At 42.2% G+C, this 118,282-nt stretch overlaps 5 protein-coding genes across 12 annotated transcripts; 3 read left to right on the top strand and 2 right to left on the bottom strand.

The window, feature by feature from the left end:
• Nucleotides 1-1,853: 1,853 nt before the first annotated feature.
• On the top strand, nt 1,854-15,521 carry TRIM14 (tripartite motif containing 14). The gene is made up of 6 exons (XM_050913567.1): nt 1,854-2,036; nt 6,049-6,144; nt 7,070-7,303; nt 8,400-8,562; nt 9,793-9,885; nt 14,360-15,521. Exons 1-6 carry the CDS (start codon nt 1,854-1,856, stop codon nt 14,893-14,895), a joined length of 1,305 nt encoding a protein of 434 aa, XP_050769524.1. The 3' UTR covers nt 14,896-15,521.
• A 444-nt stretch (nt 15,522-15,965) lies between these two features.
• Nucleotides 15,966-25,715, bottom strand: NANS (N-acetylneuraminate synthase). Its single transcript, XM_050913467.1, has 6 exons — nt 25,584-25,715; nt 24,136-24,351; nt 20,643-20,742; nt 20,227-20,381; nt 18,902-19,168; nt 15,966-17,678 (listed from the first exon to the last, which is right to left on the bottom strand). Exons 1-6 carry the CDS (start codon nt 25,713-25,715, stop codon nt 17,469-17,471), a joined length of 1,080 nt encoding a protein of 359 aa, XP_050769424.1. The 3' UTR covers nt 15,966-17,468.
• Nucleotides 25,716-35,450: 9,735 nt separating this feature from the next.
• Nucleotides 35,451-36,653, top strand: CCIN (calicin). The gene is given in 7 exon segments (XM_050912883.1): nt 35,451-35,542; nt 35,544-35,853; nt 35,855-36,090; nt 36,092-36,203; nt 36,205-36,441; nt 36,443-36,508; nt 36,510-36,653. Coding segments are annotated over 7 exon segments (1,197 nt in total).
• Nucleotides 36,654-44,171: 7,518 nt separating this feature from the next.
• Nucleotides 44,172-59,156, top strand: CLTA (clathrin light chain A). Of its 5 annotated transcripts, none has more exons than XM_050912875.1 (5): nt 44,172-44,432; nt 51,815-51,837; nt 53,713-53,830; nt 54,832-54,943; nt 58,708-59,156. In XM_050912875.1, exons 1-5 carry the CDS (start codon nt 44,201-44,203, stop codon nt 58,877-58,879), a joined length of 657 nt encoding a protein of 218 aa, XP_050768832.1. In that variant the 5' UTR covers nt 44,172-44,200; the 3' UTR covers nt 58,880-59,156. The 5 variants fall into 5 exon arrangements, with proteins under 5 accessions (XP_050768832.1, XP_050768835.1, XP_050768833.1 ...); XM_050912878.1 differs by lacking the exon at nt 51,815-51,837 and adding an exon at nt 47,380-47,424 and having other exon boundaries at nt 44,172-44,417; nt 53,729-53,830; XM_050912876.1 differs by having other exon boundaries at nt 44,172-44,417.
• A 5,038-nt stretch (nt 59,157-64,194) lies between these two features.
• On the bottom strand, nt 64,195-100,489 carry GNE (glucosamine (UDP-N-acetyl)-2-epimerase/N-acetylmannosamine kinase). Of its 4 annotated transcripts, XM_050913265.1 has the most exons (13): nt 88,862-88,884; nt 87,361-87,548; nt 84,644-84,852; nt 81,269-81,720; nt 79,961-80,113; nt 79,302-79,514; nt 78,543-78,630; nt 77,557-77,767; nt 73,873-74,002; nt 69,937-70,158; nt 68,768-68,950; nt 67,389-67,505; nt 64,195-66,667 (listed from the first exon to the last, which is right to left on the bottom strand). In XM_050913265.1, the coding sequence occupies exons 3-13, from the start codon at nt 84,805-84,807 to the stop codon at nt 66,432-66,434; spliced, it is 2,169 nt and encodes a 722-aa protein (XP_050769222.1). In that variant the 5' UTR covers nt 84,808-84,852; nt 87,361-87,548; nt 88,862-88,884; the 3' UTR covers nt 64,195-66,431. The 4 variants fall into 4 exon arrangements, with proteins under 4 accessions (XP_050769222.1, XP_050769223.1, XP_050769221.1 ...); XM_050913266.1 differs by lacking the exons at nt 87,361-87,548; nt 88,862-88,884 and adding an exon at nt 100,463-100,489; XM_050913264.1 differs by lacking the exons at nt 87,361-87,548; nt 88,862-88,884 and adding an exon at nt 95,531-95,596.
• Nucleotides 100,490-118,282: the final 17,793 nt, after the last annotated feature.

Here is a 118,282-nt window from a genome sequence, read left to right on the forward strand (position 1 = left end):
CAGTGCTGTCTACAACTCCCTCATGAGAGTAGATAGAGAAGATGAGGCCACAACTCTCCTTGGAAGCACACAGTGAAACAACATGGTACAAGTTGTAATGAGGAAAATGTTGATTTGACACTGGACAAGTTTTCACTGTGAGGATGGTCAAACACTGGAACAGGGTCCCAAGGAGGTTGTGAAATCCTCGTCTTTACTCATTTTAAAGCAGGCACTAGCGCTTTTCGGGGGGGGGTTGTGAAAGCGAATGATCTCCAGATATCCCTAACAATACTTATAACTCCATGATTCTAGCAGGGGGTCCATACAAGGCACTTTTGGAGGAAGTCTTTCTAAATCCCTGATTATCTCAGCAGCTCTTTGGCAGGCATGAGATTCCTCCTGCTTTCAGTGGGACTGCCCTTGCTCCTCAATGCTCCACATTGTCCTGGTTTCAGCTGGGACAGAGTTAATTTTCTTCCTAGTAGCTGGTACAGTGCTGTATTTTGGATGTAGTGTGAGAATAATGCTGATAACACACTGATGTTTTTAGTTGTTGCTAAGCAGTGCTTATTGTAAGTAAAGGATTTTTCAGTTTCCCATGCTCTGCCAGCGAGGACGTGCACAAGAAGCTGGGAGGCAGCATGGCCAGGACAGCTGACCTGAACTAGCCAAAGGGATATTCCATACCATAGAACGTCATGCTCAGTATATAACTGGGGAGAGCTAGCGGGAGGGGCTGATTACTGCTCAGGGACTGGCCGGGCATCGGTCAGGGGATGGTGAGCAATTGCATTGTGCATCACTTGTTTTTTTCCTTGGGTTTTATTTTTCTCTCCGTTATCTTCCTTTTCATTACAATTATTATTATTACATTTTATTTTTTTCAATTATTAAACTGTTTCTATCTCAACCCCCGAGTTTCACTTTTTTTTTTCCGATTCTCCTCCCCATCTCACTGGGAGGGGGGAGGAGTGAGTGAGTGGCTGCGTGGTGGTTAGTTGCCCGTTGGTGTTAAACCACGACACGCATCCTCATGTATTAATACATATACTGACCCTCAAACTTTCCACCCAAATACTTGCTTTTAAATCTCTATTTTTCAACTTTTTTTTTTTTTTTTTGCAATCCAATATTCTGGATTGCTTTTACTCACAGAAAGAAATAAGCAGATTTAAAAAACCCTTATGAATTTGTCTGAATGTAGCTAAGAGTTTTGGCCAAAGAAAGTAAATAAGTATGCAAATTTTGTACGAGTGTGAGCGTTTTATTTCGATTTCTATAAATGAGACGTTACACAGGACAAAAATCTAACTGAAAAACAGAAAGCGAAAAAACATACCCTGAAGTCGAATTGTTCCATTTTTTGATCGGATTAAGTGTTTTGCCCAGCTATAAAACTGAGGGCATTCCTCATCGACGCAGCTGAAATTCCACAAAATAGCAATTTTTCCAACTCGGGTACCAGACGAGGGCAGCTGCTCGTCCGTGCAGCTCCCACGGCACTGCCTCTCCCGCTCCCCATGCGCACCGGGAGCCAGGCGCAGTTCTTGCCAGCATTTACTGCCCGGCACCGACCGCTGAATCAGGGCTCAACCCGCCGCTGCCGCCGTGGGGCCCAGCTCCGGCGGGGGGTGACGCAGGTCGGCCCCGCTCCGCCGCCCGCCTTCTCCGAAGGGCAAGAGGCACGGCGATGCCGCCGGCCGCGAGCAGGAGCTCCCCTGCGCGCCTGCGGACGACACGCCTCCCGCCGCCCCGCGCCCAGCCGCCGCTTGCCGGGCGAAGCGCGGCATCCCCGCCCACTGCGCTCACCGCGCCGCCTGCCCGCGCCCCGCCGCTCCGCCCGCCCGCCCGCATCCGGCGCCGCGGCCGCCATGGCGCAGGGGGAGTCGCGGGCCCTAGCCTCGGGGGTGCGGGTGTGCGGCGTCCACGCGGGGCGGCCGCTGGAGCTGTTCTGCGAGGACTGCGGGCGCTGCGTCTGCGCCCTCTGCCTGGCCCTGGGCCCGCACCGCGGACACCGCGCCGGCCTCCTGCCCCACGCCGTCCGCCACAAGCAGGTGAGCGCCGCGTACGGGCACCGGGCGATGTCCCCGCCGCATGCCCGGCCCGGCCTGTGCCTCCCGCGGAGCCGTGCGTGTTCGGGACAGCCGAGCCTTGCTGCGGGTTTGCCGCGTCGGCGACTTTTTCTGCGAGACCAGCTCCAGCGGGGCGGGGGGACGCCACTGGGGTATAACCAGGAGCTGGGGGGGCCACGCGGCACGGAGCAAAGATCTTCCTGATTTGGTTGTGTGTCTTCCCGGTTTTTTGCTCATTCCTGGGACTGGTGCAGCTGGGTTTTCTTTTGCCAGAGTGAGATGATGGCAGCTGTGAGCATTAGTGCAGTGGGCAGCAGCAGGCTGAGTATCTTCAGCCTTCGGCCTTGCTTTGCTTGCCTTATAAGCAGCTTGCGGAGCTCAGGTTTTGTTGTCACATCAATTTTGTAGTCTGTAGTGGCTAGCAGAACAAAGTTTCTGTACTTTCACAAGTGCTTTGTAAATCCCATATGGACAGGGGTCAGTGTGTTGTCACTGCACAAGAACATGGTTCATGCATGAGAGGGAAAGAGTTATCTAGTCACACCTCAAGTGCACACATAACAGGAGTGTAAATCAAGGGACAATGGGGAGGTGACATTGACTGTTAGGTCACACGCAGCAGCATTTTCTCCTCAGACCTTGTGTGGGGAATCAGAGGAGGTTGGTTGCCCTGGGGGACTTGTTTTCATTGTCAAGCTGGAAGTATCTTTGACAGAAACATGGATGCCACAGGGGAAAGGGAAGGGCCATTTCTGTTTATCCCCTTCCCCCATCACTGTAGCTTGCTAGACCACAGGGAGTCTTCATGCACAGAGCCTGTTCTCTGACAACTCCTTGGGGATGGGGAGTAGGGGTTGTTGTGGTTGTTGCCTACCCTGGTAGGCAGCTAAGCACCACACAGCTGCCTGCTCATTCCCCCTCCCTTGCCCAATGGGACAGGGGAAGAGGAGAGGAAGACTAAAACCAAGAAAACTCGTGGGTTGAGATAAAAATAGTTTAATAAGCGAAGGAGAAGTGGAAGAAGAGAGAAAGAGAACAAAACAAGTGATGCAAAGGCAGTCATTCACCACCTCCCATGCGTAGACCAATGCCCAGCCAGTTCCTGAGCAAAAGATGACTAACCCACCTAAACCCTCTCCTCTCCGTTTTGTTGCTGAGCATGATGTTATATGGCATGGAATTTAGTTCAGGTCATCTGCCTGCTTGTGTCCCCTCCCAGCCTCTTGTGCACTCACAGTATAGTCACATCTAAAACACAGCACAATACGAGCTGCTATGAGGAAAATTAACTGCATCCCAGCCACAACCAGCACAGGGGTTCTTCCCTAAGCTTTTTTTATTCATCCCAGTTTAGCTGTCTGTCGAGCAGCCCTAGGAGGCTTTGCAAGCTTGCCCAATACTTCCTGGTTGTGCTTTGTTTTACTCTGGAGAGCCTGCCAGGAGGCTTGCTGAGGCCTGCATGCTGTGGTGCTAAGCTTGGGAGGCTTAAAAAGTAGTAACACAGAGGTTTGATGTTCAGGAGCTTTTTTTTTTTTCCCTGCACAATTTCGGAGAGCTCCTTCCCACTCCTTCTCTGGTATTTTGAAGCAGTGTAACTAGGAAGTTTCCTAGTTCCCACAGATTGTGAGCAGATGCACAGGTCATGCTAAATTCTTCTGGCATTTTATTGCATTTCACGTTAGAGAGCAGTACAAGGGCAGAGGGCAGTACACTGGGCCGCAAGCAGCCACACAGGGGAAAGACCATTGAAGATGTCAGAGCAACTCAGAGCACTGTTCCTGCCTGCTGGTGTGCTTTCATCTGAAGTATCCCTCTTGCAGCTGGGAACTCACTACAGTGTGTGCATTCCCTGCATGACACGGGGGCAATGTGTGGATACAGGTATTGTATTGTAGCAACCTGATTTGAGCCAGGGTAAAGTGCACAAAGCGACAAGTTGTGCTGGTTCCCTGGGGGACTGTTGGACACGGGGGAGCAGATGCTGTTGATAACTAGTTACTTGTCTTTGTGCCAAAATAGGAAGTGAGCAGAGTAGAAACTTGGGTCCCCATGTGACACTCTGTCCCTAGGAAGTTTCTGCTGACGTCTACTGGCTTAGGGTTGCAGAGGTTTCAGGCACAAACTATCAAAAGTAGTTGTAGCCTAAGAGATGGTATTTTGACTAGTGATTTTGTTTGCTGAGAGCAGTTATTCTGTGCAGCCCTTGTGATGTGACATCAACCAGGCAGCAAGTGAGAAGCTTCCTCAGTGCTTTTAGCAAATCCTAGCTGTGAATGCTAAGAAGAGATGAGAACCATTGTGCAAGGTCCCTCAGCTGGTTCATTTCTGGATCTAACGTTGTATAAAGTCATCTGGAAGGACGCTGCCTGTGCTCCTGAATGCAGAACATAGGATCAGCACACTGTGCACTTGATATGTGTCCTGTGGGCCTGACTGGAGCTAGGAGTCTCATCTCTCATAAATTCTTGCTTTTACAGTGTTTTCACTTGAGTGAGTTGGGAGATCCAGGCAATCCCTAAAGGAATGGTTTTGGAGTTGGTTCCTCAGGGTGAATGACATGGGTTGCCTGCCAGTGTTGCAGACACAGTGTCTCCACTGCTACGAAGCAGCTCTTTTGTTTACCTCTGTAAAGAAAGTAATGCTTAACCAGAAATGCTTGGGGTTGGCCTAAGTATTTGCATATGATCACTGTTGTGAGGGAGTGAGTGCCTGAGGTGATGTGTTTTACTAGCAGAGAAGGAAGATTGGGTTTTGCTCAGGTCTTTGTCAGTCTTTGAGGAAGGGAATGAGTCTAGGCTGCAAAATAAATTGAGGAAGAACTCCTGAATCTTCAAGTGGTTGAGAACTCTTCTGGTCCTTCAGGGATAAGACTGGAAAATTGTGGCTGGAATGAATAGCATAACATGAGTGTCTTGCTCCATGCAAGAACATTTATCTGCTTTCATGGATGTGCCTGTGCCAAGGGACTTCCAGATGCAGAGTATCTGGCTTTTGCTGGGAGCCCATTTTCTTCTGACTCTGTCATAATCAAATGAACAATTGCACGTATTTTCAAAGGAGGCACATGTCAAAAATGCAAACTGTTGCCCATGAAGCAACACTTACGCTCAGTTTGTCAACTCAGCAGAGTTTAAATGCCTTGCTGACCTGGGGCTGTTGCAGTGAGCTGGTACATGTGCATGCAGATGCTCTTGACTGGGTCCTAGTTGCAGGACAGGACACTGATAACAGCTACAGCTCTGGAGCTAGCTTATCTGGTATTTACTCAGAGGCTGTGTTACAACACTAGTGCACTGAGAGCATGGGACAGCATTGCGTGGATCTTTCATGGTACTAATGATAAAAATGCATCACCAAGTGCACCAAGACTGTTCAACGTGCTGGACAGAGGACAGCCCATTTCAGAGGGCTGCGGGTGAGAAACTGTGGGGGTAGACACAGCAGAACATTAACTGTGCATCTCAGGGCACACCACAAATATCACAGACACTGTGATTACCAACCAAGCTGATAATATTTGTTATTGCAGGCATTCAGACTACAGCATCACTGTAGTGATAGTGGGGTATTTCTGATTGGTCTTTTGTACACTGGTAAGCAGCCTGAACATTCACTGGATTTTAACTCTAGATACAGCCTCCCATTGATCCTCTGAATAAAAGTACTTGGTTAGCTGCCCTTCAGCTGCTAAATGCATGAGCATGTAGTCTTGAAATGCACAGTGCCATAGATTTAAAGATGAAAATGTTTTTTCACCATAGGTTTCTTACGAAGGTGGTACTAATTTGCACAGCTCTCCGAATCTTACTAGTATAACCACTAGGAGCAGGTGAAATGTTGAAATCCTTATGTTTTATCACTACTGGCCTTAATAAGCTTCATAAACTGAGTGTTTCAGTGACATACTCCCCTATGGAAAGCAAGCTGGATACTGATTTCTGTTTTCTACAGATGTTGTTATGAAACTCTTTTATTTTGTTTCATTGCTGTATAGGAACTCATGGCATTGTGTTTGAAGGATCTAGAAGAGAGAAAAGAGCAAGAAGCTGGTAACAGAAGGAGCATAGAGCAGGCTGCTAATGATCTGAAGGTAAAGTGTGGTTTGCTTCTCCACTGGATGGTCATTTTCCAAGGAGAGACATTTTGCTTTCTCTGTAGCTATTCAAAGACCCAGGCAGCTACTGCTTCTCAGGAAAAGAGTGTATTCCCTGTATCCATCACAACATATTACTATCCAAGGGAGAGAAGAGGGAAAGACTCTCCAAAGGCCTGGCCCTCACTCCCTGATCAGCCGAACATCTCTGGAAGAACAAGGTTGAAATTTTTGTGCAGAGGAGTAGTAAATAGCCCCAGCCGCCTATGTTATTCTGGCTTCACTGATGTATGTTGCATTGCACTGAACTGCATTATTGAATAGTCTGACTTCAGAGTTAAGTAAACACAGGAACAGCTCTATTGATTCTGTCTTAAGAATGGGAATGTATGCTAAGCTCCACCTCATTTATAGAGCATGAAATGGCTTTTGCTCTAGGGAGCATCTCTAGGCATCTCTTGTTACAGAAATGTCAGTAAGAGCTGGAGGGAGCTCTGTAGAGGTTTGGGACATTGCGGTTTGATGTCACTTTGTTTTGGAGGCTTTCTTTTCCTAGCAGCTCCCTGTCCCTAGCTTGCTTTAAAAGGGGGCAAAGTGTTGCTAGCGAAGGACCAGGTCTGCTGCTTGTAGCAGTTAGTACCTGACCCTGTTACCTTCCAGCTGAAAACAGCGTTTTCTGCATAAATAAGCATCTTGGAATCTGCCCTCAAGCTTTTCCATCCCGGACATCAGGAGGTAAATCCTGGCTTCAGGAGGTAAATCCTGGCTGCACTCCCTTAAGGGGTAAACACCCATTTCTCAAGAGATGCAGCAAATCAGTAAAGTTCAACGGAAATGTAACATTGAAAGCCTGGGAGAGAAATGCCTGAAATGTTGATGGTCTGTTGAGTATGGGGGGGACACTCTTCTGCTTCATCTATAGGCACATGCCATTATGAGCAAAAGGCAGCTGTCAGACAAAGTGTCTGAGCTCCAGTTACTACTTCGGGAAGAGGAGAGTCTGGCGAAAAACTTCATTGATGAAAAGACTCAACAAGCCCTGGAAGCACATGATCAGCAGTTGGAGTCCTGTCAAGAAAAGCTGGCAGCCCTGGAGACCTTCTCACATCGAATCAGACAAATACAACAGCACAGTGATCCTATTCAGTTGCTGGAGGTGGTATTGTATGGTCTCTGCTACCTGTTATCCTCATAGTCCCTGGTAAACTGCTTTAGTGATCTGCTGTGTAGATCCTTCTGTACGTAAGCAGCATCTTTCTCACTGCTTTTTAATCTTCTTTTTCTTGGTATTTTGGTGAACCAGTTTGGTTCCTGATTTTTGAGCTGTTAGGTGTTCCTGCTATGGCATTGATTTCAGGTCTGTATGAAATTCATGTTAATTTTAAGCACATATGGAACAGAGTTATATGTGTCTCTTAATCTCGAAGACAAACGCTGTATCAGGTCTTTCCTTGTGCAATGTAACATGAAGGTCTGAGGAAAGGCAGCCCTCTTGGGAACCGTAGGAGGAAGGCTAAATTGTCCGATTTCTTTAATCACAAGAGATCCTAATCACCCTGAGCAATAGCCATCATTTTGCTGGAGGGGGCAGTGTTTTTCTTTTTGCCTACAGATAAATGTCAGCTTCTCTTTCCTCATGATCTTCTTCACCTTCCTTGGGAAGAGTGTGTTGCCATGTGCTTATGCCCTGACACAGGCCAAAGGATGCCATTCTTCACGGGAAGGCCTGTGGTGCATTTTTACATCCTTGCAACTTAGCAGACTTGAGAGTTTTCGCTGTTGTGAGTGATGTGGCCCTGGCATTCTGCTGTGTGTGCTAGCAACATACCTCCACATGGGAAGCTGCTCTTCCTGGTTTTGGAGAGACTTTTTGTGGGGAAGGTTGGATTTTATTCTTTAGATTGCTTTTAAAACTTAGTGGTTTAATTTTCCCATTGTTAGGATTTCCCACAAAGGGTCCTAGCGAGGTTAAACACATTCCCATGTTGGAGTGTCCTGGAGGGCCCTGTTTCAACCATGACTGCTGGGTTCTCCATCTCTGGGGTAGCCCCTGGCTCTGCTGGCAGGAGGAGCTAATGGGCAGGCTAATGAGCTAATAGGCAGGCTGAAAACAGCAAGGCTTGCCTGTTGTGGCCCATATGTTTACCTAGTGATGGAGCTGTCCTTGCTCTGTAGTGTGTGGGAGCTGGGAGGGAAGAGTCCATTCATGTCACTGTCTCTACTAATTGGAGAATTTGGCTTTCTGCCCTCAGAAGTACACAGAAATCGAGAAGGAAATGCAGGAGCCCAGGCACCTGTTAGAACAGTGGCATCCAATACCTCTCTCATTTGAGCACATACTTAACCATTATAAGCACTTCGTGACAGTTCTTCAGTCCATTCTACAGAAACCACTAGAAGCCCGGCTTAAAGAAGGTACCTGGGAGAGTGCTGTGAATTTTGCTTTCTCCTGCTCTCCTTTTAAACAAAGTGGGGTCTGTAAGTAAAAGCAGGACTTTTTACCAAATCAGCTGGAGAAAACAGCAGCTTTTCAGGCATGGGTACTGTTCTCTGACAGCGCTGGGGTAATGCTGCTATGGCAGTGGTGATTCAGGAACATAAGAGGTTTCTCTTTCAACTCTGAAGATGGCCTTTTGTGCCTTAATGCTTTTTTCCAGCTCTATCAGTTATTTCAATACAGCTTATTTCTCCCTGCAGAGCTTATCTTGCTTATATCCCTAGACCATCACACCTACACAACGTAGCTGTTCTCTCCTTTCAGTCACTGTTGGGTGTAAGTGCTCTGGCAGAACATCTGGCAGGCATGGAACATTGGGTACCTGTAAAATTTGAAAGCTTTTTCTCATTGATATACCTGGTGATCTTTCTGTCTCAGGCAGTCTGAAAAATTCTTTGGTTTTTGGTACTTTAAAAGCAGGTTAACATGTTCTGCTTAGAGCTCCTTTTGTCTTTGAGCTGGCATTTCATCCTTAAGGGACCTTTGGCATGATTAAGGCGAGGAGTTTCCTAATGGGATGCAGAGCCACAAAGCCAAATAACCATGGGAAAACTCGGCCGCCTGTTGAGTTACAGGTGAGCCAGGCAGCACCGGCCATCGCATTTCACCCAGCTACCTTTTAATAATCCTTTTTCTGAGAGTTGCCACCAAGAACAGTATAGCAGGGTGCTGGGCAAAATGGTCAGACCAGATCTGAAAGGCCACTGCAGGATGTGCGGAGAGTTGCTACAGTACCATGCAGGTGCTTTGTAGCTAGTATCTGCAGTTGTCTTCAGCTGCCTGACTCTGATAGAGGGGTGCTTTTTGAGGAATGGGAGGTGCTTACTTTGGGTTGTGCTCGATTGCGTAGTTCCTTGGCAACACTGGGATCCAGCATCTCCATGCTATCCAAAGAGCATAAGGTTGAAAGCATACAAAGTGAGTAGCCCTTCCCCAGCAAAAGTAACACAGTTTGTCCCATGAAGTTGGAAACTGGAGTGTGACAGTATGACCTTCCCCAGGATGTGGGTGGATTTCACACCGAAGAGGCAAAACCCAAATACTCTGTCCAGCAAAACTGGTGTTTTATTTTTAAAATCTTCTTGACAGTACAGCCATGTTCTTCCACTGGCAGACTCCCTAAACTGTCCCTTTTCATCTCTGCCCAGACATTTTCAGTAGCCTTAATGCCACTGCAAAGAAGGACCCTGGAACAGTGTTGAAAACCATGTCTCCTGTTGATCGGTTGCTTTTCTTAAAACGTAAGTATGGTTGAATAAAAGTTAGAAGCACTCCGAACAGTTATGGCTCAGTCACTGAAACAGTCAATGAATGTGTGCTGCCACTATCTTAAAATGGTATCTTAAAAGGGTTCTGATGTTTACAGTGTTTGAGAGGCGCTGCCTGAAAGTCGCCCTTTTCCATATCTTAGGTTGGGAAAGAAATTTTACTCTCTCTGAAATCTTGATCCTTTGTTTTTATTCAGAACTGCCTGCGTGTGAATCAGCTAGTGGCTAATTTAGTTTCTGAAGACTTTTCTATTCTCCAGATCATTGTGGTCTGTCTTTAATTATATGTCTACCATGTAATGTGTTAAGGGTCAATCTACAGGTGATCCTTTCCTCTGGTGTTGGTAGGAAAGATGTACAGTGAATTGTTTCCTCTCTCTAATGGGAAGCTAATGGACATTTCCTGTGGCCTGCAGCAGATGAGGGCTGTAGCTGTTTTTAATCTCAAAGCTGTAACATTCCTGTTACCATGATACCTGGTGGCAAAGGCCTGTTGTAAGAGAAGGTCTGTTTTCCAGCCTGGATCCAGCCCAGTGGAGGCCATGACTGTGGCCAAGTGGACACTTGACTTCTGGCTGTTACTCAGTAGGGAGAGCAAGGGACAGTACTGTGCTGGTAGAGTGCGTTACATGCTGTCCCTGCACCTATAGGTTGGTGTGTTCTGAGAGGGGTATTTTTCAGTGTTGTTACCTTGTCTTGTTTCTGTGCTCTCCTGAGTGAGCTTTGAAGTCCAAACACTGCATCTTTCTCATTCCAAACAGGTTATCTCAACTGGAGATGAGTAAACAGCTGTTGCGCTTGTAAATGCAGCAGGTGTTAAGAAATCAGGAATGCAACAAGCAAAGTTTGTCTTCTTGGCTGTGATGTCCCGGGTCTTTTCCCACTTGCGTCATTTCTGTGCTGCAGGATCCAGACTGAGTCAGTCAGTTTGTAACTGGAACCTGTTGAGGTGCTAGGACAGCCAGTCCACGTCACTGAGCACTTGCTACTAAGACAGCAGTGCAGCAGCATTTGGCTGGCAGTGTACTAGGCTCCCGAGTTTCATGAATGCTGATCTGTATCTGCTTCAGGCTGCCTCATGATGGATTCATGGAGGAAGCACTGTATTTGCTTCACATGTGAGCAGTCACTTTAAGGGCTGAAAAGACAATTTCTCAACTCTGTTAAAGCTAAATATGACAAACTACCTCATTAAGAAAGATGTGCAGCTGCTCATAGGCCAGTGAAATTGACAAACCTTGGTCATAAGTATTAGGACTTTAAGTCACTTAAAATTTTCATCACTTAGGAAAAGTGCAAGAATTGCAGTCCTCCAATAATCCAAACAACTCTACCTATTTTGCATTAGTTTTCTAGTTAGAGTCACATTTATGCTTCCAAACATTAGCACCTGGATGCAGTTCGGTCCTTGGGTTTTTGTGCTTTTTTTAAAGCAATGGAGGTATTTCCATTTGCTTCAGATTAGTAGTTATGCATTTTATGAAAATGTAGGTTTTTCAGGAAAATTTGACTGACAGGCATCACTACTTATTTGCACAGCTTTTCAAGTGCTTACTGGAAAAATCAGACACTGAAGCCAGGCCTTTTAAATCCTCCCTACTTTAAGTATTTTTTGGTCTTGGTGTCACCTCTGTTCTGTATAAACTTCATATCCCCATTGTTTACCTGTTGGAAGTGACTTGGAACAAAGACGACACTCAGCATTCAGAAGACAGAATGCTGTAGTGTGCTGTTTTAACTGCATGAATAATTCCTGTTTCCTGTCTTTTGTCACCAACTATGTGCACAGAGGTGACTTGGGACCTATTCAGACCACATGAATGCCAATACTAGCTTTTCTGACTGAAGTGTAGTGGAGATCACAACAATAAGATGTTGCATGTGTGAGATGTACCCCATGTGAGTGGTACGCTTTTGGAAGTTTTAACGTTGTTTACAGACATAATACCAAAATTAAAATCATAAAGGCTTTCTTTTTGTTTAGAAAATGGTGACACTTCAGTTAACACTCACTGCATGTGCAGTGCTATTTGCTTCTCCATTTTATTGCAGTATACAGGTGCAGATTGCAGGGTGCAGAATATCAGCAGTGGGCTGTCTAGCACCATGACATGCATTTCACCCATCAGCAACTCTCTCTACGTCTTTCCCTCAAACGAAGCAACTGCTTCATTTCTGGTACCCAGGTGTGTACAGTGATCCTACCCAGATGAAGATGATCTGTTAGTTATCCTCTGTGTATAAAACAACCGATAATGGTGCATCACTGGTTCCTGTATTTTAAACATGGCTGATGTTAGGGGCCACATCAAGGCAGGGAGGAGGTGCGGGGTCCAGCTGTATCTTATAGTCATAACACACGTGTACTACTTTCTTTTCTGAAATATTACAGACAAGTATAGAGCGTAAGTCTTTGTTGCAATTAACTGTGCGGTGAAGGGACCCTCACTTAACACAAGATGTTTGTTCTCTCTTGTGGGCATTGTAATAGGCCACAGTGCTGGTGCTCTTTCACAGTGAACTGTGGGAGACCTTACTTAGCCTTCCCTGCTCATGGCAGGAAATCGTGGGAGAGTAACAGAGGACCGACAGAGAATGGAGTGGTTTATGCATTGCTCTGATGGCAGAGGGGAGGATTCCAGCCTGAATGAAAACAGCTCCTGGGCTTTAGACTATGGAATATGCCAGCTAGCCCAGGTTAGACATATTTAATTTACAGGAGAGGATTCTATGTGAGAACATAGGAGAGGAAGTAGGAACAAAGTCAAATGAGCGACAGATTAATTCAGTTGCAAAGACAGATTTCTCCCATGCAGTAACCTGCTGAATGAACCTTTCATTTCTAAGTTCAACACCAAAGAGCAGGGAAAATATTGAAGTTCTTGTTTCAATGGGTCTGTTGCCCCCTGTTTTGTGTTCATTTAGTACTATGTTGCCTGTAAAGCACAGTGAAAGACTGTACTCTGAGAGATCACAGGTCCAAGCATGTAGTACAGATATGCAACACTGCAGAGAAATCAAAGCAGTCTGAATTTTAAAATATAAACACTTGTTTCCCTAACTTTCATTTAAAAAGGATTTTACTCACTCTGAAAAGCAGCTTCAGGATATTAAATGTATTTGTCATCTGGCATTTAAAACATCTAAGCTTCAAAGTTTATCTAGACTAAGATTAAAATCATATTCGGTCAAAAAAACCAGCCATTAACTGAATGAAATATGACTCAGCCTCTTTTCATTGAAAGTATACTGCTATTCAGTTCTCGTCTGGATGTATTGTTATATTTTGTTTTCTTCACTTACAAAAAAAAATAGATGTGCTCATTATTTGGAATAGTTTTAAGATACAAATTAAGTTTACTCGCCAGTACTTTCTGAAGTACTGTAATTCATGACAATGTATGTTGTTTTAGGTACCCAACTCTGACACTGGTTTTATCAGGCATGACAGAAAGAGTGAAGATCATTGTTTAAGGATGCCAGATCCTGTTTTTAAAGGGAGTATCTTGGTTATTTCTGGAACATGAAATCAGAAAACACATGCTAACACAGTAAATTATTGAGATAGAGTATTATTATGAAAACTTTTGTGAGACAAGAAGCAATTCAATATTGAAGTTGTAGGACAGTACCTTCAGAGAAAAATGTCATCTTAAAAATCCTGTAGCTGTTTGACCTGTCCTGTGTGATTGTGTCACTTCAAACTTGTTTGACTATAGATTTTCTTTTTCCTGGCTTTGTGATTTCCAGTCCTGTGACAGCTGCTTCATGGTAGTGCCAGGTTAACAGTTGGACTCGATGATCTTAAGGGTCTTCTCCAACCTAAATGATTCTATGATTTTATGATTCTATGGTAAAAATATTCTAAGCTGTTGCTGAATAAGTGATTTCTACGGTGTAGTTTCAGACTGTGATTTTTCTTTTCTAAATGTCAGATTAGGTGAACTGCTATAAATCCTCTGGGAGCTGGTAAGCTGTTCTGTTGCAATGTACACGATGCTGTGGTGCCTCTGAGAAACAGGCTCCTAGTGCATCTTTGTACGGGATTTCAGTGGAACGGGATCTCAGAACCCAGGAGTCCGCTCCAGTGCTCTCGAAAACCCTTAGGCTGTAATCCCACCAGAAGTCTCCAACTATTCTGCATAAAGCAGAAGCTCTCAGTGTTTGTCCCCTACCTAGCTGTATTCATCTTCTCATTTGTAAACCATGCATATACTGACTTACATACTTGTCTTTTACTGACCTGCTTTAAAGCCTATGCAACTTTAAAGCATCAGTGCATATAAATAGTGCAGTGCTTTCTATTAAAAATGTCAGGTTTTTTCTTGCAAAACTGCAGGTTCCAAGACACTGCCAGCTGTGGGCTACTTTGCAGGTTTTTTATAACTAGAACTTCTTTCAGGAGTCATGATAAATGTAGTAAATATGTTTATGGTTTTGACTGCAGATGCAAGATCACCAACCTGGGAATATGACAGCCTTCACCCAAGGCTGAAATTGTCTGATGACCGTCTTGTAGTAAGCTGTAATTGGAGGAGGATATTTTACCCTTGTGGTCCCCAGAGATTTGATAAATTATGGCAAGTGCTAAGCAGAGATGCATTCCTCTCTGGGAGCCATTACTGGGAAGTTGACCTGCTTCATGCTGGAGCAGGATGGTGGATTGGCGCAGCCTACCCTTCCATTGGCAGGAAAGGAGACTCTGAAACCTGTCGACTGGGCTGGAATAGAGCATCTTGGTGCCTTAAGAAGTTTGATTTTGAATACTGGGCGTTTCACAAGGGGGAGAGAATCCCCATCCTGATAGAAGATGATCCTGATCGCATTGGCATTTTTCTGGATTATGAAGCAGGAATCCTTTCATTCTACAATGTTACTGATGGCATGGCTCATTTGCACACCTTCTGCTGCAAGTTCACAGAACCAGTTTACCCAGCCTTGAGGCTCTGGGAAGGGTCCATTGGAATATGCAAACTAACATAAGGAACAAAGCAAAATAAAGCCTATTATTTCATGCTTTTTCTATGAAAGCCACTTCAGCAATCATCTACATGAACTCTGTCATATGAAAGTTGTAACTGTGATGCTTTTAGAAGGTAACAGTTAAGTTCAAGAAAACCAACTGTAATTTGTAATATATGCATTTTTCAATGGGGAAGGTGATCTGGCTTTTATAAACGATGTCAATGTATCACCTAAAGTGCCATATATAATATTTTTTGTACTTTTTTCAACTTGCAAAATGGAAAAAGTCTGCTTGAAAGAAGCATATTACAACTCAGATTTGAACCTGGATATTGGCATCTTTTTTTATGAACTCCCTCCCCTCATCTGCCTGGAGAGGCTGCAATTGTGTATGGTAATAGGTTTAGTTTGGTTCAAGCTTCAAGTTCATATATTGCATATTGTTATAGCTGACAGGGTCAGATTTGGATAATAAATGCATTAAGTGAATTAGCTCATACTTAAGTATCATCTTGGAAAAATCAAAGACTGGCACCGACTGTTGGAAAGGTCCCTTCAAGTAAAGCTGAAGTAGGAGTCTCTGTAGCCACACTTAATAGCCATTAGCTAGTCTTACTTGTGACAGAGACTGAACTGCACTTCTGGGTGGCCCTGTTCTTCCCACACAGAGTGGAAGTACGAGAAACAGTCGTATACCACCCTGAACAGAAGATTAAATGCCTGGAGGACCCACAGGTACAATAAAAACACTAGGTCAGTGGAGCACTTGTGCTTAATTTATTTTTGTGTCCTATTTGCAAAGGCTCTTTAACTGCAGCTGGATAAAGGTATGCCCACATAAAACTAGGAGAGACAGCTTGCAAGTTTCTGTATAGGGATAATTTTTTTCCCAATATGTTAATTAAAGTCCTGGAATTTTTCGGAGCCTATGTTTACAGCAGCCTCTAGGACCAGCCCTGCTGAAGAACCACTGCTACTTGAAGCAGATCAGGTAATCTTAAGGTGTTCAAATACTAAAGGCCCTGGAATCATCACTGGTGCTGACAAAGGCAAGGTCTGACCATAGGCTGAAATGCAGAAACAATAGCTTGTTTTATAAGCTAAATTTATTTTTCAAATTTGAAATAAAAAAAAGTAGTTTTTTCATGTAAGGCAAGCATACTGCATCAGTCAGAGCTCACATATGGTCAAGCACATGATTCAAAGAATCTCTGCTTCCTAGTTTAAAGATACAAACAGTTTCCTCAGAATTGCAGAAGCGTAAACATTTTGAAAGTAAACAGCTCACAGGTACAGAAACACCACCACCAAATTCAAGATACTTCACCAACACATGACCAAGAGGTAGCAAGTTCTAAATAACCATCACTAGTAAATGATTCCACCACAAAAAAAATGCAATGAGTTATACCAAAGCAGTTCTGTACTAACCAAGCTAATTGAGGGATGCCTGGTTTGCAGCTGCTGCCATGTGGCTCCTTCCTGGACAAAGGGAAGAGCAGCAGCCTGACAAGAGTGGGACTGCATTTCTTACTTGAAAAGTGAGAAGCTGTGATGCAGGAGCAGAGTACACAAGAGGAGCACTGACCATCATGCTACAGCATAGTGATGTGATTTAGTCAGGCAGCCCTCCTCAGCTGGCTCAAACACTAGTGTCGGGAAAAAACCCAACCCAATGTGTTTGCTTGTTAGCACAGGAAGGCTGCTCAATCTTCACCAGTATTTGGCCTCCTACCTGAGAAGTTGCCCCCAGGTACAAATAGAGGTATCTCTAAATAGAATTGATTTAAGATTCCAGGCTTCACTCAGCTCGCAATAGATGCTTCTGACATTTTTTTGAAGCATAGGTTAAGTTTATTTCCACTGATCCATCTCAGATCTGCTTTTTCCCTCTTAATCTGTCTGGCTTGCCCTCTTGCCTTTCAGTTCACAAAAAGTACAAAAAAGCTCACTCTCTTGCCCCTTAAATGGGACCTTTCTACATATCCAGTTTGCTTCCTTTCTTGGTACTGTCTCTTGAGAACCTAGCTTTCTCGAGGAACTCATTTTCCCCAGAGTGCAGATTTCCTGCAACCCACTGCTTCATCTTGAGAAAAATCCATCAGGTTGCATGTGTAGTTTTCTGTTCAGTGTATGTAAACTTTCACTTATTTGCATTCAACTCCAACTAGCATCCTGTTATCACAGGGGTGAGGAAAATGGCAGAGGAAAATCAAAAGATGGGGGGTTAGAACAATTCAAAGTGTAGACAGAATTATTGTGATTTACCTTATTCTTAGCAGAAGAGGGAAGCTGGAAAGCAGCAGACTGTGGTCTTAGATTTGGCAAAACTCAGAATTAATCTAGGTTAAGTGGAATGGAGAAAGGAGGAGCACGGTCTTTTCTAGACACAATGCTATACAGTTTCTAATAAAATTGTTCTTCATAATTTATATCCACTTGCTTCAGAAACTTCCTGCTAATGAGAACCTGAAAATTCTAACCTGCAAGGATCCTTATAATTACACCCCTTTCTTCTAATCTAGCATGCTGCTATACTTAAATATGTTGTGTAGTACTGTATCATGAAATATGGAACGGAGTGCTTTGGTTTAGCACTTCACTTTTTTGACATGATTTTCCACTGCTTGCTCAGTGATTGTTTCATCTTCTTCGATATCTTTTTTAACCTTCTGGCCCACCAGATCGAAGATGGCTTCTGGGGGAAATCCTTTAGGCTCTCCCACCTTCACTGTCAGCATGTCAAGTGTCAGTACTGCACCTTCAGGAATGGTCACTTTTGCTACGACAGATTTTCCCAGCTACAAGGGAGAAATAAAAAAAAAAAAAAAAAAGTTTAATTCAAACACATTCCTAGGCTTAGTATACCAAAAGAAGCTAAAAAATACTCTGCAGTTACTTGGGAACAGGTTGTGTGGAACTGCCCTCACCATTACTTCTTATTCCAAATGAAGGTTGAGTTAGCATGGAAACCTTCACTGTAACTAGGCTACTGGGAACATCCATATCCTTTCTGCAATCGGATAATGGCTCACTGGAATTTCTCGGAATCAGAATGGAGGGAATCTGATTAGACTGACTAGTATTCTACCTTAGTGTAAAAGCAGCTCGTATACAGTCATAGAGACCTATTATTCCTATTACTATTACCAAGTACTTTGTACTTGGCACTGGTGAGACTGCACCTTGAATATGGTGTTCAGTTTTGGGCATCTCACTACAAGAAAAATATTGAGGTGCTGGAGTGCATCCAAAGAAGAGCAACAAAACTGGTGAAGGGTCTAGAGAACAAGTCTTATGAGGAGCAGCTGAGGGAACTGGGGTTGTTCAGTCTGGAGGAAAGGAGGCTGAGGGGAGACGTTATCGCTCTGTACAACTACCTGAAAGGAGGTTGTAACAAGGTGGGTGTCAGTCTCTTTTCCCAAGTAACAAGCGAGAGGATGAGAGGAAACAGCCTCAAGTTGCACCAGGGGTGGTTTAGATCGGGTATTAGGAAAAATTTCACTGAAAGGGTTGTCAAGCACTGGAACAGGCTGCCCAGGGAAGTGGTTAAGTCACCATCCCTGGAGGTATTTAAAAGACGTGTAGACATGGCACTTACTTAGCGACATGGTGCTTAGGGACATGGTTTAGTGGTGGACTTGGCAGTGTTAGGTTAACAGTTGGACTCTACAATCTTAAGGGTCTTTTCCAGCCTAAATGAGTCTATGATTCTACTCAGTTAACCACTGGATGATATACACAGAACTCCATTATACTCAAAATTGCCAACATTATGCTTTGGTAAAAATAGTTACTGACTGCCAGAAATAGCAGTTTATAGACAACGACACGTCTACACTACCATTACAGTGGGCTAAGCATAAACACTGTGCATGCTGCTACTTAGCAGGAGAAATTTTTGAGTGCAGAGGCAGAAACACTGCTGCAACAAACAATTAGCAAGCTATTTTTCTGAATAGAGAGTTATTAGCTATAGGTCTAAAAGAGTTTCAGCTATACATGAATCAAAAGCAAAAGTTACCTTTTCATTGCAAGCCATTTCACAGGGCAAGAGTTGTTTGACTGGAGAACCCATCGCTTTTTCCACAGTACGGATGGCTTTCACTAACTCTGCCAGTTCATTTGGCTCCAGGGATGCTTGGTGGTCACTTCCTTTCCATGTTTTGTCGAGAGTCACATGGCGTTCCACTACTTTAGCACCCATAGCAACAGCTGCCACTGAAATGGCTATGCCAGTTTCATGCCCCGAATAGCCAATGGGGATATCAGGAAAAGCTGACTGATATGCCTTGAATCATGACAGAGTTGGTCTGAATTACCAAGGTAGCAATTTCAAAGACAAAGCAAATTTAACAGTGATAACTGCAATAAAAACCATGGACAATTACTGTGCCACAAAACAAGCAGTTGGTTATGCTGAGAATGAATTTTTTTTATATTCAACAAGTCACGTTGCATTATTGACCGTCATGCTCTAAGAATTTCACTAGGATTATCAATACTGACAAGGAAAAGGAGGTATGTTCTATTCTACAACTTCTCTTATGCTTTTCCTTTTAATTCAGTTGTACTCTTCAAGGTGTTCAAAGCCTACATCACTGTAAGTTACATTTATAAAGTAGTGCTCTATTTTCATCCAAGAACCCAGTGGACTGGTTAAACTTAACCTGTATCCAAAGCAGATTTCTTCAACCCTATATTTAAAATCTGAAGCAATCCTTTCAGCCATACATAGGGGACAATCACCCAGTTCTAAAGGCAATTAAATGCAACCATGTCCCGTTCTACTAAAAAAAACATCTACGTGTGCATAAAGCTAGGCAAGTGCTTGAACACTGGCCAATTTGGGAAAATTTTCTTGCACCATTATTAGGCATATCCAAGTAATATTTTCAGCGAAGGGAACTATACAAGGGCCTAATCCCTTTTCTTCATTGCTCTGATATTCACATGAAGCTTTTTTAACAAAAGTTTCTGGTCTAGCCCCCTATTTAGAATTATGTTCTCAATTCCATGCACCTTCTTAATGGTAACAGTCTACATAGTTTTTCTTCACACTACAAAGCACAGGGTTAACCTGTTAACCGTATGTCATATTTTCCTCTGTTTAATTGTGAATACTCCAGTAACATCCTTTATCATATTCCTCAAAGCTGAGTTCTGCTAAAAGAGGATCCAATGGATATTTTTACTTCAACACTTGCATGAATTAGAGGAACATGATACATCTTCTGACTTCTCAGAAGCAAATTCCAGCATGCGTAAGATCTGGAAATATATCTCAATAAAAATGCACAGCCCTTCTCTGGTATCCTACCCATGGCACACTCTGGGTTATTCACTGACCGATATAACACGGAGATTGACATCCTCTGGCTGAAGCGGGTATGCACTGGTGCATTGCAGGAAGCAGAAGTTTGGATTGATGGGCTTCACAATCTGGTAAACCTGATGCATTGTGTTCATCGACTGCATCCCGCTGGAAATCACCATTGGGCGACCTAGCCATTAGAAAACATGCACATGTTTTGTCCTAGGTCTGTAAGAAAGCTACAAAAGATTAAGTTAAATTCTTGAAGTAAATGAATTCAGTTAAACTAGAAAGGGAAGCTGGGTGAACCTTTTTTCCCCCAAGTCCGAGGGTGATTTTCTTCTAAAAGTACTTTAGATTTTTTTCCAAAATCAGTGGGAGGAAAGATCTAATAACTGATCTACGGAGACACAGTGATGTTTACCAAGACGGCTCAAAAGAAAATGCTTACCTTTTTTTGCAGTCTTTTCCAAATATGGAAAATTGTTTGTATCTCCTGATCCTACTTTGAAAAATGGAACATCCAGTTCATGTAGAAATTCCACAGCCATCTACAAGGAAAAGAAATCACTGCATTTTAACATACCACTTAACTGGATCAAAGATAAAGAACTACCATGCTGGGAAATAACCCTTCAAAATAGCAAAACCAAAGCTTAAATAGGTCATCTCTCTCTCTCTCTCTATCCCCAAAATACACTGCTCCTGAAATAACATTTACTATTCTGACGATATTAGTTTCTAACTTCCCTCCAAGTGAAGTATTATTGAGGTGCCTTCTTTTATACTTCTACTATAAAAACAGGTTTTCCACACGTTTTTCACTGGCATCGTCTGAAGGCAGTCTCTTTGGTCTCCCAGCCATAGCTGGTCAAGCCAGCCGTAGGTACAGCTGCTTAGTACAGATGAGCTCCACTGCTCCTCTAACTTCAAGATGAGCTTGTGGGCCACAGCATTATTGCTTTTTTTTGGCACTACCAGAGGCGCAACTACCTGCAGATGGGAGCCTGCTTGTTGAAGAAGCAATGTACTGCAGGCATGCAGGCAGTTTTCCTGCCACATAACTTCCTGCAGGTCAGAAATACTAAACCACAAACAGAGTGTTTAAAACCACAGGTAGTTTTCCTGAATAGATCTCTCACTCTGAAAAATTGTGTGAGTATATTGAATAAGCACCTGAAAAAAACTAAGTGCCCAAAAAGGGAAATCCAAAATGGATTTGCTTCTAGGAGACATACTGGAAAATAAATATAAAATATGCCAAAGAAAAGACTATAAAACAGTTTATTCATGTTAATTATACTCTGCCACCTTCTAAAAATGTGTGTCCTATATTGAAGACAATTCAAGAATTATTGGAGGCTCCATGACAATCAGTAAGTGGCCTTTTAAAAATCAGTACTTTTAAGAAAGAAAATCCCAAACCTATCACAAGAGGGACTGAAATCCTCCATTCACATCCAGGGGAAACAATGAAATAGTTACCTAACTTTGTCCCCCTTCAACTACCCACAAACACTTCCAATTTCTTCAGCTCATTCCTTGTTGCAGTCAAATTTACTTAGTGCCAGAGAAAGAGTGCTAATGTCCAGAAGAGAATCACATCATCTTCAGTCTAATTTTTCTATCATCACTATGATGCAGATTCAATTTCTTGTACCTAGGATGTATAACATCTCTGTAATGTAGTTTATTCACTAAAATGCATTGTGCATGAAGACAATGAATACGCTATATTCAAAAGCCACAGATCTAATCTGAGGAGATTGCACAAAATGAAATACGACAGATAGACCTCATATCTAAGGCCACTCTTCATTAGTTAAGTATCTCCTGAAAATTGGCAGCTTTTCTGTAAGAGATTCAAGGAACAGGAAGTAATCTCAAATAATAGGGATGACATTAAAGGGAGTGGTTCAATGGGATCCTGTTTTGTCTCCAGTACGCACTGGAACACAGTAGATAAAGGAGTTACTCACAGCCTTTATGTTTACTTCACATATCATTTCATTGATTTCCTCATATAGTTAAACACACAATTTAACCTCTTTGACATAGCTGGAGTTCCAGAGATTACGTTCAATTTACAGAAGTTAATGCATTCTCAAGGACTTGTTACATCAATTTATGCAATGTTTGCTGTAAGTTCCAAACCCGTGTCTTGCAGAAATGCCACCAGAAATCTTAGGAACTGTGTAATGTAATTACTGTTCAAAAAAGAAGGCACAAACATGTATCAGTACTGTTAATTAGGTGATAAGGCCCCACACAAAGGAGCACAGCATCTTGAGAAAAAGAGGGATCCCAGAAGTGGAAAGTGATCTTAGCTGCTGTATATGAAAGGTGTTCTGCATTGCACTATAGCCCTTAGAAGCTGGAGGTTTTACCATCAAAGAAAGAGTGTAATTTTCCCCCCCCAAAGGCATATGGCTCTTTAACATCCCAGATATAGAAGTCCAAGACTACTGGATTTAATTACTCTTTTCTTAAAGGAGTAGGTGTTGTTCAGCAGGTCTCCTAGACATGAAGATAACAATAAAAGAAATATCACAACACCCTCTTTTCACAGATCTATTTCTGAGTTCATGGCATCAGGCTACTGCAATACATGCAAAACAGCTTTTTGTCTGTCAGGCAGCTGAAGTAATTTTTTATGGTATTTGGTGTTTGTACCATCTCAGCTGGGGCACAGCAATTCAAGGATTTTGGCCAACAGGACAGTAAGTTGAGGACTAGAAAAGACAGCATAAAAAGGTTGAAGGAATTGAAATTGCTTAGTCTAGAGAATACAAAACAGAAAAGAGATGTGATAGTGGTGTTCAAATACACAGAGAGGAGATACAAGAAAAGTATGAACTTTTATGTCAGATGAGGCAGGTCAAAAATTATGAGAAAGGAGATTAAGCTGACATGTCAGGAATTCTCTCTGATGGTAAGGAGAGTGAGGCACTGAACAGATCACCTTAAACACCTTAAAACATTAAATAAATCCCATCCTGGTCCCATCCTGGATAAGGCTACTTGCAGAAAGACAGAGACATTCCTGTGCTTGCCTTATGCAAGAGTGACTAGCTTACTTCTGGAGGGTCTCTTTCAGTTTGGTTCTCTATATTTTCTAGGCCACAAAGAAAAGTAGAACAACCTGTAATCTCTGATCTATATTGAGGTTTAACTGTTACCTGATCTTTCCAGTTTACACGTTTCAATTGTATATTGCATTTGTTAACACTGTAACTAACATTTTGAGGTAGGAAACATGCAGGAGTTAAAGTACACATCTCCTAAGGGAGAACAGCAGCAGATGAGCTTTGTGGAGTTTACAAACTGGTGACTGACAGTTCCAAGAGCCCACTGACAAAAACCAGTAAATGCTCCAGGAGTAACAGGGCAATGTGGAGACCCTCTCCATGAGATTAGTAAAAGAAAAAGGAATATAAGCATTTCTGCTGCTGAGAAACACCAACTGAGGTCTAGTAAACAGCAGAGAGAAAAAAGAGAGGGAAATAATAGGGATTAAGTTGAGAAAGGAATCTGGTTTAAATACAGAGGAAAGTTTGAAATGCTTGGAGCCAATATACCAGACAACACCAGATAGCGGTCAGATTGCAGTCTTGATCTAAACTCTCATAGCCTTGATTGTTTATGGAGTTCCACTGAGGCCTTGTCTCTACAATGATTTATGTGAATAAATTTATGTGAATAAATACTATGATTTATGTGCATAAATTCCTCAGCATACATTGCAGGTCTTCCAAAATGTTCAGCCATCTATCAACCATTGTAGAGACACAAGTGAACTGTACAATTACTCTAGTTTCCTCATTTAGAAATTCAACATCCACACATATTTAGTATTCTTTTTATGTAAGAACTACCATGCCTAAGTAATAACCAGCAGACACAACAGCTGGACTCTGCTTGTCATTCCAGTATGGCTTACATACCTCATCCATGCCAGAAGCTGTGAAGAAAATGCCAATCTCCTCTGCATATTTCTTTAGCTCTCTATATTGGTCATGACTAAACTCCAAGTGGCGCTTGTGCTCCCCATAGGTCTTTCCCCAGGAGTGTTTAGAAGTATAGGGCCTTTCTAAGGCTTTCTTGTTGAATTTGTACTCCAGTTCACTCTTCTGGAACTTAGCACAGTCTGCTCCACAGTCCTGCAAAAACAAGCTGGTGCATACTGAGTGGAAGCGCAACTGAAACTGCACTCATCCTAAGTCTGAACACAAGGATTGTGCAACTAACGTGCTCATTTGCAGTGGAGTTTTCACATTATCATCGTAGCAATCACAGGAATGGTACGAACACAGAGCGACAGAGGACCTACACACACAAGCCCTTTTATTTCAAAATGCCTGTATATTTAATAGAGCAGCAGCCTAGAAAGAAATCATACTAAAACTACAAAACTGAACTGCCTCTTGCTATGCATGCCACTTATTTGAAGAGTTGATTTCTGTAGCGTTTTCCAACCTTAGCTATCACGTGATAATTTTACATGAAGACAAGTGACAGGATTCTGTAGAACAAGGAGTATGAATCTGAAATTTGTCTAAAAGTGACACAAACGGTGAAGTTAAATGCTCACTCCACTATTCTGTACTTATACCACAGTCATGGGTCTGAATGTGTTATGCCCTGACTTCTCCTTCAGTGATGATATGCCATTTTCTAACATAGGTATATCTAATACATATAATACCAAATATTAAAACAGCTTGGCTGTCCTACTGGATGACAAAAGTACTACCTCAAAAAAACCTAATGCAATCAAGTCAAATTGGAGGTGCATCAGAGACAGTTCAGCAGTTACTTGATTCTTCCTATATTCACAGTTAGCTTATGACACAACTGAAGGACTGCTGTAACCCCTCGGAGACTATATAATCTGCCTGTGTTTGTCTGTGTATGCGGACGTGTGTGTGCCGTGAACGAGGTAGGGGCTTCCTGAAAGTGAATACGATGTGATCATAGGCTGTGAGGTACAGACCGAAGGCTACAAAGTAAGCACCCCCTTGTTGGGCCTCACCACGACTGTCTCCTTGCAGGTACTTTATTTTAAAAGTTCCTCCTGTAAATCACTCCACTCCTCCCACGCGGTGCCACCGCCCGGAGACGATGCTCCCCGACTGGGGCGTCCCCCGCGGGGAGGGCGGGAGGCTTCACGCCCTCCCCCGGCTTTCCCGGCCCCCGCCGGTGCCCTGGGGCTCTCGCTCACGCGCTCGTCGCTGCCTGCCTCACCCGAGTGAGCGGGCTTGCCCATCCGGCGGAGAAGGAAGCGCTGAGGGAAACGGGGCAGCCCTGCCCGCCGCCGCGCCCCGCCGGCCCGGCCTCGCTCCCGCTTCCCCGGCCACCCCACCCACCGGAGGCAGAGCAGCCCCGCGCGCACCTTGGCCATGCGGATCATGCGCTTGGCGATGGCCAGGTCGCCCTGGTGGTTCTGCCCGATCTCCGCGATGATGAAGCATGGCTGCTCCCCGCCAACACGTCGCCCGGGGCACAGCTCGAACTCGCGCGACATGATGGCCGCCGCGCCGCTGCCCGTGCGCGCCTGCGCAGCTGCTCCCCAGCCCTTGGCCCCTGGCGGCGTCCCCGCCTAGGCCTGTGGCGGGCAGCCAATCCGCGCTGAGGCGGGCGGGGCCGGGCGCCACCGCCTTCGCCATTGGGCACCTCCTGGGAGGCGGGCGGGGCTGCGGAGCTCCTGCCTGCGGGGCCGCCAGGTGGCGCCGGGCGAACGGGAGTGTTTCAGCGAGGCTGCGGCGGGGCGGGCCCGGCGTGGCGGCTTCCTGGCGCTGTAGGCGAGGGCGGAGCCAGGACGGCAGCGGTGCGAGGGGAGAGTGGTGGGCCTATGGGCCGTGTGACCCCTGGCCTGACTTCCCTGGAGGCCGCGTCCGTGTTCTGGCGAGAGCGAGTCCGGAACCTCTGCGGCGGGGGCGGCGCTCGGCGGGGGCCCGGTGGAGATTTCCAGCGCGGCGCCGGTGACACGCAGGCGCCGGCGGTTCCCGCTTCCCGCCCTGCCGGCGGCAGCGGAGCAGGGGCCGCAGGAGCGTGCCCCGGAGCTCAGGAAGCGCTCGGCCGTGTACCTGCCCCGGGCAGGGCCTGCTGGAGATTCGTGGGTCGCGAAGCGCCTGCACGAACATCTCCAGCCTCGCTAAAAAAGCATTTTCTGTGGTGGCAGAATAGAGTTTCCCAGGAAACACAAACCAGCTCTGGGTGTTATACCTAAGAGACCCTTAATAATCGTTGATACAGAAAGGATTTACAAGAAGGACTTGGTTTAGACAAAACTTTCAATGATACACCAAAATAAATCGTAAAGTGTAGAGCAGTGTGTTTCAGTCAAGGCATGGGTGGTGTACCTTACGGCCTGCTTACACATTGCATCTACTGGGTCTTGACAAAGCCCCCCTCAGCTCAGCATGGACGTAAAACTGTGTACCAAAATACTGATGTTTCATTCACTTAATAGCTTCAGATACATTGGCAGAAACAATTAGACATTACACCTGGCACTACAGTTGCAAGAATTCCTGATAATTATTCAGTATACCCTTTCAGCTTCAAGCTTTTTATAACAAGGTGAGTTTCTTGTTTTATGACGTGCCAAAAAAATAGGTTACTTTCCTGATGGGAAGTATGTTGATTATATTAACATGATCTGGATTTGCATAAGCTACTGTGCTGGAAATAATTGGATGGAAGTGCCCCTAGCAAAGGCTGCTTAATATATTTACCCCCAAACTAATTACAGGTTCTTCATCTAACCTGCTTATTGTTTTCTTTCCTTACAGAGAAGTGCTCCTTGTGGAAACTAGAATTTCTGTTCAGGGAAAAATTTCAAGGCTTTACACATTTTCCTGGAGATGCACAGCAAAAATATTTAGAATTTTCAAATTATTTGAATGGATCAGAATGTTCTCGCTGACTGCATTCTGATTATAGATAAGCAAAGTAAGACTATTTGTAAGACAAAAATAATTAAAAAGTGTAAAACATAAATGTACCATTCTAACAACAATCAAATGGAGTATGTAGGTAAAATTCTTAATTCCTTTTCCCTTGAAGCAAAGTTGACTCAAAATAGGATGTATTGATGTGGTTTCAACTAAACACCATTGTATAACAGAAAAAGATCGTATCAACAATGTTAAGTGATGCTGCATACATATCCCTTCTTTCCACTCAAACTTTTGCTTTCCTCATGAACTACCTGCAACTTAGCTGTGACATTTTGCCCAAGATTGCAGTTAACTTCTTCCAGAGCTTTAAGGATAAAGAACATTGTAATGAAAATTTGTAGGTGTGAAATAAAAATTTGGTTGTTAAGCTTGAGGAGCAAGTTTCCGTTTAAATGAAAGCAGGTTCTGCAGGTCAGTTATACTAATGGAATAGCTTAATGAGCAGTCTGTTTGCATTTGTTGCATGTAGCGGTTTATTGACCATAACCATTGGATAACTACATTTTAACACCAATAAAAATAAAACAAGAACTATCTGTCTTAAGATAATATTATCAGTCAGGAATTAAACCATACCAAGCTATGCTGCATGGACAGAGTCCACCCAGAGACCAGTGTGATCTCAAAAACTCTGATAAATTGTCCTCATTTCTCCCTTCCTCCAGTTTTCTCTTGGCTGAACCTGATAAGAATGGAAAACATTGAATTGCTTATTTACTTACGTTAATCACAGGATTTTTTTCTTTAATACAAATGTGTATCTTTGTTTGGAGAAAAATGATGAGTTAACAGCTTTTCTTTCTTCAGTATTTCTTTCTTCAAGAAATACTCTGCATTTAGAGGTATTCACATGGTTAGTTATTCCACACTCCCATCATTCCTCCAGGGTATATATGGCTTACTTTCTGTCTTCCTCCAGTATCTCTTCCATACTTCAAAAGATTAAAAAAGCCACAGGCCTGTAAAAAAAACAAACTGGAAAAATCTCTTGGACTCTAAACATAATTTGTAAACGCTCAAGAGTAGCATTACTGGCATCCATGGAAGATAATCAAACAGCAACCACATCTCATGGAACCAGCTACATAAAATCATTTACCATGGAGCTCTCCTTCCAGTGAACATTTGGAAGGTTATTAATGGTCCCTGTTGAGATTGTTGAGGTATTCCCCTCTTTGATAACTGAAAGGCAATATCCGGGTGGTGAATTAAGGATAGGGAAAGTAGGTAGTGGCTACCTGACACAGGCTGCTGGAGAGCTGCAAAGCTAGGTGTTGGTGGAATAGACTTAGTCAAAAACCCAGCAGTTAAGAACTAATGTTCCACATGTGATGGAGATGCGTAGATGACAGGGAATTATCACCACTGGAAGCTGCTGACTGTGTTATGTAAGGAGCTCAAAGTACTGGTTATGCCAGTTCACTTAAGCACTCAAAATCATGGAAAGATAGGAGAGTCCTTACAGTCATTTCTGTTGACCCTAGTCATTAATCCCTGATATGACCAAAGAACACAGACAGACTGGAAGTATTGGGCTCCTAGTATGGAAAGGAGACCACGCCAGTGGATTTCTGGTGATCAGAGTAAGGTTAAACTTGGGAATGAGACAGAATATCAGGAAGGTCTCCGCATACAGGTGATATAAAACATAGGACTGCAGCTGTCTCAACAGTTCTGCTGCTGCAAGTCCCAATATTGGGGGGGGGGGGGGGGGGGGAACCAACCGTACTCCTACTCTCAGAAAGTAGGAAACGTGAGAAATTTGTGTTTTTTGGGGCACATATTTTGGAAAGCTGAATATTTCTGACCAGAGGGTGTTCTGCATTTTTACATTCAAGATGCTCTTGCTTGCTTTCCCCTTGTGTTCCAAGTGATGGCAATATATTAATTTTGTAAGAAAATGTACTTTCCCAGAGGAAATTAAACTGCAAAACTTTGCAAGGTCGTACAGCTTGGTTTTTAAAGTCTAGATTTGCCATGATAAGACTAGAGAAGTATATAACATTTATTTGCACCCATCTTACACAAATGCAAAAATATATCAGAAATCTCACAAGAGATTCAAGAGAAGAGAGGGCCATCAGCACTATGGTAAGCAAATGGGTTAAAAAACTTATTGAGGTGGACGAAAAGGAACATAATTTTCTCCTTAAAAATACCTTGATGGGCAAGAGGAGGAACATTAATTTAGCAGAGTTCTATCTGTTGGTCAAATAAGCCAGGGTAAGGTTTGCTATCTCCAAGGACCTGAGTATGTGTATCATAGCCTTGTGTTTTGGTACTCTTAAAAAACCAGCATGTTCAGGGATTTAGCCCATTTTATCAGTGCTCCTGATTCGATGCCTCAACTAGGCAATATGGAGGAGCCGGAGAAATAAAAACAGTTTACACATACTTCTGTGTTCTGATGAAGGCCACTTCTGAGAGTATCTTACTCCAAAATCATCCTCTGACAGACATGCAGACACACTTTTGACATTCTAGGCCTGTCTGTGAGGTTTTAATGGAACTGAAAATCAGTAATTGCATTTATTATGATTTTGTGGCACATGTCTTTTTTGTAGGGTGAAGCTTAATTGGGTCTTAAGGGCTCATCTACACCCAATATTAGCATCACATACTGTCCTTTGCACAACTGCGGTTATAGTAGTCTTCTTGCTGCTATTGGCTGTTCCCTGAGGAGAACTGCATCATTCTGAGAGACTGCAGTAACAGTGACTACTTGAACACAACCACCACACTCTCAACTTTATAGTACTATGTGAGAGACAGCCTAAGAAATTGCCTCAATTTCAAACCAGAAATGGCCTTGAGGAGCAGTATACCATGATACATCAGTACTGAAGTGACACACAGAATGGATGCTGTCTTTTATAAGCACTGAAGCTTGTAAATGATGGTGGGAAGAGGACACTGTATAAATACCATTTTTTGCTTAGTCTGCTTAAGTATTACAGACAATATAAAATGCAGGAATGTGTGTATCCATATAAAAGCAACCAGTTCTCTAGAAACAGGTCAATTTGGAGGCTATTTCATAGCCAGGAAAGTTTAATGATAACTGAACCCCTCTTAGCCATTTCTACTGGTCAATTACATTGACTATGGTCACAGGTGAATACAAATACAGGCATAGCTTATTTAGGGGTGCTGAACCACAGTTACAGAAAGAGATCTGAGTAAAATACAGTCCCTAGAAAAATGGTTATATTTTGTGTAATGGGTAATACATACTTTGTATGCTTATGAACAGTTCCTAGAGAGAGAATAAACAGTTAAAAGTATGTTGCAGGTATTACTAACATACCCCATAATGGGCAACAATAATATAATTTCAGGAATTATATAGGGTTGAAAGCTGTACCATAGTCTGTTGAATTTTAAGACTGTAAAAATGAACTAACCATTTATTAAAACACCTCACACTCATTACTGGCTGTGCAGAACAACTTGTGAGTGTAACCTTAATACAGAATGCATGTAAATGCTGAGAATAATTATAATGAAGTTTCCTCCAAAAGTTAGCTGATTGAAAGAGCAGTTCATTTAAAAAGTATTTCTTAATTGTAATATTTGAAGCAAGTCTCTAATGTGCTACGTCTCGCTGAATTTTAGTTTACACTCTAATATACTATTCTTGCCTATGAGACATTTCTCCAACTAAACAGTATGGCTTGCAGCCCAAAGCCTCAACTTGTTCCTTGAAGTTCATTAGGTGCTCTAGGTTCTTCCTACACAAAATGCTTACCACCAGCTCCACAGAGCAGACACACCCTTCTTTCCTGGGGCAAGTTCCTTGTTCAACCATCAGGTAAAGAAGCAGGAAAAAGATGCCTCCAGAACACAAATAATTAACCTCTGGAATAATTTTACAATGGCAGAATACCATTTTGCCTATCATAGTCTAAAATGACAGAAGATTGAGCTTTTCTTTATCCTGTATTAAAGCAGTAGAATTGGAGGTAAGAGGATATGCAGCTGTACGTATATAACTCGAATGTTCTAAAGCACAAGAGCAAGGAACAAATAATAAAAGTACAGAAACTGTGGAACAGTGAGAGAACTATTCCAACTCAGGCAGTTTTATACTACCTGCTACTTACTTCCTGATGAGGGTGTGGCCACACCAATTCCAAAATTGTATTCTGTAAAACTCTGTGTGACGTCTAAAACCCTGGTTCTGTTGGAGGTTTGTCTTTTATTTCAGTGGGACAGCCATCTCACACTGAGGATTTTATGGATATATTTGTGCACAATAATGAGAAGTATACTTTGAATAGAATAGAATAGAATAGAATAGAACAGAACAGAACAGTTCCAGTTGGAAGAGACCTACAACGACCATCTAGTCCAATTGTCTGACCACTTCAGGGCTGATCAGAGCGTGATAGTTGTCACACTGATAGTTGTCACACTAGCCAAATTGAATTTACATGCAGTAACATTTAGGCAGGCATTACAGAGCTTTAGACAAGAAGTGCATGTCGTTTGTGCACTCAGACACAAACAGACTTTTATACAGTCCTGGAGCTTGGCTGGCATGATAAAAGACCTTTGAAGAGTGATGGTTCTTGAAGCAGGTAATGTGCTTGCAGCTTTGACATAGTTTGTAGGAAGAGAATTCTATGATGATCCAGTGATGATGACCATTTGCCAGCAACAATTCCTTTTGAATATCAAGATCTAGTACATTTATAAAATGTTTGAGTTTCTCAGTGAATTTTAAGTCTTTGGTCTCCTTTCCTTGGACTATATGCTGTGCAATGCTGGTGGTGTTAACTTCCCCTGGCCACACCATTTGCCTTATCCTGTTGTTTGACTGCTTCTTTGTCCTCTTTGTTATGTCTAAAGCAGTGTTCCCAGCTCTTGAGGTTATAATTCTTCAATAACCAGAAGCTGACCGCCAGTGAGATGTTTACAGTCTTGTGGCCTGTTTTCAGCCTGTGCACATATTTTCAAGGTCTCTGGTATTATCCCACACTTAAACTCCACATCATAACAAAAGACACCTGGTACCAAGCTTCAGTTTGCACTGCAAATTTGCACAAGCTGATAACAAGCCTAACAGCCCACCAGTTCTGTGGCCTTGCAAGGCTAGCATTAGTTTTCTTACTAGCAATGATGGTATCATTTTTATTGGGCCACCCAGACAACAGTCTCAGGCAGTATACCTCCTCGTGGTGACAGCAAGAATTTGTTTTCTGTAGATTTTCTGTATTTCAGCCCAGCATCGGAATTTAAGATTCCACCCAAGTTTTGACTAGCCAAGATTTACCAGCATGTTTCCCTTTTGTTCTGTGCAGCTCTCTTGCAAATTTGAAAGCAAGCCTATGTATTTTGAATGAGTCTAGATGCGCTAGCAGTTCAGTAAATTGCAGTAATGGATGGACTTATCCTGTCATCAGATCTTGTAGAGTTTAAATAACTGTTTAAATGACTTCCACAGGGAAGAAGTGGGAGACTGAGACTGGATAAAGTATTTGGAGGGGGTGGCTGGGATGGTGTGAGCAAGACAACTGTGACTGACAACCAGTGATTAAGGGTTACAGAGGTGGGAAGGGATTCAGAAGGGAAAAGATATAAGGAGAAACTAGGGAATAGTGAAAGAATAAAGAGTGGCACTGGCTGATACTGGGTCAGTGGACTGGGGAGAATGGGGTGAAGCCCAAGAGCTGAGGAGCTCGAGAAGCTGGACAGGGGAACTTGAAGGAGACTGGTTTCCTGAAAAATGCTGCTGGAAACGGCAGCTGAGGGGACTGAGTCATGAAACTCCAAGAGCCTTTCCCTAGTGGGATGAGTAATATGAGACAAAAGGGACTAGGAATAAGGAGTCTGCATGAGAAAAAGGCAGGAGAGAGACAGTGAAGGATACAGAACGGATGATGTTAAACGTCTTCTTTTTCCTAAAAGTCACAGGTGAAGGGCGGTGATCCATTAGAACACATTCAAAATTGGTAAAGATCATGAATTTAACCAAAGGCCTGCCATCAGCATATTTTCTCCCTTCTTCAGCACAACTGTCTGCTTTCCTTCAGTTATTTCCTGTGCTGCAGGAGCAGAGAACTATATGTTCCAACCCTGTGCATATCACTGGGACATACTGCTTTTTGATTTGAAATGCATGATTAGGGCTGTGACACAATGCACATGATTAGTGCTGCGACACAAAGCACGTGTTTAGGGCTCTAAAAACCTCAGAAGGTAACGGCTGCTAGTTTTAAGATGGTTTTTCAGTCATAATTTTTGCCTCTTTTAGCATATTTATAGAAGAGTCAGCAAAATATCCTCCCCAAAAGGAATCTTGCTGCAGGCTGTACCAAGTGTAGTTGAGGTGACTGTCCTAAAGTCTGTACGTTCTGTGTTTTAGAAGATAGCAGGCTGACAGCGATCAAAGCTTTAAGGAAGAGAAGAACTGGTCCCTAAATTGAGTCAGTTCTGATTCACCCTGTATTTGCTGCTGAGTTGCTGGGTAATACTGGTCAAATCATTAAAACAAGCTTTTCACATCTAATTGCCAATTTGAATTCTTTATCTTATGGCTGGCTTATTCAGGGCATTATGATTTAGTTTACAGAATTGAATTCTTGCAGCTACAAATCAGTAGGAGAAGTGTGCTGAACCAACACAATATATATAAAATACCTGGTCTTCGGCATCTCTAAATTGGCATTGGGAATAAATAGACACTGTCCACTCTAATCTTGTTATACTTCAGTTCTACTCGGTAGAGGCAGAGGAGGGAGGAGTGTAGACTCTGCAAATTGAGAGCAGAGAGGGGGAGGAATAATTCTCTCTCACCTTGCTGCGAGGTGTGTAAAAGTAAATTATTACTTTAAAAAGCTTCCACACTCTTGTAAAAGGCACAAGGGAGAGCCATAGGACAGAAATTAATAAATCTGTTGTCAGAGTAGCAGTTGAAAAGTATGTGGTGCAGAAAGCCTGGGGTGAAACACAAAACAGTGAGAACAAGCAGAATACTTAGTGTCAGGGTCCATGGGCCCAGTAGTACCATGTCAGCTTAGCCCAGCGCTGTCAGTCCTGCCTCAGTGGTGCTGTAGGAGTGCCGGTCTACACCTCAGCCTCCTGGCCTGCCTGGCTGACATCGCAGCTTGACCTCAGACCTGCCTGATCACTGCAATCTGTGGGCTGAGGTTGTAGCTGAACCCATTCCCAGTTGGTTTGTAGATTTCAGTCACAAGTTCTCACTAATTTGCATTCACTCCCATTGTGAGAGGCACATCTTGAATCTGGATCCAGTTGCTTTTCTCCAACAGATCAGAGGGCACAATGAACAAAAGCTTCAGGTCCTGACATACAGTACAGGCTTCCAGCACCTTGGCAAGAAATCTTTGTGCACCATTGCTCTTGGAGGTGAAGGTCAATTGGGCCTGCTCTTTATGGACAGATGGTGTTAAATACCTCTATGGAATGAGCATGGAGGGGAGAGACTGAGATCATACCACCTACCTCAGAAAAGCACCTGGCATTCTTGAGCCAGCTGAAATGCATATGATGGCTGGTAAAGATGACATAGTCTGAGAAGCTTAAGCTAGCCATATTTCTGTCCACCACTTGAAGATACTTGTCAGTGTTGCCAGGCAGTACAAAGTAGCATTCTAGCAGATATCTCCCTTTTTCTGCATGATTAGAGTCCTAAGTGGCCTTTCAAAATCCTAATATTTCCTGAGAAAAGTAACATACTTAGGTAGATAACTTGGCAAACAGAAGACAGGATGTATTTCCTGTTAGCAGTTACCTAATAAATTTACTTCCTTGGGAGGCCAGCATGCACAGTCCCTGCCAACACTGTGCCAAGATCCTGTTCTTGTCAGTGTTCAACCTGTGCTCTCAACTGTGGGGCAGTAGTGACTTTCTCTGGCACACTACATATAGCTCTAGTTGTTTTACTCCAGACTGTTGAGAAAGGAGGTTAATGAGAAAAGAGCCTCATTTGATTTTTCTTCTACCTCTTATTTGACCTCTTCCGTGTTCTCATGCTAGAATTTTACAGATAGCCCTAGCTCATAGATTGTTTTCCCGTCAACGCTTCAATACCTGTAAACCATAGTGTACTGTGTTCTAGCAGCTGTATTTTATGATACCATGCATCTCACCATAACAACTGGTGTCTGAAAGCTCATACTATCATCTCTGCCTTCAACTTGCAAGACTAAATGTGGGAAGATGCAGTTCACAGAAAAGAAACAACATATCAAAATAATATGGAGGAACTGCTGAAAGTGGCAACGTAGTTCAAGTGTGATTCCGTGAAAGCTCACAGCTCTGTTTTTATCCTCATGTCCCTTGTGGAGAAAAGTTGCCTGTTCTACATGCTCGTAGCCTACCTGTGTGAGCTTAAAGAGGTGGTGAACAGTGCCTATGCAGAGACTTGTGGGTACTTCAGAACTCATGCTCAGCCCCTGTCAGATATATGGCAGGCTCCTCAAGGAGGATGACCTCCATGTACAGAATGAGAACCAGGCTTTCCTGGCCCTGATCTAGTACGTGACATTCAGGAAAGAAGAAAGATAAACATATTCCAATAAGATTTTTGCCTATATCCACTCACCTGGGGTCTCAGCCAACACACTGGTGGCTACCAGCCATGACATGCTGATGCTCAACAGTCATTCTGGCCCTCTGGCTCAGATGGAAATGATTTTGAGTGACAGGAAGCAAGAACATGCTTGAAGACTGCTTTCTTTTCCAGAGGAAGGGGTCATTAATGGACTCTGTAATGATTTTAGGAGGCCAGAAAGAGGATGTAAGATTTAGTGATGAGGGTTCTGCTTATACTTTTGAGCTTACATGTTTGGCTTACATGTGGCTGAAACTGACAGAGATGCCGCGTAATGCAACTGCTCCTAGTGCAACATTAGCAGTTAGTGTCACTGGAGGAGTAACAGACCATATCACTACCTCAAAGACAGCTCAGAAACAATGCCTGGACTGAGGTACTGCCTATAGGTTTGGTCTTCCACATCATGGTGACCTGTGGAGGAGTAGTGTACTCCCTTGGGGATTGTGCTGATGCAAGGAAATAGGTCTCTTAACACTTGCAAGTATGGTGATGGGAGGAAAGAGAACGGGACTCTGACTGGGAAAATAAGCATTCCCATGGATGCTACTGCCTTGATGACCAAGGAAAAAAAGTCATGTTAGTTTATATTGTGACAAGGCAGCTGAATGGGTGCTTCCTATGTGTTCAGATGGTGGATTACTTTGACACTCAAGACAGGGAAAGTGGTGCAATACCTCACCTTCCGTATTGAATTCAGCCATAAACCTGTTGTTGTCTTTTCCACAGGAAAACATCCTGAGTGTGCACAGCCCCCCCCCAAATTTTTTGATATCAACTTGCAGAAAAAGAAGTGAGCAAATTAGTGAACATGGTTGCGATATTACCAAATACCTGCACTTTAGATTTGTTGCATCCAGTGTGCTCAGTTGGAGACCACAAGGAGGTCCCTCTTGTATGGAGGCATTGTTTATGTAGATGAAAGATGACCTCAGGAATATTCTCTCAGTTCAAATACCTTCTGACTACACCAGAAAGTAGGGAAATCATAAAATTCTGGCAGATCCTTCAGAAGTTCTTGACTACTCACTTTCCCATACAGTCAAACTACCTTTCAAAGTTCTTCTAAAAATTGCAATTAATTTGGAAAGGTGAAAAGAAAAGCCCTGTCAATAACGAATGACTTTTCACTTGTACCAAAACCTGCTTCACTTGACTTCCTTACCTTGCAACAGTCTGCAGTAAGTTGTGATTTCTACTCAGCATGTACTTCAACAATCCCTTTATTTCAAGTGGCTGTCGTTCATTTAAGGGTCAATTAAACCAATTTAAAAACATCACACTTTGAAAAATAGTTTACAGCAGAAACAGACTCAGAATTAAAGAGTTATTTGTAGTAGCTTTCTTGCATGAGCTGTTTCTATGCAGCCAGATTCTTCTAGGGCATTTGTGACCTGTGTTGGGTTTGGGCAAGGTGAGATACTCATTCTGCACCTCATGGAATGCTTTTGTGTCTACAAATCAAATCAAGAAAAAGCCACTGCTTTATTGTTTCTAAGGAAGCCAACAGGAATTTAGTCTATGGAAGAAGTATTAGATTTTTTGCTAACATTTCGATTAGATTTACTACATTAGGAGTTGCAGAAGTTCCACCATCAGTGATACTGAAGGACTCAGAGAGTGCAGTGTGAAGAAGGATCCTCAGGAATCCAATCTGTAGAACAAAGGTATAATAGAGATTGTCCAGAAAACTTGATGGAAAACAATTTAGTGAATGATTTTTTTTATATACTACTGAAGAGAAATTTTTCACTGAATACTTCTTATAGTGTTGGGGGAATTTACAATTTCTGCTGTAAATTAAGTAGGACCCTTCAGTTATGTCAGAGAAGATGAGGGTGAGGTCATAGAACAGAAAGATAGGGGCTTACTACCTGCACAGTTGCAATCAGTTTGATCCTCTGTGGAAAACTGTTTTTTTCTCTCAGGTCAGTTCTGTCAGGCAGGCTGGCAAGTCTTTCTTTGGATGGAAGAACTTGACATGCAGGGCATTCTACAAGGACAAGAAACTATGAAGTCAAACATACATATCACTGCTTTGCAGAATCAGGACTTCTATGTTATCTTTCATTAGTGAAGAATTCAAAAGGTTTTTCTATGACAATTGCTCTCTTCCAGTCTTAAGGAACTCTCTCAATTGCCATGACCTTTCAAAGATGATTGAGTGGCCTCACAATGACATCAGTCATCTTCCTTGTTGGCATGGATGCCAGAGTAGAGTAGATTAAACAAATTTAATAGGCCAGGGATTTGGGGCTTCTTACAGGCTGCAGCTGTTCTACATGGTAAGATTTTTTTTCCTCCTGGTAATGAGACTTTAACCTGAAAAGGGCAAATCAATGAGCTGACTTGCAAATGTGTTCCAGAAATGCCCGCAAATAGGTAATTTTTTCTTCTATCTCTACATATTGCTTCTTCTTCCTTATAATTAATGCGTTTTTTACCAAGAACTAAAATGGACCCTTTAAGCACATTCTCTCTTGCTATTTGTTTCATATAGCTGTCTAATAACAGCATAAAAATGTTGACCCTCACCATCTTTATGAAAACGGAACATGCTATAGGAGTAGCTTTTCTCTGTGTATTATTTCCTCTGATTTTGCCTCCTCCTTTCAGAAAAGCAGATGCTCTTAAGAAAACAAATGGCAATGGCATCGAAAAGTCAGTCCTAGTTTTCCTTGTGCTTCTAAGGAAGTACAATCCATGGGGAGCCACAGGCTATTGTTTCACTATCAGAAAGACACCTATCTCTGTACTGGATTTGTATGCACCTAAATCAGACACTCCACCTTGGATTACGAGTAAATTTGGAGCACCTTAGGTCTTCTATAAGCAAATGATCCTATCCTTCAGGAATCCCAGGGCTCTACAACCAGAGAAAAAGTCTGGAGCAAGGAAGACTTACCCTGGGTGGAGGAGGACCAGTTTAGGGAGCACTTAAACAAACGACATACGTAAGTCCCTGGGTTGCATGCACGAGTGCTGAGAAAGCTGACTGATGTCATTGGGAGGCCACTCTTGATAATCTTTGAAAGGCCATGGCAATTAGGAGTATTCCTCAAGACTGGAAGAGAGCAAGTGTCACATCTGTCTTCCAGAAAGGCAAAAAAGAAGATCAAGGGAACGACAGGCCAGCCAGCTTCATGTGAAACCCTGGGAAGGCGATGGAGCAACTAATCCTGGACACCATTTCCAATCTCAGGAAGGACAAGAAAGTGATCAGAAGTAGTCCGTGTGGATTTAGAAAGGGGAAGTCATGCTTAACCAACCCGATAACCTTCCACAGTGAGCTGACTAGCTTGTTGGATGAGTGGAGAGCAGTGGGATGTTGTTTACCTCGGCTTTAGGAGGGCTTTTAACACTGTCTTCCACAACATCCTAATAGACAAGCTGACAAAGTATGGGTTAAATAAATGGACAGTGAGGTGAATTGAAAACTGGCTGAACAACCAGCCCCAGAGTTTGTGGTAAGTGGCACAAAGTCAAGTTGGAAGCAAGTCACTAGTGGTATACCTCAGGATTGATACTGGGGCCAATACTGTTTAACTTCTTCATTAATGACCTGGATGATGGGCAGAGTGCTGCTTCAGCAAGTTCACAGATGATACAAAACCAGGAGGAGTGGCTATTACATGAGGGTTGTGCTGCCACTCAGAGGGACCTTAACAGGCTGGAGAATCGGGCAGAGAGGAATCTCATGAAATTCAACAATGGGAAATGCAAAGTCTTACACTGGGGTAAGAATAACTCCAGGCATCAGTACATGCTGGGGGCTGAGCAGCTGGAGAGTAGGTCTGCAAAGAAAGACCTTGGGGTCCTTGGGGACAAGAAGCTGACCATCCACCAGCAATATGCCCTTACGATGAAGGCGGCCAACAGCATCCTGGGCTGCATTAGGAAGACCATTGCCAACATGTCAAGGAAAGTGATCTTTCCTCTGTACTCAGAACATCTAGAGTGCTGAATCCAGTTTTGGGCCCACAGTAAAAGAAAGACATGGACATACTGCAGTGAGTCCAGAGCAGGACCACAAAGATGATTAGGGACTGAAGCATCTCTCATATGAGGAGAGGCAGAGAGCTGGGACTGTTCAGCCCAGACAAGTGATGGCTCAGGGGGATTTTATCAATGTGTATAAATACCTGATGGGAGAAAATGAAAAAGAGGGAGCCAGGCTCTTTTCAGTAGTGCCCAGTGACAGGACAGCAGCCAATGGACACAAATTAAAAATAAAAAAAATTAAAAAAAAAAGAAATTAAATCTGAACAAAAGAAAACACTTTTTTACTGTGAGGGTGGTCAGACACTGGAACAGGTTGTCCAGAGAGTTGGCGCAGCCTTCATCTGTGGAGAATACTCAAAACCAGACTGGAGACAGTCCTGGGAAGCCTGCTTTTGCTGACCCTGCTTGAGCAAGCAGGTTGGACTAACCAGCCTAAGCAATTCTATGACTCACCTGCCACTTGTTTTGATAAAAAATCCACCCTTAGTGTCTAATTGATTATAAAAAACCTCTACATTGCATTCTTTTCTCTGGGTTCTTTAGCCTCACTCAATCCATTCAAAATGGGGTTTCACAATCTCATGTTCCCAAGACTTTACCTTCATGGTATTGCTTCTTCTGTAATTCATATTATTTCAAGTATCTTGTTCCCATATTTGCAAACCTGCCTCTTTATACCACTTCTTGCTGATCTCTTGTCATATTACTTCCTGCTCTTTTGCTCTGACAGTCTGTTCCTCTGGTCCATTCATCTTTGTGCAGCTCTGTGCTTCCCTTAGGCATGGAACAATCTCTATCATCTGCTTAGTCAGATTCTACTTGAATACCAGACACTGCTGTGATGATTAGAGATACAGCTGTAACAGCAACAAAAAGTAGCAGCACCACACCACATGTTTATTAGTTGTAAGTACATTTCTTACTTTACCTTCTACTTCTGGGTGTTCTTTGGAAAGCAGCTGCACCTCTTATCTTGGGATGTTTGTATTTAACATAGCAGACACTACCAGCAGCGTCTCCTCTTTACTCCATTCAGTTAAATTCTCATGGCAACAAATCAGCATGGTAAACTGAAAGCAGTGTTGGCTTGCTGTGGTACTGGAAGCTTTGTAGCAGAAGACATGTTTGTCAATATACATATGAAGTAAGGGTGAGACCCTTCAAGCCCTCTGATTGTCTGAACATGTGAATTGCTCTCTGCTCTTCCAAGGTAGGCAGAGCGGGCAGCTGGCTTATTCAAGCTGTTAATGTCATATGAGTTATAGACCCTGGCTTAGCTTTAATCCCAGCCCTGTCAGAAGAAGGTGAACAGCTGCAGCACGCGTCTGTAGTGCAGATGGGCTTAAATTGAAGGACAGTGAAGTGTAGGCGTGTTTTCTTTGTGGGCTTTAGTCTTCACAAACCTATTCAGTAGAAATGTTAATTGTAGCTGTAACTGGCTAAGTCAGTGTACGTGCAGTGATCTCTACAAATCTGCTTTGAGGGAGCTTCCAGATTGATGTTAAGTGATGCGCAGGGTAGCTGCTGTGAAGCAGACAGATGCTGTTAGCTTTACGTGCCTCTCAAACCAGTTCTTTTTGGCTCCTGTAACTTGCAGAGGAGTAGCAATCAGACGAAGTAGCTACTATCTTTGAGATATAGGAGTCTAGTTATAAAATACTAGGTTCTCATAACTGAAAAGCTAGGTTTTGTTAACTTCTGTCTATAGCTTGAAAGTCCGTAGCCATCACCAGGTGCAGGGAACCTATTAATTGATTTCAGTGGACTTGGACCAGACCTTACTCATTATGGGCTCTCCCCTTCTAATAGCCATTAACTTTTGGCTCTTGTTCAATGAGGCTCTAGTTAGAGAGATTTCCTGAGATGTGGTTCATGTCCAGATGTCAGTTGTACAATGCCTTTCTCATCTGCATGCTTCCAGAGAGTTGGAAGGACTTGCATTTAAATTTTCTGCTCTGGAAACACCTCTTCTACTAAATATTTAATTTCTTAAGTCAAAAACATTCTGAAGGAGTCAGTAAAAATCCCACTACTCTGTTGCAATGATTTCCTTAATGTTGGAAGTGCAGAACTGCAATCCCATATTTTCATAAATGCTTGAAAACACCTTTTTAAACTACTTTAAAAACAGATCTCAGTACATTTAGAAATCGGAATTATATGTCATCTTCTTTCAAAGAATGGAGAGAAACACAACCATCCTGAAAGTCTTTTGTAGCCTGATTGCCTTTTAGTCTTTCCATGAAGGTTTATTCATGTAATATTCCTGTAATAAACTCTTCTCCTCAGTGTGACACATCAACAAACCACTATGGATGAATTATGAAGGGTACTACTCTTATGTTCTGTAGTAGTCTCTAAGCAGTGACATCTGCCTTGAGAAAAGGCAGTATCTTGACCTCTTTTGCAGGGTAAGAAAGCAGGAAAAAAAAATAGCTTGATAGTGCAAAAGTATTTCATGGTGCACCTGAATTATAGATAGCAAACAAATTTTGGAATTCATCATCAAAACAGATCTAATGACTCACTGTATTTTCCTTTACATCTAAAGACAATAACATTAAGTTACCCATTCTGGTGGAACACAGAAAACAATTTTCTTGGACCATTTGCAAACTTGTAATTCTGCTTATATTTCATATGCCTTCGTCTCTATTCTGCAATTTTAAGACAAGCAAGTAATACGATTTGCTTTTCATTTTGAATCACAATATTCTATTTGTGTTTGTGGCATTAAGTCATCAGAAATCCCCCACAGGGCTAAGAGGCAGTGGAAAAGCAAAAGAGGAAGTTGCTAGGTTGTCATCCAAAATTCAGTATTCACAGTTAAAGGGAAGCAGTGAGATATTCCACTTTTGTCTACATATAAGGAAAGAAGAGTGATGAAAATGCACATGGGAGTGTATTGTTAGAAGAAATTATGCGACAAAGTCAGCAAGTTTCTGTGAGAGCATGGCATACACTTCATGATGGTGTTTCATTTTTGTAGTCTGCTGTTGTGAATTGTGGGCCTGCTTACTGCTGTTATTCTTAATACTTTAGTTTTCCTGTGGCTGCTGGAGAATATTTAAAATGAATAACCTTGCTGTGTTTCTCCTAGAAGACAAAATTCAGGGAAGTCTAGCCTCCTGCCATGCCAGATTCTGAGTTTTCATAGGAGAAACTATGGACGTTTTAATTGACTAAGTGAGGTGAAGGGAACTTTCCTGTCATACGGCATGAGTTGGCTTGCTCTTTTTTCCCTAGCAAATGATATTGACAGTGAGGAAAAAAGTGTAACTCAACATGCAGTTTATCTCACTCTCTTAAATTCACATAGGAAACAACTGACTTGCAGAGTTACACTTTTCTCTGAATTTGGCCACCTTCTGAAACATGTTTGAATGGGATTATAACATAAGCCTGGATGGCATACCTCTAATATACCATGAAACATACAGACAGACTTACAGGCAAAATGTAAGTGGAGTTAACAAGTACCTCTCGCAGCAACTGCACTAACTTAAGAGCTGCCATTGTAATTTTCTCCTTTCTACATCATTATTTTTCCCTCCCCTTACTCCGCTGTGCCAATAAACTCTTTGCAGATCTGTATGATAAACCAGACACAGAAACTTTGTCAAAAAATCGTGTGTATCAGAAGTCATTGCCTTTCAAATAAACACTTCTGTCAATATATGGTCAATATAATACAGTACTTGAAATTACACTAATTTAAGCTTCCCAATACCAGACTGAAAACACACAAAATCAGAACAGAAGACAACTGATGTTTTTATTGACTTATTCTGCAGGTTCAGATTTGTCTCCAAGATGCTGATGGCTCGATGTTGTATTGGCACTGGCATTTACACTGGATCAGTATCTTGTCTGCACTAGATTCAAGAGGAGCACCTGTCCTTTGGCAGGAAGCCAGCACAGCTTCACTTAACGGGGTGCAAGGACAGAAATGCAACGGAGTCAGTCCCTGCCGCAGACCAAATGCTGGTCGCTGCCTGACGCGGGAACAGAGGCCCGTCGGTACCGACCAGGCCTGCTCGGCCGGACGCTGCGCGCGCCCGAGGCCAGGGCCCAGGCCAGACCCAAGGCGTTGCCGCCCGCGGGCGCAGGCCGCGCGCCCGGTACCGCCCGGCTCCTCCGCGCGCCACCAGGTCTGGGGGGAGAGAAGAGCTGGACGTTCCACCTCCCGTCCGCAGCGACGCGACGCCACGCCCCGCCCCCGGCACCCCGCCCTCCCGCGCTCCCAAAGACGCTCTTGGCTCTGATTGGCTCGATCCGAAGGCATCACACGGAGAGTTCCGTTAGCCCCGCCGCCGCCGCTCGCTGATTGGCTTTACCGCTGGGCGGTGCTCGACTCTCATTGGCATAGGCGGGGCGCCCTCCCCTTCCGCGCTAATTTCTGGCGTAGGCGCAGGTACGGAAGCTGTAGAAGCTCGCGCCCTAGTGCCTCCGCCGCTTCTTGCCCCGATGGCCGACTTGGAGCTCTTCGGTACTCAGCAGCAGCCGACGGCCGCCGCCGATAACGGGGCACTGGACGGCGCCGAGGAGGATCCTGCCGCCGCTTTCCTGGCGCAGCAGGAGAATGAGATCGCGGGCATCGAGAACGACGAGGGGTACAGCATCCTGGACGGCGGCGAGGTGCCGGCGACGCTGCAGGTTCCGGAGGGTCTCGACTCGGGTACGCGCGGAGGGACGGTGGGCCCCGCTCCACTCCCCCCTCCCCGTGGCGGGGTGCCCTGCGGAGGGAGGCGCGGTGCCGGGCGGAGAGGAGCGAGGTCCCGGTCTGGCGGGGCTTCGCAGCTTCCCTTCTCCCTCGGAGGCCCAGTGGTCGGGAGGGGGCGGTGTTGGCGGGACCCTCGCCTCGGCTTTCTGCCCCGAGCACGTGCCGCCGGTGAGCGGAGCCTGGCTGTCCGGGGGTGGTCCCGGAATTAGGTCTGGGCCGTGCAGGCATGCCGTCTTGGTCGTCTTGGGTGTGCTCTGCCTTGTGTAAGTTATCTCCCTGCTCCCTCAGACGGGGTGGCGTTTATAGTTTATATTTCCTAAAGATGCCTGGGTGCCCAGGTTTGCGGAAGTGTAGCCTGTTGAGAACACTGCTGAGTAACTGATCTCCTCTAATCCAGGAGCCTGCCTGAAATGAAGATCCACTGAAAGCAGGATAAGTCAGTATGTTCTGGTCTCCCACTTGTGTTTCCATCTTCAGAGGCAGTGATCTTAGTCTTAAAGTATGCTAGCAGTTGAGCTAATGTTTAATTTTACTAAGCCTCTAGCCTTTGTTCCTTGGTAACCTTTGTACTGAATGTGAGAAAACTGGCACTGCAGAACACACTGTTACATTTGGAGGGGGGTGGCTACGTATGTTGGGAACTAGAGGTTAGTGTGTTTTCAGTTAGTCTAATGGTAGCTAAAGCAGCCCTGAATGAACACTTCTGATTATGAAAGGCTTAGGATTTTTAACTGAAGTCTAAGTGGAAAGAGTTGTGAATGTGGGATGATGCTGTACTTAACTGGTGTTTCAACACTCTTGTAAGACTTTGCTTGTACTAGTCACTGGGTCTATAGGAACCTATTTGCTCTCATGTGACATTCCTTTGTTACTTCAGGAAGATGCCACTCTTCTTCAGACGCAGTTGAATAACTTTGCTCCCCAGTTCCCTGTTGGAGCATCTTTAGAATTAAGTCTTCATTGTGCAACCTGATTTCTGAAATTACTGGTATATCTTATGTATGAGGATGCAGGTTCATAGTATCTCTTGGAATAAAGCCTAACTAGATAAACTGAGTAATGGAGACCCGCTGCTTCCAGTGCTTATTTAGTGGTAGTGCAGCCCTTAGAGTCAGCTTATTCATGAAGTTCAAAACATACAGACTATGTACTTCCTGGAAAAGGGGTGTTTACAGGGGAGTAACTTGCTCAAGCACTAGAACATGAGGATAATTGTTATCAGAACACCATCCTGTTTTGATATCAGACATAACTTGACTTCTGTATTCTGTGTATAGTGCAGAAACAGACACAGTGGACACTTCCCCTCTTACTTTCGGAAGCCTCAGACAAGCATTATGCCTAATGGTCTTTACATTCCAGACAGACTCTGGAACATTAAAGTAGCTGTTTGAGGACTAATTTCTTTGGAGAAGGTTCTGACGTTGGCCTTTCTCACAAGGTGCTAGAACCAACTGGATCCCTAACCTTCTCTACATGCATGCAATGTGGCTATTGGAGAGTGATTCATTGTCAAAAAGTCAACTTGTTAAATACTTCTAGATTGGCTTTATACATCAAAGTAGTTCTTAAGCTGCTTTTCTGGAGTTTTTTCTCAAGTCATGTAAGTTCACTTGTGATAGAATGCAGAACTGTTATTGGAGAACTTTCTAGAGAAAGAAGGTCATAAAATAATGAATATGATAATATGATCTAAGGATCTGAGAAGTCCAGTTGTGATCTTGCTTGCTTGTCTGCACTGGGATTGCATTTATTCTCTGGCCTGTTAAATAGGCGAAGCAGATTGTGCTTGTGGACTTTTGGTGGTCCTGTTTTTTAACAGAACATCCATTTGTTGACTGTCAGAGCCTGTACTCACTCCCTCCTTGTTAAAAAGTGCAGACTGCAGCAGTTTAAAATGTACTGGTTCAGGCATGGTGACAAATGATCTAATGACTTCTCTTGCCATTTGTGTTTGAGATTTCTTATCATCTGATCAGTATCCTAACAAATATCAGACAGCTCTAGTCTCTAGTGCATATTAGTTTATTAAACTGTTTTATAATTAAGTTAAATAGGTGAATGCAAGCTTCTTCTTGAAATAATACAAATTCTTATGTAAATCCGTAAGCATTGTGATCAGGGATTTGTGGATTTACCTTTTTTAACCTTTTTGAACTCCTTATTTACAGGTCTGTTGGATAAGTTTTCTTTCTAACTATTGGGCCAAAAGTCATATCTCAGGCAGCTCTCAACTGAAGTTTGAAGATCTTAACTTCAAATATTGTGAGAAGCAGTCACCAACTTCTTGAAATACACTTGTAAGAAATGTGTTTCATACAACAAACAGTTTTTAAATTGCAGCCTCTTAAAAAAAGATTAGACAAATACATGGGCAGTAGTGAACTCCATGAACTGTTAACATCAATATCAGGAAACTGATATTAGTGTATATTTCTGTTAATTGTAGTAATGGTGAGTATGGGGGGAATGGCAGAATGTGGCCATGTCTCTCACCCAGCATCGCTTCATATTGCCATAGTCAGGGTTGGAATACTGGCCTGAACCAGTAGGCCATTTATTATGTAAATAGCTGTCCTGTTCAAGCTTCTGGGCACATGAAAATTAGTCTTATTTCCCTTGAATAATGAAGCATAATCACTGCTTCAGAAAGCAGGAACTACTTATAAATCAAGTAATACAGTGCTGTGGCCTAGTTATTAGTAACTTGATCTTTTATGAGATTTCCTTTTCAGTGATAAATCAATGCCTGCATTTATTTACAGTCAACTTCTCCAGTTCTCTCCAGTCTGACAATACTAGGTTTTCAGGTTATAGCAGTTCACTTGCTGTGTCCTCTGAGCAGGAGAGAGTGAGTTCAGGTTGAAGTGTGTGGCTTCTAGAACCTGTATGTCAATATAAAAACCTTGTGATGCTTGTCAAGTAGCTTCTTATGGAGAATTACATTCAAAGACAAGCAGTTTTAGATGTTAAAAATCATGGAAATATGCACAAGTTTAATGTAGGCTGTCTAGTCTCAAACATTGCCTTCACAGTTTCAAGCTCTGTCATTTTTATATGAACTTGAATGAATGATGTTTCTCCATCTTCTGAAGAGGCTCATGAGCCTCTCTAGTAATTAAGAAACTTAATTGCGTTTGGTGGTTTGTCCATAAACCACATTTAATAGCCTTTCAGGGACTGAATATCAATTCGCTTGAAAATGATTTAGGAAAGAATTGTTTCCTCCTGTCTCTCTCTAATTAACACCACAGACAGAAGGAGTTACTTGTTTGTGACTATTGATATTTTTTCTTGATTGTTTGAACAGCCATTGTTCTGGGTTTTGCTATGCAATCAGTATCTTGACGCTTCAGAGCACCATAAGGTGGCACTGAGAAACGTATAATAAAGGGATGGTATCTGTTTAACTTCTATTTGCTGTGTTGTGGTGATACTGCATTATTATGAAGCTCATGGCAGAAAAACCTATTTTTCTGTTTACAAGAGATACTACATCTATTGGGAAATTACAGACGCTCTTATGGCACAGCATTATTGTAAAGAGAGGAAGGTGTGGTCTAGTACTAGCCTATTGAATATATTGAAAATGAGGGAACTCTAATGGGTTTTGATATGACAGCAGGTTAGAACTAAAACACAGGAAAGAAGCAGTCTTCCTGACCTGCTTGCCTTTATTTTGCACACAGGCATGAGAATGAGTTACAGCTAGAAAAACTATTTCTTCCTCAGTTTCTTACATAACTATCTAAACAAAAACTTCGGAGGAGATTCTTCTTTCTCATCCTCTTGTGGATGAGACGCAGGTGAAGGGGAAGCATGATCTGTGCCCAAAAGAAGAAGGATGGGAAACTAGGCCTTGAGTGGTGAAGTTACTTAACCTTATGCCAGAATATATTAAACTTGGTTATGTTCTTCTGTTCCTTTAACTATAGCTACTAGTTCACTCAAAGTGGCAATGAAGAAGTAGAGTGCTTATTGTTTAAAAGAGATACTGAAAGTAGGTCATAAAAATACTTTTATGTATGGTCATGTTGAAGTTAATTTCTCCTGCATGAGGATATTGTCCAAAGCATAGCTGCATAGGAAGACCTCAGGAGGAACTAATCCATGCGTTAGGAAATGGTTAGACTTGTGTTAGAAGAGCTACCTCTGCAGAGTCCTGCCTCTGACTGTTTTGATAGACATTGTCTTTTGCATTGAGAGTAAGACTTCAGAGAGGCTAGTGAACAAGGCTAAGCAAACTTCCTTTTATGCCAAGTAGTACTGAGTCTCGTATTAATGCAAGTAGTTGCTTTCAGAGTAGTTGATCGTCATTGTGGTAAGCCTCTGAAGCCATATGTTGACTTGTAGGACTAAAGTGACCAAACTGTTGTTGTATTTATCTTGAAGCTACTCAGCCCTTTCTTTTGTAGGCTGTAGTACATGTGGAGGGCACTGATTCTAGCTGCTTGTTTCTGGCAAGCTTGGCTGTTGTTTCTCTCCTGTGAATGCAAGGTAGCTGATATGGCTTATCCTCTCCAAACCCTTCCAGACTCTAAAAACTGTCTGGATTGCTGTGTGGAAGTTCATTATTACCCTACTGTCAACATGTGTTACAGAACTGTAAATGTTTGGACATGTTCTTTGCAACAGTATCCTTAGAAATAAAGCTTTATCTTAAGTTCAGAAGCAAACACCGAGGAATATGGATCATCAGTAACTAGAATAGTTCTAAATGTGCAATGTTAACTTCAGGAGCTTCAAGATGCTATACTGTGATGGAATTGGATGGACTCTGAAGCCAGTAGAGAGCTCTCATTGTTCATGGCCGATGAAAACATGATGATAGCAGTAACAGTGTTTAGGCTTTTTTTGTGGAAAGTCAGGTATGAAATGACATGTTTCTGTGGAGAAAGAAATCTGATACACAACTAGCATTGATTATTGATATGAAGGCTGGCAAGCAGATAGTTTTTCTACACTTCATACTGAATTATACAAACACTGAGACTGGAGAGCTGAAATGAGTGAATGTTTGACTATTGGTCTTGTTCCAGTTAGCATATGTATGGGCATATGACAGCATGCTGGTACAGTGCCATTTCCTCTTCTGCTTGCAGTATGCTCAGTCATCATGCTGACTCTGCATCTTAATCACAAGTTCTAGGGAGCTCAAAACAGATGGGAAGTTTGTTTTAATACTTTTAATGCTTCTGTCCTGGGTGCCCTCTGGAAGTTAGTGGCTGTTTCTATGCAGAAGAAAAGTCGCCCCAAGACAAACACATCTGTGTTATCTCAGCCACAGCCCTCAGCAATGATATTGTTCCTTTTACCTCAGCAGACTACCAGTCTGAGTACTGAAGACCTTAATGAATGTTTTTTGGTGTAACAAGAAAACTTGATCATATTATCACAGTTCTTGGAAGAATCTTCAAGACTTATTAGTCCTTTCACCTAGCTGGTGAGTCAGTGCTTTCCAAGGAGTCTCTCTCATGAAACAACTGCCTTCCTTCTGGAGATGAGAACTATGTATATTTAATGGCTAGCCTCTCTGGGGTGTTGTAGCAATCAACTTGTGTCTCCAGTTTGATTGTCTGAATGTGTGAATTGCTCTCTGCTCTTCCAAGGTAGGCAGAGCGGGCAGCTGGCTTATTCAAGCTGTTAATGTCAGTATGAGTTATAGACCCTGGCTTAGCTTTAATTCCAGCCCTGTCAGAAGAAGGTGAACAGCTGCAGCACGCGTCTGTAGTGCAGATGGGCTTAAATTGAAGGACAGTGAAGTGTAGGCGTGTTTTCTTTGTGGGCTTTAGTCTTCACAAACCTATTCAGTAGAAATGTTAATTGTAGCTGTAACTGGCTAAGTCAGTGTACGTGCAGTGATCTCTACAAATCTGCTTTGAGGGAGCTTCCAGATTGATGTTAAGTGATGCGCAGGGTAGCTGCTGTGAAGCAGACAGATGCTGTTAGCTTTATGTGCCTCTCAAACCAGTTGAAGTAGCTACCATCTTTGAGATATAGGAGTCTAGTTATAAAATACTAGGTTCTCATAACTGAAAAGCTAGGTTTTGGTAACTTGAGTCTTCCCCTACTGAAGTTAGTAACTATGTTCTTGGAGACTAGTGTCTTCCAACTTAACTACCATGTTTGAACTGATGACTTTACAGTCCTGTACCTAATACAGTTAATGATTCCTAGTCAGGGCTCAGGGGTAAGTACTTAATACTTGCCTAGTTTCCTGATAAAGGAATATGAAGAGCTTCCTGTGTACCATTAACACCACTAGTGTGAAACTGGGGCATACATAGCCACAAAGAAATAGATGATACAGCAGCATAATGCTCTTAGTTTTAGGTGAATTAGCTATCTTATTTAAGAGGGTGGTGCAAAATAAATTGATTTTCTGCTTACTATTGGCTGACTTTGGTGCAGTCTCTTCTTTCATTGAAGAGTGTATTAACATGGTGGAAGCACTTCTGTGTGATAACTTTATCCATGGTAGCATTACGGGTGAGACAAAGGTAGTAACATGACTTGTTATATCACGCAGACAGATGTTACGTAGCACTGTTGCAGAGAGATGCCTTGCTGAGATTTAGCAGTTCTTGAAAATCTTGGTGTGCTTTGCATTGTCTGGAGATTTAAATAGTTTCACAAACTCAAAAGTTTGTCTCACAACTGAGATGTTTCTTATGGCTGTGTTTTAGTAAGATGGACTTTTGGGGTTCTGTGGCAGAGATATCTAGCTGGTCCTGTTCCTGAGGCTCTACTGCCAGTGTCACTTCAGAGGGAATAATGCTACAGCTGAAGCACGAAACTGTCAAACATGTCATCACAGAAGGTAGCAGAAAGGTGACTTTACTAGGAATGTTAGCTATATCTTTTGAGCTGAGTAGGAATTAGGAGGTAACCAAACTAGGATAAGAATTACTAAGTGTTGGCTGCAGGATTGTTAATCTTCCAGGTAGAGACTAAAACAGTGAGTCATGCTGCTTAACTTCTGAACAGTTGTCTAGTAGTCAGCTTCTAAGACAGAGAGGAGAAAGTGGGAGTAACTTCAGAACACTGTAGCAGCTTCTCAGCAGTATCAGCTCTGCTGTTTATGTAGTCTGAAGCATGATCTCATGATGAAGACATGACCTTGTATTACTGGTTCTGCAGAATAATGGCTCACTTGGTTTCTTGTGCCTATCCAGAAAAGTGCAGAGATAAGGAAGTGACCCTGCAGGGTATCAAGTAACACTCACTTGCATAACTCCCACATTAGATACTCTAGTAGAGCTTTCCATACAAGTTACTGAAATCAGTCTATCTAACTGTTCTGTTGTTTCTCAAATGGCTAAATTACAGTCACTTCTTTACAGGTGCTGTTGATGGAGTGGTTAATGGAGATGTCTATCAGGTAAGATTGAAGTATTCTGTACTTAGAATGTGCTGTTCTACTCTGAGAACTTTACCTTAATCCAGACTAATACTTCCCATTTCTTGTTTCTAATGTACTTTTATCTCATCTCTGAAGAGGAACTTCTATTCTGATAGCTCATCTCATAAAGCTGTTAAAGCTCTTAATAGGCTCCTCCTCTGAACTTAGAGGCAGCTTAAAGCAGCAGTATGTTTTGAATTATGGCTTAATAGGACATAACCACTGTAAGCAGACTGACAGGCTCTGTCGTGTGACTTAACGTTGACTTGCGACTGCCTAATAAGCTGAAAGCATGCTCTGACTACCTAGTTTAAAGCAGAGTTTTCTGAATTGCTTGTTCTTTAACGATAATTCATGTGTCCTGGTTGTCTTATCAAGATTGGTCTCACAAGGAGCTGACTGAAAACATTATACACTTCTTAGTGACAAAGTTGCATGAAATTAAGCTGCTGGCTAAATAGCTCAATCATAGTATGAGAGCATGTTAGTCAGCCATGGTAATGACAAAAGGAAGAGGTATTTGCTTTATTAGTGTCAGGCAGGAATGAGGCATGCTAAAGCAATCACTGTGTTGTAACTGAATTTCACACCAGTTTGGCTAAGGCATTGTCATTGCCTGGTATCAGAGTTGGCTGGATAGCCCTGATCAAATGAATGCTTGAGAAGGAGGCAGCATATGAGCTACTTCTCCATAGAGTTTTAAGTGAACACTGAGCTTTGTGGAGATGCAAACAGCTTTCACTGCTGCTCACGTTTTTATAGACTCACCATTGCTGTGAGATGGATGAGAAAACTGTATCTTACTGGCCCTTTGAGCTTCCTTATACAACAGAAGGTAGATGAAATATCTTGATTTTGTTTGCAATTCTAAGTGACCAGCTGCTTTTGTTGATAGAGCTTCCCCTTAATAAGGAAGAACAGACTGAATGGGCTATATGTAACTTTTTTTTTAGCTACCTGTAACTAGTTTGGCCCTGCAACTGGCCAATTTATTTTCTTTTGGATTGATAGCTCCTTCTCTTTGCATTATTCCTTCATTGAAGGCTACAGGAGGTCCAAAGAGGGGCAAGATGCAGCCAAATCTGTCATTAGCTGCAATCCCATCTGGTACTGTCAGGGATGGTATTTTTTAGGTCTGTTAAAAGTAGGGTGAACCGATAAAAGTTGTTGGACTTGGAGTATTCTCTGTGGAAAATAGCACAATATTCGCTAGCTTTGCAAATCTGATGTATTAATGATAGCCCTATTCATTGCAAGTCTTTGAGCTATTGTATAGTGAAAAGTATGCTAGTACTCATACTGTTTTGATGCTTAAATGTTGGAATGCCTCTTGTGTTCTAAGCTGCATACAGCAATCCAAATTCTGTAATGTCTTTAAAGGACATTGGCTTTTAATATTGGTTAAGTTTGCAAATGTCTCTGAAGGAGACAAGTTACAGAGAATGTTTTAAACTCCTAGGCTCAAAACTGTAAAAAAATAAAAAATTACTTTCACAGCAAATATTTAAGTGAAATGAACTAGAGGATCTCCAGGCCTACAACTGCATAGTGAGGTGCTGGGCATTGTCTTCTGCTTTCTTCAGGCATAGAGCTCTGGCATAGTTAGACTTCCCAGTCAACTTGAATTTGTGTTTGATCTCTGATTGCTAGAGGCAGTCCTGAATTAATTTGCTTCAATCCTGCTGTAATTTGTGGCAAGATGTTTTTGTGTTAATGGTGGAAATGCAGTATAACATCAGATGAATGTATTATGTGCTCAGTTCAAATAGAGTCTAATTTTATGTAGCTTGCAGGCAGTTATCTGAAATATTCAGTTGTCATGTATAAATGACATTACTATTCCTTCCCTTTAAGGAGAGTAATGGTCCAGCAGACTCCTATGCTGCTATATCCCAAGTAGATCGACTCCAGTCAGAACCAGAGAGCATTCGTAAGTGGAGAGAGGAGCAAAAGGAGCGCCTGGAGCAACTTGGTAAGGAGGGTGTTTGTTGCAGTAGTGTTCTTCCTTGTGAGTAACTTAGTGGCAGCTTTTTAAGCAGCAGAATTCTCAGCCATGGCTTCTGGCTCTTGGGAATCTAACATGCTTCTTGAGTTTGAGCAGCAAGTCTGGATGAATCTTCTAGTAAGCAGACTTAATACTGGTGTAGGAGTCAGCAAGCAAGTGGCTCTCTGAACCTTAAGAGTATTCACGTAGCCTGCCCTTATAAATAAGCTGACAGAAAATGAACAACTTTTATCGGCAGAAAAGAGTGAATAAATACTGCAGGCATCAGCACTTTTTTCAAAGGATAAAGATTACTTATTTTGTAATTGCTGAGGCCATCTGTTGTCACATGGATCTTAATCTAATAGTCAAATAATGTACTAGTAACTAAACTAATACAGCTATCAAATGCAGTGAAGCTGTGGACAGCGAAGCTGTGGACAGCTTCTAAGAGCCTACAAACTGGTATGCTTTTCACTTACATTAGGGAGGAGGCTTTGCTTGAAATTGTTAGGACAGAACCTTCTGTACAATGTGATTCTGGATAGAGCTGAGCCTGTTGCTCCTCTTCTGGGCTAGTTAAAGCAGATGAGCTTGTCCTGAAATGTAGGCTAGGTGTGAAAGCATGCTGAGTACCAGGCTCCTTCACTTTGTCTAAGCACAGAGGCTTTACTGAGCTTTGTTCTAGCACTAGCATAGCAAGGTGACTGTCTGTTTTTGAACAGTTTGCAGGCCAGCAGACTTACTGACTCTGAATTAGTCTACAAATGCCTATCCTAAACTGGACTGTCCCAGTTAAGCAGTGCAGGCATTCTGTTTAGCTAATCCTCTGAATGTTCCCGGTTCTCATGGCCTAAATCAGGAAATCTCCTAACCCTTATTTCAGTAGATCATGCAGCTGTCTGCACTAGAGTGCACCCTGAGCCATCAGCTGAAGCAAGATCCAGCTGGAACAAACATGACTGACAAATCAATTCTTAAATCTTCAGATGCGAACTCACGAAAGCAGGAAGCAGAATGGAAGGAGAAAGCAATAAAGGAGTTGGAGGAGTGGTATGCAAGGCAAGATGAAAAGCTCCAGAAAACAAAAGCCAGCAACAGGTAAGGTTTCTCCAGCCATCTGAAGAGTTATGGTACTGGATATGAAGGTAATGGGGGAGGGAGGTTAGAATACTTCTAGTATGTGCTAAGGCAGTAGTCCTTCAGATCATTAAAGTAATGTCTTCTACTAAGAAATGGGTCTGCAGTGGTAGACCATCTTTTTTTCTTAGAATCTAGATTAAATGTCCAAGAATAGCAAGAGAAAGCATTAAGATAATGAACCAGAATTACTGAAGACTCCTTAAGACACAAAGTTTGAACGTGGCCAGAAAAAGTTTCAGTCTACCCACTTTTTTGCATGCTCCTAGCTGCACAGGTCTTCAGTGACTGTAATTACCTACGTTGAGGCTAGCAATCTTACTTGCTATCTTTAGATCACGTGGAAGTGGCCTTCTAGTTAGTCTTTGCTATGAGTTATTTTATTAGATGTCTTAAAACCTTTGGCTGCTTCTTTTGGAAGTGTTTGAGAAATAACCTGACCCAGTTCTGCTAGTGAAGAACTAAATGCTGACTGTGTCTGTGTTGGGTTTGAATTGTCTAATTATGGGGCCTGGGGCAGAAACTAATGACTTGGCTGCTACTCTGGAAAGCTCTTACACTTTCTTAGATGTTCCCTGTGGAATTTTGACTTCAAGCTACGTAAATGTAACTGTGATAGTACTGACTTAATACCACTTAGATCTCTACTTATGATCTAGGGTTGCCAGTGTCGTTCTGTCCAAGTAATCATCAGGGCTGCTTTATACTTTGGGAACCCACAGACTTCAAGATGAACTGTTTTTTTGAAACACCATTTTTCTTATCAAAATGGCCAGCAGGTTTGTCTTGAGTAAGTAGAGTCCTAGGTAGACTCTACTTCTTACTAAAGGAAGAAGGGAGGCCTACACTTCCTACAGAATTATGGATTTGACACTTCCATTCACTGAGGTACAGTCTTTTGGTTGGGCCAAGAAAGGGAAACAGGATAGGCACTCTTCTATTTGGTGGTCAGAGCTCATGACACCCCATAGCTTTATTGTGGCCAGTGTTAAAGTGCAGGGTATGCATTCTGGAGCAGGGTCCATTTAACAAGTGTCGCGCAGAAGGCGTGTTTGGCATTCTCATCAGCCTGGTGAGATCTGTCTCCTAATGGTAGTTTCTGTCCACTGGAAGTAGCCTAATGCTAACACTGGGACTGTAGTCCTAAACTAGCTGGTCCCAACTTCTAGGATACAGCAGAGCTTTTGTGTTGCACCTCTGAGGCAATGGCTTAATTGATACATTCCATGTGGTAGCTGCTTTCCTGTTACAGTAAGTCTAGGTGATACAAGGTTAATGTGCTTGTTAAAACTGCCTTCAGCTGTGTTCCGTACTTTTCATCCTTATCTCTTTTCTCCTGCCTGCTTGCCTGCCTGTTGGACTACTTGCTACCTAGGGTGGCAGATGAAGCTTTCTACAAACAACCCTTCGCTGACGTGATTGGTTATGTGTATGTTACTTAACTACTAATTCTGTTTGCTAGTCAACTAGGTAATGAGGAGGATCAGAAATAATGCTGAATGTCTGAAGATGTCTTCTGAATATTTCATGGCAGTATAAGCTAATAGCCTTTACTTTTTGGACTGACTGTGATCTGCAGTATTAAGTGCAGTTTTCCTGTAAGGACCCCATACGCTGCACAACATCCAGCACTTTCATTAAGTCATGTAGTATACATACCACTGGAATTTTGGTAATGACTTCAGTAGTCTTTAGATGTGCGGGTTTACAGTTGTTTCCAAGCCAGTGAACACTGCTTAGCAAGATGCTTTGCTGGGTTAGTGTCTGCAGTCTCACATGGGTGCTGTATTTAGTCCTAGTCACTTCCACAGAGAAACACAATGTTTAACTCTGCATTCTCTGTAACAGGCATTGAGCTCCTGATCTGTGCTCATTTGCCTACATAATCAGAAAAATATTCAAGCAATGCTTGCACGTAAAGCTCCGCAAGCCAAGGAAGGTAGAAATGAATTGCCTGCCATAAATCAGGGTAGAAGAGATGCGTGCAGATAGAAATAGGATGTTACTAGAGGACAGATGAAAAGTACAAGAAGGTGGTATTGGAAAATCAGCATTAGCTGCTGGGAGAACATTTAGGAGCAGCTCTGTGTAGACATTTTGCCAGCCTAATGGATCAATGAGAATATAGCAATGACTTTCAAGCCCCAATGAGTATGCTGGTTTCCATGGGCTGGAAGGATTGCAATGTTCACTGGCTTGTTCATGTATTTTAATTCCTTCCCTTAATTTGTAGACTTGAATTGAAAGATGGCCATGTCACAGATTCTAAGGTAACACCTTTAGAAGGTGTATTGGTGAGCCATGATGTGGCTTTGAGTGCATTAATATTGAAGGTCCAGTGTGGAATTCATTACCTAACTGTAGGTGGATGGAAACCAAGACTTGTGAAATGATGGATTTACAGGTGGTGTTTGACTTTTCTGCAGTCTCCTGAAGTTGATTTTGATAGATTTTTCCAATAAACCCCTTATTTTCATATATCCAATGCAAATGTGCAGTAGAAGTGCTGCAGAATAAAACTGGCAGCCTGTTTCCTGAATGTAGGCTAAGCTACTAGTGCATGTTCAGCCAGCTGATCATCTGCATTAAACTCATTCTCATTTTCTATATCTGACTTAAACTTTCTCTCCTTGTTTCTTTTCTTCTCTTCACCTTTAAGCACAAACATAAATCATCCTTGCTACAGCCTAGAACAGTTAAGTAAAAAAAATCTTCACTGCCCCTTAAAAGTGTCATGTCACATAAAGTAGCAGTGTTGTAGTGACCCTTGTCTTCAGTGGTGTCTGTAATCTTATCATCCCTGTGAACAGTGCTGAACCCTCATGGGAGTCATCTTCACTGCTTTTTCTGTACTGCTTGTTGGAGTAGATGGATTTGGTTTGATCTCTTGATGCTTACTGCTCTTGCACTCGGGCAGCTACCAGGGCCCCACAGTTCATGTAAACTGGATGCTGGAGTGTTATCCTTGCATTGAAGCAATGCTGTTGCCAGTATAGCAATGCCAAAAGGGTACAGCTGGGAAGCCATTGGCACTAACCTGTACATAATGTACTTAGAGTCTCTTTAGGGTGAGAGCAGGAGAAATGTGTTTATCCTGTGAGCTGACCTCAAATGAGTCATCGCCTCTGCCAAGATATGCTTTAGTCTGTAGCGCCCACAAGCATGGGATTCATGACTTAAATTCCTTTTGATTCTTGCTGCTTCTCTACAGCATTGGGAATCATCAGCAGATAGTTTTATGATGGCCCGTAGGCCTTGGGGCTGATTTGGATCCTCAAATGGAATCTGTTTTAAGACATGCTTGCAGGGAGTTGTAAATTGCCAGTTGGCAAGTGTCCAATATAAGCCATGAAGTAGCAGAGGCTTAACTTGTTAAGACTTGGGCATTTCTCCATAAATAAAATGCCTACATAGGAGTACCTTACTTCCTGGCAGTTTGTGTGGTGACTCCTTAGGCAAAGACTCAATAACTATTCTTAAAACCAAACACCTGTATTCCAACATTTTACACAGCAATCCTCTGCACTGCTTGTGCATAGCATACTACTGCAACCTACTTTCATCTCCAGGGTTGGGGCAGTGGGAGCTTAAGTAGCCATAATGTCCACAAGCAGCTGTCAGGTCACATTTCTTATGAAACATGCTGAAAGAAACTGTATCCTATAAGAGGGGAGGAGTGCCTTATATGTTAGGCATTAACGCAAGGTGCATTGCATTGCTTTTAGGGCAGCTGAAGAAGCCTTTGTGAATGATGCAGAAGACATTTTTCCAGGCACTGAGTGGGAACGTGTGGCTCAGCTCTGTGATTTTAATCCCAAGTCTAGTAAGCAGGCAAAAGATGTGTCCCGCATGCGTTCAGTCCTCATCTCACTCAAGCAGGCTCCGCTGGTTCGCTGAAGGAAAGCACAATGGAAACACTACAAATGCAATATCTAAATGTTACTCAGAGAAGCTGTGTTTGCAGTAATTGGATTAATTGTTTGAATGGTTTTTTTTTTTGGACCAAAACTTATGATGTATCTAGAGCTGATCATTGTTTGATTGCATGTTCTTCCTCATGTTTCCTTTCTGTGTCTGAAATGGGAGAACCTCCAAAACTGTAGTCTCTGTGCTGCTGTGCACTGAGATGTCACTTCCCATGTTACTGATATTAAAGATCTGTTAAACAGCAAAATGTGTTGACTTTCAATGAATTAAGAAGGTCTCCTGCTTCCTTTCGACAAGGGGTGTTTGAATTGAGTGTGAGCAAACATATCTCTTAATTGCTGGTGATTTCACCTTGCTGGTGACTGACCAGCCAGCAATGCTCCTGGCCTCTTGAGAGGCTGTCCTGCTTGTCTCTATAAGCTTTCTTAAAGCTCTTGAGAGCTTTAGTTTAAAAACTGCTTCCCTATCCAATTTATCACACAAGATAGAAGCTCTAGGAAACTGGAGCAGCAGGCTTGTTAAGGAGCTTATCTCACTTCTAGTGGAACTGAGGGCACTGCCTTCTGCAGGCAAGCAGTTCTGTGTAGTTTTCTGCTGTCACTCCAGCTGCAGATCTTAGGCTAGAAATGCAGTACAGGGCACTGAGTAGTTTAAAGCCTTTGATATTTTACTGCATATTCTCTTCTGCCATGTATTCAACGCTGGCTTCATATGCAAAGTCCTGTTGTGCAGAGGCTGTTTGGGTGTTTTTGAACTGTGTGCTTGTCTTTACTGACTCTTGCAGACGCTTTCTCCCACCAGGGTGGTGGACTGGAGATTTGGAGAGCAAGAGAAGGGAAGACTTGCTCTCACTGCTGCTCATCTACTTGGTTGGAGCTCTGTCTGCCAAGGTGGTTGAATTTGAAACAAACTGATCCAGAAGAATCTCTGTTCTGCTCCTTCCTTGGCTCTCTAATTTCACCCAGCATTCACAGGGGCTGTATTCTAGCCTTGTTCTGGTAAGACTCACCTTAGCTGTCTCTATTGTAAGAATAGTCTGTTCAGTCTCATACATTATTTCACCATTTTTATCAGATACAGTAGCTTAACTAGCGTGTAGCAGAATTGCGTTAATACCTTTTTGTGTACAAGCTGGAAGGTTAGTGCAGGCAGTTTGAATAGGGATGCAGATTAAAACTTCCTAAGGTTCAGGGAGTTGCTGCACAGCAACTGTCTTAACTGTGTCCCTTTGGTGGATAAGATATTGAATAAATGCTTGCCAGCTGGGCTTCAATAGTTAAGCTGTACCTTACTGTTGTCTATAGTGACTGGAGCTATTCTTGTGTTCGCAAGTGTATTCACAAGCTCTACTGATGAGTGGTGATGAAAATGATAGTAGACTACAGGTCTGGAAGCTTAATTCCATGGAAGATTAAAGCAGGAAAATATTTTCTGAACTGCACAGGGATACCACAGGTGAGTTTAATAGGACTGAAGGACAAAGCAAGTCCGTAGAATACTGATACTCAGTGCTAGCCTTGACCAATTATGCATTCACCTTGACTGAAAACTTTCTTCTGGTCACCCCAAGGCTCTACAAACAAAGGCTCCTAAAATGCATTGGTAATTTAATAAAGAAAAATTCCACTGTGTTAAATACACAATGTTTAAAATGTTAATTTGAATTTACTGAAATTTGAAAGATCAGCAGATTAGAGGAGTTCCTGCACACTGAGTTATGGAACTGATTAATCACCACATTGTCCTATCTCACAGGACATTTTTGGTGCTAAGGGCATGGTTTTGAGCTGCAATCCAAGAAAATGGGCAGACTCTCAAATTCAAGGCCAAAGCAATGTCACAGAAGTTAAAGCAGTGTTTTATAAGCTGGGTTTGCAGGGGCTGACAATGTGTCTGCAGGTTTTTTGTGTATACCATCTAGCTGGAACACTTAACAAGCATCTCTGTGGGGTTTGGTTACCTCCTCTAGCTCTTGTGCTGAGATTTTGCAGATTCTCTCTTCTGCCTTAATTTTATATTCAAGTATGCTAGCTCACTGTCTCCCTTCTACCTGAGGGAGGTAGGAAGGGACCTTTGGAGGTCATCTGCTCCAACCCCCCTGCTCAAGCAGGGCCACCTAGAGCTGGGTGCCCAGGACCATGTCCAGACAGCTTTTGGAGATCTCCAGGGAGGGAGACTCCCCCACCTCTCTGGGCAACCTGTGCCGGTGCTCAGTCACCCTCACAGTGAAGAAGTGTTTCCTGATGTTCATGAGGAACCTCCTGTGCTTCAGTCTGTGCCCACTGCCTCTTCTCCTGTCACTGGGCACCACTGAAAAGAGCCTGGCTCTGTCATCTTTGCACCCACCCTCCAGATATTGGTACACATTGATGAGATTCCCCCTGAGCCTTCTCTTCTCCAGGCTGAACACTCCCAGCTCTCTCAGCCTTTCCTCATAGAAGAGATACTGTAGTTGCTTAATCATCTTTGTGGCCCTTTGTTGGACTCTCTCCAGTATGTCCATGTCTCTTGTACTGAGGAGCCCAGAACTGGACCCAGCACTCCATGCAGCCTCCCCAGTGGTGTGGCCTCACCAGTGCTCTACTCAGACTTTCTGTGTCTGAGAATTATTTTAGGTACTTAGACGTTGTGACACTGAGCAAAAGAATACTCAACTTTATTGGGGCCAGTCTGAGCCCCTGTCTGTGCTTCTGAACACTGACTTGTTTCCTTCAGAGGTCAGCATCTGTCACTTTGTTTTTTGACTTCATGTGACAACTCTGTGTTACCTCTGGCCTAGTTGAGCATACTCATTCCTCTGTTCATTGGCCTTAACTGCCCACTGATGCTGCCTATCTCCATAGCGTGTAGCTGATGCAGAAAAATTAGTCTAGTGGAATCTGGAGAAAAAAATGGACACTTCCTATCCTTAAAACCCCAGGTGCATCTGCACAAAGATCTCATGCAGCATTGAGAGAGAAGCTGCTGACTCCTGCTGAATATATTCTGGTATAGAACTTGCTTTGTTTAGCTTGTGATCAGGTGGCAGCCGGCACCCAGCCAGTCTGGAATGAGCATTTGTAGAGAAGAAGGGGGATGGAGAGAAGGTCATGGGTTCATTAGAAAGCAGGGAGCCTGAAAATGACAGTGCTGCACCTTCATCCTCTTAGCCTGAGGAACCTGGGTAACAGTTTTGAGTAGCCATAAACCAACATGCTATGGCTCGCCTGTGTCTTGCTGGTCATTTTTTCTGAGCAGCTGGTAAAGAGGGAAATGTGCAGTCTACTAGCTTGTATTTTAGAATAGATAAGGTGGGTGTCTGTTGTCTTTGCCAAAAGAGGATCCTCCAGTAGTACCTGTCATGTAGGCAAGCTTCTTCCTCTGCAGAATGGTTGTGCTGCAGCAGCACGCTGTGGCACTGGGTGGTAGTGTGCCTGGGGCTGCACCATATCTGCAGGATCCTCAGATGTTACAAGGTTACTAACAACCCAGGCCCTTGTGGTCTGACTTCGTAGGGGATGGTCTGTTTAAGTGTTTGGTATGTTCTAGTCCAAGAAAGGGCAGGCTATTCAACACTGTTCAACAGGTGAGTGTTTCGTTAGATCTTGCATCAGTAATGCAAGGTTCACTGACAATTATGTATGATTATAGTGTTGCAATGCCTTTGGCTACAGTTACAAGCACACACTTAATCTCTTGCTTCATGTGGCTGTTTCCTGGTCACAGCTGGTTACCATGTGTAGAAATTTTACCTGGCTCAAGGCATGAGGTATGGATGAAGTAAAATCTTACTAGCTTTTTAAAAAGTGCTGTATCCATACTTATCACAGGGTTGTGAAATTGAAATTAAAAATAAAGGAACCTTTGGGAAAAAATCAGGCTATTTCTTCAAAATTTTACCTTAAATACAGTCTCCATATACTTTGTTTAATTAAGCATAAATTTGGCACTTTATTTGCATTTAAAATTTCTGTGTAATGTGCTTCATGCAAAAAAAGCTGGAAGACCTAGTATTCAGAACACCTGCAGATACAGAGTTACAGCAATGGTGGTCTAATAGTACAAGCAAGGCAAAAGTGGTGTGGAGATGTGTTATCTCGTTTTAGACTAACGGAGAAAAATGTGTGCTTTCAAGCATGCAAAGCTTTCTTCAGCTAGCAGTAACAGCCTAACAGTAATTTGTGATTTGTTAAGGATACAACTGATATCTGTGTGAGGTCAGAAGGAGGGCTGTGAACTCAAAAGCTTCCCTCAGTTATGACAGAAGCAGAAAGAACTGGCTGTATTAGTTGTCTTTTCATTGCCTTGCTCTATCTGAAAACAATCATCTTTTTGATTTTATACCAAACTGCAGTATACAGGCAGTGGGTGGTTTGGGCACCACAACAAAGTATACAGTTTGATCTTGTTTTGTGTGAACTTGCCAAATGAATCAACCCAGAAGTGCTACAACTGTATGTGCAAACTTAAGCAAGGCTTAAGAAAAATCTGCTTTCTGTGTCTTCTTCAGAATCTCATGAGCATTTTTAGTTGTTACTAAAATACATTACGTGCCCACAGTGCAAAGCATCTGCTTTCAGATTATGAAGCAAACATAGCTTGGCGCCAGACTAAAATAACCGTACTAAATACATGGTTTTAGCACCTACACTTCAGCTGCCGAAGCACTAGCTCTAATGTGCCTTTGATAAACCGTTTTCCAAACACAATTATCTGGAATGGTCCAAGGAGTATACAGTCCAGGTGTTCTACCCTTACTAATGCCTGTGAACTCTCCACAGCATTTGAAAGGGACACAGCGATCAGATTTCACTGATGCAGATTGAATCGGAGTATAAACTCTGTCTGCACCTTACTGTCTGTGATACAAACTTGACATTGCCTCCACTGGTAATATGTCCAAGTTTCTGACAATTTCGATATACTTAAGTAAGTGGAGGAAGGACAGTGCTTCAAGACCACCAGAAGGCTGAGGCATTTGTTAATTCTGAGTGTCTGGATGGCAGATCAAAGACTCAAAATACTAACTAACTAAACTTGCTGCTAAGGAAACCAAAAAGAAATTCCAAACCTTGATGCTGTACTGATTAGCTATATGGCTTGCAAAGCATCAGCAATGATCTGTAAAAAGATAGCTAGCAAAACTCAACTTGCCTCCTCATGGTCCCAAGCCCTGGCTGGTTGGGCTTCCATGCTTCTATTTGGAGCTAATGTCCATAAAACCTCTGGTTTACAATAAAATGCCTGAAGTGCAAGGGAGGGTTCTGAACAGGGGAGGAAGGAGAAACAAACAAATAAAATCACTATTATGCTATTAAACATCATTTTTTATTCTTTCTGATTTTATAAGCCCACAAACTTCTCAGGGAAAACTGTAAGGACTTCTGCACTGTTTGCACATATGCAGCAGGTCCTTGTCCAGTTGACAGAAAAAACATGTTCAAAAGCATTCGAAGAACCATTTTCTTAACAGGACTAGATGTTAAGAGTGTTTAGAGTAAAACTTTCCAAATGTGTTTCACCTTTTCATGTTTTCTCTATGCCTGCACCCTCCCTTCAGCTGCTAGTGAAAGACATATTGGAGTCTGAGATATCAAAAATATAGAGCTTCAGGAGGTCTGGAAAGCAAAAGCCTGGTCCCACTTTTAGTCAGGCATTCCTTGTGATGCTAGAGGATGGAAAGGTCAGGGCTACTCTCAGTTAGAACCTCAATACTGTTACTCCTGACCTGAGCTACTATCACTGTAGAGCAAAGCCGATTTCTCCTTGACCTACTCATGGAGCTACCTGCCGCTCAGGTACTTAAGTTAGTGGGAATCACCAAGTAAACCAAGACACACAAGAAAAGGAACTAAGAACCCCTGGTGACATAAAGCCTTTGCGAATGGTTAAGAGCCAGTGTTTGCTGATTCTGAGAAAAACTATGGTATAAAGGCTGCACAATTATTCCTGGAGACATCAAGGAGGAGATCTGGTGGTGTTTCTAAAATCTGCTGTGAAGATGTGAGTTCTCAGTAAGCATTCCTTGCAGAAGAGAGGATGAAGTGAAGGCAACTTGTGTAGATTATATCCCAGAATTAACCAGTAGAGTGGTTCACTATACTAACAGCTATTCAGTCTTACATTATTGTACAGCAGAGGGCAGTTGTTGCAGAAGGTTCTTTGATTTTGGTTGGAGAAGTTTGAGTGTGGAAATAGCCTCTTTTATTCCCCTGTACTAGTACATTACTAGACTTCTGAGAATATCATCAGTGGCTGAGTTAGATGTCAAAACAGGCCATTAAATGCAGGACAGAGGATGGTCTTGTGACTGTTCCTCCACAGGAATCTTCTTTCTGGGATAGCTGATCAGTTAGATTGGTCTGTTTTTCAGTTTCTCCTTGTGTCAAGGAATTATTACTACAGTATCTTGAAAGTATGCTAAAAAGCAGCTGGATAAAGACAGAGCTATATATCAAGAAGGACTAGTTAAAGAAACATAAACCATGGTTTAGGTTTAGGCAAGCCTTCACTGGTATTTGACATACTTTGCTCCCAGGCTTCTGAATGTCTTGAAGGTGAGGATGAGGCTCAGATTTGACTTTCCATCCTGCGAACTGACGGTGAACGCAGAACAAGAACAGTGTACCTGCAGCCACCACAACTGCTGAGGAGAGGCACTATGTCACCCTGCAGTGGAAGAGTTTTCTTGAAAGGTAGAGTCTTTATGATCAGATGTGCCACATCTGGCTACCAAAGAATAAACAGTCCCCTCTCTGCTAATTTGGCAGATAAAGTAGTAGACTTTAGTCTAAAGTAGACTTTAGTAGTAGACAAAACAATAAAATTCAAATAATTTACTGTTGGCCATAGCCAGAAGACAAAGATGCTCACTGCTACACTTTGTTTGTTTGGACTGCTCTGCAGGCTGTAAGCTCACTAGACCATGATCTTTTTCCTTCATATGCAAAGCTTCTAAAATGGGACTCTGCCCTCTAAAGATGATGTAATAAATAACTGCCTCCACCAAGTCCTTCATGAACCACAATTTCTAGATGCAGCCTTTTTGATTCTAGAGGCAACTTCCCTCATTTCCACACACTGAAATTACCACCTGCTATTGGTGATTATATCTTATTTACTTTGCGGGTGGAAGCCTGGAAACTGAAAAGCTGGTCACATTGTAGACTTCTCATTTCACATAGGTGGGAAATGAGATATGGATCCCCAAGTGTTAGCTATAATTTGACACACCATACACATATTCCCCACCATACATCAAGATATGCTCATAAATAATTCAGCTACACTTAAAGCAACATATGGGCTTACCAACAGAGGTGATTAAAAACAACAGAATTGCACATTAGTTCCTATGAAGTCAGATGAAATTTAGGAAAAATACAAAAAAATAATACCTCAGTTAGGAAATGCTGAAGTAGTCGCTAACTATTCAGAACACTACTCTGATTCAGTAGCTGCTCTCAAAGAAAAATTTTGGGCAAAGTATTCCCTCCACCCATTAGGAATTTGCCTAGTCCATTTCTATAATTCTTCCAGGTACCTAGTATATTCTACGTGTAGTGTAATCCAGTACCAGGCTAGCAGCTCCAAGAAGAGCAGGATCCGCTAGATTTGAGACCACCACATCCACAGTTTTAACAGAGGACAGAGCCTGTCGATTTATCACATCTTTGACAGCATTAACGTAGTGGCTAGCTAGAACTCCAGAAAGGATCACAAGAGAGGGGTTCATGGTGTGCAGAATGTTCACAACTCCAAGGCCTAATGCTGTCCCAGCTGAAAAGATAAAGTAAAAAGAAATTAAGTAGAATACTCAAAGCAGTCCAGGCATCAGTAGTTGAAATAGGTCTGTTAGCAGCAAATGACACTTTCAGGAAAGTGTTCTATTCCATATGGCAGACAGTTTTGAGTTTATGTTATCAGACAGTATGAGTTTGCCATTAATTTTGCTTTCAAAAGTAAAAGAATAAAAAGGCAATTTTATTGCACAATAATGCACTATCCAATGATACAGATGTGAAAGACAAAGCAATGCATTACCACAGTTGTAAGCTAAGAGAAAATAGGAAAGCATTACTCTACCATCTTAGTGCTACCAGCTATGTATGAGAAAGAAGACTGTGTTTAAAGCTAGTAAAACAGTAAAATATCCCATGTAAAGTAATATGTAAATTGCTTTTACTTGCTCAGACTGGTCATTCACTTGCCTACAAAGAAATGTCCCCAAATATTCCAATATGAGAATGTTGAGACCTCACTTTTTTTAAGCTGATCTTTGCAGAAGCTTTTCATCTTCTCATTTATTGGAAAAGAGACTTTTAATACACACTTCTGCTCACATTTCCTCCAACAATTATATTTACCATTTCATTACCATTCGTGTTTTGTATATACAGAGGTCCTTAACGTGTAGAGTTGTGTTTGTAGTGCATTACCATTTCTGTGTCCCCAAAAATATAATCATGGGAGGGTTCCACCCTTTAGGCTATGTTCTCACCTGTTCTGAGAATGCTGTCTGCTTTTGTGTTCCCAAGTTTAGCTGCTTGAATGAGATGTGCAGCGCTAACAACCTCCTCCTTCTTCATTGACATTCCTTCTACTAAAAGCAGATCCTCTGTTTGAAGAGGAGAGAAAGCCAAGAGAAAAACATGGTGATGTGGTAAGTCAAGAAATGGAGGGTGACAAACAGGCAGTTAAGATCTTTACATCTGTCGTGGTTTAACCCCAGCCAGCAACTAAGCACCACGCAGCTGCTGCCCCCTCCCCGCTCCCAGTAGGATGGGGAGGAGGATCAGGGAAAAAAGTAAAACTCGTGGGTTGAGATAAGAGCAGTTGAATAAATAAAATAAAATACTAACAATAATAATTTAAAAATATAATAATAGTAATGAAAAGGAATATAACAAAAAAAAGAGAGAAATAACACCCAAGAAAAGACAAGTGATGCACAAGGCAATTGCTCACCACCCACTGACCAATGCCCGAGCAGCGATCTGCCCCTCCTGGCCAACTCCCCCCTGTTTATATACTGGGCATGACGTTCCATGGTATGGAGTATCCCTTTGGCTAGTTCGGGTCTGCTGCCCTGGCTATGCTCCCTCCCAGCTTCTTGCACACCTGCTTGCTGGCAGAGCATGGGAAACTGAAATGTCCTTAACTCAGGATAAGTGCTACTTAGCAACAACTAAAACATCAGTGTGTTATCAACATTATTCTCACACTAAATCCAAAACACAGCACTGTACCACCTACTAAGAAGAAAATTAACTCTATCCCAGCTGAAACCAGGACAACATCTCTTTTACTTGCATACTGAAGCCTGAATCCTGAGCAATGTGTCCAACCCTGAGCTGAGCCAAAGTGGTCATATCCATATTATTCAGGGAACTACTTGTAGAAGCAGGGCATCAAGCTCAAACAGTTAATAGTATGGTAATTCACTAGTCTTGTCAGCCCCAAAAGTTAATAAAATAAAATATAAATATTCTCAAACTTATCTAAGACTGAGAAGCTATTGCTGAAAGACAATCACTGTGAAGCCAAACCTCACAGAATGCCTGTCAGATTACCGTACTGCATGCTTAAAAAGGAGAGACTAAACTCTACTACATGCTTCTGGTAATTTTGAGACCAGTGGTTCCAAATGTGGCTTGCCTAGGTATTGCCATCACTGAAAAAGAATTGTATTGTACTACGCAGGTTGTGGTGGCTCCTGGGTTGGCCATACACAGGAATCCTATCTGGTTGCCTGTACGCCTATTCTCGTCTCCTCCTAGAAAAAGATGGCAGGTCTATTTTTCTTAATATCATCTTTGCAAATTTCTTCCTATACTGCAATTTAGTAATCATGTTTTCAAAAACAAAGTACATAGATACCATCATGCAGTTTCTTAGCTTCTCTCTGTAATGCTATTCCAGAGGCATATGCTTCTATACATCCTTGGCTACCACACAGGCACTCTGGTCCATCTAAAGATACAACAATATGCCCGAGCTCAGCAGCACAGAAAGAACTGCCATGGATCAATTCGTGTTGATGAATGATTCCACCTCCAATTCCTGCAAAGATATGAAAACTTCTATGATTAAAAAAAAAAAAAAGGAGTTTTTAAAGGCCCCAATTCTGCAGGACATTGACATTTGCTTATTCTAATACAGACAAGATAAAATATGTGCATCACTGGTATTCTATACTGGAAACCAAAAATTACTGGTTATTGAAGAACTCTATTCGACACACCTAATAAGCAAGCTTATACCTCCCTCCTATTCATCTATGTATCAAAATATAATAATGCTTCTCCTTTCTTAAAAACCCTATGGATGGTACTGAACTACTATGACAGATCTTTTAAGCTTGTGAGTCATGCTCTTTATGCACAAAACTAACCTTTTGAGTGGCCTTAAAATTTTGCAGAGATGTTTTAATGCCGTATTTAGACAGCTAAACCTGTGTGCTAAAGAGCCAGGACACTTAAATCTGCAATTCTCTGCTGCCCCTTCCCAAACCCTGGGTGGGGATTCATCAGCTAGTTATTATTGCCACCATTCTAAAGGAATAACTTTAACTTTTCTCATACTTAACAAATGAGAAAAGTTACCCCACATTTGCATTTGAGATATAATAAGCATCATCTCTCATATTCAGTTGCTTATCTTCTACATACATATCCTGATCTGACTTGTATTTCTGCAGCTGGAAGAGAAGTAAGCTATAAAGCTGAAAAAAGCAAAATTATTCTAGCTAAAGTTGCTCAGATTTTCCTTATTTTGAAAAAATGTTTTGCCTGCATAGCTGTATCAGCAGAACTTTTTTTATCAAGAAGCTTATATTATGCAAAAGGTTTCATTTGCCTGAATAAATTAAAAAATACCCTGGAAGAAACAAATAGATATAGTGGCAAAAGGATTTTTGGTTTAAGAACCTAATATGTTAGGGTTTTTCCAGGCACAGTGGTGGTGTTTATGCTTTTAAGATCAGCTGAGCCTCTGAGTGATGGTGCTGGTATTTTGACTTTGGGTTTCATTGAACCCAACATACCCACCTGTACCAGTAATGAGTGTTACAAAATTTTCTATTCCTTTTCCATGACCAAATTTCCTCTCTGCTAGAGCAGCACAGTTTCCATCATTGTCCACCCAGACTGGCAGGTGCAGAACATCAGATATTGGAGTTCTGAGATCCACAGAGCTCCACTCCTGAATGAGTTTTGTAGAGTGAAGCACAATTCCTTCTCGGGGGTTTACCCGTCCACCTGTGGAAATACCTAAGTCCCAGAAATACAGGAGAGAAAAATCAAAACTAAGTCTGTGTAATACTTTAAGTAAAAGACCTGTTTTTCTCTTTGCAATGACATGTATTTTTATTTCTAATACTAGGCTTTGAAGCAGAGTGTGAAAGTAAAAATTTCTAAGTATTACTGGCAGTGCGATTTCTGACGTGTAAAGATAATTCATAGAACTCCATTGCTCTAATCCCAATGCACGCAGCAATTTAAGACTAACTAGATGGGTAATGGTTAGTGTTAGTCAGAGAGCTAATGTTCCTACTTCAGGCAAGATTACAGCAAATCACTTAATACTTGTGTTTCGTTTTAGTCATGTATGAAAGACATACAACAGCAAACTGTACAAAATAAACTGTTCAAACCCTGGAACAGTGGAAGTGTCCTGAAATCTGTAACTCTTAAGATTTGGAGTGACTAAAAATAATCACTGCACTTTGAGTAGTGATTTCTACTTAAAAATACACTGTTTTCCAGAAAAATCAAGACTGTGTTCAGAGATTTGTCTACTGAACAGAGTAATGGCTAACAATAGGCACTATCAGCCAAACCGGTTTCCTCTAGCTGGAGAGGCTTCCAAAGTTGATGGACTCTGTCAGGACCTTTGAAAAGTAGGCCACTTTATTATGGAGGTATTTAGCTCTAGACAACAAAGTTTGAACATTTTATCTATTATTCTTATACAGAGATGTGCTGGTTTTGGCTGGGATAGGGTTAATTTTCTTCACAGTAGCTGGTATGGGGCTATGTTTTGAATTTGTGCTGAAAACAGTGTTGATAATACAGAGATGTTTTTGTTATTGCTGAGCAGTGCTTACACTGAGTCAAGGCCTTTTCTGCTTCTCACACCACCCCACCAGCGAGCAGGCTGGGGGTGCACAAGAAGTTGGGAGGGGACACAGCTGGGACAGCTGACCCCAACTGACCAAAGGGATATTCCATGCCGTATGACATCATGCTCAGCATATAAAGCTGGGGGAAGAAGAAGGAAGGGGGGGATGTTTGGAGTTACAGCGTTTTGTCTTCCCAAGTAACTGTTAGATGTGATGGAGCCCTGCTTTCCTGGAGATGGCTGAACACCTGCCTGCCAATGGGAAGCAGTGAATGAATTCCTTGTTTTGCTTTGCTTGCATGTGTGGCTTTTCCTCTACCTATTAAACTGTCTTTATCTGAACCCACAAGTTTTCTCACTTTTACTCTTCCGATTGTCTCCCTCATCCTGATTCGGGGGGACTAAGCGACCGGCTGCCTGGTGCTTAGTTGCTGGCTGGGGTTAAACCCCAACAAGAGATTATATAATTTTGTCACTTATCTAAAGATGTTCGGGGGGGGGGGGGGGGGAAGAGTCCCAGGGTTAACATTATAATAGAAAGCAGCCACAAAAGCTACAAGACAAGCAGCTGAATTGAACATTAAAGCTGTAAGACCCCAAAAAAATCTCACTTTGTAAAGAACAAATCATCTGAGGACCTGTCAGCAAGTACCTAATAGAAACGACATTCCCAATGTCAATCTGTGAAGGCGTCACTAGGATTTTAAGAACCAAATGTTTATTACAACAAAACCTTGTTTAATACTTAGTTGCTAACTCAGCAATAGCTTAGTAAAACATGTCTACCTTTTCTAAATGCCATAATTCTGTAATTGATGTAAGCAACTATGGGAATTAGCAGAAGCTATCTCTTCATCCTCTTTTCTCTACTGTCAGCTCCAGAAAGATAACTTAAATACTGTCTAGTAGCAGTAAATAGATAGCTCTCACAAGTATCTCTATGCAACATTTGTGTACAGATCTGAGTCTCCTTTGGTTTAAAATTTGTGTTTTGTAAAAGTAAAAAAAGATTTCAGTAACAGCTGCTGGTGTTCTTTGGGCCTGATAGTCTTTACTTTTCCCTCATTTTCATAAAGCTGTTTTTAATGTAAATGCTTTGAGTGAAAAAAACTCAACAAAACCAACAAAATTGAAACTAACTGCAGAGCTGTTGCAATCTAGACTTATTTGATCATCAAGACAAAAAGATGTTGAAAATGATCATTTTTTTTCCAGAGTCCTACTTTTTAATCACTCTGCAAACCTGCTTTGTATTAGTGGGAGTTCTTCAAGCAAAGTTATGTAGCTAATATTTTGAGTGCTGATAGCAGTTTATAGGACTAAAAGGAGAAAAACTTTTTTTCATTGCTTTCTGTTAGTAGCTCTTTCTCCTTATTCATTTCCAATGGTTATTACTTTTACCCTTACCTATAATAGCTGGAAGAAGGCCAGTGTTACTGATAAAAAGTCCAGGATTAAGTCCAGCTCTTCTGCTCAGTCTTGCAAAAATCTCTCCAAAGTTATAGCAACTCTCCATCTTATGATGGAGATGACTTAAGGAGATGACTAGAATCTAACACATTAGTTATTCCCATAGGAATTACACGTCATTCTCTAAAGAGAACTTTCAATTTCGGCTAGTATTCTGATTCAAACTATGAGTCTGAATGAGGCAAAGAGCAGTTAACAAAAATAGCCAGGTAAGAAATTTCTTATTCTGTAGCACTTCTTTTCTCCTCATTACTCAGTAACTGAACAGTAAGCAATCAGTCACAGAAGGAAGGGAGCTGAAGAATAAATAGGAATGTAATTCTTGTAAAATGACAGACAAAAGGAAAGTTTTTTCCCCATATATAAATCTCTGTAAACCAGTTTATGGTTTCATTATCCTAATAAACACAGCTGCTGTAAACTGTTCTTAGATACTTGCAATAGTGACTACTGTAGAATTTACCATCTTTTCTACAGGAACTACGAGGCTTTCAAGATTTAGCATTTGAACACAATAAAATAATCTGGGTGGTTAAGTCACGTGTATTACCCAACAGAGAGTTTGAGACTTGATTTGAAGGTCTGATATGTTTCTTCTTACGGCTTTGTGTACTTAACATTGTTTTGAAAAATACTTTTAAAAGAAGTTCAAATTAACTTTTCTTTGTACTGTGTGATTCAAGTAAGTCTGGAGCAAACTACTTTTCTTTTGGAGCATTTCTCAGCTAAAATGAGGATTTTATGTCCTCCTTAAAAATCCAGGACACATTAATCGACACCTTCATAAATAACTGTAATATCTAAGACCAAAGCTCCCAGTCATCATTAAACTGAAGAAGTCCTATCTGGTATAAACACACAGTTTAATTTGGAACTCTACTACAGTGTAAGTAAACCGGAAATCAACAAAAAAGCTGCTTTTGTCTCTGTTAGCTGCAAATTTAATCTAACATTTTAGCCTTTTTAGTCTGCCCTAGTGTAACTGAGAATTCTGCTACACAGTTGATCCTGGCCATAAAGGCTTACAGAGAACAGAGGAAACTTGATTCAGCTGCAGTTGTTTCAATAGCTGTTTCAATATACACTAAGCATCTGACTCACAATTCTGAGACTGCAGGGAGCTTCAAAATCCACAAATCTATATACCACACATTTTAGATATAATTTAGATATAACTTAGCAGATTGCTTTCATGGCTGTTACAGACTGGGGCAACTTCAGTCTTTATAGCTTCTCATTTTCACAGACACTTAAAGTTTTTGTGTTAAGAATATAATTTGAGAGCTTAAAATACACAAGATCCGTTTTAGAAAGATGTTTTAAATTAATCAGGTGATTTAATTTCATGTTGAAAAACTTAATTGAAAAGACAAAGTTAGTATTTGTTAACTTACCTACTCCCAAAATTCTGCAGTTCACATTTACTGCCTCTGATGCAGCCTCTACACACATCTTTAGAATTAATTCTAGTCTGTCTTCATAAGTTTTAGGGTTGAGCTGGGTATACTTCTTAACTATTTCACCCTAGAAATTAAAAACAACAAAACATGGCCCACAGAAATGTACTTCATGAGGAAATTTCTCTTCAATTTAAACTACAGGTCAACTTGAAAATGGAGAGTCATAAATTCTCTTTTTTAAAAAACAATACAGATGCGTGCCTTAGATCTTGGTCCTACAGGCTGTTCTGTGCAAGATTCCTGACAGCTCTGGGGGACAAGTTTGCAAGATTAGGCATTACATTCTGCTTCTGTAATCAACCTCCCCTGTCTGAAATAAAATACATATTTTAAGGAACACATGGATTGTGTAAGGAAATATCACAGGAGCTACTGGAACTGTTGTTAGGGGTAAACTGTGATACAGCAATGCACTTAAGCTCAATACTAAAGTGTTAAAAAAAAAGTAAGAGAGTAGCAATTGCTAAAAAGGACAGAAAACCCATAGTGCTTTAAGAATAAAATGTTTCCAATTTGACTACATGAAAATTTTGCGTGGTATCACAGACACTGGTGTTTTACCAGCAGGAGGAGAGTCAGCCAGAGAGAAATGCTAGAAATCTCAATGCAAAATTTACTATCCTTTCAGAAACAACTTTTCTTCTAAGCAATTATACTTCTGAGTCACTTGAAATATTTCTGGAGTACCATCTACTGTGATGTATGTTGTACAGGGGAGGGAGGGTCCAGGAGGAAGGGATTATTTTCAACCCTAGGAGTCATGCAGTGGTAATGAAAGCATTCATTATGCGTGCCTGAGTCTGTGGGTACTAAGGAACTAATCTTAATGTAATGTTAATATTGCAGGATTAGGCCAGGAAACTGCAGAAGATATGCTGCTTAGCAATGTTATTCTACCTATTATATCCCCTGTACTCCACAATATATCTAAGTGAACAGCATTGTATTAATACAACTAAGCAAAAAGGAGTAACAAAGACCGTCTAGATGCAACATGGCTGAGTCATTGTTGCCAAAATTACAGAAAATTCCAAGATGTCAATGGTTTGAGTATTAGATCCCACGATCTCGGCATCACATCAGCAATAGGGTTTGGGGATTTTTATGTTTAGTTTCCTCTTCACTGTTGGTTTGGAGGGTGAGGGGAATCAGAGGAAGTTATTTTGGAAGACAAGACTGCAGCAAACATTATCAGAAGACACAACAGCTTTTAAAAGGAGCTTTTGAAAACAGTTATTTTCTTCATGAAAACTACACCTTCAACTCTGCCATTTCCTGTTAAATGCTTACAGCTGTTGTCTAAATTTTATTATGCAAAATGCCACCTCAAGCTACACTCTGCAAAATGGACAGGAGTTTTTTAAATTCATTTTTTTTCCAGGCTGTGTTGGCAGAAAATGTGGTGTCAATTTTACTTCTAAAAAAATTATACTTTTGAAAGTTGTCTTTAAGACATTAAAGATCTGCCAGACATCTCCTTTTAAATGAATGCAAAAATTCTGGACCATATCAGGTCAATTTACATAGCCCTTCATCCTTCTACAGCCAACTTACTTTTCTTTCTGGGTAACTATGTCTAACTGATATAGTTATCTGGAAGTATGCAGTGTAACAGTAGGAGTAATTGTCCAATACTGTTGAGAATAAAAGCCAAAGACTTCTCAACATGAGTTTTATTCACATCTTCAAAGTGCTGCAGAGTTCAGGATTTTTATGGGGTTTTTTCCCCCCAAACAGGAAGACGGGTATCTAAATGAGTTAAATTCTTCACTCCTAACTATCCTTTCATTTATCAACCTGGATAAGAATTATTTCAAATATTTTTACACCATCACCAAGTAATTTTTATCCCATAAGCTTGAAGCTCACAAGTCTAAATAGAAATTTTGTGGTTTTTTCATTGATCTGGATAATCCGCTGATGGTCATGGGTGTATTTACTTGTTTCACTGTAAGATGCCTTTGCAAGTGATCTGGCATCAGACTGATACTGATGCCACTTTGGTAGCCTCACTTGCTGTTTTTTAAGACTTCAGTTTTTGTTATGTTTGCCAAGCATGAATTTTCATCTTTCTAAGTTAGCTGTCAAACATTTGTAATATGTTGTCTATGACTGGCAGAGCTATGCAAGCAATGCATACTTATTAATGCTATGACACAGGCAAAGGAAAGCTTCCTACTGTGCCATTACCAGAGAAATGGATTGAGGAACTTCTAAGCACGGAGACCATTAAATCACACAGTATCCCTAAACCTGAACATCTCTCCATACAGCCTTGTAAAGGCTGTAACTTCAAGCCTATTTCAAATGGGTTACTTTTGAGTCTGAAGTGCCTCTCTTCCTGTAAAACTCACTCAATCTTTAAAGTCTCTATGAATTCTAGCGCATGTATCAAATTCTACTTATTCTGATTATGGTATTAAACAATCAAGCACCTCTTTTCATACAGCAAAGGACCCAGTCAACACAATTAAAAAAAAAAAAAAAACAAAAACCCTGATAGGAATTTTAGAAGATCATCATACAACTCAAATACACCACCCTTTTCCAATGCAAAATCAACAAACTATAATTCAGCTCGTTTAAGAGACCTTTTTAAACCAGCTCCTACTATTTTGGCAATGAAGACTCCATACCCTTCCAGACTATCTATTCCAGCCTTCTCTTGCATTGACAGCTAAACTGGATAATAAGAAAAACTTTAAAATAATTTTCCCTTCCACTGTTCCAATAATTTACTTGTTCATGCACAAGTGAATCTGATATTTCTCTTCATGGAAGAGGCTTCTACATATCTGAAGACTTCCCCCCCCCCCCCCCCCCCCCCAGTCTCCTCTTCTCTAGACTAAACAATTCTAGTTTCTTCAACTTTTCCCTGTTTTCCATGTCTGTAATAATTATTGTTATTTTTCCTCCTGATTCTCTCTCCAATTGGTCTACATCTCTGTGGTGTGATGCATTACAGTGAACACTGTTCCAGCTGAGGCTCAGTACTGTCTTATTGATTATGCTTCTATGCAGGAAGGTACTGAGAATTTTTGATTACTGGCTGTCCTTCTCTTGGTAGAAGAGATGCAAAATTCTGTATCCTGAACCCACCCACCATGAACCCACCACTCTCCCTCAGTAAACTGCTTTGCTACATGCTGGTTGTTGCTCAAAATGCTTCTGTTTGTCCATTACATGGCTGTGTAAGGCAGTGGGGAAGTAAAAAGACTGCTCTTGGAGCCTTTCCCTTTTTTGCTGACATATAAAAAGTTGCAGGGTGAACCGAGTCACCTTTTACGGTGAACGAACACATCTGAAAGTTGTCCTGTTCTTCAAGGTCTGTATGACTTTCCACAGAGAGGGAGCAGCTAGGATCATGCACCAGCAAATGGGCTTTGTTAGTTTAACAGCAGCCTTAGAAAAGCAAACCAGCAGGCAAGTTCTATCAAGACTGCATGAGAGGTGCAACAAATGAGGGAAAATCTACTTTACCCCTCAACAGCAAAAGCCAGTACAACTGCTTTGTTTTGGAGCTCTTTTGCATTGTAAGCCCATATCCCCACTGTAGGAACAGAACCACAAAGCCCAATGGAGTTTGCAGAATATCTAAAAGCACAACAGAATATTTACCTTCATACTGACAATTGCTACTCGGAGATTAGTTCCACCTAGATCCACAGCCAGAGCACTCTGTGTCTCTAGAATATGGTCAATATCTTGAGAGATATTATCTTTGACAGGAGGAAAACAGAATTTCTTTTGCAATGGCTCTTTGAGGTCAATAGATTTAAGGAACTTCAAAATCCTTGGAACAGCATTACCATCTCCATATATTTTTGAGCTATAATATGAAAAAAAAAATCCATTTAATTGGAACTAACACTGCAATCTATAAAGTTCTTTATATGACAGAAGGCTGTAACACTGTGTCATGACAAAATTATGATATGGCTACTATAACAATACTGCAGCTCACACTACTCGAGTCTGTCATGTGATATGGTAGATAGTGTCAGTAGTTTGACGATCACACAACAGATTGTGCAAGTTTGGCATTAGCTCCATTTTGGAATACAAAACAGGAATGTAGAAAACTGGGAAGCTAATGATGCCCCTCCCAAAAATTAAAAAAAAAAAAAAGTTTAATGAAAGGACCCACATAATAAAGCTCTAAAATTATGGAAAGTTTATGTATGCGCTACAAGTCCAGACAAGATGTACTTATCACACAGATGACAACTACGTAATAATAAACTATACATTCATGTCAGTTTTCAACATCTAAGTCTGGTTTTAAAATACCATCATACATGGTGTCAGACATTTGGTATTACAGAATTCAGTTTTATTACTCTATTGAGGTTCTTCAAAACATTAACTCTATTGAGGTTATATCAAAACATTACTAGTAACATTTTGCTCTACAAATACTAATCTGCATACCAGACATTGCACTATGATTCTGAATGAGGTATGTGAAATAAAAAATAATTTGTAACCTCAGATTAGTGCATTAAAAGCACTCCAATCAAATATGATGAACCACCTCAGGACTAAATGCCTTTTACTCTACCACTTTAACATCCCCTCCAATGAAGCAAGATGAAGGTACTTACCATGGATACTGTTTACCAAACTGCAGCTGTAGAGCATGCAGAATTTTATCCTGTGTATCAGCATCACGAACATGAAGAACATTTTCACCTAGATGACAAAATTTAACATAATAGGACAGGTCAGCTCCTCAAATTACATTAGAGGATAAGAACTGCTTTCGAAATGAAGAAATAATTGTTTCCTTTGAGCAGGAAAGACTCCAGCCAGATCGACATAGCTTTTCATCAATTATGTGCCTCCCCTTCCTCCCAATAAAGCAATGGTGACTCCTATGATATGCTGTCATGCATTACAAAACACTAGAGAGTAGAATATTAGCCTTCAACAGAACTCTATTATTAAATTAAAAATGCACGAATGAAAACAGGGCTATTTGTGTCATATCTGCATATCTCTGAAATACCACAATACTTCCTGACGTGGTGAAGAGTTCATATTTTTTGAAGTGAAATTTTAATAAATGTCAAACATCAAACTAGCTATAAAGGAAAACAATTAGTTGCCTGTTCTGCTAAATGGAATCCACTGCAAATGGAGATATATGTTAACTTGTCTATAGATAAAAGCCTCATTATCTTATGTAAAACACACAAGCAGCATTAACATGATATAGGAATAGCCAGTGAAGCTTTAAAATGGGTCAAAATTATGTTGCACTGATACTGCAAGATGGCCTCTGTCAAGCATTCATTTGACTTTATCCTGTGGAAGAAAAACCTCAGAACCATGAGGAAAAAAGCAGTTAAGCAAACATGTACCTGTTTCTCTTCCTGTCTGACGTGTCCCCAAGTTGATGACAGGTGTACCAAACGCTCCCACCTCTCTGACACCACAACTGCTGTTACCAATCATACAGCCAGCATGAGCAACCAGCTGAATGAACTGGTCAAATGGGACATGCTTTACTGCCCGAAAATTGGGATGATGTTCAATGCCCTTCTTCCTCATCACCCGGACCATCTCTTTGCTTCCTACAGGAAAACAAGAGGTAGAATAAATGATTCAAGTTCTATTGTTAAACTGAAGGTCCAAACATGCAAAGGAACTAATAGCTGTTCATTGTTTTGTTCTCTTTTTATCCTCACAGTGTAAGTTGCAGAGCTGGGCACGTAAGCCCAAGCTTGATTCCAAAATCCACTGCAAAAATCTTTTTGTAGTTTTTAGTTAATTTAAGAGGCACTAATATTGCTTCTACACGTCACATGTTTTCCCTTCATCTTCCTTCCCACACTGAAAAGCTGAAACGTCCTCCAGCAATGTGAATATGGAGCTGTAGTGGATGCACACATGATGCTGAGACCATCCAGCTATTTCCATCTGGCTGGAGGTTCTGGGATAAAAGAACTCCATAAGAACCAATGTACACTTTAAAGACAATCTGTTATGTGTCTCTCTCTCATGAAAGTATTTTACTCACCTGCATCCACATTAGGGAATAGAACAAGTGTTCTCTTGTTGAAGGAGATGAGTGCATCTAGTGTCAGCTCAAACATCTTTATGGAATGTTTAATATCTGTGGTTACAGGATGTTGCAGAGCAACTATATAATCTCTGGTTTTGACGTCTTCACCTGTCCAAATGGAGCCCAAGAAAAGTTTTTTCATTGGCATAGAATAGTAGGAGGAAGGAAGGACATACTTTTGAAACTACTACTGTGAAAGCCTGAACGGTCAAGGCACTGAATGGGATATCTAACACTTAAATTTCAACGCTACAATAAAACTCAAGGGAGTAACAGGAGGATCTAGCTTGTTACTTGCCTCTCTAAGCAAGTCTCATAACTTTAGAGACCACTACCTAAACCCCAACAAACTGTTAACTTGCAGGCCTACATCTAAAGCTTTGCAAGACTATACCAGGGTCAAGAGCCTGTTCTCACACCAGTGTAAACCTGGAATAACACGAAACCCCTGAAGCTGCTCAGGTTTTCTGTCAGTTGTCCATCCTCAAGCAAAGACTTCATTCCCGTTGCTTTAAAAAAGTCAGTCATACTTGTTTTAGTACATTTGATAAAGAAGTTTTTCTGCAAAGTATTCACCTACTGATCTAAGAAGATTCCAGCTTGCAGCTACATAGGCTAATGTGCCATATAGGAGATTGCTTTGTCAAAGAGAAAAAGCAAACACAAAACCCTATTGTTTACAGGAATTATTTGTAAGTCAATGAATATGAAACACCTAAAGCCTCTGGCACATGTTGCCCTGTTGCAGTGCATTCCTCAAAAGAATGTTCATAATATAAATACCCTTTGATTTTTTTTTAGATTAGCCCTGAGCAGGTTTGATTCTATTTAAATGCATCCTTCACACCAAAATAACTGTTCATATAAACCTGTTCTGTTTTTAAATTGTTCAGCTCAGAGAAATTACCCATTAAGGAGTTATTTTTTTGATTTGGCAAAAAGGACCAGATGTGTCTACTAGGACAGATTTCTAGCTTTCCAGCTACACATGGTAGAACACAGAACAAAAGAAAAAGATAATGTAGGAAGAAAGAAATACTAGATACTATTACCAAATATACTAGTTTTTTCAGAAGAAGCACGTTGATGCTTGATAATCATCTCCAATTAAGCAAACCTAAACTTACTAGCAAGAAGTCCACCTCTTTTTCCTGGACTTTTCTCAGAGCCACTAGTCAACAGATCCCACAGACTGATAACCTAGTTACTGAGTTTGTTTAGTGTTGAAAGTCATATGAAAAACATAAAAAGTGGACTGCTCACCTAGCCACATGCGTATAATACTCATGTAGTCCTTATTTTTGGCAGAGAGAAGCTTGTCATACGAGGGACAGCCCGCTAAAAGGATGCGGTCATGGTCTTCACACATGGCTATCAAATGCTGCTCTGCACTCCTTGTGCAGCACACATGGTAATGGGCCAGTTTGGTTATAGCGTGTCTGATAGAGTCATCAATGGTCCCACTGACTTCCCCACCTTCAATGTGAAGAATGCGAATATTCATCAGGGCTGCAGATGTGGCCAGGGCCAAAGCATCAAATCTGTCCCCGTGAACTATCATTATGTCAGGTTTCAGGCGGTTCAGGACATCCGGTAACTTGACTAATGCAAGGCCCACTGACTCCACCATAGCTGCCTCATCCTCCCCTCTCACAATGGTGTGCAATCTTGTGTGAATATCGAAATCATCTTGTTCAATCATACGATAGGTATTACTGAAAGTAAGAGCAAAAGGGTTAGAGTAAATACAACTTGGTTTTACAGCAACATAGGTTGAACAAATTAACTGCATATTAGAATAGTTGTACTGGGTTTGAACAAAGGCCTGCTTATCACATCTCCTTCATTGAGGAAACTAGTTTTTAAGATTTTAACAGAATGTTCTCATCCATATGAAGATCTTCCCTCATATTCCAAGCATCAAGTTTTTCTAGACACCTTTAATGAGGAGCTTTGCTGAATGTGTTCTGGAAATCCTCAGAAATCAAACTCTTTGTTCATGTGTTTGCAGAGCCTTTCGGGGAATAGATATGGCATGATTTCCTTTCAGGAAAGGTACGTTGACTCCTCACCAATATATTGACTTTGCTGGACAAATGTATAAATACAACAGATATGATGCAAAGCCAAGGCCTGTATGTTCAGGCCTGTATGTTCAGGAAAGACATCCTGCAGCCAGCATCCATTTTTCAGATTCTGTATTTGAGCTGTATCAAGACTTATATACTCATAGACTTAAGAAATCACTGCACAAAGAGGCCTTAAGTTCAAAAGAAACAGGCTTTCACACTAAAGAAAAAATGTTTTCCACACATACTACCAGCTTCATTCCATAATGAGAAAATTAAAACACTCCTTGAATACTGAGAATTGTTATTGTTTACAAATACGTATTTAAAATATGAAAGATCACACATCTGTATAAGATTACCTGTCTTCCACATTCACTAAACCTGACCTAAGTAGTCTGCACAGTCTGGCTGGAATAAGAGGGAAAAAGCCCAGAAGTTTTCCAATTTTGTCTTCAACTCATCTGACACATTCATGGTCTTATTCAAAGAATTACACTTTTAAACTGGTTTAAATCAGATTTAATTTTCATTAAATCCACTCTGCTACTCACATTCGGCAAATGGAAATCTCATTATCTGCAAGCTGAGCAAAGATAGCAAAGACTATAAAGTGCTCCAGCTCAAAAAAAGAAGCAATCTCCATACTGCGTAACTAAAGAAAACCCTATCTATCTATTCAATTCTGCTCACTGCTGTAACACACAGGATATATTCCTACAAGTAACTTGTCAGGTTTTTGTTTTTTTTAAAAGGCAAATCCTTTTTATGTGATCCGAGTGCAGTGGCTCAGATTTTTATAACATAAACTGCATTACATTTCCAACTCCATTTACCGTTACCCTTCATAGACCTGCCATAGACCTAAAACTATGTACATTTATCTCAAAAAACTTTCTTCTCTTTTCTTCTGTATTCTTTCCCTTCTGAAAGGTCAAAATCTAGGGAACAAACAAGACTCTGCATTTTTGGTGTTTTGTTTCTTTTACTATCCTCCAAATGTGTCAGTAAGAAACATTTCACACGATCCCTATCATTTGAATTCTGCTACTGTTGATTACCCTACTCAAATCACTAGAACACATACGTTTTGAGGACCCACTAACTCTCTAGGATCCCCCAGATTAAGGAGTGCAGGGCTAGGTCCCAAAAAAACCTCCAAGTAGTACCAGGGTTTAAGAATACTTACCACAAAGCAACTAACAGCAACAACATTTGTCAGATCAAAATCTCTATTGCTTTGTGCATTACAAATCATTTACATCAGAGAGACAGGTGTTAAACACCTTGGAATTGGAAAAGTAGTATTTCATATTACTTTGCACAGGTCTTGCACACAGCAAAGGTTTCAGGACTATAGAAAAATCAGGGCCATGTTTCTCCTCTTCAGCAAATGAAATGGAATTACCTGATTTGTCCAATCAGACAGGACGTAATTCAACATGCTAACCTGGCAAGAAGTTTGGTTGGTTTTTTGCATTTGTTTTTTTAAATCAGGTTAGTTTTGTGGTGTTGAATTCACCTTGCCATGTTATTAGATAGAAACAACGTCCAGTACAAAGCAAGGTACAGAGCACTATACTGAGAATTGGCAGCAGTGGAACTTTGAGATAATGTAACTTCCTCACACCCTAACTTATAAAGTGCCAAAATGTCTCATTGGACAGTCCAAAAGGTGTCTTTACTTGAAGATATGCATAACATTTCTAAAAGTTCAGCACTGCTGATATGCTGCAAGCCTTATGCTAAAGTCTGATTTTGACTTGCAAAGTAAGCGTTTTCCTATCTATTTCACTTACTGGGCCTAATCTGGTAAATACAGCCTGAGCAAAACCAACCAACCAACAACCACAACCCCAGCAAGAAAATGCATGCTGTTCCTTCTGCCCCTTCCCCAGCAAACAGGAGAATATTCACCTGGGATGTGGGAGGTCCTTCCAAAGGAAGGGATTTGGACCAAGACATTCTATCCTTCCAGGCAAGTGATCTGACTGCTTACTTATAGGGTGTTATGGAGGGGACCCTAATCTCTCCTGCCAAACCATACCTAATATATCTATCAGTTATTCATTTTGTCAGAAAGCGACAAGCACCCTTTCCTTCCTCCACAATCCTGGAAATAAGAACTAACAGTATCCCCGTGGGATATGGAATATGTAAGTACTTTCTCCAATAACTATGCAAAGCAGAAGAGCTGCAACTTAAAATGACTGAAGATGATCTTTTCTCTGTGAAAATTAAAAACTCCAGCACATTTTCATTCAATAATCACCGGATTCTTAGGGAAATGTGAATGAATTGAGTTTCTCACTTCATACAGTCTGTGATCCTGTTGAAGATCTCAATTACAGCATTTACACAAAACTTTCTATAATTCCAAGATTGGTTGGAAAAAACCCAGAAATATGCAATCTCAGAAGGAGCTGCAAAATGAAATAAAATCTGAAAAAATACATTTAGAATTTTTTTGTGTACATTCATGATGACAAGGATTTTGTTACCTAACATTCATGATGTTATCGCTAACACCCCAGAAACAGATTGGCAGAGATACAAAAATTCACCTTACCCATAATCATCAATCAGGTGGGAACCAAGCACTACGACATCAAGCTCAAAGAACTGTGGTTCTGCCTTAATACCAAACATAATGGGAGCTAATTTTGAATAATCAGCACGGTTGCAAGTAGCAACACAAACACGAAGTTTGTGGTTGTTTCCATTCTTCTCCATTACTTCCTTTTGTTTCTGTTTTGAAAGATTCTTGAAATACACTTCCTGAAATAAGAGGGGGGAAAAAAAAGCAGCATTAATAATAACCTTTATAGCAAGTAAATGGTGCACTTCATGAACAACATAACACAAGTGCAGTCCAGAACTGTGGACACACACTAACTCATCCATTCATGAGACAACTGATACCTTACAGAACCTATCATTAGAAGATTTTAGAAAAGGACAGATTTATTATTTTTTTAGTTAAAACTCACTTGATTTTAATATCTCTATTTCTATAAAGAATATATAAAAATTCTATAGAAACAATATTTAAGTATTATGAAGTTCAGCTGTAATTAAACAGTAAAATGACTTTTTCCTGGTCAGATGGAAACTTCTTTATAAGTAGAAAAATCATTGATGCCTTAGTAAATGAAAGAAAAAAATCTCATATTCCAAAACCACAGAATGGAACGAACTGCTAAAAGATACATCCACTCACAGACTCTGTGAACAAAAAGAGAAAGTTTTTGACTGAGCCAGTTTATGTATTTGTTAAACACACTTTGATGAGGTAAAATGAGTTAAACATTGACTTCTAAACCCTTCCATACTGTTTTGCAGGCCAAAGTACATCAAGATATTCAATAATACAATATTAGGTTACAATAATACAACAACTTTTGGAGACAAGTAGACAAATAAGGATGATGATTATCATCAGGCAATTTGGAGGCTATTAAAAAAAAAGGGTTTCTGACAACTGAAATGCCACAGAAACTCAAGTATTTTTACAAGCAAGATCAACAGTTACTGTAACAAGACATTTTCTCTAACCCAATTTTACAGCTTGTTTAGTTGCTGATTAAACTATGTAATCATTTTTAATGTTTACCTATCCTCCGTTTACTATTTTGCCTTGCTGTTTTTATTGTGTTTTTTTTTTTCATTTAGCAATTGCAAAAAACATTTTAGAGAAAAAAAAAGCCTATTAAAAAAGGATACAGCAATAACTCCCCCCAAATAACCCAAATTTCCTCTCCCCCACAAACAAAAACTAAGTTGGTAGCAGAGGGTATCAGACCAGCTATTTATAAGTTTTTTGTTGTTCTCCTTCCAAAAATAACTGTATTTTAAGTAAGTACCATCCTTTTGGTATGAAATCTAATGTTATGTCAAATTTTTACTCCAGTTTAATGGCAAGTAAACTTTCTCCCGATTAAAGCCCAAGAATTGCTCACCTCTGACTCAGAGCAATATCAATCTCTGTACTGGTTTTGAGAGCTAGGGAAGCTCTTTCTGAGCAGCAGCTATGCAAGCACAACAATACTGACATCCAGTGCTCCGTTTATACTACATTTAATTTTTTTCAGTAAATTTTTAAAAGAAAGGCTATTGTGACATCCCACTCTTACGAAACTTAGAAAATTCTGCAACTTTTCAAAGATTTCCCTATTTTTAACACACATTAGTTTAGGTTTTATCACACATAATGAAACAATGTTTTGGTATAATAGTAATGTTAGGGTGATCAGGAATCTATTCCAAGTTGTCAAAGGTAAGAGACATTTCTAGTCTCCACTTGCAATCCACTCTGGCTCTGCAAAACTATGACTAGCAGTGATGCTTCTTCTAGTTTAACTTGAACAACCACAATTCCTGAGAGAATCGTTTACACTACCTTTCAGAATAAAACTGAAGTGGCAAAAAGCGAAGACGGCTGCCATGACTAAGGTCATAAGAAATGGCATTTCTCATTTACTCAAGCAAAGCAGCTATGGCTACGCCAACCAACTTCAGCAGAATAGATACAACCTGGAATTTCAGCATTTGATTACTATAATGACAAATTAAGTTGAGTTCTATGGATTCAGCCATAAAGTAATAGATATTATTTGGTTTACATTGAGCCCCTTCATTTGAATTTACATTTGAACCTTACTTAAAAAGTAGTTTGTTAATTAATTACTGTTTTACACTTTCAAAGGGTCAGATGATAATCCTTCAGGCAAATTAATTATTTTCTCATGCTGAAAACATACGCACATAACTGCAGATATGATGGCTGTTTTAATTTAATCTTGTCTTTCTTTTTGTCCAACAGGCTTGAAATATTTTAAATGTATGTACAAAATTCAGTACCTGATGTTGAAAATGTAGAGAGAGTACTTTGCAGGATTTTAGATGCTCTATGTCAGAGAGCATGTTTTCCTGTATCACCGAGTGAAACCTGAAATCACATTAGCTAGATTCAGATCTAACAGAACCACTGCTTTCTCATTTCTAAAACAACCCCTTTTTAGAGATGGTTCTGAGCAGGACATCCTGTCATTGCATATGTAAAAACAGCCACTAATTCAAATAAAATAACGTTCAAGATGTGAAGGCCACTTCTGACATCCCTTTAAGCTTGTTTTTGAAACTGCATGAATAATGTTAGTATAGTTAGAAGCAAACCTCTCACAAGACTCTTCAAGTCAGCCACTGCGGCATACATATTCTATACTATATAAACTGAGAAGCCAAAGTAAAAGGGCACAGAATAAGGAAGTGACAAAGTGAGCTTACCCAAAGTCTGCTTACTCCAAGTTACCTGCCTGAGCTAGAACCGTCACTTCCCTTCTGACAAAGCAGTTATCTTTTCATTTACGCAAAGCAGCCTTTTAAGAAGCAGAATAGTTTTCTGTCCTCCTTGATCTTCAAGCAGTGTCTAAAATTCTAGAACCCTTCAATCCAAATCCAGAAAATACCATCTCCTAAAAGAGTAAGTGTATAAGTTGTAAAAAAAATAAATCTCGTGGTTCACCATAACTACAGATCTACCAGAACTGAATTGCTAGATCACACATCTTTCTGGCCACACAGATCACATTTAATTACAGCTGCTATTGGCTGCAATAATGGTCTCTTGAAATAATTTTGGAGGTAGATGTGGAGATACTTCAAAGGCATATGAACTGACCAGAATCAAAAGCAATTCATGCTATTTGTGCATTTCAACTTCTGTTAACGTTAGGTTTCAGTAAGCCCCAAAGCAGAACTGAGTACTGTGTTAAACCTCTGTAGCACAATAGTTTCAAAAAATTGCAAGTAAGCCACACACAGGCCTTGGTGCAGACACAGTTTTTCTACTGCTGTCAGCTTTAGCACAGGTTTTTCTGAAGAACCCAAATATCTACCCTAGCAAAAGGACTGATAACAATCCAATATAAGTGTTAACTACATGGGGAAATTTACCACTAATTAAACCAGTTTACTGTTTTTCAGGTTAAGTTGGATGATGATTTCTAAAGAAACATGTGATGTATTGCTACATCACAGTTTAAAAAGAGTCAGAATTCTCTCTCGAGTCTGACCTATTCTGAGCCTGTAAATGCAAAAATAATTCTGTATTTTCAAATAGCATTCACTGTCAACAAGTAATGGCAAAATCCCTTCAACCATTAACAGTATATTCCTTCAAGCAGAGCTGTAATGTCCTAGCTACATAATTTTAAGTTTGTTACCACTATTTTTTTAGAATTTATTAACAGGTTTTGCAGGCTAATTATCTCTTTCCAGAACTGTTCACTGAAATTCTTTTAAATAATTAATCACTAACAGTTGCCTCTTAGTATCTAGGTGTTTGATGATATACTGAGTTTAATCTACACAGCCTTCTCCAGTCTGGGATCTTCCTGTTCCAAGGTCTACCTCTTCCACCTTGCTGGGACTAGTAATCTTCAGCAGAAAGGAGAAGAAATAAGACAGTGCTCCATGAAGGACTACTTGAAATAATTAATCTCTACTTGTTTTGATCTACTGCTCTTCCATATCCCATCTTAAGGCCTTTAGATTATTAGAGGTTCAAGGACTTTTTAAGACTGAGGAATTCTGGGCCAGATTTTACAGCAACCAAGTAGCTACTATTGCTGTTAGCAGTCTCAAGTGCATGAGACAGCCCTTTATCAGTGTTTCGCAAACAAATGGTATCACCTGTATATTCTACATTCACATTTCTAAAGCGATGATTTTAAAAATCAAAGAGCCTAGAATACTCCTCTTTACTATCTCTACACTCTGCATATACCTGTGTGCTTGTGGAGTCATTCGATCTTCCCACTGGCTTCGCTGTGTGGTACGCATACAGGTTATTCTACCCCAAACTCTTCTCACACGATGTACTAGTATGTGTGTTCATGCCACCCTTCTTTACCCATGGAGCCATTGCTTCTATATTGCCTGTATGCACACACATCCAGGGTCTGTTCCTGCAGCCCTATGCAGGTGACCATATATAAAATCAAGTCTTTCAACAACCCCCGTGAACACATCTGTGTGAGTGGAAAAAGCATTCTGTCACCCTGTGCACATATACCCCATGCTGAAGGGAGAAACCCTTCCCACCATTTCCCCCCACGAATGGGATCAACACTTTCACTGCCCCCCTTTCTTGTGTGTATGTGGGATCACCCCCTCTACACCTCTCAAGTATGTACGTATTTATTACCCAAGTGCAGGGTCTGCCCTTCTGTACCTCCTTTCCTCCACACCTGCAAAGTACTGTTCTGCTGTATGCCCCCAATATACACTAGCACACACCTCTGCATGGAAAACCCTTCTGCCATGCAACATACATGTCTGCACATATCCGTGTGCAGGGTTGTGTCCTCTATAGGCCTGTTAAATCCACGTGCGCAAGGCCAGTCCCTCAACACACCTACAATATGCAACAGTGCGCACGTGACTATCTGTGGACAACCCTTCCATTCTCCCCGATTTGCACATGTGTATACACCCACACCTACAGCCATTCTCTTTATTCCCCCAGAAAAGACTCATGCGCACCTTTCCATTTGCAGGAATTACAGAACCCTGTATCTCCCCAAGACACATACATGTAGACATGCCTTGGCAAGGCCAATGCCGCTGAACTCCACAACAGACCCGTGCACGTACGCCCGGCGCCCGCCTGCTTCATGCCCCGCTGCACTCGTGTGCACACGCCCTGCCCGCTTCGCCCAGCACCCACGCTCGCTGCAGCGCCCCGGGCGCATGCGCGCCCACCCCCAAGCCCTACGCTGCCCGCGGCGCACGATACGGCCCACGCGCAGCTGGCGTAGCTCTTCCCGCCCGATGACGACCCGGTGCCGGGGCGCGGCCAGCGGCGACTGTGCAGAGCTCCCGCCCCCTCCCCCCCCCGGACCGTTAGCCGATGCCGCGCGCCCCTTCCCGCTCGGCAGCACGACCTGAGTGGCTCCGCTCCCTCTGGGCGCCCAGACGCCCCGCGTAGGCCGGCGCGACGCCACTTCACCGTCACCTCGCTCCGCGGTCACCTCGCGCCGCGCCGAAGCCGCAGCTGCGGCGCTGGAGCCGAGTGCATCAAAGGCCCAGCCGGCACGAATGCCCCGCCCCAGCAGGGCGGTCCCGCCCCCCCCCGCCTCCGCGGAGGGCTGGGGGAGGGGCGGCCGGGCCCCGCTGAGGAGCGGGATTCCCCCGGGCAGCGAATCGCCGCACCACCGCCGCGCCGTGCAGCTCGGGGCTGGCCGCGGGGCCGGGGCCTTCTCTCCTGGCCTGGTACCGCGCATCTCCTGCCGTGGGCGTCTGCAGCGTGACGGGGCAGAAGCCGTGAGCAGCGTCGAGCTGGACCTCTCCCTGACGGAGGGCTGAGCATGGTGGTGGTGTTTGTAGGGTCATATGCTTGTTTGCCTTCATAACGAGGAAGCGTATCCTTGTGTCAGGATAGCCTCTTCCTGTCGTTTTATATATGGAATAACCTGATGCAATATGCATCAGAGCAATCCAGTTAAAACTGCTGAATGATCTTACAGCTTCAGTGGGGATTACCATCATGTTAAGAGCTTTTAAAATGAGGGCTGTCTGAAGACTATGAACTGTGAGGTTGCCTGTAGGAGATGCAAAGCAAGGACAGACACAGCCCACAGCAATGCATGAAAGAATAAGGAGGTTGCCTTATCTTGCAGACTGTGAGGAACTATAGCCCTCTATGGTTAGAGCACCTGCCTGTAGCTCATTAAGAGTTTCTGGGTGTGCTGCAGAGTTCTATGACTTCAGTGTTAATTCAGCCAAGAATGCATTTCCTTAAATCCTGTTGACTTCATTGGCATGTGACACAATCAAGAAAGCTGTTACACCAGCTGTCAAGTATTGCTGATCATCTATGTGTTTCACTTGATTGTAAAAGAGATGTGTCTTGTTTTCTCACACTGGATGTGTTTTGGGGTCAAAGTGGTCTCTTATTAGTGAGATTACTGTGACTTGGATCCTAGGTCAATACCCTAGGCATCATGTGTAACAACAGTAACCTATGCCCGCTACATTTTGCTATGGAAGCACCTAAATAAAACATTTTGGTAGCTGGTGTCACACAATCCTAGTAAAATGAGAATTCTTCACCCATTTTTCTCCCTTTGATAGATCTCATATTTGTGTGGCTGAAACCTGACACTAATGTGGTAGGGCCATCCATCTGATCAAGCCTGTGCCACATTCAGCTCTTTGGTACCTGCACTCTGACATAGTTTTTCAGTCCAAATTATATCTTTGTTCATCCATATAATATCTGAGCTGTGTCAAATCCCTTCTGCTTTCGCCCTCTACTTCTCAGAAAAATTAGCCTTAATAGTGACTCCTGTGTCTGACATACCTAAAAGAAAACACATGCACAGAATGGGAATGGTTGCATTCCTGTCCTTTACTAAGGAGAAAAAGTTGACTTTTCTAGCCGTTACAAATATTTGTTCAGAAAGGCTTTCAGGAACAAATACTGAACTCTTCAACTAAAAAAAAGATCTTAAATAGGAATTATGGCAATGTAATTTAAAAAGCAAAGTAAAAAACCTTTAAGACTTGCCCTTGGGAATTTAAAATTCTGAACTGACTGTTTCCCAAGAGAGACAGAAAGAACATCTTACAGTGACATTCAGAAAGTCCTCAGACAGCTGTGGTCCAATGACTCATAGCTCCTCACAGCCTCAGTGTTTTGAGAATATTGCAGCACACCCACTTCTCAAATTACCAGGGATTTTAACTTGAAATAGAGGTAGTAATCGCAACTGGAAAGCACCTTAGGTTCAATTCATGTCCCACTTAAGTTGTTTTCATTGTTCTCTGCATCATGAGATTTTCTTTATGCATATTGCACATTGCTTAAAAACCTATGTGCATTCTGGAAACATCATTATAAGTAAGTTTGAATTGTCTTCTGTAAATGCTTTTGGGTTATGATAAGCTCACCAGTATATCTACAGCTGGTTTCACTGAAACAAAATGCTGAGGAAGAGCCTGAATCATATTTGAGCATGAGTGTATGAAAGTGTGTATATATCTACAAATTCTGAATTATACTAGTACTATAGAGCTAGAAGCGACTGCATTGAGAGTTAATTATTCTTACAACAGCATCAGTGCATCTCTTGATGTGTTTTTCCCAGAAATGTTCTAATGGTGTTTCAGCATCTTGCAGCACAAGCTGCAGAAGGGGCAAAGTTTATGCTCCTTTTGGTTATTTCTCCCCCACAGACCTCACATATTACATAAACAGGATGAAATTAATTTTGTGTTACTGAGTAAGCCCTGCGCCAAGTCTCTCCAGCAGAGAGACAAATGCTACCAGAAAGATGAAATGGGAGGAGAAGCCTCAGCTCATAATCTGCCTGCTCCAGTCAGCGTTACCCTTTCCTGCTCAAAATCCCTAATAACACTGTGAAGATGGCCTCCTGTCCTTGCCAAGCCCTGAGGCAGTACTGGGGGTCATTAGAGGAGTAAGGTCTCGGTGTTCACATTAATTCATTGGCCCTCTCCTCATCAAAAAGCTACACAGAAATGGTAACAGCCATGCAGGGGCTAAATGGACATTAATACACAAAGTGTTGGGAAATGGTGGAGATGAGGAGCTTACTTCTTTCTAGAGAGGTCATGCTGCTTAAGATTTGAACATAAGGACCAAGATCATCTGGTTTGGTTTGCAGCTGGCTTAAAGATCAGGCTCTTTGGAAACCCATCCTGAAAGAGATGAAAGGTGCTAAACTGTGGTCTGACAAGGGATTTGTCAGTGCATGACTATGTCCATGATCTTCTGCACCGGGGCTAAGCACTGTGTTACTTCTTCCCTCCTGAAAGCAAAGGAATATATCTTTTTAAATCAACATCTACATGAGGTGGAGCTTTAATTACTTCTTTCCTTAACTCTTCATTTACATCCATTTTATTTATGTCAAAAACAGCTGCCGAGTGTAAGAAAGTGAAAACTTAGGCTAAGATTTTCAAAAGCAACTAGAAGCAGCTGTCCATGTCAGTTCTGTACTGTCCAGCCTAAAACACTTGAAAGCAACTTGAATTTTAAAGGTAAGGGTCATAGTGCTTTCAGAAGAGCGGGTCCTTCTGACACAGCCAAACCAATAACTTTTGAAGACTCTGACACAGCATTGCTCAGCTGCTGTGAATGCACTCCATTATCAATATCCTTTATAGGAAAAGGGATCAAGTAACACACACTACATGATATAAGGAGAATATGAACAGATACACACAGTAGGGAAAGCATAATGAGTTATTACCTTCCTGCATTTTCCTGTTTGTTCTTCCCAGTTAAAACTACCAGGTGAGCTGTGCAGTTAGTAGTAACTGTAAGCAACCACAGCAGTGTGTTAGCTAGGCCACTATCACATCATGGGCTTGCAGCTTATATCTGATGTTTCAGAGAAAGGGAAGAGATGGACAATAAGACAATGACATACATGCTATGCAAACAGAAATTTGGGGTTTTATTCTCTCCTCACCACAACATAGATCTCTCACATCTTTGCTCAGTTCTTATGCTAACACAAAAAAAGGACCTGCATGTACGTAAGGTTGTTAGGCATAGGCATCTCCCAGCCAAGGGAGAGGAAATCCAAAACTATGTGAATCCAAAACTATTTGTTCCCTGTCTTGGGGCGGATATGTGTCCAAAGAAGAGCAATGAAGCTGGTGAAGGGAGCTGTCTTATGAGGAGTGGCTGAGGGAACTGGGGTGGTTTAGTTTGGAGAAAAGGAGGCTGAGGAGAGACCTTATCGCTCTCTACAACTACCTGAAAGGAGGTTGTAGCAAGGTGGGTCAGTCTCTTCTCCCAAGCAGCAAGTGATAGGACAAAAGCAAATGGCCTCAACTTGCACCGGGGGAGATTTAGATTGGATATTAGAAAAAATTTCTTCACCAGAAGGGTTATCAAGCATTGGAACAGGCTGGTGAGGGAAGTGGTTGAGTCACCATCCCTGGAGGTATTTAAGAGACGTGTAGACATGGCGCTTAGGGACGTGGTTTAGTGGTGGACTTGGCAGTGTTAGGTTAACAGGTGGACTTGATGATCTCAAGGGTCTTTTCCAACCTAAATGATTCTATGACTCTATGTTAAAATCAGGTGCATCAAAACCCCAGGTAACAAGCAGAGTTGTGAATCTCATTGAAATAACTAGGAATTAGCTAAAAAATACCACAGGATTTTCTTTAGAGCTGCCAATGTTCTATAACAGATTAACAGCCTCTTCTTTCTTGTTGGAAATATGGCACATGCTGATGTCTGGTGTATTACGATATAATTGCATTTCCCTATATCCTATAAAATTTGAGTCAAGTTTCCAGTAACTAGGTAGAGTTGTAGGATGCAATAGGGACATGGTGTGAAAAGCAATTTCTGTTCTAGGGGATTCCTTGGTCAGGGGTGGCAGAGTGAGATAGTATCCATTTGAAACTCATGCAAAGTACCGGAAAGAGTGCTGTCAACCTCAGTAGGATTTTTTTCAGTTTGTTCAATCTCTAACAACTTGAGCCTTTATCTTAATTTCAGCTGAAAAAACCCACAAAACTTTTCTTTCCCACTCCCTCTCTCTAAAAATAATATAGTGGAACTGACCCACTTTTTGCTGTCATCATGTAATTCACTCTGCTTGTGTGATCTGTTTAATCCTTCAAAAGGGTCTGTTTTCTTTACTTGGATTAAAAGCTCTTAAGGTTATGGTTTGTCTGTTTCTTCTGAAGTTCCACTCCTGTTCAGTCCTGCTGCAATAAATATGATTGCTATTGCTGATCATTGACACACATCAAATGTCCACTTGGGAATACAACACAGTTCAACATACCCAAGCTGGCTTCAAACCAGTTGGTCTTGAACAAGGATGGCAGCCTAGGCTGGAGTGATTCTTGTGGCAGAATTCTTCCTCTTACTGTGCTGATGCCTGTGCTGTGCATCTAAACCCCCTGATCAGTAGACAACATGGTTTACTTAGAACAACTTCAGGTATGTTCAAGCAGGAATGAATAGAGCTGCTGTACGTACTCAGAGTACTTGGACAAAAGCCAGCGAGGAATCAACTTGATTGAAAGCTGTCATCACTAGCTAAGAACAGCAGGTAAGTTTGCCAAATACCAGATCCCAGTTTCCACCTCAGCTACAGGTGGGAGAGTTATTTGTTATGCATACTTGGTCGAGGAAACCGTGCAGAAGAAACAGCCAAGTTATCTGGATGCAAATGGCTCTCATATATGAAAGACCAGAAAGCAAGTTCTATTAAGATTTCTCAGTTCTGGTCACTTTGGGCTTTTATCACAACAACAAGTTGTTTATATTTTTTCAAGAGGCAAGTTTGCAAGACTGAGCTTAATTCTTTATCCAGCTTTCAGTGGAAGCTAAACCTACGTTGTTTCTGCTTCATTCCTACTGTATTATCACAATTGTAAAGATGGAAGATACCAAAATTACCATGTTCCAGTAGTGCTGTGGTTGTAATCTTGTGTTCTGCTCTGCACCATGCAGCCCTCTGCCTTCTCTCCAATATTCCTTTCAGTGGGTGCAAAGAGACTAAGGGTGGATTGTGTTGTCTGTCCAGAGAGGAGCAGCTCTGCATGTGCATCTGTGGGGGCTTGCGAGCACTAACAAAAGTGCAAGAGCTGTACTGTCTTGGAGCAGGAAGTCCAACAGGCCAGAAGCTGGGAGAAAAGGAGGGGAGGAGCCAGAAATTATCATCTAGTGATAAGACTGCCTAATTTTTCAACTTAAAATTGACATACAGTGTTGAAAAGAAAGTTAAATGGCTGGCAGTAAGGAGGAATACTGCATCAAACTCTGGCCTCTTTTCACTATTAATACCTCCTGTGTTGCAAACAGTTCCTATTTGCTCTTCTTGTCCAACTAGTATCTCTTTTTTACATGTTTCTTATCCCTTCTGAGGCTCTATAGCATCCTACTTGCATGCAGCTGTGTTTTCCATGTGACTGGCGGCTGACAAATATTTGAAATATTATGTCTTCACTGGTAATTCCTAATATCTAATTTTAAGGGGTACTAATGCTACTACATAATTACAAAAAAAATCTGTTAAGCAGAGATCTAATGTCAGGACTAAAGATTGATAATAGTAAACATGTATTTCCACCTTTTTCAATATTAAAAGAATTTGTTTTGTGTGTAGTTTGTGGACTTTTACTTTGGCTATTAACTGCACTAAGACAAAAAATGTGATGAAAGAAGAAAATGTGATTGTAAAGATGGTTACAGTACAAAGCATATAGTCAGTTTACAGTTTCAAAGACAGATGAGGAAATTTTGAGAGACAGAGCAAAATGGGCAAAGAAGTATAGCTGTAGCTGTTCACTAAGCAAACGGTAAATCCTCCTGTCTTGGAAGCTTGTAACACACTAGGTATCATTAGCTGAGTTATTCAAATGTCTTCTTTAATCATGTGACTTTTAGAGCAATCTGAAATCCTAAACTATTACATGGCTATTATAATTTCCTGAAACAATTTCAGATTTTTCATTTGAAGAAGCTTGCAGAGATATAGTGGAAGGCTCAAATGCCAGTCAAAAGCACAGTGTTTTCTATATCAGACATTACACAGAAGTACATCTTTGTTTTTAATTCTGGGTCAAGAATAAAATGTCCTCATTTTTTGTTTGGAGTATCTATAGCCCTTATTTTCATTACCAGCAATCTCCAGAAACAAGAAACAAGAAACAAATCTTCCGAACAGGAAACAAAAGTCAAGGAAAAGTAAAAACAAGCACAAAATTTTAAAAGAGGTATTATCTCTAAAGAGTGCGTAGAAAGCCTTCAACCAACAAACCTTCTGTAAATGTGCTTTACTCGGACAGGAAGCCAGGACCTTGTAAATGATGAAGAGCAAATCTTTGGAGTTCAGGATGACATTTAGGAAAGAAAAGAAATCCCACATGTTAAATGGCCATTTACATCTTTCCTTCCTTGTTTTTGATACTTATCTGGAAAAAAACTCACATGAAGAGCATCTGAGTCAGCTGTTATTCTGACTTAACTTTCAGGATAGTCTAATTTTCTCAGCTGGATTTGCTATCCACGTTCTTTTATTAAAGCTTTGATTTAGTACTGGATGTTTTAATGAAAGATGGTCCAGAATTACAAAGAAATAAAACCAACTGCTAAAATATTCCCTGATTTTGCAGGAAGGGCAACTCTCTCGGTAGATGTTTTAACTTCAACACGCATGTCCATAGGCTATGCCAAGTCCCTCCAGGAAAGACCATACAGCATTGACAGACTAGCAGTCTATTTTCCCAAGGCCCTCTATGTGCCAGGATGTAGGAGGTTACTCAAAATCGTGTGGTTACAGATCATTTTCTGACTGGCCTGGCTGCTGAGGCAGTATTTATTAGAAACACAGCCTGAATGTCCCTGCCATTTGGCTAGTGAGACTCCATGTTGTGACAGGCTCTCCCTCTTACTTTACCTGTCCTTTCTGAAACCTCCTTGTGTATCTCTGAAAGGCAGTTATGAAATACTGACATTGTGTAGCATGCTCTCATGCCTGTATTTTCTCATACAAAGTTCTATGATCCATCTCAGTCTTTTACAATGAAATTGTAAGAAAAAGCATCCAATTTGAACAGGATTTTCAAAAGGACATTTTGTATTTTCAAAGTTAAGTACTCAGTGGGAAAATCACTATGATTGGCTTCGACCATGTGAAATCATGCTGGTTTGTGGAAAAGATTACAGGGATCCTTGACTCTGCCCTAGTCTCAATTTTACATAACCCATAAAAATCCCCTTTCCCTGAACAGCACAGTGTTCACGGGAATCTCCTTTCCTTAATTACTTCCCCTAGTGTGGGCTGCCAACCTTCTTACTAGCTAAAGTTCTCCAGGCTGCAGGTAGACTTGTTAAGTATGATATGCTAAAGGAGCAACGCAGCAGAGGTGAGAAATCTTCTGGTAGAAGAGTGCTCCCAAGTCAAAAAGTCCATTTAGTTTCTGTGTACTAACATTCTAATTTAAAGCCTTGGGGGACATGCAAATGTTCTATGGTTTCCATCAGCACCCTTGATTTCCTTAATATGAATGGGTAGCTTTTTGTTAATTTTCACTTCTGTCCGTAAGTTGGTTTATTCTTTAGCATCTGATATACTGACACAGTGGTGTCACGTTTGGACTTAGAGCACCATAGGGAAACGATGCTACAAGAGGGCAAAAAATGTTGTCAATTAATTTCTTACTTAAAAATAAGGACAATGGATATATTTTCAGTGCTTGTTGGAAATCCATTTCTTTAAAGCCTAAATCTGAGTCCTAGATGGATGCCTTCTTTGGAGAATATCCAAGGTGATGATATTTCTAAACACTTCCACTTCAGGGAGACCTGGAACCAAATCTGAAGTCAAAGCTGGCTGGGAAGCAAGAGGAAAGGGAGGATGAGGAAAGGGAGGATACGTAAAGAAACACTTCAGAGAAAGAGGTGTTTCCAGCTGACATGGTAAGACATTCAGATTCAAATGGGACAGGCCTTCTTTGCATAATAGGCACACACCTTTTCTTTGGTATTTTGGCAGACATCACTTCCAATGCCTTTTCTACACCCTTCCTGCATGCAGAGAGCCATATCACCTGGTAGCTTAAAGCAGCTGACAGGCAGCCACAAAACCTGCTCTACAGGTGGCAAAGTGAACAGCCTGGGGCACCATCATCATCAGAACTACTTCCTGCAATGGGAGCGCTGGCCAAGGGGCAAGGAATCCAGACCACCGCCGGGGGCTTGGCTGGCTCTTTGCCCCTCTTGTTACAAAAGACTTAGACAATTTGATGAAGGGCCCCTTTGTGTAAATTTTGTACAGATAGAGCAAGCAGGCTTGCATACCAGAGATGAGCAAGTCTGCGTACCAAGGACAAGTAGGCCTACGTACCAAAGATTAGCAAGTAACAATCCGTGATAAAAGGGCAAGATGTTCCTCAATATCGGTATTGTACCCCCTGGCTCTGCTGACTGAATTACAAAATGAGCCAAACCCAGAGAAGTCCTTCGTAACTAGGGGAAAGGTAAAAGCGGCAGGGGGAAGCACGACCACCGGCAAAATTCAAGATGGAAGTAACTCGCCCCCTCACACCCGTAAGGAGCATGTGTGCTAATCTACATCGCAAGTGGAGTTAATTTAAGTACGACTGACCAGTAATGAATGAAATGTTTATCACTAGCCAATGAGTGTAAACTTAGGTGTGTTTTTACCAATTGTTACTAATTAGATAACTGGATATAAACCCTGTAATTTTTGTATGCGGCATGCATGTTAGGTGGAGTGATCCCCCGTGCATCCAGCGCTGTAATAAAGAGAATGCCTGCTTCTTAATGCTACATTGGTGTTAAGAGGTTTATTCCCGATTTCAGTGATGCTCTCTCCAGTGCCACCTTCGCAACCTTTCTGGACTTGCTGTCCTTCTTTTCCCTGCTGTATGCCTCTCCCCTGCCCTTCCCTCAATGTTTGCGTTCACTTCACTTGTTAGTTCAACACCTTTTGGGAAAACCTACCTAAAAAATTACCCTACAGAGCTCAAGCCCCCTTGTTACCCTGCCTGCATTCATGTCTCTTCTCCCAACCCCTGTCCATATCCTGCTTGGGTGTGAATCCTTTGAGGGTCCATGCCTTTCTTCCCACTGTGCCTCTACAGCACCTGGCATAGTGGGGCCATTCCTCATTGCCACTGCTACGTTAGCAGAACAAAACTGATTAATAATCCTAAAACCCTGTCAAGATCATCCTCCAGGTAGTACCCCAACATGGGTAAATCCAAACCCAATCTCTCATCTCCCAAATAACAGACAAGGAAGTCACAGTGACAAAGAACAGAGTGCTAGCTTTGGGAAGGTCACCAGCTCCCCACAGCTTGCTATGGACTGAATAATGAAAAAATCCAGCGAGAACGAGCAACCATTTAGCACCGTTCTCCGGAGAACTTCTAAATGCCCTGCACATTAGCCGGCACGGCCGTATGCCAGATGGAAAAACGCAGGTACAGAGACGGGTCCCGCGTTGGCCCTGGAGACGGCACCTGCCGTAACATCCTTGCCAAGCGGGCAGGGGAGCTCCCTCCCGGGGTTCACCACACGCCGGGTGCCGGCTCACCGTCCCTCGCAGGGCTGCCCTCGGCCGGGCCGCCTTGCAGGCACGGGCTCGGCCGAACGCTGCCTCCCCCGGGGAGGGAGCAGGCCGCCTGGCCGCTGCCCGCCGCCCCGGCTCGCTCACACGCCTGGGGGACAGCCGCTGACAAAGGGCGGCTCCCGCAGGCCCTGCACGGCGGGCACGCCCGCAGGCGGTCCCCTGCCCGCACCGCCGGGCCCTCCCCCCTCGGGACCCCCCCCCGCCGGCGGCGAGCGAAACCGCTGACTTACGTGGGGGCCGCGGGCGAGCGGCTCCCGGCGCGGCGGCGCGTTGGTCCCCATGGCGGCCGGCGGCTCCCCGGCGCCGAGCCGCTTCCCGGGCGGCTCTGCCGCTGCCAAGCCGGGGCCGCCGGACCGCCGCGGGAGCGGCACCCGGGTCCGGGGCCACGCCGGGACCGCCCCGCGCCGTAAGCACCGCCTCCACCCGCCACCGGACAGGGGTCGCGCTCGGCAGTGGAAGCGCCGAAGGGGTGAGGGATGCTGGGCTTCTGCTGGGACTTCCCGGCTGTTCTGGGATGAGCCCGCGCCGAGCGTCGTCAGGCGTGCTGGAGGCCAAGGCTTTAGCACTGCATTCGCAAAGGCCGTGCCAGTATACCTGCAGCGCAACGTGGGAAACGGGGGTCTGTACTCACAGTGCCCCGCGTGTTAAGCGGTACTGCCTCCTAGTGTGCTCCTGTGACTCAGGGAGCCATTTCCCTGGTGGGTACCACCTGTACACGCACAGCAATTAGGAGATGCAGGCAGCCTTACTGCTGCTAAGCCTACTCTGTGGATGTTACCAGCTAGTATCAATGACACCTCGTGTTTTTAACATTGCCAAGACTACCCAGATCTGTTTAGAACAACAGGAACCTGCAGTTGTCTCAAGGCAAGGAGCCTGGGAAGCGTGTATGGCACCTGTATCAAACAAGGGTGTCTTCCAAGCACAGGTCTGGAGACAGCAGCAGCCAGAACTCCAGAAGTCTGATTCCAGCTTCTTGCCTTCACATACACCATGTTAGGGGTGTGTCTTGGTGTGGCTTGTTTGCAGCTGTACCTCCGACTCCTTTCAGGTCCTGGGGCCTGCATGTTTGCCCTGTCCCAAGTCCCTGTCCCCTGCAGTCACCCATCTCACACAGGGTCCTGAGCTGCTGTAGGCACCTATGTGACCTCTGACTTTCAGGGTCATCTTGGGGTACTTGCAGTTCTTTCCTAACTGTCTTTTGATTTCTGATATGTGGGCCTTAGCGTTTGCAGAGAAATTACTTGTCTCCAGACATTTTGTCCTTTCCTGCTTGTTTTTCCTGAAATACACACTCAACCTAACACATAAATTTATCACTGTCCTGGTTTCGGCTAGGACAGAGTTAATTTTCTTCCTAGTAGCTGGTATAGTGCTGTGTTTTGGGTTTAGTAGGAAAAGAATGTTGATAACACACTGATGTTTTCAGTTGTTGCTAAGTAGTGTTTATACTAAGTCAAGGATTTCTCAGCTTCTCGTGCCCAGCTAGGAAGAAGGCTGGAGGGGCACAAGAAGCTGGGAGGGGACACCATCAAGACAGCTGACCCAAACTGGCCAAAGAGCTATTCCATACCATATGACATCATGCCCAGTATATAAACTGGGGAGAGTTAACTGGGAGGGGGGATCGTGGCTTGGGAGCTAACTGGGCATCGGTCAGCGGGTGGTGAGCAATTGCATTGTGCATTGTGCATCACTGGTGTTTTTTTTTTCTTTTGTTGTTGTTTGTTTGGTTTTTTTCCCTTCCTCCCCCTCCTTTTTGTTATATTCCTTTTCATTACTATTATTATTATTGTATTTCATTATTACTATTTTTAGTATTATATTTTACTTTAGTTATTAAACTGTTCTTATCTCAACCCACGAGTTTTACTTTTTTTTTCCTCTCTTTCCTCCTCCTCACCCCACTGGGAGGGGGAAGGGGGAAATGGCTGCGTGGTGCTTAGTTGCTGGCTGGGGTTAAACCACGACAATCACAGAAGCACTCCAGTAAGCAGATCAGTGTATAACACCTGTAGATTTTACTGATTAGCTCTTCCTCTGTGACCAGATTTACACTTACACACAAACACCTCAATAGTAGTGGCCGTGAATATTGCTGAGAGATTTTTTTAATTTGGGATTAACATGCTATGCTGATATCTGTTTTAATTCATCCCTTTATAGCCATTGCAGTTTATAATTTTTTGCATTCTGTTAGCACAGTGTGTTTCTAGCTGCTCATTTTATCCTGTTATATATGTGCAAGGCAGGCTGCTCATCATGGCTTAGGCCCAGCTGGCAACAAAGCACCATGTAGCTGCTTGCTCACTTGTCCCTCTCCCTCTTCACTGACCTCGGTGTCTGCATGGTTGCTTCTCTCACATCCCACTTCTCTCTTCGCTGCAGCTCCAATTTAGCAGTCTTTCCCCGTCTTAAATATGCTATCACAGAGGCGCTACCACCGTCACTGATGGGCTCTGCCTTGGCCAGATGCGCGTCCGAGTTTGGAGCCGGGGAAACTTCTAGCAGCTCCTCACAGAAGCCACCCCTATAGCCCCTCCCCCGCTACACAAACCCCCGCCACACAAACCCAACACACTGCTAAATAAAGCATCAGAAGAGAAGGAAGACCAATTAAGCAGCAACAAAAGACTTCAAAAGAGTGGACACTTGTAGAATCAGAGAACAAGGAGGTTTTTTGTTAGTTTGCTGTGAACTGTATGTTGCAATTTTTTCCCCTGTTTTCCACATACTTACATATCTGCGTGATTCTTCTTTCACAATGTGTTTTAACTGTGAGTTCTTTTGCTGTTAAGTTCTTTGCTGTCTTTACCTCAGAAAAATACCTTCTTTTTTCTGTCTGCAATCTAATCTGCAGCCCACCAGTGTTACACTCTGTTCTACTGAAGTCACATCCGCCACACACGTTTGCAGCTCTTACTGCTTCTCAGCATTGAAAGATTCAGTTAACAGATTTTCTCTTCTCAGGGCTGCATTATGCATGTGTATATGTGTATGCATACACGTAAATATATATGCAGGTATACGTTTTTTAAACATGTTGGCCAGTTGTGGGGGATTTCAGAAAACAAGCTGTATTCAAATTTCCTTGTGTCAGATACTTGCCTTCTAAAATTTCTCCACTGTTGACAAAAAAGGACTTTAGATTTGGAGCTTGAGGCTCTGTTTTTTCCCTGGGACAACACTACAGAGAAAGACAAGCCCAAATTCCCTTGGGCTTCCCCAGGCCCAATTCCCTCCTTACTCTATTTTTCCACTTTAGCAGACATTTGTCATCCTGCTTCTCCAAATCTCACTGATCATTTGTCTGACATGGGACCTTTACTTCCTACTCTCCTGATGATTAATCCACTTCTAGAACAATGGACCTTTGTTTTGGATTGATACTAATGTAAGTAAGTTCATTTATTTAAGTCAATTTTTCCTTTAGTACTGTATTACATAGCACTGTGGAAAGTTTAAGTCTGCCAGGAACTGTGTCTGCTGGGCCACTTCCGTGTTAGGTTTACCTCCCAGCATAAGGTCTCTGTCTTTTGCTTTTCCTGAAACTTTGCAAAAGCAGGAGCCCCAGCGCATGGGATGTTGGCCTGAGATGTTCTTGAGTCTGCTCTGAAAACTAACAAAATGCCTTCCGACAAATGAGCACACTTGAGTGCTTGTAGGGACAGTCAAGTGTTCTTGCCCTGATCCCTTGTGCCATATGACTTGTACTGGTGCTTTCCCCAGTGTGCAGGAAAACACGACCACAGCTTTCGGAGGTGCAGTAAACACCCCAAGGTGCAGTAAACTCGCCAAAGTGTTTGAGGCTCTGCACCAAAGTGGTATGAACAGCTCAGTGTTACATGCCTTTGTCTTGGCTTCCCTAGCTGAAAGGTCACCGTTACTCTCAGGCAGGCTCTACAGACATACCTGTATAGGCATGGTAACACATAAGTGTAAGGCTATACAGGAGGGATGGCTAGGGGATGCATAAAGTGAACCTTTGATAAGGTTTTCCCTCACTATCCCTTGGCTCAGAGTAGCAACAGGTCATTTCTGTGATATGGCCAACCACTCCTTCTCTGCACAAATGACAAACATAGGAGAGGGTTGTATTCTCCCTAATTTTGACTGGGCTTGTGAGTCACCTAAGGATGTACAAGTTATTTGGGCCTAATCTTCTCACACAAAACCAGACCTTCAGGTGCCATATCTGGCCTTGTCTTCAGGCCTGTCCTTTAGGGAACAAGTCTTGGTAAAATGTTGTTGCCCAATGTCCACTCAGTCTACAGTCTAAAAAATTATTAAATTTTTAATAACATTTTGATCAATTTTTATCAAGTTAGCAGAATTTTCAATTCCTCCCCCTCTTCCCCCCATTTGATCAGACCAGTGGCTTGGGGATGGAGATCACCCCAGTGAACAGGGGTGTTCTTCTGAGGAACAGGCTGCGCAGTGAACTCAAACTGTGCTGCTTGCATTGCTGGCCAGGTTGGGCAGCTGGCACACAGCGGACAGCAACCTGGCTGTCTGGTAATGAGAGGGGAGAAAAAAAGGCTTTGTATTTGTACAGTTGTATGGGATATTAAAATGAGGGTTAGTATAGTGATATATAGGATATACACTGATGGCTTCAAACATCCATGCCTGTTCTCCACACCCCTCCACCAGCCTTTCCTTTTGGAAGGCAGGTAGCATCACCCTTTCCCTGCTAATTTTGCCTAGGCTTTCAACAGCAACTTACAGGTTCACTTGATCTCCATTTTGCAGTTTATACAGTCTGGAGTCCTCTGCCCTGCCCAAGTGAGGTGGCATTGGGCATGGAGGAAACTGAAATGTGGACCCAGAAGTTTTGCAGAAGGCTTTTTCGGCTCCTGTGTGGGAATTCAGAGCGCTGAGCTGGTGTTGCAGGAAGTTGAGAGTAAATGTTAACTGCTCTGACCCCTTCTAGGATATACTTACTTCTCTCTGCTTTGGGACAAGGAGGGATAGGAGGCACTTTTCAAGCAATCTCTGATTAAACAATTAACCTTGCTATACTAGCTTTTCTTGTTCTACCCTCCTCTTTGTCCCTTTGTTTGCCTCCAGGCTGTTCCTGTGAAAATGGCATGTGAACAAAATCCACTCAGAAAAGAGCAGACACTCTTATGTATTTCATGCAGGCTCAGTTACAAAAATGTCACTACAAACACTGCAGGAATTCAGTATAACAATTAGGACAGTAAAGTTACCAAAGGAGAGAGGAAGAGTCTGAACTTTCAGAATGACAGAAAAAGAGGTGGTTTCTACCACCCACTGCAGTGAGGGGCTGTGGACTCCTCAGGTCAGCTGGGGCCTTCCACTGGCCCTTTTCATCAGCTATGTGAGAGCCTGGCCAGACTGTCTGATAGGAATGGAAAGGGGATCCTGGGCCCACAACAGTGGGGACTCTGGGTTGAGAGCGAGGTGAATGGGAAAGCTCCTAGGCTTGCAGGCTTAATAAGACCCAGTAGCTTGTTCAGATTCAAATGGATGATGAATATTAGCTCACTCATATTTAAAAAAAGGTCAACGCTCCATCCAAAAGTCCAAGGGTGTTAACATGGTAAAGGCACTTGAGTTTCTATAGCTAGTGGCATACAGTGTGGTGAATGGCTAATACATTTAGTTAGCCACAACTCATTAAAAGTAAAATCAATAGCATCTGAAATATAATAGCATCTCTCTGCTACCAGGAGCAAAACATCACATTTATTTACATGTCCACAGCCTCTTCCAACGCTTAGTGAAATCAGATCTTACTCCTGAGTCAGGTTTTGGCTTAGTCCTCTGTTGTAATCTCAATAACGTGGCTGTATGTAATAAGGTTCTCAGAGTAATGGTTTAGTACACAAGCCATGTGGTGCCAGAGGAAAGCATGTTTACTCCTGCTTCAAGCTCTGCTGGACCTGCAGGATGCTGCACAGATGGAGTTCAAGGGAGTATTTGTTATGGTGCTTATCTTTTGGCTGTTCAGACAGCATTGAACTACAATCCCTGCTACATTCTTGTGAAGCAGGAGTCTGGGAACACTAGGTTTATATAGCTAAATATGTATGGAAGCAGGCTGGAGGTAGGATTCATTGGAGACAGCATGGGGTGTTTACCTAGAAAACAAGAGTCAGGCCTGTCTGCTGTCCTGTATAAAAAAAAGGGTCACATTTTGCTTACAGGTTTTTACCTGGGAAGATTGCAGATTCCGTATACCTTGGTGACTCAGATGATTGACACTTGCTCTGGTGCTAGAAAAGGCAAATGAGAGCAACAAATATTTTGAGGGACTTGAGTGATTAGCTCAAGGAAAGCCATGTGGATTTTAAAGTTCTCTAAGGAGGCCTGTGACCATATGCAGGAGTCATGAGGTCTAATTAATCTTTCAGGAAACAGATCCATGTGACTGTTAGGCCAGCTTGCACATGATTTTTGGTGAGAAAAAGCAGAAAAGAGCACTTGGTTGTTATGGAGAGAACAGCGCTGTTAGAGGATGGTCCTCAGACAACCTCTGACCTTAACCAAAATTGGGGAAGATACCTTTCCCTGCCTTCTGCCTCACTGGTGTGATGGGGTATAGCAGGGGTACCAGCCAAGATCCAGCACTTTCCAATAAACCCTGTTTTTTCAGAGAGTTGGCTGTTTATGAAGGGAGCACCATGGTTGGGTATCTGAGCATGAGAGAGCTCTGGCTGGTGCTCTCAGAGCTTCACTTCCCCGATCTGTGGTCAGTAAACAATGACTGCCTCATTGCTTGCAAGGAACTGTTCGGCCTCAATTTGGCTGTTTGCTTATCAAGCACCATAGGAATGAATTTGTTTAAATGTCTGGGAGACTGGGGGTAAGTCTGAAGGAAGGAGGACTGGGTTCTCTTCTTGTTGGAAGAGGTTCAGGTTAGGGAATACTTAAGTAAATTGGACATACCTAAGGCCATGGGCCCTGATGAGATGCACATGAGTGCTGAAGGAGCTGGCAGATCTCATTGTGAGGCCACTCTTAATTATCTTTGAATGGTTGTGGTAATTGAGAGAGATTCCTGAGGACTGGAGGAAAGCGAATGTCACTCCTGTCTTCAAAGAGGGCAAGAAGGAGTACCCAGGAAACTACAGGCCAGTCAGCCTCATCTTGACTCCTGAGAAGGTGGTGAAACAACTAATCCTGGAAACTATTCAATCCTGGAAAGAAGGTGATTGGGATTAGTCATCATGGATTTACAAAGAGGGAGTCCTGTTTAATGAAGCCGATAACCTTGTGTGATGAAAGGACTGGCTTGGTAGATGAGGGGAGAGCAGTAGATGTCGCCTACCTTGACTTCAGTAAGGCTTTTGACACTGTCTGCCATAAGATCCTCAGAGAAGCTGATGACATATGGGCTTGATGAGCAGACAGTGAGGTGGATTGAAAACTGGCTGAACGGCTGGGCCCAGAGTGTAGTGATCAGTGGCACGAAGTTTGAGGCCAGTAACTAGTGCACGCCAGGGGTCAATACTGGGTCCAATACTGTTTCAACATCTTCATTAATGATTTGAATGACGGGACAGAGTGCACACTCAGCAAGTTTGCTGATGACACCAAACTAAGAGGAGTGGCTGATACACCAGAGGGTTGTGCTGCTGTTTAGCGGGACCTTGACCTCATACAGTTCAGCAAAGGGAAGTGCAAAGTCCTGCACCTGGGGAGGAATAACCCCATGCACCAGTATATGTTGGAGGCCAACTGGCTGGAAAGCAGCTTTGCAGAAAAGGACTTGGGGTCCTGGTGGATACCAAGTTGAACATGAACCAGTAATGTGCCCTTGTGGCAGAGTAGGTGAATGGTATCCTGACCTACATTAGGAGGAGTGTTGCCAGCAGGCTGAGAGAGCAATCTTTCCCCTCTATTCAGCACTGGTAATGTCACACCTGAAGTACTGTGTCGAGTTCTGGGCTCCCCAGTACAAGAGAGATATGGAGCTACTGGAGAGAGTCCAGCCAAGGGCCACAAAGATGATGAAGGGCCTGGAGCATCTTTCGTATGAAGAAAGACTGAGAGAGCTGGTACTCTCTCAAAGAAGGCTCAGGGGGGAATCTCATCAATGTATACCAGTATCTGAAGGGAGGGTGTAAAGACAAGGGAGCCAGGCTCTTTTCAGTGGTGCCCAGTGACAGGCAATGGGCACAAACTGAAACACAGGAGGTTCCTCCTGAACATCAGGAAACACTTTTTTACTGTGAGGGTGACTAAGCACTGGGCACAGGTTGCCCAGAGAGGTGGTGGAGTCTCCCTCCTTGGAGATTTTCAAAAGCCGCCTGGACATAGTCCTGACAACCAGCTTTAGGTGGCCCTGTTTGAGCAGGGGGATTAGACCAGATAGCCTCCAGACATTGCTTCCAATCTCAGCCATTCTATGATTCTGTGATAGATGTTGTAAAGCATTGAAGACATGCAAAAGATAGCACAGGTCATGTACTGGCAGCTGAAGGCCATGAGGGATGCTTAAAGGTCTCTAAAACGATATCAGACAGCTATGTTTAAACACCTGAATTACTCCTTGAGTCTGTCTTGGCATTAACTTCTCCACAGAGCAAACCTGTTCCACTCGGTGTTGTATTTGTGTAAGGGCAGGGGCAGGATGTGGATCCTGTTGAAGACGAAGAAGATATTTGACTTAAAGGTGTTGGCTTGTTTGGTGTGTCAAATGACACACTGCAGAAATTTCTGCATTTTTTTCCCAAGCATGAACTTTTTACAGTGTTGGTTTTTTCCATTTTTTTTTTCCTTGGTCAGGTTCTGATTCTATTGTTTGGATCCTTGTAGGAGGAGGTGTGTGTTTAGCTCTTATGGTGGCAAGGGACAATTTGAGACATCTGGCCTCAAGTATCAAGGTAGAAAAGGTCTGAGAGCCTAAATACCTTTACAGATCTGGTCCTTGCTGCTTGATACTTCAAAGGTGGAGATTACAGTCTTGGTGGCTCTGAGCCAAGTGCCTGGGACTTTGTGGTTTTGGAGAGAAGGTCTGGGCCAGGAAACTCTGATAGAAGAGTTGAAATCAGCGTTGGGCACTGGTGTGTTTAAGCTGAGGGGCTAGGCTTGGGGTCCATTTGGTATTTGGGGTGTGCAGAATAGCAGGAAAAAAACCCTTTATTGATGAGAGAAAATGTTCAGGATTGTATTATAGTTGCCTACGGGCACACAATCTTTCCATCTTAGATCACCTGCCATCTCATCCTGCCTGTTTCTGACTATAAGCTAGACTAAAACAGAAAGCTACTGGAACAGATACCATTATACTGGATTCTTCTCTGTGGAGAAATATAGGTCTTTGTTTCATTTGGGCGTTTTCCTGGTGCAAACTATGATTGACAGGACAGCCTTGCTTTCATGACCATTTTTTACTGTTGGCTCAGTCCCAAAAACAGAAGGCCTAATTCTGTCATGAGAGTTTAAGTGAGGATCTGAAATGTGTTGGATCTGAAATGTACTGGATCTACACCTCCAACAGATCTTTTAAAATCCACAAGTGGGAAAACAAGCCCTAGATGGTGCAGATTTCCTGTATATAGAGTAGGCATATCTGTTGGCATCATGCAGAAGAGAACATATAATAGAGCCAAACTCAAAGGAGTATTTATTAAGCAAGTTTTCGTTTAAAGACAGAAAAGCAGAGCCATCTTCTTGCAAGTCAGTATTCTTGCATTAAACACAAGGGGAGCAACACTGATTATACTGTGTGAGAGCAGCCCAGAAGGTGAGTTTATACTTTATGTTTGAGATGAACAGGGGACAGAGCACGTCTTTCTGTTCTTGGCAAAGGTATTTGCAATGAGCTGTGTGGCTGACACTCTTCTAAAAAGAAAAGACAAAACTTGCATACATATTGAGCATAGTTTTTTTGAGTTCACCTCAAGAACAGGTGAGGTCCCTACTTACTTCAGCACTTTGCTCATCCAAAATTACAGGACGGTGTACCAGCAACATGCTTTGGCAACAGTGCAGCTCTGTGAGTAAACATGTCATACAGTTGCATCACTTTTGCACCAAGAGCAAGATGTGGTATCCCAGGAAAAGCCCAGGCCTGTAAGACAGCTGAACCCCTCCTGTGGTATTTGTGAACACTGCTTTGTTAATACTGCTCTTTGGCACACACCTGCCCCTCAGAGCTGTATTGATACAGGTGCTGGTCCGAAGCTTCCTTCTGGGTCCTTCCTGTGCAGGCCTATGTCAGGAACTGACAGTACAGCTCCTCATTGCAGCACTTCAGTCTGGTGCTTTCATTCCTGTCTTCTGAACGTCTGTTGAAACCTGCTCCTGAGGCAGAATTGAAGAAACCCTAGCTCTGCAGCTGAGCTGCTCTGTGGCTGTGTGCTGCAGAGCTGAGGGAGATCTTATCTGTAAGTCCCACAGAGGCAGGAAGGCTCTGGAGGACATTCTGGTTTATGTTCTGTCCTCACTGGGTTTTTAGTCCAAGCGAGAACCCTAGCAGGCTCCTTTCTTTAGGTGAGGCCAGCAGCCTAGTGTAGATGGAAGTTTTAGGAAGCAGAGATATAGGGTATAAGTGACACCTCTTCACAAATTCTGCAGTGAAAGTGTACCTCATTGATTTTGCCAAGCTTCTTTGACATTCACTGCTGTACAGACCCAAGCACAGAGAGTCCTGAGGTAAATCCCCCTCTAAGCCTTCAAAAGAGACTCTTTTCCCAGTGCCCCAGGGTGTCCATCTTCATAAATGTCATGCATCCTTCTAGAAAGGATAAGAAAGCATATGTAGAATGCACAAGTTTCAAACATTCCTAGCATTAAACCTATTGAAAAGTTTCAGTCCTTTGTATGTTTTGGAACTCATGTATGGGCTTTCTGGTATCTGAAAAGTTTTCAAAAATGTTTTATTCTTTGTATTTCAATTACCCCCAAACAGTGAAACTGAAATACTTCATAAAGGAGGAAAATAAATCACCTTTGAGAGAGTGGACTAGAACATTTCAGACCGAAGGAGATTTTGTTTGAGCAAGTTATGCACAATGAAGAAAGTCAGAGGTGCTGAAACACATAGTAGGCCTAGCTGAATTCCTCTCAGCCTAGTTTTGAAAGCCGTTTTTAACACCTAGGTCTTGCTGAATGTTAATTGAAGGAGGGCAACTTTTTAAAGCTACTTTGGCACTTAAAATGTAGAAAGACACCACTGGGATTTTTGAATATGCATTGGAAGGTACTGAGATTCAGAACTCTCCTTCTCTCTAGTACCTAGCCAATTGGGATCTCACTTAACCAAGACCTTCCTCCCTCCATAGGGACCACAGTGTATTTGAGAAGCTGGTGGTGTAATGCCCAGCTTTGTTCTGAAGCAGAGAGCTCTGAGGCTGTTAAGAAACTGAGAGTGCAGTCATTCTGGACTTCAGCCTTGGCTGAAGTTAGGGAAAGTATTAACAAACCTGCAGGAGGGCTGGCAGGACTTTGAGACTCGGCACCACCTTTGTGGCCTGTTGCCTCTTCCTCTGCGTCAGAGGACTTTCAGGGGTGGCACGTCATGGCACAGCAGGAGGCAGAGCATGGTGAGCAGCCCTTCTTTTGCTTCCTTCTTCCCTTGAAGCCACACAGTTGTTCTAACAAAGAGGCACAGTTCTCACACCAAACCCTAACTCCACCCTCTTAGATATGTAGTCCCACAGCAGCCCTGTGCTGAGCAAACTGTTGCTGTATGTTCTGCAGGCAGTCTAATGGCATAGAGAAAAAGGGAATGTGTGTGCTTTTACTCCTTGCATATGACTGACTTTTCTTAGTGCTCTGTTTAAGCTGCAAAACTTAAGGGCACATAGTTCTCTCAATGAAGGAGCAGCAAAGGATAAGCACAGCTTTGCTGTATGGCAAAAATCTGCAGTCAGGGAGAGAAAGCTGTAATACTTGTGTGAGAATGGCATGCCTAGCACCCAAACAACTCAAGATTGCCAGTGTTTGGCTAAAATCTGCACCTGACACAGACCAGTCTTTCCCTTCTTGAAAAATACAGATAAGAACAAGTCAAAAATAGCTCACAGAACCTGCCTTAAACATTAGGAGTGAGCAGGTCGGCAGGCAGGGCTGTGTTCAGATGTCCTGCTCTGGCTTCTGGTGATCAGGTAACTTCCAGCCACTTCTCCATCAGACCTGGGATGTCCACCACCACTATATAGGTGGCTGTTCTTTGGCATAGCCGATCCATATGACCCAGTTTAGACACATATTTAGGCTAACCCTAGATCACTGTGACACCCATCTGTATGCATTTGCATGTGCAAGTTGTGCTGGCCAGACTGAATGAGTAAAAGTCTTTTGAATTTAACTACTTGAATTTAAGCATATACTTATTCCCTATTGAAATCAGTATGGAGTAAACCCACACCTTGCTATTTTGCTGACTTGTTGCTCACTCATCTTCGTTCTAGTGGTACTGTTAGGCCTTTCTTCTTTGAGAGAGCTTTGAAAAGCTACAGTGTGGGAACACCTTAAAACTTTAATTCTTGCATCTCCTCCTAAGGCCATTTGATGACTGTAGGATTTGGCTTTCGAAACCCACAGACAAGAAGGTATGTGTGTAACATATTCCCTTTTTCATGCAATTTTATCAATGTGTTCACAGGGAAGAATGTATTGGTAGGTGATATAATTCATGTCAGAACTAATAGCGGTATTTTATAGCTATAGACACTTTTATAAACATAGAACATTTAATACCTAAGTCCAAGATTCTCAGTTGCTGAAGAAAATGGGAGATCTGCTGAATAAAACTCCCAGAGGACTCAACACAAGGAACTGTTCCCCACACTTCTGCAGGATATGCTGTACTTTTCTCCCCCCTACCCAAGTCCTGATAGTCCCTTTCCATTTCAAACGGAAAAATAATTCACTCTTGAACCCAAATTTGGTTAGGTAGTTAATCATGACCATGTGAGCAGGATATACTAGCTTTTTGTTGGAGAGGAATGCTGCTTCTTCAAGACAGATGAAAAGGAGTGATTTCATTCCCTTTCACCTCCTAGATCCACTGACACTATAAACTTCCTTTTATTTTATTTGCCTAGTCTCCAGGGACTTAAATTTTATTTGTCCCAAAGATGTCAACAGAAAATGACTCACTTTTCCTTTTCAGTAGAGATCCAGCTGATCTGTACCTGAATGTTTGTTGTTAGTCAATCAGTACCTTAATCAAGGTGTGTTGTGTTTGTTCTTTAACCTGTGTCTCTTTCAGTACATCTTTCGGAAGGGGTCAGGAGAGTATTACATCCTCTAACAGAGATCAGGAGGGATTTTCTCTCTAGAAATTAAGAAAATCTAAAATACATGGTGTCAAAGTCCTCTGTTACCTTTTTGGGGAATAAGAGAATAAAAATAAAGTATCTGGGATTCTCTCTGCTTTCCCTTGCTCTCTTTCAGTTCATTTGAGCCCAGTTTCTTTTTGGGAGGAGAAACACAAATACATTTCCTGAGACTGCAAGGACCCTATGATCTAAGGAGACTGTCAGAGAAAACCTGTGCTGTACATTGAAAGTCTGCATACCTACAGGTGCAAGAACAAGGGATTCCTTCAGTGATTCCTTAATGAACAAAGCTTAGGGACAGTTAGGAAGGCCATGAATATCTTACCATGGCCTTTTGCAGGGAAAGATTGCATCTGAGAACGCTGTGTGATAGGATAAGGTGAGGACTTCCTTGTCAATACAAATGCTCTATAACTAGTCACAACAACTGGTTTAGTGGAGTAAAACTGGTGCAAAGCAGCAGGGGAGGTATTCACATGGGTCAGCTGGGTTGTCTCACTCTGTGAAGCTTCATGGTGTGTTGTATTCAGGTCTTGCCAAACAGACTTATGGTAGGATGTAAGAAGTCAAAGTGGAGCTGAGGTATGCAAGGACCAAGCAGAGCTGTAGACAAGTGTCCAGAATTCATCTGCAGCAGCAATAAAGGGACCAGGAAGAAGTGATTTTAAGTAGAGAAAGCCAAGTCCCCTTTAAATTGGCTAGCTCTGGCACTGTTACCTCTTTCTTGACATGGCTGAACACAGCTTGGTGTAGGCTAATGGAGTCTTCCTGGGAGAGTTCACCACAGCTCTTTGTCTCACTGCTATGGGTACAGCATTTGAAGCCAACATGGGTATCATGACACATCAAGGTAAACATGGCCTCCCCAGAAGAACAAAGGACAGGTTATGGACAGGGAGGCCAGGTATCAAGGGAAGCTGTAGGCAGGTTCACCTAAATCAAGCTGAGTCTTTCACATTGGGGAAATTTGAGTTGGGTTTGGCGAGGGGCTGCTTCCAAGGATAGTCACCAAGAAGCACAGTGTTGTCAGTGTTAGCGGTTTAAGTGCCAGTCTCATGGTACTTGGTGTCTGAATTTGGACTTTAAAGACGCAGCAAAATGAATTTTTAGTTCTGGAATATGAAAAATGTTCTTTGAAGGTAAGGAGAAAGGTGAGACCTAACAGGTCTCAAAATAATTAAAAAAAAGAAATCTGACTGGGATTGGCATTTCTGTCTTCCTATTCTGTTTGTGTCCCTAGATGACTATTTCTCACTTCCTACCCATATGTTCCAGGTCTGAACGAAGCAGATGTTAACCTTCAAGATAAAATAAGAATCCACATGCTGGACCTTTGGACCTCTGACATATATACTTCTGATATGGAAGAAATATCATACAGTCCAGGTGGACAACAGCTCTGTTCAATGGCAGAACGGTGAGGCTCAGAGCCTAACATGCTGAGAGGTACAGCTTGTTATGGGGCTTGCATACTGACAGTGGACTAAGTCAAGGATTTTTCCAATGCTGCTCCTTTGATCTGCCAGTACAAGGTTTTGTTCCAACTCCAGCTGCAAGCACTGCACATCAGGAAAGCTGCAGTGATACTGGTTCAGGGCTTGGAGGACGCTTCTCTGTGGAACAATGTGTGCTGGGAGCTGATGGGCTGTAAGGCCTGGGGTTTTTTCCTCAGCACCTTCCTACTGTTTCCAGGACAGTTAATGAGCAAAGCAGTGATGGAGCTGTGGAGATATGTGATAAATTCAGCTCTCCTGAGTAACTTGAACTCGCAAACAGGAACTGTCACTTTATTTTCTAGCAAAGCAGAGTGCTTCATGCAAAAGAACTGCATCTGAGCCTGTGGAGGCTTTTGCTTGCTTAGCATGTGCTAAAAACTGTAATACATAGAGGCAATAAATGGCTTCCTCCTCCATAAAATTTATTTTCCTTGATATTTTTTAGATGTTTACTTACCTCTATCTTTTTTGCATTGATTAGTCAGTCCCACTTGTAACTGTAGAGCTACATTTGTTTTCCATTCTGGGTTTTACTGGTCTCATATTTCTGAAGGTGATGATGGCGTCCTGTGGTGCGAGGTACACACAGGAAATTCAGGGCACAGCTCCTACCTCAGGCAGCAAACAGACTCAGTATCAGAGCTACAGTCATGTGGATAGGCCAGACGGTGAGGACAGGAGAATGAAATAACATATGGACCTTGGTAGGAAAAGTCTTAGCTGTTCTGCAGGAGGCAACGGGGACAATGACTAATTGTCTAGAAATAGTGTGAAAGGGTCCCAAATCCTACATTTTGTACAGTTCATTCCCACCTCGGAGTAATATTCAACTGTTACAAAGATGATCTAGGTCAGAGTCACAGCTGTCTGAAGAGCAGGTGCTACAGTACTTGCTATATTCACCAGTCCATGGTGCTCCAGACTCTGGAGTGTTTAATAAATAGTCCTGATTGCTACTGTTAGTGAAGGAAATCTTTCCACTCTTCTAACCACCAGCTCAGAGCAGTCAAGTATTGAACTCTGTGAGTTAAAAATAAACACAATGCAGTAGTTGTGAGAACACCATCTGTTTTACACAAGGTAACTGAAAGGTGTTTCTCAAATTGATGGCAGTCATGCATGCAAATTTTCTATGCAAGCCAGTCTTAACTGGTCTTTAAAGGTCATTATTTCTGTGCAAATGTCTGTTTAAAAGTTTAAGTGTAATTTCTGGTTCTGAACCTGGCTCTTGGTCAGCTTTTTCCTGGCTATGCAGAGAGGTGAGATGGTGTTCAGGCCTATGTTAGACAGGCAGCAGAACCTCAGCTGTCAGCCTGCTTGTGCCAGCCTACAACCAGCAGTCCCCTCTCACATCTTGTGCCTGTGCTGGGGGTAGGAGGGCAGGAGTGTGACAGCTCCTCTCTCATGCTGAGCAGAGCAGAGATAAGGGCCATACACAGCAGCAGGCTAGCTGTGCCTGGGAAACACTCAGGTTGGCATGTCCTGACTAAAGACAGAAGTGTTGCATGTTGCTTGTGTCCCATGTTGGCTGGATCACACCTTGGTGGGATATTCAGAGCTGGCTAAGGCTACGTCATTAAAGCTCCAGGCCATGTGTTTTCCCTTTTCATCTATTTCATCTATTCCTATATGGCTGGTTTGCCATTTGATGAGATTTTTTTATTTGGACTGTCTTCAGTTCACACTTGGATCCTTACTGTAGTCACTCCAGCTCCTTTGAGGTCCCCGTAATATTTCTGGGAGTTAGCAGAATGGAGTCCTAATTCCTGAGCAAATAATTTATTTTTAGCTTGCAGACTTGTGTACGACCAACCATAGTGGACCTGGGATTGGTGAACATTACTAGAAACTGAGTATTTCATAGCAAAATGACTACTGATCCTCACAAATCAGCAGAGGTTTTTACTTTAATATGCCAGCCAAGCTGAAAAATGTTTTCATTTTAGGTTGATTGAAAGTTCACCAATCAAATAAAAATTTCTGTCTTGCTGACCATCCAAAGCCCTTAAGAGTTTTGTTCAGGGACAAAAAGTTTCAGTCAAAAGCAAAACATGTCTCTCATTTTTGTTTGTTTAAGATTCAGCTGAACTAAAGTAATAAATTCTTGTTACAGATTGAAAATAGAAACTTTTTTTTTTGGAACCATGAATATCTGACATTTTGGGAGAAAAACAAAACATTTCTGTCTTGCTGACCAGATAGATTTGCATTCAAGCAAATGAATTGTTTCATTGAAATCTTTTCCTTTCTCAAAAAAATGTCAGCTGAATTTTTTTGTTCCACTCCACTTCTCAGCTGGGGCTTAAGAAAATATTCACAAGCTCCTTCTGGGAACAGCTGCTAAAATCCTGCCTGGCATGGCAAATCTGGCTTGTTGAGATATATTCTAGTCTCTGTAAATTCAGGGAGGGTGATATAAAAAGCTCCCTCTCAACAATGAAAAGAACCATGTGTAATTAACCAAACTAAACCTATGCAGTTATCTCATAGGATTTGCTGTCCAGGAGACAAAGCTACAGAGTGAGACAGTGGGAGGTCAGAGAAAATTCCCATGGCTGAGACTGTTTGGAAAAATGTTAGAAGCTTGGTAGTCCATGGCCAGGATACCCCCACAGGTCTTTTCTTCCTCCTCCTGTAGTCAAATCCTGGCTCAACACTGGTTACACTTTCACATGCGGCAACCAGGAATTGTTGAGGGGAAACAGATCTGCAAAACATTGTGGTTTTTGCACCAAGTGCTGGGAAGTTTTACTGGTGAAATAGGTTAACTTGGCTCTTTGTGATTGCTCCAGTGAGGGAGTGGTCCTGGGGTAGTAGCTCCGCTGGTGGATCAAAGGAGCAAGTAACATGGCAAGGGGGATAGTGCCAAGGGTCACGTAGGAGCTGTAACGAGCTCCACTGTCATTGCTGGATCTGGGAAAAGGTGCAGCAAGCACCCTAGTATTCCTTCAAGAAGTGCTCCATGCTCCTGCAGTGGAAATCCTGCAGGAGGTTTGCAGCCTTGCTGCAATCTCTGAAGCCAGCTGTTGTCCTGCAAGTGCTGGCAAAGAAGCACTGTTGTAATCTCAAGCACTATGTCAGTAACACCATTCTCCATGTTCTCATTTCTCCAAGCCCAGTAGAAAGCCTATCTGTCTTAGACTTTTTAACCTTCTGACAGGACAGAAAATAACTTAACTCAGGAGTTTCAGTGTAATTTATGCTTCTTCACTGTTAGGATTGGTTTGCATGTCAGATGCTCCAAGAACATTCACTGCTCATAATTAACCCAGAGAGCATGTGCACAAAATAC

This window comes from Gymnogyps californianus, chromosome Z (assembly GCF_018139145.2).
Source record: "Gymnogyps californianus isolate 813 chromosome Z, ASM1813914v2, whole genome shotgun sequence".
In the NCBI taxonomy this organism is placed as follows: Eukaryota; Metazoa; Chordata; class Aves; order Accipitriformes; family Cathartidae; genus Gymnogyps; species Gymnogyps californianus.

Bases quoted from the DNA above. Each gene is read 5' to 3' on its own strand.
- TRIM14 (XM_050913567.1), top strand. From the start codon at position 1,854: ATGGCGCAGGGGGAGTCGCGGGCCCTAGCCTCGGGGGTGCGGGTGTGC. The intron at 2,037-6,048 runs GTGAGCGCCGCG...ATTGCTGTATAG, and splicing joins ACGCCGTCCGCCACAAGCAG to GAACTCATGGCATTGTGTTT. The intron at 6,145-7,069 runs GTAAAGTGTGGT...CTTCATCTATAG, and splicing joins AGGCTGCTAATGATCTGAAG to GCACATGCCATTATGAGCAA.
- NANS (XM_050913467.1), bottom strand. From the start codon at position 25,715: ATGTCGCGCGAGTTCGAGCTGTGCCCCGGGCGACGTGTTGGCGGGGAG. The intron at 20,382-20,642 runs GTAAGCATTTTC...TCTAATGGCTAG, and splicing joins GGAAAAGACTGCAAAAAAAG to GTCGCCCAATGGTGATTTCC. The intron at 19,169-20,226 runs GTCAGTGAATAA...TCATGATTCAAG, and splicing joins TCAATCTCCGTGTTATATCG to GCATATCAGTCAGCTTTTCC.
- CLTA (XM_050912875.1), top strand. From the start codon at position 44,201: ATGGCCGACTTGGAGCTCTTCGGTACTCAGCAGCAGCCGACGGCCGCC. The intron at 44,433-51,814 runs GCCCCGCTCCAC...CTGTTGATGGAG, and splicing joins TACGCGCGGAGGGACGGTGG to TGGTTAATGGAGATGTCTAT. The intron at 54,944-58,707 runs GTAAGGTTTCTC...CATTGCTTTTAG, and splicing joins AAAACAAAAGCCAGCAACAG to GGCAGCTGAAGAAGCCTTTG.
- GNE (XM_050913263.1), bottom strand. From the start codon at position 86,997: ATGCTCTCTGACATAGAGCATCTAAAATCCTGCAAAGTACTCTCTCTA. The intron at 70,159-73,872 runs GTAAGTTAACAA...TCTGGGACTTAG, and splicing joins CTGCAGAATTTTGGGAGTAG to GTATTTCCACAGGTGGACGG. The intron at 66,668-67,388 runs GTGAGAACATAG...TTATCTTTTCAG, and splicing joins AGACAGCATTCTCAGAACAG to CTGGGACAGCATTAGGCCTT.